The sequence below is a fragment of the Perna viridis genome, chromosome 5 (assembly GCF_037379345.1).
Source record: "Perna viridis isolate PV_CMFRI_1.1 ecotype Kerala chromosome 5, ASM3737934v1, whole genome shotgun sequence".
In the NCBI taxonomy this organism is placed as follows: domain Eukaryota; kingdom Metazoa; phylum Mollusca; class Bivalvia; order Mytilida; family Mytilidae; genus Perna; species Perna viridis.
Window position 1 is genome coordinate 51,084,099 of NC_142449.1, and position 144,179 is coordinate 51,228,277.

At 33.5% G+C, this 144,179-nt stretch overlaps 2 protein-coding genes across 5 annotated transcripts; both read right to left on the minus strand.

Annotated features, from left to right (window-relative positions):
• Window positions 1–40,232: 40,232 nt before the first annotated feature.
• LOC148618142 (uncharacterized) lies at window positions 40,233–116,012 on the minus strand. Of its 4 annotated transcripts, XM_088586036.1 has the most exons (11): window positions 115,872–116,011; window positions 96,739–96,789; window positions 88,022–88,054; window positions 79,303–79,429; window positions 57,095–57,237; window positions 50,004–50,182; window positions 48,612–48,775; window positions 45,938–46,037; window positions 44,879–45,041; window positions 41,748–41,865; window positions 40,233–40,485 (listed from the first exon to the last, which is right to left on the minus strand). In XM_088586036.1, exons 3-11 carry the CDS (start codon window positions 88,049–88,051, stop codon window positions 40,403–40,405), a joined length of 1,107 nt encoding a protein of 368 aa, XP_088442162.1. In that variant the 5' UTR covers window positions 88,052–88,054; window positions 96,739–96,789; window positions 115,872–116,011; the 3' UTR covers window positions 40,233–40,402. The 4 variants fall into 4 exon arrangements, with proteins under 4 accessions (XP_088442162.1, XP_088442165.1, XP_088442164.1 ...); XM_088586039.1 differs by lacking the exon at window positions 44,879–45,041 and having other exon boundaries at window positions 115,872–116,012; XM_088586038.1 differs by lacking the exon at window positions 96,739–96,789 and having other exon boundaries at window positions 115,872–116,002.
• On the minus strand, window positions 108,300–109,145 carry LOC148618143 (protein CFDP2-like). Its single transcript, XM_088585168.1, has one exon. The coding sequence runs from the start codon at window positions 109,143–109,145 to the stop codon at window positions 108,300–108,302; it is 846 nt and encodes a 281-aa protein (XP_088441294.1).
• Window positions 116,013–144,179: the final 28,167 nt, after the last annotated feature.

Here is a 144,179-nt window from a genome sequence, read left to right on the forward strand (position 1 = left end):
TTTTATACGTATACTTGCGCTAGTTAATATACAATGTATAAACGAAGTAATCTTCCCCGATAGGTATAATACTAAATATTTGTAATTTTGACCGTCAAAGATAAAGGTTTTTTCTTCCGGTCTATGATCATGAAGCACTCTTACCTATTTCTGTTTAAATTTACATGATGCTAGATGTGGAAGATCGTTTTTAAAGGAAGTATACATTCAACATAGATAGTAATATTACATACTTCAAGGACACATTTTGACAATAGCCCTTAACAATTCGCAAGCATGTGACACAATTTTAACCATCTAGGCGCTCTGCCCACAGAGCAACTGGGATGTGTGCCCCAGGTGGTGGAATGGGGTACCCCTGGCGTGTTACATGCTGGGGTTGTCAGGCTATAATACGGAAAACCTGATCGCAAACCATAGTGGTGCACCGTGTTGGGAAAGATGCCACGTTCCTCGCACGTTAAAGAACCCTGCTGTGGTATTCGATAGGAGTAGGAACCTTTGCGCTCCGCCACAGGAGGCTAAATTGCCCGACCTTACCCATCCCCCTTTTTCCAGTGGCAATCAAAATTTGTCGACCCTATTATCCTTGTGACCCATCCTTTTTTTTTCATTTCATGTTCATTTTATCATCCATTTCATGTTCATGGTCTGCATATAGCTGAAATATTGCTGCTCGGACGTTAAACCGCAACAAACAAACAAAAACTAAATATTTCCTTTAAGATGATGAAGTTGATGTAATACAATAAGACCGAACTCACTACACTATCCTATATACATGTAAAACACGTCACCGATGTACACTGACGAAATATCTGGTAAATTTATGATATCCTTTCTGATATCGAGTTTATCTGCCTTCAGATACATCACGACATCACCAACTGCTGCAGATCTTCTCACTGTAGCAGAGAGAGTAATCAAGGGTACCAAGGTTATAGCGGTAATCAAATATATGTAATCCAGGGACAATGACCAGACATGGAAAACAGACATACAGAACAAAGAACATAAAGTAACTAAAATCATACATAAAAGTAACAAAAGTAAATGAGCGACTCGGACTCCACTAAAAACTGGGAGCATGGACCATGTTTCACTGCAAAGAGCAATTATGTTTTGAATGATATGACATGTATTAATATGATATTTGTTTGCGAAATTAAGTACCATTCTGTGTAGGTATCATGTAATGGGTGGTACATCGTTAATATCAATTTTGTCTTTTCTGCCAACAAATATTCAATACATCTAGAAAACAACGGAAAAGATATCTGATTCATCTTGAAACATCTGTAACATTTATATATTTTGACTGCTTATATAGGAAAGAAATTTCCCATAGTGCATTTCAACTAAATTTGATCTATCAAGTATCTGCGTTTGTTTTTGATAATTAAACAGAGAAGTACGTAATACCTTGTTCGACTATTGCGCTGTATTTTGTTTTAAGTTTACAAGAAAAAAATACATTTTTCGCTGCGTACTATGAAAAACCACTGCTGTCTGATTTCGATTTGAGAGATAAAATGTAAGCCACCTGTTCTTACAACGGAGATTCTACAAAGCTTAAGACAGCAAACATACGAACAAAAATGAGGCAGATCTTGACAAACCGGGACCAAAATTAATTTGCAATATAATTTGATAATTTACACTGAGTTATCGGTTTAATAAAAGTAGCGATTTTTTGTTGCAAAATTACTTTTACATCACATTAATAGAACACATATCTAAGCTATCAGCTCAATCAGTATATAATCGCTCTTAAATGATATATCATATAGTACACGAGTTAAGTTAAAAGTTCAAAATGAGTAGTCGTTATCTAGATATTTAATAATTCATTAAGACAAAGTACAAATGAAAACAAAGCAAAGAAAATAAAGTGTAGATTATATGAAAAATCCCTGCAATTAAAGAACAAAATCAAAAGTTTCTATTTAGTGCTTATATCGAACGGAGACCGAATACATGTAAATACTAAAATAGAAAAAAAAGAACGGAAACATATATACTGTTTTAAAGGGAATATGAACCCTTTTCAACATGTGGGGTATACTGATAGATTTTACAGAACACAAGAAGATAATCTTCCTTACTGCAAAATTACCAGACGGCAGCAATTATTGTGAAGTAAATGTAGCACTTCATCTAATGTTGTATTAAATAAATAGTCTTAAAATTTTGAAGAATGTACAGTTTGTCACATATGAAAAACATTAAAATGGTTCTGAAATTTATCTTACTTGTAAGTGAAATTTACATTTTCATTAAATGGAATATACTCAAGATAATAGTGGAGCAAAACGAGCATATATTTATTATGTTTAATTAAAGTTATTCACACTACTGAATTACTATTTTTATTTCTATACATTACTAAATCATGCATAGTACATATAATTTTCTCTTAATTTTAGAGACCATTTAATTGCATTGAAAACAAAATCAAGTTATTTTAAAAAAAAGATGTTTAAAGACTTCTTAACAAACTACAGAAATTAATATACTTGAATTTGAAATTCAATGCAATGCAATTGCAAACAAAGAGAAAATTGAACTTTTTATCGTTTATCTTGTTTTCTCATTTGTGGTTTTGCCATAAACAAACTATAAAAGTGTAATATTATTTACATTTAAATTTTGTCTGATGTCCTGCTGTGCTGTCTCCAATATGACATTGAAATTTAAAACCTGTTTCCAATTCTCAGATTTTGTTTTTTTTTAATACCTGATGTTGATTAAAAAAACAATTTCAAGTTTTAAAATTGTTCACATTACAATTGTTTTGAATTATATTTTCTACTTCACACACATTTTGTTTCTTGTGTGACCACATGTTAAGATAAATCATTACTTGATAAGATTAGTGCCACAGATACGTCATGATCATGATGTATGCCGGGAAAATATGTCAGCCTCCTGTGTTAATATTTCTCAGTTAATTAAGGCTAATTAGTAAAGCTTTGAAATCAAAGAAACACATTTTGATGCATGTCTACATAGGAATTATTGAAACTCTTATGGGGTTCATATTCCCTTTAATACAAAAGAGAAAAGAAATGCAGAATACTTGAAAAGTTAATTGTAGAAAATGTTTGCCAAAAGTTTTTTTTCGGCACCTGAATAATGATGGTCATTCATTGTCATTGCGGCATAGCTGTGAGGATTGCTTTTTATTTCTCGTTAGCTCATTAATATTTGTACTACTTAAAGTATTTTCGACACAATTCTGTACTCTATTTTCATTTAGACGTTTTTTCCTTAACACATACTTAGCATTTCTATTCTATATTTTTAATTTATTGGAACCCATTGGTCTAATTGCATCCATATTTCAATTCCTCGGTATCTTCATGCTCATGCTTTTCACGTGTTGATTTGGGGACTTAACAAACCATCTATTATAGAACTCAACAGAATGACTGATGTCTTTTCGCTTAAAATTTCCTGTATGTCGACTAAAATTACTCAACATGAAACACGTTTATCATGTTGTAATGGAACAAAAAACTGGAAATTGAACTGCTTTTAACCACTTGTTGCCATCAGCAATGAACTGATAGAACGTAAAATAGTCAATCCAGTGTATTGCCAAGTACAAATGTTGACTTTTATTGTATCTATGTCATGCATGTAGTTTTAATCGTTCATTTTAAAAGGTTTTGAAAGTTTAGGAATGCTTTGAATATAAACTGAAGTAATTGGACCAATTTCCACGAAGCTGTGTCATTCGGATACGAGGAGAAATACATACTAACAGTAATAGGTGCAGATGGACAGAAACATATACAAAGACTACAATAACTTACACTTTTATGCCATGGATAACTTGAACTTTCATACCCCGTGCAGGAAGGGGTGTATATTGAACTGTATGGTATGAGCGTCTTCTCCTCCTTCTAGTCCTGCTACCGTCTGATTCCGACCTCCTCTGACTTTGCCATCAAAAATTATGTCATGTTTTTGCGATGTTACGGTTCAACTTTTCGAAAAGTACATTTTTGACTCAATCAAATGAAACAAGAAATATTGCCAAACAAAAGATAAATAATGAAAATAGAAACATAATGATATTAATGAGCATGACATGGTAATGTTACACAGTACACAATAAAATACAAAAGTACCTAGAAAATTCCATCCATTCATACATTTTTCACTAGCGATTTTCTAATATACTTATATATCTTTCAATGACGTTGGAAACTCTCATTGCTTTCGGTTTCAAAGTATTTACGAAAATGGATTCGATTATCGGGTGACGTTCAAAGTATTTATCTTCACCTATCCGACGAGTTTCAAAATCTTATCTTTCACCATGTTTTGAAGACAACATTGTTTTCATCATAGCGAGTGTACAATATGAGAAAATTTATTTGAACGCATCGTACACTAACTACCTGTACCGATTCAACATGACGGGATCGGTAAATGCACGTGTAACCCACAACGCACAATTACTCGTTACAAAATAACATTTGGTTTATTTTGCTTAATTTCTATAAGACATCGCATGTATCAATCAAAATGTATGGCTTAATTATTTTACACTAACAACTTTCTTTTATTCTGTAAACCCCATATAAACGTGCACAAAATGTCTATAGTACAATCAATTTTAACGTATACATACGTACAACAAAAATTGTCGATAGCGCAAAAATAATTATTTGTATGCGTTTTTGTATATGGCCCTCTTTCGTTTCTGGTATGGGTGATGATTTTAGTTTTCTATCCGTCAATTGCAGTTTATATCTTTTTATCAATCATTTAGTAAAAAAAAATAAATATTCGTCTCCTGCATACGTGTCATCGGGCAAATGTGATATATCCAAAACAGCCAACGAAAAACAACAACACAACCGACACACCAAAATTATTGATTTCACACTATTGGCATTGAAAAATGTCCAGGTGATGCGATATTGCGTTTTGAGCTGTGTTCGGTTTTTCTTTTTTATGGTTTACTAGTTTTGTTGTTGTACACCGAAGCTTAATGCCCTGCTTCCCGCCATTCCTTAGTATTTACAAGACGTTCCATCACATCCGTTGGTGAGCTAAGACAATCGCACGTGGTTCAAAATGAGTACATCTTGGTTTTAAAAGTGATACATAATAATGAAAAACAGTAAAACTATTTGACATCCCCTCGATCAAGCTCTTCTTGTTCAAATGGGTGTCGCAGATTGTTATTCATATTGTAACAGAAGTGGAAACACCCATATGATATGTAATCCTTGTTGGTGTTGTGAACACATTTGAGTTCATTCTATGAAGGCTATTGGACGTTCTTTAAATAAATAAATAATAATTTTCAATGAAAGAAAAAAAAGCACAAACAGAAGAAAAAAAAATAGAAATAAAAAAAAAAATACTGATTACGATGTCAAGACAGATTTAGCAATACCTATGATATTATCTTCGAAAATACATTTTGACGAGGAAACGCTGACGGTGGAATTTTAGAGGATTTAAATTCAAAGCATTTTATAGCAGGGCAAACCTTTTCTTATCATTGGAAAATGCCCTAACAATATGCCCTGTGGGAAATGCATAGTTATTAAGATTTAACACATACCGGTATTCCACATTTAACATTGCGTTATATCAGTGTATATGATATATCTATCTGGCCTTTATCAGATAAAAGTATTAATTATTACCGTTCCAACAACACTTATTAGTTAATCAAGAGTTACCATACATGTTTGTTTTAAACCTCAATGTATTGTTACTCTTGTACTCTTATTTCTTCTACAGGTAAACAAATGAATATAGGGGTTATGTCAAAGATGGGACTAAAAAGGCGTTAATACAGGTTTAAAGGAAACTAATTTTTTGTATTCATTGACATAAAAATCTACCGACGTCTATCGATCACATAGGTATACAATCTTCTTTATTTTGGTGTCATTCTGGTTAGCATACACTTAATTACCCTACGAATTAAAAAGTTAAATGAACAAAAAAGATAATAGGTTCACATACCATGAAAATCTACTTTTAATGCATGCATAAAATTTATTTTTTTCTGTAAAAATACTACAAATGTGTGCTGGTATAATAAGTAAACAAATATTTTTTTTTTGTTTTGTATTTCTTAGGTTTGAGATTGTCAATGATGTACATTTGGATTGCTGGTGACATTTTTTTTTGTGTGTGTCTTTTTTTCTGATAGCCATATGAAAATAGGAAAAATGAATTTATTTGAACTTATTTGGGAAATTTCAGATTAAAAGATACTAACGCAAAAGGTAAATGCCAAATTAGTTTCAGATAGCTTGCCTGGTTTTACAACAAATATGAAAATAATGAACAAATAGCAAGAATAAATAAGACATATTATAATATTACAATGTAAATTATTAAAGTATAAATCTTAAAATCAGTTTCACATGTTACAAATTAACACACAATCAGTTTGTATCATTTGAAGTTAATTAATCAAGATGCAGTAAGATGGGAAGAGGTATATGCATAATCTGTATTTGTCTTTGAGTTATTGTTTTCTTGAGTTGCTAGACTGGTCTTTTGTATGTGTGTGTGTGGGGGGGAGGGGGGGTCTTCTCCTGCTGTATACTGGATCAATTTAATTTCTGTCACAGTCTGAGTTGTCTGCAGTAAATCAATTATTTCATATAAGTTTGAGTGTGAATGTCGGACTTTCTTCTTTATAATTTTTTTACGTGTCAGCCCTCTTAATGATTTATAGTACGTGTACTCAGAGAGAGTGAGATATTTTTGTGTGCTTTGGTCATTGTAGTTGCGTACCAAAACAAGGTGGCATGGAAATACCCATGCCAAGTAATTTACTATACGAATCCAGACTGATTTAAATTCTACGATTAGATTAGATTTTAACACTATTATAAAATTTCCAAGGTTAGTTGACTATCTCATATATATTTTTTTATTGTCGTTACATGTTTGCAATGTTGTTTTGTTTTTAATCATATGATTTGAACCTATCATATGCATACTGGAAAACGGCAATAAATATCATTATGTAATGCAAATTCAAAATATTCTCGTTTTCCAAATAACTTTGAGGTCAACAAAAAACTCTAACTCCAAAATACATTTATTGAGTGGTTTCATGCCTAGTCATTGTTCTATATATGTTGCCCGATGTTTGAATGAAAAAAAAGAGCATAAACAACAACGCGTATTATCACAGTACATGCCTAACAATCTTTTCCCCCTTTTTTCTAGATCAAAAACGGTAAATACCACATTATACTTATGCTTAAAATATCATTTGGCGTAATTACAGAACGGATGTATAAAATTAAAAAAATAAGAACCTTAAACCTCTCCTAACATCCCCAATAGACAGAGTGGGAGTTGATGGCAAATGCAGTCTTTAAATATACAGGAAGATTATCAGCTTGACCTTAACTTGTGTTATTTTGACTTTAATTGCATATTTGTTACTGGTACATGTAGTCCAGAGATAATGCTCACAAATTTCGTCTTATTTCAGAATTCAGGAATCTAATTGGCGGATCGCTTTTTCATTTGGAAATGTGTATAGTTACATGTATGAAGTAAAATCTGCATATTGTGTTCCATTTTCGTCGTCAAATTTTGTGGGAGATATGGGAATCATTACTACAAACTGTTTTGAGTGTATCGTCTCTGACTTCATACATATTTTGAAGGATGTGTTGTGGTGAAGTGTTTTTTTGTTTAACACATTGTGACTTCATGCACTTAGTTAAGTAGTTTCAACGGCGATGAGAGATATATAGCTATTTGTAAGAATATTGATTACATATTTTAACTTTGCATCTTATTTTCTTACAATGTAAAATGATACATATATTAGGTTACATAACGGCATACAAAATTATCTCCCGTAAAAAAGCGGTTATCTGAAATAGCTAAAAATACTGAGTATCTGAGTGAATAAAGTTACAGTTTGATAACATATTTTCCAACTAATAAAAAACTGATAAACAACACATTGATGTTCATCTGGCTGTTTACTGGAGAAAAACCTGACAATTTGCAGATCAAGGCGAGAACTGTTTATATTACTGACGTATGAGTGATCGGAATACATGTATATGTTGATACAAGGTTACACTATCATCAATCAATCAATCAATTGATGCAAATATTCAAAACACATTTTATCAAGACAATATGAATAAAATTAGAAAGTAAGATGGTCAATCTTTATTTCACACTGATTGCTTTTTTATATTCATAATAACAAGAATCAGTTGAGTTTCTTATTCCATGTACCATAATGAGATTAAACCAATATACAATGTTCTTATATAAGTAAAAATGTTAAATATCTTTCTTACTTTTTGAATTTTCAAATGTTTGTGTTAGTTCAATAGAGTAATCATGGAAATCAAAAGACTGTTATCCAGGGACAAAGACCAGACATGGAAAACAGACAAACACAACAAAGAACATAAATTAACCAAAATAATATATACAAAGTAATGAGCAACTCGGACTCCACTAAAACTACTGTTATTGTATTTTGGGCTTTGCGCAGGCGGTATTGCCTTTAAATTGCTTCGTAAATTTGACAGAGATTTTTTCAGATGCTTATATTCTTACGTTATCTACCCCGTATTACATATGATCCGATGGAGTAGTGTAGATAATAGGGTCCTCACATTATGAGAGGTATGTATGATATGGATTTGTTCTGAACTGTATCGTAAAGATCCTCTATCTCACATAAAAGCATCTAGCTGAGCTGTCCTGTACTACCATGCATGGTGTACTTAGTTACAACATTTATATATATCATACGAGGAGGAATGACCTAGCAAGCGAAAGCTATGTTTTTATACAGCCTTACTGGTCGAGTGGTGGTTTAGGGCACTGAACTTTGTGCAGGCGGTGTTGCCAAAGATGTCGCAGCGGTACGATTTCGAGTTCTGACTTTTCTGACTTTTTCATGTACAGTCATTTCATGCTGAACAGGCTTTTGGACCAAAGTTATTGAAAATAAGTCTCAATCACGCCTAAAAGTTTTATTTCAGATCTTATTGACAAACAGTTTAAAGACGATTTTTATGATATCAATAATACATCATTTTTACTGTTTTGACTACTGATTTGAACAACACTTGCCCGCAATTTCATGCTTTCTGTTTGTGTTGCAAATTCCCGGGAGGTGTAAGTGCGTGATATTTTCATCACGGTATTAAAGCTGTAAAAGTCCATAAATCACTTTTTCTCAATTAAATCATTTAATTTTTATCCCTTTAACATAAAAAATGTCTATCAAGTGCTAAACTTTGCCTTTTCTGGACCTAGCTGTCCGTGGCTCAATTGTTCAGAATGATCCTTGTGTGTAGTCACTTCTATTGGGAATAATCGGCTGATCCGTCTTAACGTGAATCCAGATTTCGATAATGGCAGATCTCGCTAATCCATCGTTGCCGTATATATTTTTTTTCTACGATGGCCAATAAATTCTACTCGAATTATCGCAAATTTGGACGACATCGGCAGTATGAATGTTCTGTGTGTTTTTTCACGGTATCTTTGAAATTATCGGAGTGGTGTTAGGTACTCTCGTCTCCATCTGTTCCTGAAATCTTCTATCATTTTAGCTTGATATTTTGAAGGTTTATTGACTCCTGTATGTGTAATGTTGGGAGTACCATTATCTTCTTTTGAGTTCGAGTACGGTAAAGTCCTGATCTTCCTCCCGTAAAGTGAATCTGATGTTGTAAGCGGCTCCTCATCAAGTGGATCGGATGACAAGTAAGAAAAATACTCGATTTCGGTGACGATTGCTCTTAAATCTTCGTAGCTGATTAATGATCTGCCTTAGACTGTTTGGGTACAATTCTTGGTTAAGCCAATTAAGCGCTTCCACCAGCCGCCAAATAATGGTGCTCTTTTCGGGTTAAATTTTCTCGTAGTGAATCGACAATGATTTAGAGTCTCTTGAACAGCTGGTGCTTTAGATAAGTTCTCGGTAACTTAAGACCCTGCAACATATGTAGTAGCATTATCGGAGATCATAACTTTTGGTAAGGATTACTGACTGGTGAATCGATGGAATGCTAGTATAAAAAACTTCCTGTAATAGATATTTCACAGGTGAACGGCACAGGTGCTTACGCAGATAAATAGGCAAAGTATGCCTTCACTTCACGAATGTCCCCAGATCTTATGTAAAGAACACCGGTAAAATATACTCCTGTTACGGAAAATGGTGACTCCTGACGAAGTCTTTCGACTTGTAGGGGAGTTGGATCCGGGGAGGGGTACGGTCTATCCATCTGGGGCAAACGGTGCATCGATACAACAATTTGTTGACATTTTGCCTGCTTGAAGGAATCCAGTAAGATTGGCGTAACGTACATGTAGTATCGATACTTCCCACTCCTAAGTGTAGAAGTCTATAATGAATGTCCATGATAATCTGCGTTTGTTTGTCTTTCTACTGAAGTTATACTAGACGCTTTGCTGAAATATTAGTCCTTGTATTGTCAATTCGTCCTCCTCCATTTACCATCGACGTACTGTTTCAGGTGATTGACTAAGTTGCTTGCTGTCGCTTTCTTCTGAGTACATCGTCGAAATGTCTATGTTGTGTATCGAGAATCCGTTCCGTTGACGCATCCTGTATCTTAGAAGCGGCCAATTAATCATGGTAGCATTTTCTCTTTCTCTGACATTTGTTCACAATCTCAAAATGTAAGATGTCACGCGCAATAGTTTTCGATATGACGAATATCGGCTTGTGTCTATGATGTTGCTTATTCCACGAATATGTTCTGTTTGTGTGTGATGAGTTTTCACCGGTTAATCTTCTTTTTCGGTTTCTGTGGAATTCTCTTGGATTTCCCATTCAGGAGTTATTTATTTATAAACAATCTATTCCAAAACTAGCATCCATAGTAATGTGTTTAAATTTGTCGGCGGACATTCCACGGGCAAGTAGGTCGGCGGTGTTTGATTCTGTCGAACAGTAAGTCCATTCTTGTCCAGTTGAAATGCGGCAAAAAGTTCAAGTTTAGGGATTGTCATTTTCTTTAGTGGTGCTTCTTTGTTTCTAGCCATTACTAGTGTATTCAGGTTATCGTGTACCAGATGCGCACAAGTTCTGTACGCGTTCATACTTGCTTCCGTGAAGATATGCAGTTTTGTTCCTTTGTTTTCTGAATTCTTGTCAAAATAGCAAAGCAGAAATTCAAGTTGAATCCATTTACTTGTTATTTTTCTATTTTTGTCCATCCTGTTACGATCTCTGACGGTAACGGTTCGTCCCAGTTAGTTTTGCTTTCCCATATTTTCTGCATTAAAATCAAATTGTCTAATGATTCCAAAAGTATTTGAGATGATTTGCGTAACACTTCTCGTTTCGTTAAGTTGTTTAAAACAGCCTATGCATCAAAGAACTTGATAAAATCTTTCTTGTTTTGAAAACTCGAAATTACGTTGTCAACATATGAGTCCTTGTGTAAAGTATCAGTCCACTTGTTTTGATTCTTTTTCAAATTTTTTGCATATGACGGTATTGAGTATAAATGGTGAGCACGTTGCTCCAGAAAGGACGAGCTTAAATCTGTATGTAGTCAGTTCACTTGTGAGGTCGTTCGGGTCACTCAACAAGTAAGACCTTGTTGTGTCACGATCCTCCTCTTCCAAACTAACGTTAAGGAACGTTTCTCTTTATCTGTTGAAACGGCGAATGGGTGCGCTCGAAATCGTAGTAAGATTATTGACAGTTCATTTAGATCGGGTGATACATTCATTTAGCATTCATTTAGACTCTACAGCTGCAGTCAAGTACGATTCTGATCGGTGTAGTCGGAGAATCTTTCTTCACGTAATGGTGCGGTATAGAATGAACTTTTGTGTTGTTTTGCGTCTGCTCCTCCACTTTCTTAATGAAGCCTCGTCGTTCTTGATCGGCAATTATTTCTCTGTATTTCTGTAAAATAGTTACATCTCGACTGTTTCTGTTGACTATATTCTCGGTTTTACGCTTGGTTATCAGTTTATTTTCCGGTAGTTGCGGGTGATCTTCTCTCCAAAGTAACTTTGCAAAGTAACAGTTGTCATTGTAACTTATGTACGATTCTTCATACTGCTTTGGAATTTTCTCTCTATAGATGAATTGACTTTACTTTAAACATCTGCTGCTGCTACTCTTCAAAACCTCTCGAGATTAACTTCTGTTTTGTGCATGACTAGAACGTTCATCATTGACATGGTTTGCTCTTCATCACGGACTTCTCAGCTAACGGACCTGAGAATAGATAGCCAACCTTTGATTTTAACCTTATAAGACAATCGCCTCTGATTAATCCATTATACAACGGACCAGTAATAATCAGCTCCAATTAAGAAGTTAACATTAAATATGTCTTTGTGGGTAAATGGATGCGCTAACTTCCATCCAGTCAAATGTTTTATATTTTTGGCTTTGTGGTTATATGTTTTCAACGGCACTGCCATTTCCGGGACGATCAATACTTTCAGTTGCAACTTTCCCTCATTCATTATATAGTGAATGATGCCGGTTTTCAGGTGTTATACTTTCTTGCATTGTTCAGTATCATCAACAAGTTTACTATCTTGGTTCCCTCAAGTCATACGCTCACTTCTCGGTAATAAAGGATTTCTGCGCGCTTTCGTCGAATATAATATAAGCTTCCATATACGGTGTGTCTAAGCTAACTTGGGTAACGGCGCTTTTGAGTATAACATTCGTATGTGAATAAAGAATGGTGTGCGATTCACGCGTACTCGCGTTGTGTTGAATAGTGCTAACGTTCACATGTTTTTACTCGTCATGTTTGGTGTTCTCTTTAGATATATGCAGGCTAGTATGGTGGCGTTTTTGACATCTCCTACATGTTTGGTTTGATTTTCAGTCTGAAATTCTATGACGACCTAGACAATTGAAGCAAAGAAAATCTTTTCTTACTATTTCCATTATCTCTTTTGGGTCAATGATCTATTACCACTTAAAAGACAGATGCTTGTCATGACAAAATGCATATGCGGGGACAACATACTTGCATTTGTATCAGGGTTTTTGTTGTAAATTATTCTGGGTGACGTCTTTGACTTTGCTTTGTGACAGTAGCAAGCGGTCTGTCTTCGTTATCTGACGCAATATTTGTACCAGCTTCCATACTGTCTAACTCATGAAATATGCACTCTCTCAGTTCATCGAGTGTCCAATTAGTAGAACGATGTTTTCGTGTAAGGTGGCGACGTACATTTCTAGGTAGTTTCTCAAGTATTATAGGGACCAATAATGAACTATATGACGCATTTGCCTGTCCTGAAGACTAGGCCTCTGACATAAGTTTCAACATTGTCGTAGAAATTCCGTTAACTTGTGAGGGTGTTTGAGGAGACGGAATATGAATCAATTCTTTCACGTATTTCTAGAGATCTTATGATCTTTATCATATCTTTGTTGTAGAAAGAACACAGCTCTCTCGTAATTTGAATTTGTTAGTGTTAATCCTGTGATTGTCTTTCGGGCCTCACATATTTATGATTTCAGATAGTTAAATCTCTGGACATTGTGCATTGTAGTATTCACGTGCAACGCGGATTCATGCATGTACCAGAACGACTGTCATTCTTAAATGTAAAATGTCAGCTCCAAAATTGTAAATTGAGCTTGGGGAGTTTATAGTATTCACTGGTAACGGTTAAAGAGAAACAGAAGTTAGAAATGTGGTTTGCGCTTGGGTCTTCTTCTCTGCAATATTCATGTGTGTTTGCGTTAGCACATGATTGTGGGACTCGTGGGATATTTGCTTGTCTAGTAATGAAACTTTCAGCGTTGACGCTCAATTCCTTTGTATGGACTGACAAACATTTACTGATATGGCGTATTTTTGTCTCTAAATTAAATGCATACTCATCTGACTCGATGATCTCTGTTACCATGTCCAGTCCACCCAACACGTCCAATTTACGCAAGAATTCCTCTTTTCATTTTAAAGTTCCTCAATGTCAATGTTTTTCTGTTCACCGTTTTTAGTATACAGCGTTGAAAAATCAAAGGTTTTAATATCAAGTTCTTTGTGGTAGATGCGATGTATCAAATCCCTGAAATTATGATTGTTTAAAGATAATACGTCATCTACATAGCGGAAACTAAGATTAAAGAATCTAGCTAAAAGGTATTATTTTTTTTCGTATCAGATTAGCTATAAAGTAAGCCTAATATAAGTGTAGTAATAGGTCAGCAAGTAGAGGATACTATTATTATTTCCTTTCCTGGTCATCTATTCTCAGAGCAAGAGGTTTAACTTGTTTTTCAACACATGATTTCAATTCTGCTTCAACAGTTTTTGGCAGTGTCTCACAAAGTTTTTTTCAGTTATTTTAGATATTACTTTGTCTAGACTACTTGCACTTGTGAGGGCATATATTATTTAGGTGTTTTACGAATAGCTGTCGCTTTCTTATCGAGCACACCTGTGGTAGGTTCTGGAAAGGATTAATAATTCCAAGACGTGTAAAACTGACTGGGTAAAAGAGAGCTCTCTGAATATACATGTTCAAATATATATACTATTCAGTTATATAAGACACATCCATCAATCAATGTGAATCTGGACATAAACATCCTATGTGTCCAGTGTACCCGTCCATTTCTTATTTGTGAACAAGTATGTTTTGTCCTCCAGGTATTTCTTTTGACTTGCTTATTACTTGTTACTTGTTGTCTTTTATAACATGTTCTTGTACTTCCCCATTTTGTTTGTTTTATAGCCCTAAGCCTTTTTGGTTGCTTTATACCTGTACATGCATATAATTCAATTTATAGTTAACATGAACAATATTAATTCTTAAAGTAATTACATATTCATCTCCCTTTCTCAAAAATAACAATGTAATCAATAATGTCTAAGCACTGTCCTATTGGATCGATTCTTGTGGTAGATAATTGGGAAGGATTACGACAAACTACAGAGAGCCTTAATCTTTTTTGTGTGGCTATTACCCAAAGACCTTCCCGAATGTGATCTGCCATAGGGAGAATCGAATTAGGATAAACGAGTATTTGACAACGCTTGCTTAAGATATTTCTGTTTTTCATGAAAAGAGTAATAATACGTGTCTTATTTAAGTTTACTGGGTAGACTGGACTTTTAATGTTGCAAACCCCTATTAATGGATTGGAACACTGTTTTAATTTATCCGGAGTCAACAACACATACTGCGTTCTAGCCTTATTAACTGCCAATGCATTACTTTCTAATTTATAACTGAAGTTTCAAATTAACTAAATAAAATAAACTTTTTTCAATCTTGAATTGAAGTTCTTTGACAAACCCCGCAAATGAAAATTAAGTACCATGAAATTTTCTACACTTACAATATGTTTCTCTAGAATTTCTGTATTGTTCTGCAGACGACCTATGAGTCCCCTATACTTAGTGACCAATGAATTCAAAAGTTCCCGATTTTGGAAAACCTCATTTCTCGTCATATTTAAAATAGATATACTTTTTGACACTACATGCGTAATCGTTTTCTGATTACGACCAAAGAAACAAAGAGCAGAAGACTACCAGATGGAACATTACCATCTCTACAATAAACAAGACCAAAAACTAGTCAAATTATACAACTAAAATGAAACAACTAAATATGCATATGAGATACGAGACATGCAACTCAACAACTAAGACCACAATAAACGAAGGCGCGCTCATGAAAGAAATTGTGGGGACTAAAACACACATAGTTTACTAACATAAACGCAATTAGACACCAAAATGAATGAACAAAAAAAAAAGAACACAATCATATTTATTATGTACATGCTGTATTGTCCCGATAGGGTAATGTCTGGAATAGCGTTCCAGAAACTGATAATCAAGGCGCCAGCTTTGGCAAAACGGCTCTTCAGTAAACGAATCAGAAATACTGCCAGAAGTGTTAACATGGCTGGTTCATTTTCAGGTTCTCTAAAGTAAAGTGCCATCTGCATAAAAGAGATACGAACCCAATGTTATAACAACAGATAACTTCTAAAATTTTGGCTAAATACCAACGAGTTCAACAACTGACTTCGATCTGAACCACCAGTTTCCAGTTAACTTTAAAAGACCCATAACTAAGATTTCAAAATGAATAAAAAAAAAAACAATGAAAATGAATGATATGACTACAATGAAAACTTTTGTGAACATCTGAATTGTTCACAGACCAACAAATAAAAACTTGAATTGTGTACAATAAAATTGACAACAGAACCACAAGATCAATCTGACAATGAATTAAACGCACTACAAAGCAATCTTTTGCAAGACATCTAAAGTCAATTTTAACGTCTCATTCCCTTTTGAGGATTTATGAAGACGACGTTTCTTACGTGATGGAAGTATATGTTTTGGAGTAACATCATCCACTGACATCTCTTCTCCACTGCTTGAAGGCCTGGTTGATCCCGTTGAACCGACCTTCGACGAAACGGATTCTGAAATGTACTTATCAGAGTGTGACGAAGAAAAAGGAGAAGAATATTCACCAGAGGAAGTTGTAGTACTTACTTCCGTATCAGTATCTATATCAGTCTCAGAAATAGAGTCCTGCTTAATTTTGATACGTTTCAATAATCCGAAAATACGGCTGCCAATAGATAAATAATCCCTGATAATTAATAACAAAAATCAATCCACCCAAAAACAATTACCTACGTTAAGGTTTCTAAACAAAAAATCAACTTCAAAGGTACTTTTATACACTATGGAATTCAATATAACGAATTCTGTGATCTGTCTTACGTAGAAGGATTATAATGAAATATATGCATTTTAAGAAAAGTATGCTCGGCAAAATTTAAGCATGCTAAGCATGCCTAAAATAACTAAATGGTAAGAAAGAAACTAACTTAAGCAACCCATACACGTTGACATATTCTTTCTAACACCAAATCAGAATCGTAATAACCAATTTAGAGCAACTTAATAACATTTCAATTAACTTCACGATGCACCTCATTACTACATACGCATTTCTGTGTTTTCTTATTGCCTTGGTCAACAATGTTACCTCTTGTAACATAAAAACAACGTTGTCTACGTTAAAATGAAATAGTAACGGCCAACTGCCATACAGCCATATATCTAACGGCTTCAACTAAATAAAACAATAACGGCGAACTGCCATAGAGCCATATATCTAACGGCTTCAACTAAATGAAACAACAACGCGCGCGAACTGCCATGAAGCCATATATCTAACAGCTTCAACTAATTAAATACAACCGACCACTTCTCGTATATACGCAACGACAAATGGAGCTGACAATAATAAAAGATAAAATCACGTATGCACTAATTAAAATAAAAGTGAAGTTCCGTGAATAGTAATTTGCATTTAAGGAATATCAAAGAAAGAATAAGATTTTATAGAAACCATCAGAAGAAAAAAAAATCATCGACCAGAATATATTTGACCTATGAACCTATGAACACGCACTACTGCAACTAAATTATTTTTCGCAAAAACGTCCTCTAGTTCCATAACTTCACAACTTATCAGGACATAAAAAATGTAACCTTACATCATTATTATGCTATCCGCAATACATTTGGTACCTGATTTGTTTGAAGCATGAATCTTAGTCCATTCTTGGTTTGAGTCAATCATAATTCACTATTGAAATTAAAATTCCCCCGGCAGATCACCATATGCTTCCTCAGCCAAATTTAATAACCTTTCAGAAAACAATTGAACATTTTCATCATGTTTTTGCCTAATTCTTCTTAGCATTTTCCCGCGAAATGAGCATCAGAAACAATACCAAAACAAGCATTCAATTCTTTCTTTAACCCTTCCCAAGTATCTTCTAGAAAATCAATGTGAATCTGGACATAAACATCCTATGTGTCCAGTTTACCTGCCCATTTCTTATTTGTGTACAAGTATGTTTTGTCCTCCTGGTATTTCTTTTGACTTGCTTATTACTTGTTACTTGTTGTTTTTCATAACATGTTCTTTTACTTCCCCATTTTGTTTGTTTTATACCCGTAAGCCTTTTTGGTTGTTCTATACATGTACATGCATATAATTCAATTTATAGTTAACATGAACAATATTAATTCTTAAAGTAATTACATATTCATCTCCCTTTCTCAAAAATAACAATTTAATCAATAATGTCTAAGCACTGTCCTATCACACACCACTCAAACCACAAACGGAGTTTCTCTCTCTCATCCGGCGTTCTTGTTGCTTAATAGTAGTCAATGGGACTCTCGGGAGAAGGTCTTTTTTGTTTATTTGTCTGAGTATTGGAAATTGGTGCAGGAGGTTGCATACTTGTGATTAGGAAAGGATCATTAAGGTCAGTTAGGTCTATGTCTAAGTCGTTAAAGAAAAGACAAATAATAAAAATTCTGACTGAATGTATTAGGAAACAAACTTCGGAATTATGTGGCATGGCCTCAGTTGATAATAAAATGACTCTCAAGTTGCACCTGATAACAAAACCCTTTTCACTTGATTTAAGGCAAGCCTGTGCACCATTGGTACCAATGCATGCTCAATTTCAAGTGAAAAAAATAGGTGACTAATTCCCCATACTCAGACTCATATCAGTTCACTCTCTGGTATCAAGTTTTTTTTTAAAGGAGTGTATAACTTATCAATATGCTTACTGCATATACATGTACATATACATGTATATTCAAAAATTACTGTCATATGAATCTTGATTTCGACAAAAGAAGTATCAAATATATCTCCCTTTAATATACCCATTTTTAAAAAAATTAAAACAGTTTGTTTCATCTTTGATTGTATAAAAATCAAAAGGGAAAATTTATTTCATTTATAAATGAAATAAACAAAGTTTATATCATATTAAATTAGTGTATGTTGAATAGTTAAAAACAATTACACCTTAGAGTTATGTTTTACGCTATCAGCTAGACATATAGAGTGGAAAAAAACTCCGTCATAGAGACATTCAAGTATGATTGATTAATTTTCTCGTCTGTTTATTGTTAATCTGTTGTGTGTGTGTGTGTTTTTTTTTTATTATTATTTTCAATTGATATGTGAGATGGAGGGACTTCCGATAACAATAATTTACCATATCATACGTGTAATGTTAATATTTTATGGTTACGCATTCTAGAATCGGCCAGAAAAATATTAGCGCTTATATCTGCGCATGAATTAAGCATGGAAGCTTTAAATTAAAGAGGCATATATATAAATTTATCTCCAGTGCCTGTGTAATAATTCGTTGGGTAGTTTCGAATTGGTGCAGTCGCGCACTTAGCGTTGTAAAGAATATCTGCATTCGTACCTTTACTTCTACATTTTATAAAACTTAAAGCAATAAATCATTTGGTCTCCCGTTCCGTAAAATAGCGTTTTACTTGAAACAAACTTGCATAAAATTCGGTGATATACAAATAATGTGTGGCCGTTTTCCCTTCAACTACATGATAATATTGCATGAGTGACTCTATATACCTTCAGAACCAGTTAAAACTCACTAATATTTATCACGCTTAACTACAGACAGACAGACAAACAAACCGACAGATCACCGAGCAATGTGTTAAATGTTTTCTGAGTACAATAGCTGAAACATAATAAGCACGTACATGTACAAAATTAATCATTGTTGAAAAATTTACTTTACTTATAGTTAAATCAACAATTCCTATAACATTTTTTTATAACAAGTTTCAAAATATATACATGAGAAAAGTAAAAGTGGAACTTTTTCATTAGAATTTATGATTACGAATAGTACTAAATTAATATGGGAAAGTTTGAAATAAATGCATCTATGTAGGTATTAACTCTCCCGCTTTCGATTGGAGCCTCCCAACATTTCATCATACATTCCGTAATCGCCAACGATCTAGTCCGTCTACCGGTGGGAGCTTAAAACCTGCAGCTTTCGAAAAGTTCACTATTCATCAGTTATAATGATGGGGATGAAAAGGGACGTTAAGAAGCCCAAAAGTGACAAATTTTAATTTTGGATCAAAATAGCAAGGGGTTTCCTTTTATAGAGTTTCCGAAAATTAACATAAATGCAAATCGTATCTCCGCTAAAATGCATGAAAGCCTGGCATAACTTAAATTCAGGTTCGAAAAATAATTTTAAAAAATGTCACGTGGATATTCATACCATTATACTTCAGATGGTTCACGATCAGGCCATGCTTATATAACTTGACAACCTATAAAACATTGCCGCACCCCATCAAATCCACCATCCGGGACGCGCCTGCTTTTTTTCAAGATGCGGATAACACAATTTTGGAGACATGGATTGAATACAAAAGTAACACAAGACGAAGCTGACTTCTTATATTATAACAACAAAATATAGACGCTTAAATTTGCATTAAATATTCGAAAAGACACCAAACAACTTAGCTGCAGACAACAATTAGCACGGCAGGACCGCTTGTCACAAATATTATATTAGGCCTGTCATAACAAATACTAAAACTACGCGTAGGCTATTCAGCACAGATATTTACACATGAACGTGAAAAAATTAAATGTACATTCATATTCCTCCTGAGGGGTGCATCAAAGTACTTCATTAGAAAGCAGTTTTGATCAGTGGCGGATCCAGAGTTTTAACGTAAAAAGGGGGAGCAAAAAAAAATCCTTGACAGGATCACCGGCGAGGGTCACAAAGTGTGGGTTTTTCATGATTTAACACACACAATTTTTCAACAATTTTTTTTCTCTAAAGGGGGAGGGCAGGGGCCCCTGCCCCCTGGACCCGCAACTGTTAATATGAATACAGATATTTCAATCAAGTGTCTACATGTTTTTTGGCGTATTGTGTAGGTGTACACTAAATAAGAAAGAAATGTTGGAATATTTACTTTATAAGAAACTTAAGCAACAGGATTTTATACACACAAAATTCGTAAAATTGAACAGGCATTTTGCACGCATTAACTTTACAATATCAAATACATGTTGGGACATGTTTGATATGTGCACATTGTAAATGTCTATGTATTGAAGATTTTTCCCGGGTAGAGGAGGCAGTCTTGAAAAAACTTTATTATATAGAACTGTGCTTAATCATTTGATTGATTGATTGATTGATTGTTGGGGTTTAACGCCCGAGCAGCACTATTTCAGCTATATTCAGGCGATGAACATGAAGTTGATGATAAAATGAACATGAAATGATGATGAAATGAAAAATGGAATGGGGCACATGGATAATGTGGTCGACAAATTTTGACTGCCACTGCAAATAGGGAGAGGTGGTTAGGGTCGGGCAATTTAGCCTCCTGTGGTGGAGTCCTATGGTTCCTACTCCTGGAGAATACCACACTAGGGTTCTTTAACGTGCGAGAAACGTGGCATTTTTCCCAACACGGTGCACAACTATGATTTGCGGGCAGGTTTTCCGTATTATAGCCTGATACCCGCAGCATGTAACACGCCAGGGGTACCCCATACCACCACCAGGGACACACAACCAAGTTGCTCTGTGGGCAGAACGCCCTAGTCCCCGGTTAGGGTTCTGAGCACTATTTAGTCGCCTTTTACGACAAGCTTGGCGCTGCTGTAAGCCTATTCTTTTGACACCCGGACCCGCACGGGGCGCTTAATCATTTGAATAGATAAATATCCTAAGCCTGGATTTTTTTTACAGGCAGGAAAACACAGCAGATGGCTTTAAATTTTCCTACTTTTAAAATAAAAGTATGAGCGAGTAAAAAGCTTTAGATAGCGTGCTACAGGTTTCTATATAAACACTAAAGCTTATACGAGTTTATTTAAAGCATCTCATTTTTGTACTACATTCCAGGCGCGGATCCAAGGACTGGCGTGCAGGGCGTACGCCCCCCCCCTTAAATCGGTAAGAAAAAAAATCACCACCTTTTTCAACCGATAACAGTTTTGCCATGCTTTGCATGGTATATTTAACGCAAAAGTAATATCAATCATAATGTAGAACAATTTTTTATCGAGGAGATTTATACGGATATTAGCGCAAACGAATATTGAAAAATATTACATTCAAATCCACATAATCCCACTTTAAGGACAATGACGCGGTTCGAAGTAAGTGTATGTCCATAGCAGTAGCTATATCAGAATCAACATATGATCAAAGATTATTTCAGACTTTATTTCATTCTTTGGCTTAAAATTTAGATAGAAGCTCCTTTATTAATATATCTACTCTACTTGCTACGTGTATCATGTGATCTAGCTCACTGTCACATATTGAAGATCTTTTGTATAGTTGTGGAAACTGAGTAAAAGAGTCTAAAGCCGTTTCATACGATTTCAATGTGTTTTTTTTAACAATGACACGTTATCAACATTTTTCCCCTTTTCTACGTCTTCCAAGGATGGTCCGGTATAGGTGATTGGTCTGCAACTGCATGAATGCATATCTGCTTTTAGTTTTGAAAATTAAATCTCTAAGCTATCGGTTATCAAGTTCATGCGGCCAGAATGTATTCAGATTTGTGAAGTATATTTTATTCTAGGTATTTCTGAATAATTTTTAAAACTAAATTCATAACGCGGTCAAATTTTGCGGAGTTTTACAACTGCTTGGTTATTTACACAAAAATAAAATCGTTATAGTATAATTAATATTACTGTACTCATTATTACATCTAAAATGGATTCGCAGAAGACGTAAGCTTAAGGTAAATTCATGTGTAGAAAGCATCGATATTAATTCATGCATAATACTTGGTAAAATAATCATTAGCGGAGTTAAAACTATGGATTAACATTTATGTTCTCATGTTAAACAATGACCGTCTTGAATCAGTAGAAAATGAACTATTGATTTCCTGTGAAGTTAACATACTGAGCAATTTGATCGAGGTTGGCGAGGGAGGCAAGAGGACGGGGCTGGCCATATTGAAGATCTTTTGTATAGTTGTCGAAACTGAGTAAAAGAGTCTAAAGCCGTTTCAAACGATTTCAATGTTGTTTTTTTTACAAAGACAATTTATCAACATTTTTTCCCTTTAATTTCTACATCTTCCAAGAATGGTCCGGTATAAGGAAGAATATTTGATTCTAGGTATTTTAAAATCATTTTAAAAACTAAATTCAGTCAGATTGTGCGGAGTTTTACAACTGCTTGGTTATTTACACAAACAACATTTGTTTTAATTCTTGAACTCAGAGCATCTAATGAATAGAGAAGCAACTACTGGGAAAAGCTCAATAAATGTTATACCAGATAGAACGGATTTATGTTTCCAGTGATCTGACCAGCAGGCTTAGGTATATTTCCCATTAAAATATATAAAGCAAAGCCTACCCCATCTCCCTGCACTACAAATAAATAGTTCTACATCTGTACTTGAACACCATATCTGATCAAGTATTTTAGTAATAGTTTGTAAGGAACCTCATCCAAATTCTCAAGACTTCTTTCATTGTTTTGGCATCCCTAATACACGTAGGATAATAAGATGATAAGGTCTCCTTAGATTACAGGTTGTATTGATAAGCCGTATGCAAAAGGCACGACCAGGAACAAACGTCGGACAAGCGATATTACATTTCCAAATTAAAGACTGCAAGTCTTTCAAGGTAACCATTTTACTTTCAAGAAATAATTCAATCTCATTTTTTGTATCGTTTATGTACTTTATCGTTTTGAGATCTCATAATCTGAGTGGTGTCAAATTCAATACATAAAAATAACAGATTTTCTGAAGGATGGACTGTTTTGTCTAAGATGTCCGATTTCATTTATAGCAGAATTTGTTTAAAGTTAGTAGTGTTAAATATCATTGTTTACATCCAGTTCCTGCTTTTCCACCAAATAAAATATCAGCTAAGTAATGTGAAATAAACTTGCTGTTATATCTTTCTTGTACAAACCATAGCTATAGAAAAAATTAAGGTCTAAAAATATATTTACATCTGATTGATGCACCAAGTGGTGAACAACACTTATCGAAATAGTATTCTTTTTTAAATTTAACTCCAATTACAGTAAATTCCAATGAGCCTGAATGCTGATTTACTCAGCGCACTTTAATATAAAAAGCATTTGGACTATAGCTTTGAATCCGCTTTGTTTGTATTTTCAGCAGTAGAATAATGTACAATGTAAAATGATTATCTTTGTAAATAGTCATTGATAAAATTGTTTGGTAAAGAACAGGTTATAAATTAATCTGAATGCATTACATACATGTAATGTCATAGGTATAAGGACAATTGGTGAAGAACCGAAGGTAGGTTACAGAGGGTTAGACCATGTACCAGATATTGATTTTACTTTGTTGTGTGTGTTGAAACTGAAAGTCAAGCCCTCGCTAACACTGGCGGTGCTACTTATTTAAGGCTGTTCCTGTGTCTGGGAGTTTTTTTATTCTTCTCACAGGAATACAACTTGGACCCTACTGATCAGGTCTATTGCCGCTTAATGTGTTTAAGACTGATCAAAAATGGTTCCACTGGATCGGAAGAGGGTTTTGGGTCTCTACTGGTAGAGATTGGTTGTTGATCCTTGTGAATGATGGTGATTACAGGCTTATGAGTAGTAATGGCCGTCAATATAGATCATTTTAATGACCTTCTCTATGGGGTTTTCTATAGTAAAATGTGCACTCTAGCGTAAGGTATGTAAGGAGCAGTCTTCAACATAGTGGACACCTGGTTGTGCAATGTGATGACTAATGGTCTATTATTGACTGTCTGTCATCCATGAACCAGTTTGACCATTTAATGACAGCTTGTATTGATTGATTGATATTGATACCGATATAACTTTAAATGTCTATGTGTTATTTCTGATTTGAATGGTATTGTTATATGGACAACCAGGACTGTTTTATAGTGTTGCAGGTTAAGTGGATAATCTCCTGTCTTAAATCATTTGATTGATATTTTCAATCTATAATAGTAATGGTCTCTTCAATGAGAGCTTTTTTAATGGTATTGTTGATATATGTCAATAAGCTCTTGACCGACTGATGTAATATCGTTGTGTAATACTCAAATTTAAGATAATTATTTGGTTGACTTGATGTACGACTTTGTAAGGGAGCAGGTGTCGTTTGCTCGTGTACTTCTTTGTCATATTGATTTTCACTATCGTGTAGGTGTATTTAAAAGGTCATGCCACTTGTTTTCATTTATGTTCATTCACTCGAAGGTTTCCAAGTCGAGTTAATTCTCTTTAAATAACAACGCTTTACAAAATAACGCTATTTATAACGAATTCTTTGATCATGTTTCCAGCAACTTCATTCGTCAGATCTCCTAAGTAATCTCCAAGAAGTGGTTTTCATTCTCCATCTTTGCTTTTGATAGTATGGTATCACAGTAGAGAGCACGGAGTCCAAGCTGTTCAAAGAAACTGTACAGTTTTAGTGGAGCCTGAGCTGTGGTATAGGCAGCGTCTGTTTGGTTTGAGGGGGCTTAACTAAGGGATCCTTTTTTTCACTTTCCGGTCAAAGTCACATTCCCATTTGCTAACATATTTGTAACCCTAATCTTCTTTGTAATGTTGTTTTGCAATTGTACGCTGCTGTGTGTCTGGCGTAACACCTAAGGCATCCATGCCAGAAGCATCCATGGAATTCGTAAACCGTTCTATCTGCATATCCATCCACTCTATATGGTCCGATTTATTGTTCTCCTCAGTGCTGAGGCATTCTTAAAATGGATCAACAGGTGTTCCATCAATGGCTTCAGTGGTGTCCATGAATAACTGACTGAAGGTTAAACAGGCCTTTCGTAAGATATATACACCAGTTTTACAGTACTTCTAAAGCTCGTCTTAAAAGTCGAATGTATCTCGTCTGTGTTCCGTCGTACAATGTCATAAAGTTGTCTCTTTCGGCTGGTTTCATGGCCTCTGGGTCATAATATCGTATGTCTGGTAAGTGTTGTAGCTTGATATCTTCATGTTCCTTCATATTGTACATGTGAGGAAAGTACACCTTATGAATTTCTGTGAATCCAAACATCTTAGGACGCTTAGACGGAGGAGTTGGTGGATAGGTCAGTAAATTAATCATTCGTATCTTACATCCTGGCACGTCTATCGTGATGTCCGTTGGAGTAATCGTCGGTTTCAAACCATTTTTGTACAAGTATTGTAGTATTGGGACGAAATCATATCCTGTAAAGTTATGACACAGCACGGTAGCTCCTTTGATGATACCGGAAAATAACCACAAACAAAATGCTCCGCAGATGTTGCAGGAAATCTCTTGATTGACGTCTTTATCTAAGCAGCTCGTACTAATTCTATCAACGTTTTGGTCAATGTTCATAAGATCTAAAGGTCGATATCTTGCAAAGTATACAATAACCAGGTCGGAATCTATGTTTGTACCGCATCTATTCGTCTTGTGTACATTCAAAGGCAAAAATAATGTAGGTCTGCATTTTGCTGTGTCCTGCGTTATGTCCCTCTAGATGGTCATATCACAAACGGTACAGTAGTAAACTCGTGAACGGAACCCTTTCATGGTCGTGATGACGTCTAAATGGTCGTCGTTTTGATATGAGTATAGGTTCTCCTCTGCTTCCGGTCGGGATAATTGATTCTGTTAAAATGTTGCTTCGAAACCACATAAATCTGGTACTCATTCAAATATTTCTCGAATTATATGAGTTCTTCGATTCCACACTTCTGTAGAGGAACCCTCCACACGACCATGTAATTCTAGAGCTAGCTCTTCTTGTATTTGTTTTCCTTTTCAGTCGAATTGAATTCCACAGGGAATGATTTTTAGTCGGGCTCTAGCGGTCGTGATTGATCGAGCGCAACAGATGTAGAATAGTTTCGACTTTGTATAATGGATCGCGTATCGTTCAAAAATTTATCGGTGTCCATGAAATCAACCCTTTTCCTTCTTTTTCCGGTTGGCATAGCCACATGAATGATCTCAAACGCCAACGTTTCATCCAGTATAAATTCTTCATATGATTGAAGGACACGTTCAATCTCGCGTAGCAGGAGTTCAGTTCGCCGGTAGGTTGGTTCACTTGAACACAAGGTAGAGTTATTAAAAAAACCAGGGTTGTTAATGGTCACCTTAATCAGGTCCTTTCGGTTGACGAACTCTGTAAAATCGAATCGAACGGCTTTCGGAAAAATTATAGTATTGATTCTATATTCCCTTCTTCTACTGCTTTAATTTGTTCTTTATATTCTGTAGTCGTCGTGTTGAATCTGGCAATGTGCATTCGCTATTGCATGCTTATAGTATACATGTCTTTGATTTTGTCTGACCTGCAGTACTTCTAATCCACCCATTTGATGCTGATGATACTCGTGACGTCTAAGGTTATCTATCATGTCGAAGACCATACGACCCACGGTGCAATGAAATTCAACTTCATCCCGATGTCGTTTAGGTTTTTACACTCCGTTTTGTAGAAGATGTTATGGTTCTTGAGCAGTCTGAAGTATTGTTTCTTATATGTCTTCGATAGAATCAATGCTGATACATGTACACGAATTCGATAACTAATTTATACATGTAGATTAAGTATAGAATGTACCAACGACGTTGACAGCTTGCAATTTTGTTTAAGACTGATGTTTATACTCCTGACTTCTACTATTTATACTCAACGCATCGTCGTGTATAAGCTAAAATAAGGCGTTGACGCCTCGAGGTGTTTTGCAAAACTGAATTTTCACCGTGCACCCCCTCTTTTTTATACTTATTTACAACAATTCGACACTCTTATTTTAATAGATATTATAACAGGCGTTACAATTGGTCGATAAATACATGTACGAAAATGTTTAACAAGTGTTTCCATTGGCCTTTATGTACATGTATCATAACTGCTAACAAGTGTTTTCAATGATAAGTATATACATGTACCAATATTTGTAAACGAGTGATTTTATTGGGAAATATATACATGTACCAATATTTTACCTACAGGAATCTGATATATTTTCAAAGGAAGGCATCATACATGTACCTACATGTAGGTTGCAGAACTTCTTTAAACCATGTACCGATAATTGAATGATAACACAAATATCAATCACCAATGCGATAGTTCTAAAAAAAAAAAAGAAAGATAATTTGTAAAATGCTATAGCACGTTTTTGTCTCCGTACTTTTGACAATAAACATAACTAAAGCGTGATAGCCTAAACGAATAGTGATTCAAATACCTCTATATTGAATTCTTACTCGATCCGGGAATAAAGATGTTGTCTGCAAAAATATTATTACGTCAATTGTAATGATTCAACATACAGTATATTGAAAAAATCTTATTATAAATGATGTTACCTATTACATTCCTTGTTTACTATAAGTCCAAAAGTCTAACAGTAAATTAGTTAATTCAAGTGATCTTTAAGAGTTAATGATCCGAACAATAAAAAAATTCTGTTCTATAGAATTCGATAGTCGACTAGCCATTCTATCATAATATAGGTTTATGGTCATATTCACGGGCATTCTCTTTTTGAACACATGACTTGATGAATGAGTCATTTTGAATGTCTGATAATCGATGAACAAAAATATTTAAAGATTTCCACAGGTTATACAAGATTGTTGATACTCAAATAGTTGTTTGACAATTCAAACTTACAACGTTACTCTTTGAAAATCTTTGATGTTTTGTATTGATAATAACAGAAAACCTTACGTTGAAATATGTTTAAGAGAATAAACTTTGGACAATTTGTTCCATAATATCCCTTAATAGCTCTGAATTGAAACTTGTAAAAAAAACTAAATTTACTAAGGTTAACCAATGCTGTTTTTTCCAAAAGGTATTGTAATTTTTTATCGTTCTGTTTTCTTTGAGAGCTGATGTGATAATGACGAAATCGTTTCGCAACACATAAATTTACTAGATCTTGATTTGATTTCGATTGAAAGATAAGCGCACATGACATTAAGTCAAGTCCGGACTTGCAACTTGCATTAGCAGTTTACAATAAAATTTTACTTTTCCTTTTGTTCATTCATTTCGTAGAACAAAGTGTGTTTTTTCTTTCAAAATGTTGAAACAGCAAGGTTTTGTTTATAATTTGTACCCTTGATCGTTTGCTATTCAATGCGTAACTTTCCAGTAAACAAAAGTTGAAGCAAAACTGAAATTTTCTTTCAAAAATGACTGTGTAAGAGTAATCAATTCATGGAGAGCTAAATTATTGGTACATGTATTTATTCCCAATGAAATCACTCGTTCACAAATATTGGTATATGTCATTTAAAATACTTGTTAAAAATTATGATACATGTATATATAGGCAAATGGAAACACTTGTTAAAACTCATCGTACATGTATTTATCGACCAATCAGAACGCTCGTTATAATATCTATTAAGTAAAGTATCGAACTATTGTCAATTAGTATAAATAAGATGGGTGCCATGGTGAAAATTCAGTTTTGAAAACACCTCGAGGCGTCAACGCCTTATTCCAGCTTATACACGACGATGCGTTGAGTATAAATAGTAGAAATCAGGGGTATAAACTTCAGCCTTAAACAATATTGCAAGCTGTCAACGTCGTTGGTACGTTCTATACTTAATCTACATGTATAAATTAGTTAATGGATCAATGGAATTTCCCATAACTCTAACGTTTGTTCAAGTGCCCCAATTTTCCGGCTAAATCCTGTTACACGAGATTTAACGTGTTCTTCAATCCCAGAAGAATGTACATTGGATGAGACGTTGGCGTCTGAGATCATTTATGTGGCTATGCCAACCGAAAAAAGAAGGAAAAGGATTGATTTCATAGACACCGATAATTTTTTGAAAGATATGCGGTTCATTATACAACTTTGTAACAAAGACAACCTCTATTGCGCTCGAGAAATCGTGACTGTTAAAGTCCGACTAGATAATCATCCCCGGTGGAATACAATTCGACTGGGAAGACAAATACAAGAAGAGCTAGCTCTAGAATTACATGCTTGTGTGTGTGTGTGTGTATGGGGGGGGGGGTCCTCTACTGAAGTGTGGAATCGAAGAAATCAAATAATTCCAGAAATACTTGAATGAGAACCAGATTTATGTGGTTTCAAAGGAACATTTTAACAGAATCAATTATGCCAGACCGAAAGCAAAGAGGAAACTATATAAATATTCCCACGACGACCATTTTCACGTCATCACGACCATGAAAGGGTTCCGTTCACGAGTACTGTTTGCCAAAAGAGATATGACCACTTAGAGAAAGATGCTTGTAATGATGCATATCAATGCTGTAATAAAACAAACCAAGTCGACAAAGAAGAGAAACGGATCAACTGTATCAATTGCGATCGGTACTTTAAGGTGAAAGAAATGCTACTATCTTTTCAAAAAGCAGACGACCGGAGGATATTCTATTTGCAAAACGTCAAACTCTCAACAATCTATTGGTCAAACACGTCCACAAATGTGGGGAAAAGTATTGTAAAACATGCAAGCACTACTTGGGTGATAGCCACCATAGTTATATCATACCCTGTGGATAATGCAAGATGCACACTTACATTATTTTCGGCTTTGAATGTACACAAGACGAACAGGTGCAGTGCAAAAATGGAATCTGACCTGGACTCAATGTTATTGTAAACATTGCATGAAATCGACCTCTGGATCTTATGAAATTCGACCAAATCTTTGTGTTGTGCATGAAGTTTGTACGAGATGTTGAGAGAAAGATGTCAACCAACCTGTGACAACTGCGGAGCGAACGAACTCATATTTAAAGGGGAAGAAACAACAGAAGCATTTTGTTCGTGGTTAGTTTCTGATATCAACAAAGGAGCTACCGTGCTTTAAATGATATGATTCCGTCCCAGTACTGCAATACTTGTACACAAAATGGAGTGAAATCGACGATAATTCCAAATGGTGGAAAAGAACATGGCAATAGAAGTGCCTAGATGCAACATACGAATGACCGATTCACTGAACTATCTACCATCTACTCTGTCTAAGCTTCATAAAATGTTTTGATTCACAAAACTTCATAAGGGATACTGTCCTCACATGTACAATATGAAGGAACATGAAGATATTAAGCTACAGCACTTACCAGACAAACGATATTATAACACAGATGCAATGAAACCAGCCGAGTGAGACAACTCTATGACATGGTACGAGGAACATGGGATACCTTCGACTTTCAAGACGAGCATTTGAAGTACTTTAAAACAGATGTATACGTCTTGCGAAAGGCCTGTTTAACCTTCCATCAGTTATTCATGGACATCACTGAAGCCATTGGCAGAACACCTATAGATCCATTCAAAGAATGTATCAATATTGCATCGGCCTGCAACCTCGTATTCAGATCTAAATTTCGGTAATCAAGACCATTGGACTCATGCCAGCCATCGGATATCGCCCCGGGTATAAACATTCGATTAAAGCCATGCAGTGGCTCAAATACATGTCAAAATCAATAGGCATACATATTCAACATGCACAGCACGGAGGAGAACAATACATCGGACCTTATAGAGTGGATGGATATGCAGATGGAACGGTTTACGAATTTCATGGATGCTTCTGGCAATGTTTCCTTAGATGTTTCGCCAGAGACACATTTAATCCCGTCAACGATATGACTATGAACGATTTACACCAACATACAATTGAAAAACAACGATACACAAAAGATCAGGGATACAAATATGTATCCTCCTCGAACCAACAGACGCATTTGCAGGAGGACGTACGGAAATATTTGCGTTATATCATGAAGTGTCAGAAGATCGGATCGACTACTATGACGTCACCTCCTTATACCCCTTCATCAACAAGACTCTGGAAAAGTACCACTCGGCTATCCTGAAATAATTACGGAGAATTTTAAAGGCATCGAGAACTACGAAAGATTGATCAAATGTAGAATCCTGACACCAAGAGGACTTCACATACCAGGTCTTCTTGTCAAAATTAACAACAAACTGATGTTTCCGCTAGGCAGGACATGTGCCGAAAACCATTAAACCGAGTGTTACCATACCGACGACGAAAGGACATTAAATGGAACATAGGTAACAGATGAAATAAAGAAAGCTCTGGAGATAATATATGACACTAAAAAGATTTATGAATTCCGGCATTTTGAAGACACAGATAGAGTTTGTTTTGTTTGTTTGTTTGTTGGGGTTTAACGTCCGAGTAGCAATATTTCAGCTATATTCAGACAATGAACATGAAATGGATATAATGAACATGAAATGAAAAAAAAAGGATGGGTCACAAGGATAATAGGGTCGATAAATTTTGATTGCCACTGGAAAAAGGGGGGATGGGTAAGATCGGGCAATTTAGCCTCCTGTGGCGGAGCGCAAAGGTTCCTACTCCTATCGAATACCACAGCAGGGTTCTTTAACGTGCGAGGAACGTGGTATCTTTCCCAACACGGTGCACCACTATGGTTTGCGGTCAGGTTTTCCGTATTATAGCTTGACAACCCCAGCATGTAACACGCCAGGGGTACCCCATTCCACCACCTGGGGCACACATCCCAGTTGCTCTGTGGGCAGAGCGCCCTAGCCCCCGACTAAGGTTCTGAGCACTATTTAGTCGCCTTTTACGAGAAGCTTAGCGCTGCTGCAGGCCTATTCTTTTAACACCCGGACCTGCACGGGGCCACAGATAGAGATACGAACCTAAAACCAAAAGCGGTGGCCTATGTACAGATTCTGTAAATACATTTCTACACCTCAAGCAGGAACCGAGTGGCTGGCCAGAATGGTGTCAGACAGAAAAAGAGAAGGCACGAATTTACCACGATTACAATTACGATGACAATTACCACGAAAAAGAGGGAATTTTACTAGAGTACAAGAATCTCGGTATGAGAAACTTGGCAAAACTCAAATTGAACAGGTTTTGGGGAAAATTCGGACAGCCATCGAACATATGTCAACTAAAATACGTAACAGACACGGCTGAGTACTTTGATATGCTACCAAACGATAAGATCGACGTAACTGGGATCAACTGTGTTACAGTGGTAACAATGGTGAAATGGTAGAAATGCGATGAAAGTTTGAGGGAGAGTTTGTTGAAACATCAAATCGAACAAATGTAGTCATCGCTGCCTATACCACAGCTCAGGCTCGACTGAAACTGTATACCTCCTTGAAACAGTTTGGACCCCGTGCTCTCTACTGTGAAATCGACTCCATAATATTCAAAAACAAAGAAGGAGAATTGAAACCGACCCTTGGAGATTATTTTGGAGACCTGACGAATGAAGTACTCGAAAACAATATAAAAACTTTCCGTGACAGGCGGCCCGAAAATCTATGCATTCAATTCATCCAAACCACAAAATGATGGAACAATGCCCTGCTATAAAGTGCGTGGAATTACGTTAAATTTCAAAAACGCCTTTTAAAGTAACTTCAAATTACTGAAAAAAAATGATAGTGAACGGATCTGAATGCATCACAGTAGAAGATGACAGAATAATTAGAAGGAATGAACAATTATTGAAAGATTTTCGAATGGTCTTCGATAAACGCTCTGTTAAGAAGGACTCGTACCAAAGCTATCCGTATGAATATTGGATTGTAAAGACATTGTGGGGTCTCCGACCCTCATTGTATCATATGACCAGGAAATACACTAACGAATCTGTTATAAACTGTTGTTATTAAAAGAGGGGTAACTCGACTGGGAAACCTGCGGGTGAATGAAATAAAATGTTATGACCTTTCAAAAACACTTAACGACACAATGGTGAAAATCAATAAGACAAAGTATACAAGCAATCGACACCTGCCCGCTTACAAAGTTGCATATCAAGTCAACTAAATAATTAACTTAAATTTGAATATTACACAACGAGATTACATCTGTCGGTCGGGTGTAAATTGACACATACCAGCATTACCATTAAAAAAAGCTCTCAATAAAAAAACCCATTACTATTGTAGATTGAAAAGATCAATCTATAGTTTTAGATAGGTTATTATCCCTTTAACCCGACAATTGATGACTAGCAGCATTCTTTGTTGCCAGTCTTCGATTTTTTTTTTAAGTTTCATTCATTCCTATACGTTAAACTATTATTGAGCAAGTCCATGGGCTAGGAGGGTCCACCATGCACCCCCATCCCCCACCCCCCACTTATCAACTTCATGGTGATTTGTAGGTACCTTTATACCTCCCATTACCGAATCGATTTGTCGCCAAAGAATAGTATGGGATTCTTTTTCAGTATAAGCCTATATGTGTACCCCAATGGGTCAAAAAGCCAAGATTGTTGTGACTCAATTGGTTGAGGGTCTAAGCCTTCCTAAACTTAACATATTTAGACACTATCCAAATGTCTCACCTTTACAATGATACCAAGAAAGTTGCGGTAGCACTTAGGGTTTGGTGGTAAAATGATATAAATGTACTCCTACCCTGCCAAAAAATTGCTTAAATTTACATATTTTTCAATGTCAAAACCCCCAGAGTATTAATGCTTCTGTAAAAAAAAATGACATATTTGGTACTTTCTGTTTAGTACATCACAATTTATACTTCTATGGTTCTATTGACGATTTTTGGCTATTTTCGTAGTCAGAAAAAAGGCGAAAAATGGGAATTTCGATTTTTTGGTCAACAGTCACATAAATTCGACTCAACAAGTTATGACTCGACTATAACGTCTCAAATTTAGTATCACGCGATAGATAATTTAATTTCCTTAAGAAAGAAAGCACGAAAGACTACTTTTCAAGAGAGGATTTTCAAAAAATGTAAAAAATATTACCCTACCCCTAGAAAACTGGTCTCAGTATCAAACAAAATTTTCATTCACAGCTTACTGACATTGTAGAACATATTTTAGGCATTCGTATTTAAGATATTGAAGTTTCGAACATGTCTGCATCAATTCAGGCGCTTAGATTTTCCTTTTAGGATGACAATTACTATAAAATCGGAAAAAAGGGGATTTTTTTAAGAATTTCAGAATTTAACATATGAATATTAGAAAATTGATTTTATATGGTTTAAGTTCAAAATAATACTGTCACAATATATTCACATCATTTAAATACGGCATACATCATTAATGTGTTTGCTGTTTAATACATATATAATCAGAAAATTGTGCCCACACCCACAGAACGACCAAATATTTTCACGTATGATTAACTGTGTTATGAAGACCGTTTTCGCTGAATATAAAACTGTCATGTGCATGGTAACGCTGCCAAACCCGGAAACCATCTGATCATAGAGACATGTCAGGAATAAATTAAAGTATCAATGTAGTTTGTAACCTTGACGTTAATATTGAGACTAGCAAGAACAGTGACTCCAAAGGTTAACATAAAAATCGATATTTTGTCTGTGGTATATTTATCGTCTACTGAGTTGGGAATGTATCACTTTCTCGACCAGAGAAACGTTAAGTAATATAAGGTGACATTTTTACATTTCTCCGAAAATCCTACTTCAAAAACAAGTTTGGCGCAGTTAAATGTCTCATGTGAAAACAGTTAGATTCTAAACAATCGTATTTTTTTTTTTTTTTTTTTTTGGTCAAGAGAAATACAAAGTCATAAATGGATTCCTCGTAGCAAAATCATGCCTTGAAATAGATCATAACAACATTCATCTTTGGTTTTTATCTGAACATTGACTTAGATTTTGTAACATTTTTTTTTCAAAAGTCAGATAAATACAAATTATATACCCCATTCGACGAATGTCAATCCGTTTTCACAGGAGTGAACAGATTACCGGAAAGGTGTGGCATTACTCGTTATTGAAAAAAATATTTATAGATCAGTCGAACATTTTGTGACTGGCGAAATTGAAGTTGACTGCGGCAGAATAATAGGCATTGAAATAAGTCTCCCATGCGGAATTCTCTGTATACAAACCTCCTGCATCTTTACTGATATCTCAATTAAAAGAACATGTCAACTTTTTTCATTTGCTGAATACAATATTTATCCAAGAGGGGCAAGTCATGATATTAGGCGACCTAATTTTGAAGATACGAGACAAACGATACGACTCTCCGCATGACAACCGTACTAAGTACATTGAAACTAGTGTAAAGGACTTTAACTCTTACTCAGTAAACCGTTATCCTATTTACACAACCCCGGGATTTAAAATCCATGGACACGAGAATTGTCCGACTTCTATGATTGACCATATATTACTTTCAACGGACTCAGCAGATAGATTGGTTACTGCCAAAATCTAAGATAACTTAAATGTGTGGCATCCTGTTATTTGTTCTTTATCAAAACAACTGTTCCTACCCCCAAATATCGAACATAGACCCTGTCCCAAGAATAGCGTTGAGGAAGGCCTTATAAGTGGAACAATTACTGACTACACGTTTGCATTTTCTCAAAAATTGTGGTCAATAGTAGATGACACTCGCGATATCGAATTATACTACAAAAAATAGTCTCTACAATATATTATGCTGCCAAATATACATTGCCTTTTGTCAAAGTTTAGAACCATTTGAAGCCGTGTTGAAATACAACATTATCACGACTTCACCAAGAAATGTTAAACATTCGCAACATCTTGATTCAAGTAGATCCTCGTGACTCTCTATATGTTTTACGCCGATTACAAACAATTAACAAAATGCTCCGCAATGAATTGAGATATCCTTAAAATGTTTACATGGTGTCAGTATCAATGCAGATCGAGCAATCATTGGAAGTCGATCATTTGATTGCATGGTCCATAATTACAGAAATAAAAACAGAGAACTGCATAAATCTGAAATCAGACGATAAAATAATATATGAAGCAAGACGATGTGTGCAATAAATTTGCAAAGCATTTCGAAACTTTTTCATCGGTACCAGAAAACAAAATCGATTACCAAGATGTTATGCGGAGACTTATTTTTTTATGCGTTTGAACAACATCCACCAAGATTAAGTATATAAGCTGTCTAATATTTTATCAAGCGTACCAAACAAGAAAGCCTGTTGTGTAGATTAATGTACGAGTATATTGAAATTAGTATGAATACGCTAGTGAAGTATTTGTGTGCTCTTTTCAAAGATAACAAAAGCATACCACCTGAAGCCTGGAAAGAGAGCGTTATCGAGTCTTGGTATAAAGGTGGAAACCTTGCCATTAACTCGTACAGAGTTATTTCCTTAATCCCTTGCATATGCAAGGTGTTTGAAAAGCTGCTCGACTGTCGAACAAATGAATTACTACCCAACTTCCCGAATCAACACCAAATGGCGTACCAGAAAAAAAACCTGTGCAGTACGTTTGTTTCTTTTAATATATAAGAAACCATGAATTATCATCTTGAAAGAAATTACGGCGTTATCATGACGTGTAGTGACAGTAAACGTTTTTTCCGAAACTTTTGATCACAATAGGATAAAGGTCAATCTGTTCGATCATGGAATCTCTGGAAAATTTAATCGATTACATGTATTTAGGACTAAAATGCCGTATCAAATGAAACAATAAACTTTCGTGTTATACTTAAATATGGAGAGAGGCATTCGTCAAGGAAGTTCGTTTTCATTTAAATTGAACATTGTTCATATAAACGAACTCATCGACATCGTTTCATCCTCTGGCCATGGTGCTGTATTAGATGACCCTCAGACTGGTCGCCCACTTCAGGCTGATGATATCGCTCTAGTGTCGTGCACTGAAAGAGCAATGTTAAACATGATAAATATTTGTGTAAAATACAGTATTAAAAGGAAATATGAATTTTCGCGACCTAAAAGCCATATTGTTTTTAATTTGAAACGACGCAGGACGATTAAGGCCGTTTTAATTGAAATTAAAAAAAAAATCTTTTGATTTTTACAAATAAACAAATTTCACTTCACAACATATTTCTAGTACGATTTTCTTGGCTAATCTGGCGATTCATTTCTTTTTTCAGCAAAATTCAGGACAAGTACATTAATACAAACTATCTTGCCAAATTTTAATAAATTTGGTTGCGATTAACAGGTCGGGCAAAAACATGTTATAGTTGAGTTGAAAGATATCAGGAATTGATCACGTGATTCACAAGGGAAAGTCCCAATAAATCAAAAGTAGTACAATCGCGTATTTTAAAACCTATTGTATCAAACAAACCTCATAGAAAACGTATAATAGCAAATTTATCCAAGTTTTATTGTAGAATGCGACTTTTATTGCTATTATACGTTTTCTATGAGGTTTGAATGAAATGAGGTTTGAAAAGAAATAAATCGCCAGATTAGCCAAGCTAATTCCCTTATCCATTCTATTATTTAATTATGTAGTAAAACAGAAACAGATAGCTACATTTTTCTCCTGTGAATATCTAATTTCTTATATTACTTATTGTATACGGTACAGGTTATTTCTTACTTTGTTGTTTTATTATTATTTTTATTTTATCATTATTATTTTTTAATTTGATTTTATTTATTCATTTATTTTGTTTACCCTACTTTTGATAATTTCTGATTAACCCACAGTTGTGCTTTGTTTAATTTTTATTTACAAATACTATATTTAGATACTTCTTTAAATCAGTATAGATCAGTTGCTCTTGTTTCTTATCAGTCTTGCTAATACTCGCATAATATTCATTTATAATCTAATACACGTTACTAAGTGACATTTTTTTTATCAAACAATTACCATTGTATTACTCATTTGACTATATTCTTTATTGTACAAATGGTTGTAAATACAAATGTAATTTGTTTACTCTCCATACAAAGAATAATAAAAAAAAATATGCTGTGAGACATATATTATACACATACTGCCTGTAGTAGAGGATGTAACGCTCTAGTACCACACGAGCATATTACACAAAATGAAGGCGAGGGTGATATATTTACAGAGTGTGATACGATGCGTAACACCCTCTACTATAGGCAGTATGTGTTATATTTTACTGAATACGAGTGTGGGATATATCATGACGTCGAGGGTTATATATCGTGACATCGAGGGTGATATATCCTAGAGGAGGGGGATAGTTGTGTAATATATCGTTGCCGTCGAGGTCCACTTATCATTGTTCTGTTGGGACGAGGCAAGTAAGGATGTGCAGGGAATAGACTAAAATAACTCTTCACCAATTACTTAATCAGAATTCAATATTTTTGTATGAAGAATAATATAGATCTCCAAATTCAGGATTAAAACTTTACTGCATTTTTTATTATAAAACCATTAATTTTCAGTTGTATTAATTGGACAATAAGAGTCCTTAATGCCTATTCTATTTTCTTATATATTTGACAATAGCAATAGTTCATATAATATAAATTCATATAATAACAAGAATCACATTTGGTTTGTGTAAATAACAGAAACGCAACACGGACTAAAAACTTGGAGCATAGACCAAGGACACCGGTAGGGTAAGCGTCCTTTGCTTTCCTAGAAACACCCACCGAGTATTGCTCATAAAAAGTCAAGGCCGGGGTAGAAGTAAGAGGAAGGGAAAACTATGACACGTTGAACAAATCAGTTTTCATGGTGCATATGGACACACCGTAACGATCCACGAGTTCATGATGACGACCATGAAATTTCTGTAGTGATGATTTCAATCTTGTAGCAACATAGCCCTGTTCCAGAAGCCTAATTGTAAGAAGTCTAGCGCGATACAGAAAGTCTGCGTAGTTACCCCAAGCTCTGGCATAATGTATCAGTTATGATATGAAAACTCCATAGGCAGATGCTGAAGGGATGTTGTCATAGATGAAAGGAAAGTTGACAATACTGAGTGAAAAGTCATCACGTTTGTCGTTTAGTTTGGTCAATAGTTTTACTTTACCATCGATCTCTAAGTGTAGATCAAGATATGAGGCTGACTTCACAGTGTCTGTAGTATCCTTTATTGCAAGTTCTTTGGGGTAGATGGGATGTATCAAATCCACTTAACTTGGATTGTTTAACAATAACTCGTCATCTATATAGTGGTAATTAAGATTATAAGATCTCGCTAAGCGATGATTAATTGACCATATATTACCAAATCCTTAATATATACGGGTGTAATGTATTGTCCCAATAAGCTGACCCTAACACTACGGAAACTGGTCTTTTCGTTTAGTTTCTGAGTCGTGTCGCTTTATTGTTTTACTTGAATTCTATCCTTTTTGGTTTATTATTGTTTGCGTTTTTGAGTTTTTTGTGTGTGGATGTGTGGGTTAAAGAATATTCACCAGCCGTAGTGAGCATTATTCAAACAAATTTCGTGTAATGTAAAAATGTCAATTAACTTGCATTCACTAGTATTACTTAATTCTTATCTAATATTTGCAAAGAAACAACAAAAAATGCTTTTTTAAATTATTAAATACTACAACTTGGATTACAAAATTAACATGAATTTCTATTAAGACCAAACTATTTGCATAATTAAATTTCAACAGTTAAAGGAATAACACTAAACATTAAATGAAAATAAATATATGCATATCAATATTTAAAAAAAAATATATGTTTTGTCATTTTTCATTTCCGATGAAGCCAGTAAGTCTCAGGAGAACAAATACCACTGTAATCAAAAGTCCACTGCTAGACGGAGTAACTGAAGAAGAAAAAAAACACATGCAACGTTTATCAGGGTATCATAATGCATAACAATTATATGTATAAAGTGCATGTATCAAATACCTTTGTAAAACGATCTTTACACTTTTCAAGAATATTCATTCGGTTTTAGATTGTTCTACACAACTGCTAATTTGTCCTGCTCTTTTGTGTAAATATCTTATCATGTCACACGCCAAGTGAGTTTTGAATCAAATCACACTTGAAACATTCAGACTTTTTGTACCTGTATAGGTATATAGAAATATGAGTTGATATCGTGTCCACTTGGTTTTAATAGCGAAATTTTAAACGCCTTTTTAGGGGCAATTAAAATAAATTCAAATTATATTTGATGTTCAAATACATAATCATGAGCGTTCAGTATTTTTAACAAATGCAGAGAAGTAAACGAAAAAGATTGACGCATTCTTGAAGACATCTACACTTAGTTGAATAAACTGGACTCGGTCAGGTATTTTTTAATTCATTAATATGTTGAAAAAATTGCCATACTCTTCCTATCCGGCAATCTAAATTCGTTGATGCTATTATTCTTGTGTCCCATCCCATTTTTCATTTCATTACACGTTCATTTTATCATCCATTTCATGTTAATCGCCAGGATAAAGCTGAAATACTGTTGGTTGGGTGTTGTGCACCAACAATCAATAAATCAAACAATTAATGTCATATATTTTACTTTCGTCCCAAACTCAGTTCCAAGGACAAACGATAAAGAATGCCAGTTTGTAAGATAAAGGATCAGTATGCATTTTAGGTCATTTTTAAAAATTATTTATTTATTTAAATGATAGATTTTCTTATAATTATATTTTTATATATGACCTTAGCTAAATTCTGTAATCTTTTTTCAAGGAAAAATCATTGAATAACGTTTGATGTCTCTTGCTAAAAAAATTCCAAGGTATTCATTTAATTAAGCGTTTAGAAAATATATGTTTCGATGTATAAAGATAGGTTTGAATCTCTAAATATTATTTGCAAATACTAAGACAGCACTAACACATATGGTGTATGTTTATTACATGATTAAATCAAAAGGAAGTGCTTAATGTTAAAACAATCAATGGGTAACGTTTTTATATTACATTGTTCAGTTTTGTTTCAATGTTAGCATACCTACATGAATACTTATTAATTTACAGACATAAATTAGCTGTAATGGCCCGAAATCATGATAAAATATATGACCATAAATTGAATTTATTCTCAATTAATATAAACACCGCACCTTACCTGATGCATTTTCAAAAGGCCTGTTTAACACGCGAATTTTCTTTGTTACTTTGAACTGCTTTTTAAAATTTCTGTTTTCACTCCTTCTCCTCCTTGACGACCACGATGTCGAACATGTCTGTATAGATAAAAAAAAGAAAAGTGGCGTAAATACTGTAGTATAATTTTCGAAAAAGAGTGTATATCTTCCCAAATGCAAAATGCTCATTTCCGGATTCATACTATTTCAGTTTTGATTGATTGCTTCAGTTTGTTCGTCTATCAAAATTTGTACATGCTTAGATTTAGTTAAAGAATAAATACATTCAGGAAGAAAATGTCAAATACATTTACGTCTGTTTCAATTTGTATATAGATATTTATATTAGTTAGAGATACAAAACAGTCAGTTCATTACAAGAATGATCACAACCTACCAAATCATATCCCTTGTTGGTCACACCAAAGCGGAAATTCGACTTTGAAACAATTTCGTACCAATCATTTTATAAATATTATCTTTTTAATTTACAGATAACGTTGTCCAAGTTAAATGCACAAACGTGTACTTGTTTTGTTTTGTTTTGTTTAGGTTTTTTTATCGTGCCCATGTGATGGATTTCTTGTGGCACATTTTACATATAATATTCATGTTGTAGAAAATGTTCGTTACCCCGTTACCACAAGCTACACATGTGTGCATTAAAGCTGTCAATTCATTAAATTTATGCGAAAACCGGTCATTCATGAAAAAAGTCGGGGAGTCGTCCCACAACTTTAAGAGTCATTTTTTTTATCTATCACTAGCCGAATATTGCCGTTTTCGCTTTTCGCGGCCAGTAACTCTAACAAGGAGTCATCGGACAACTTCTATCAAAAGAATTTTGTATGCCTTATCATAAAGATCACTCCACCAATTGAAAGTTTGTTTTATTATTTATTCATTATATTAACAGAAAACCGCAAACAAAAGCGTAATATTTTGCCTTTGAAGGACAATACATGTAACAAGGTGTCATCAGACAATTTTCACGATGGAGAATTTTGTAGACCTTACCACAGAAACGTAATATTTGGCCATTCAATGACAATAATTGTAACAAGTAGCCTCCATCATCAAAATTGTCTGAAAATCTTTGAACAAGTAGGCATTATTATAAAGATCATTTCATTAACTCAATATTTCTATATATTACAGTTTTTCAAGATATTGGTTGAAAACTGCAAATACCGTCATATTTCACATTTCAAGGGAAATGATCCTAACAAAGATTCGTCCCAACGAAAACATTTGTAGACCTTATCACAACGATCATTTCATCAATGGAAAGTTTTTTCCTCTTATATAGTCTTCAAGATATTGACTTAAAACGGCAAAAACCGTCATTTTTCACTTTTATTATTGTAAAGCTTCTTAATTTGAAGAGGGAGAGTTAGTTTTTTTGTCCTGTTATAACTCGGCGATAGTTTTATTTATCTTAAATATTCCATAACATTTCTGGCAACCTGAAATGTCATGATTCAATGTCGTACTTAAACCATACCGACTAGTGATATTTTATTTTTGTGCGAGTTTAAATGTAAAGTTACTTGCAGATTTGGCAAGATTGCCCATTCTTACTAATTTGTACCCATTTGAAAAACAACGTCCGGGGAACAACCCAACTTCTAAAAGAAAAGAAAATAGACTCGCTTTGGTCGACGAAACCTTGTTTCACTTGATAATGATTTTAAGCTACGCCCATGTATTCAAATTGAAAAATTAAATATTCTGTGCCATGAGACAGTACGGTGTAACAATAACCTTGCCAGTTTGAGGACTCTTTGACCCTTTGGAGTTCAGAAAAAAGATACTTTTTTATACTTTCTTCTTTCATAGAATTGTGCTCAGCACATGACTCTATCTAGCATATTACTGTGTCCATCGTATAACTTTGTCTGTTCACACACAAAATAAATATGTGTGGCCATTATTTTAAATCATTAGTTGCACGATCCTGTGCTTGACAATGCTCTTTATTCTAGATAAGTGACCATGACTTTACAATGGGTTAAAACAACATTACACTCAGGTAGAGCAAAATGCTTGCCCCATATAGTCAGCAGCATTAAAATTAACTGAAAACAAAACAACACATATGAAGGGGAGAAATTTTTGACTTGGGACAGGCACACAAAATGCGACGGGGTTTAAAAACTTTGGCGTGATCACAACCTTCCTTCGTATAAATCTGGCCACTGTGGAAAACCATATTACAAAATAAACCACAACTAAAACAGTTCAAAAAGGTCAAAGTCCCTTGGTACAACACGTATAAGGAAACTGATTGTACGTTATACAAATGCACAAACAAAGGAATACTAGCAGTTAACTGACATACATATATCAGCTCCAGACAGTTAAATCCTACACAAAGTTATGCCCTCGCCGTATGTAATATATGCTAAATATTTCCATGAGGGGTTGCAAACCAAGGTACATCATAAGTCATACAATAAGGACACAGCCTGCACCGAAAGTATTGTTCAAACTTTGACTTATAAAAAAAATTTCCAATGCCTATCTCAAGATTATTTAATCATTGGAAAAAAACTACCCAGGGAACTTTGTTTATAGTTTTGTATATGAACCGTCCATATAATGTCATTTTTGTATGAAAATGTAATAAAAAAAGAATTTGTTATGTAGTTAAACAGCCGCAAATTGCTCTCTTTTGGTTGTTTTGTGAAATAAAATCCCAGTTACTCTTCTGCAACATGAATAGAAACTTCATGTTAAAACTAATATATCAATACGTTACATTCAGTTAATTGATTATTCAAATATTTTGTAAAATAAATGAACTTTTAATACCAGATGTGCAATACAAGGAATGAAGCCTCAGCGTCTACGTATTTTAAAATTTATGTACATTTTGCGACGTTAAAAATCAGTTGTCTTCTCGTGTTTTTAATTCTTTTTACGCGCAGTTCATTCTTAAAGTGTTTACTTCGAGAAAGCTTTCATTAGTACGTTTCGTGTTTTGTTAAAATACAATAAATCCGATGCCAAACAAATGGATAGAGGAATATGTTCTTCAAGTCTAATGCAACCTTATGATATTGAACATCGTACCATTTTCATATTTCAGAATTGCACCATGTCAACTTACCGCTGGAAGTGTACAATTACTACAAATATTAACTTCACACACGAAGGTGACGTCCCCTTTTCCATTAAATTGAAAACCAAACATTTCCGCTCGAAAAGCTTTAGTACCGACTTCCTCAAACTTATGCATTATCCTATAGGCTTTTGCGCTTGTAGTGAGACAACTAGAAACATAGCAAATGGAAACTTTATTTCGCTAATGAATGATAGATAAATATGAACAATTAGTAGACTAACAAACTAAATTATATCTTAGACAAAAGATACATGTGAAATTATTATTTGCGGAACCATGTTCAAATAAATTTTAAAATGTAAATGCATATTTTTACAACAATATAGTGTGGCCACACCATAGCTATCATGCAATGATTTCGTTATGTTCATCGTAAACATTTTGAAATGATGATTTAGTTGTGGCAATAAACTGTCGCAAGAAATTAGCCAATGTTCTAAAAATCTGTGCGGTGTAACAACATAGGTCTGAAGTAATATGTCAAAGAAAAATTTTAAGTTGATAGTCTGAAGTTATTGCGTTTATTGTATCTGCAAAATAATATTTTAAAAATAAAGGCAGACACATCATCGTCTATATTGCCTCTTGTCTCATATTCTTTACAAATAACAAAATCACTCCCTATTGCATTATTCATTGACAAAAAAAAGTAAAACGCGTGAGTGAAGCGGACACTGAGCTTAAAGGACATGACAAATTATCAGTTGTTTTTTTAGGGCCAGATTTGCTTTGAAATCTACAACATGAGACCGAAGAACGAAATTGTCAAGCAGAAAGGCGCAATATGTTCCCATTGATATACGAACTGTAAAAAATCCACTTTTCAAAATGCATTTCAAAAGGTCTTGTGTGGATATATTTCAATTTTTCGTTTGACAATGTTATAAAAAGGGTAATTCAAGGAATGCGTTATACTTGATAAAGTTGTATTTTGTACGGTGGGTTTGAAAGTTTTCTTTGAATGTATGTTTTATTGTTAAACTACATGTACTTAATACGAATTTCAATTGGCTGCTTTGAGAATGTACACTATTTGTTACAAACCCTGTGTTTGTCCAAAGATCCACATGATTTACGGTAGATGAAGGTTCAGACGCCGAAGAATCTTCAAACGCTGAACAATGTGTCGGAATGGCAGAGTAATCTAAAATATGTTAAAAAAAGATTGAACGCGTCTTTGTGCTGCATACATACAAACATGGACAATTCTAATTTATTCATTTTTAAAAATGTGAAGGTAGTTTAATCTATTTAGCTGAAATGGTAAATGTTACTTTACTAAACATGAAATTATAAACATAATTTGTCTTATTAGAACCGTAAAATGTGTTTAAAAAAGAAGTGACCAAAACCGCATGTAAGAAAGATATAATCATCTCTAATACACTGATATATCTTACATCACTCGAATCCAGAAAACACGTTTACTGGTCGTTAAATTGACAAATGTACAGTTTTGTAATAAATTGAAAATGCATGTTTTAATATCTATATAATGTTGTTAAGAAAAAGTTTATTTCTTTAAAAGTACACGCCTGATATCAGTAAAAACTTATTTTGATCTGTGTGTAAGGTAATTATGTGCACACTTTTTCGTGTAAATGCTCTCCGGTCACAGCACATACCAAATATTTAATTAATTTATTTGGTTTTTGTGGATTAAAAACAAAAACAAACAAAATAATTACGAAGAAGAATCGTTCAGATTTGTCTTTTTAAAATGTACCTATTCCTCATTCACATAATTTATTTAGCGTTAAGCGCAAAAACAGTAATTCTGAAGGAATCAAATGGGGTTCAAACAATTATTCACATTCTTTTATCTACAAAAAGCATAGCATACCATAAGGAATATGATTATTTTGTTATGTACGATGAATTGAAGTAACAATGTTCAAATCAATTCGAAAGTAACAGATATATTCAGCAACTATTTATCCTGTTATAATTCAAAACAAATATAATGTGATAATTCAAACCAAATATAACTTGAAACTGCACGAATGCAGAATTGATTCAGATTTATTAATAAACGATACGTCTGAGCATCTGCTCAATGTGCATGCATATTAGTCGATACGAGACTGCTTTTTGCGTTTAACATGATCAGACAGGGCTTGAACTTATCAAGTAAAAACAAATTGAACAACATCGGCCTTCTTAACTCTACCAAATACATATAGCTTTCATTTCCAGTTTATTAACGTCGGAAACATTATACAGATACGTTCTAGATCATGTGGGTATTTTGACTCTTACCGTAGAATACGCATCACACAATACCAGTTGTATTTGACCGTTTGCGTATGAACTGTGAGAAGTGAAAACAATATCAAATCATTTTAATGCTCAATAGTATAACACAACCCGTAATTATACCCCACGCAATGACATTGCGGAGGATAAAATGTTTTTGACTGGTCACTCAACACTACTGATCAACTGTCTGTGCAACTCCTCTAAAACCCTTGGACATCGTTCAATATCCGGTAGGATGTATTGTTACAAGTTGAAAATGTGCATACAATACCCTGTTAAGATTCGACTTATTTTGTAGGAGTAAAAACTTAAAGTAATTTCAACAGCTCATAATGAGAAAAGACCTTATAAGCGCAACTCTTCGAAACAACTTGTTTGATCCCTTCCCATTTTAGTGGAGTCCGAGTTACTCATCTACTTTTGTTACTTTGTACGTATAATATAAGTGATTTTACGTTTTTTTTTTTTGTGTGTGTCTGTTTCCTATGTCTTGTCTTTGTCCCAGGATTACTTTTTTTTATTTCCGCTGGAATCTTGGTTCCCTTGATTACTCTTCCATATAAAGTAAGATAATTTGTCATAAGATACGATACCGTCATTTAGGTTCGACTTTATAGCACTATGGTTATTTTCATAATTTTATAATGGAAAAAGACCTTGTCAGCGCAACTAGTCTCAAACAGATTTATCCATGCATATTTGCCACTTTGCGTGCGGGTAACAATTTTCCAAAAAACAAAACACACAACAAAAACACAAATAGACTCGGGGGAAGTGTTATTAAATAAGGAGTTAAAATAAATAGACTACAAGTATCTAAACATATTTTAGATACTTTCTCACGGGCAACAAGTTTGCGTAAAGTATACAGATTTTGCAATCTAGGGTACCATATAAATATAAATGATATTTGGTTTTTTTTCTACAGTTTGATAATATGTAGTCATTTCAATAAAAGGCAATCTACTCTTAAACTATTGTTTGTTATAAGACAGAACTTTAATACCCACTATCTAAGCTACTAAAGAAAAATAGTTTTATAAGTGAAACAGATAATTACTGTTTTAATAACAGTACCTTTAGATATTTAACCAAAATGTAGGACCAGAACAAATAAAGTGAAGGACGAGAATCACTACACCGAAATACCTGATATATGCTCCAACTTTGTATTACACCAGCAAAATAACATTGTGCACGTAATGAAACTGTATGTAGTCGAGTTTCATAAAGACATTCCATCCACAAGCATTGCATATGCTAGTACCTTTTGTAAGTTAGTAAAAAAGAGTCAATGCTAATTATAGTTCATATCTACGAATGTGCCGTATTTCTAACCTTTCAATACTTTTATGTTCTTTATATGTAGGTTGGGGCATCATAATCACAATTTGCTATGATTCATTTAGTACTACTTCTATCAAGGAAAACCTCTTTTGTCAATGTATAAGTAACTCACTTTGTGTTCCTAAGTAAACTAGGTATAGGTAGAATTTGTCGCCAATGTACACTGAAGATATGTCTGGCAAACTCGTAATGTCATTTCTGGCGTCGAAACGATCCGCTTTTAGGTACATTGCAACATCGTTTACGGCATCAGGTCGACTAACTGTTGCTGTTTCTCTACAATTTGAAACTTTATACAGTTATGATCCCGACGTCTCTGAATTTACTAAATCATATTATTCATGTTTACATTTGTATGTATTTTTAAGTGATGAGTATTTTCGCAAAGCCTTGGTTTACTTTAGAAATATTTCATTGAATATTTGCTCTTTTGCTTAACACACAGCGGTGTCAAGTTGTTGATATAAAGGGCATTATAAAGTTTATAACAAGAGTTCCCTATACATTAAAAAAAGCATTTAAAATAGAAATTACATCATAAGGTAATGTATTTATTTATCGACAACTTTTTAAAATACTCCCCAACGCCGGTTGCGACATGGACCAGTAAACTGACATTGCGCTCCGCCTACGGATTGGGTAATATCAGTCTTCTTGGTCCATATCACTACCCTTGGGCAGTCCGCATTTTTCGATGTTGCCCATACAATCATATACTTTTCTGTAGTTTTTTAGTTTTTATGTACCATTCCTCCTATTAATGGAATTTTGTCTCGATACCCAAGACTTGCCTTTTTAGGTTAAAAAACATGCAATAGGTATATATATTAAAATTATGGCAATATGATAATTTTGGTAGTTTCAACAGCTACAATTCATGCATGGCTAGATATTTACCTTGCCATCAAATGTGACAGTTGTTCATCTTATAAACTTCAATTTACCGACAATTTAAGTTTGAATAATTCCAATGTGTCAATTTTGGGCCTGACATCAAGTTTTTTATCGTGCAAAATAAAACCTTTTTTTATATATATGTAGATGGTTCGTTTTATTACTTGTATAGATATAATATGCTTCATTTCAATTGGTATTGCAATTGTTTTTAGAGATCTTTTTTTAATGAATAGGCTTGAATATAATTAAAAATTTAATTAGGCTTCACAACTGCATATTCTTATTAAATTTCTCCAGAATAAGGGGTATCATTGTGTTTCGTGGCATGTATGTTTACAATAATATCCTCTGTTAACGGTTAACTAATCACCAATTTACACTGCACATGTTTTGGAGCAACTTTTTTTTCTGAATTTTGAATTGGAAGTCAGTTTTCAGCACACTCTTGAAAAGGAAAGATTATTCCATGATATAAAAAAATCAAATATTCTTTAAGACAAGTATTATCCTATGTCAATTAAAGCTTTTCTGTAGTATACGTATCTAAGGTTTTAAAAATAAATGGTCTTTAAGATGTTCAAGATCTTTCAAATAAACAATAACTCACACTTTGATGCCGTGGACGACTTGAACTTTCATACCCTTCGTTGGTAGGGGTGTACACTTAACTGTTATGATGTGATGATATTGTCCTCCTGTAAGGTTTTTCACGTTTGGAGTTGGTGAAGGCCTCATAGTGCCATCAAATTTGGGATCATAAATCTCAACCGTGACGGTTCTTTCACCCTTGATTGAATAGATGCAAATCATAATTTTTACAAGTAGCCAAATATACACTGTAGTATATTATTTCATGGCAGAGCAAGTTTTGATTTATCAATTCATACCAAGCATTACCTACCATGCATATAAAACTTTACAGATAAAAGTAGTATTACTTTATTGGCCACAATTTTGTCTTTAGTACTGTGCTTGAGAGTACTGAATATTCAAAACAGGTTGTTTGTTTTATGGTGCTACTCTTTCCGCACACTTTAAGAAAAAATGGAATAAAATGGCTCTCATACATTCTATTTTGTTATGATGACTGCAAATGTTTGGATTTATTACTTACGAATTTCTACTTCAATACAAAAATATTATGTATGTTTGTACAACCGCCAATATGACGTACACATGTAATACATCTTCTAAATGTTAACAAACATTAATAATTTTTGAAAAAAAAAAACCACAGGTTTCAGGGATTTTACACAGTCAAGTAAAATATGGATGAATCGCTTCTCCGTTAAAAGGATAAGGGTTTTATTTATTATCAAAACATTAATGAATTTAATTAAATAGGGATTCTAATACAATGGCAGTGTTTTGAATTGCTGAATGTACATACACGTTATGTTGGTTCTGAAACCAAATGATTACTGGCAGTGCATCAGGATATATTTTATACAGCTGCAAACAAGTACTGTAGTATACAGTTTTTGTCCAAGGAAACATTTTTCAAGCTACAAATGTATATACTATTTAGAAGTTGATTAAAATTGTTTGATACAAGATATAGTTGAAATATTGAAGTGTGAGCCAGTATCGATGAATATAGCCTTATATATATATATATACCGGTATCGTAAATTTGTTTCATAAGAATTTCAAATGTGTTCTGTTGAGTACACGACTGTAAGTGGGAAATTTGTCCATTATGCAGCTTATTCTCTTTTGCTTGATTGTAACTATTTAATTAGGACCAATGTAAAAACAAGATCTTATAGATGTTAATTCTCGGCGAATCACCCACTACTAATTTGGTCCTAAGGAAGAGTAATTGACAGGGAGTGGAGAGATCCGTTCATACATGCATGAACGACCGAAAATAGCTGTTCAATCCTTATAATTCCACCCGACAGTCAAAGTTACCTTTTGAGAGCCTCAGTCGGTTATATTGATACACTGTGTTTATGTTTACGCTTTAATACACACGCATTCTTTTGCACAGAATATTTACACATAATCGTCTGCACAACGACAGTGAAGGCGGCATAGACGAAGTGATAGTTAGCATTGAAAAATACGAGGTGTAAACAATTCAACAGGAATATAATTATTAAGGAAACACAACAAGGTTTTTTCAAGGGTTCAGTCAGACCCAGTTATATGTTTCTTTTCCCGAGCTGAAAATTACTCTCCGTAAACAAACTTGACCGGTACAATCATTGTGCATGTAATTAACAATTCTTACGGTTATATTATGCCACCCTCTTTCGAACTACACGGCCGCCATATTGGTTTCAAGTTGACTGGCTTTCATGCATGTATGAGCGATCTGGCGAAGTTCATGCATGTATGAACTTTCTGGCAACGACGTTCTCAACCAATCAAAAATTGCTATAAGCATGAAGAATCTCATGATTAGAATTATTGTAATATGTACATGTTTATGACTTGTCGTATGGTTATGGGAAGCCATTCTGGAATTTGTTCCTCATTTTGATGTTTAGTAATACATATTAATGGATATTTATCAACATGTGCATACATGTAATTCATTTATTGATATCAATAAATGGAAAAGTTTTCTTGATAATGCAAACACGTTCAAGACAACGTGTGTATGTTCAAATTTTTTCTCCGTGCAATACCAGTCTGCGTCCATACATGGCCCTCGTTTTAAAATTAAATAATTTTATTTAATTGATATCAAAGTTCTAAGACAGAATGTAATCGAGTGATTGTGGGATGATGATCACGAGGAGCTCTCTATATACAACTGAAAATTCAATGTTAATTTTTAAATCAAGATTTGTTTTCCTAATTTACATTAGTCACACAATTTCATTTATTAATTTTTCTAAATCACGTCACACAGAATAGAAAGATTTAGCTTCAGGAACTGTCCAGGGGTGTGACAGTATAGAACAGCTTTTCGTATTTTCTTCGTCATGACCCAGGACAGTGTCAGTCAGAATCTGTCAGGGAATACGGCAAAATGTGTCCTGACCCAGGACATCCTCTATCAGACCCTGTCAGGTTCTGTCAGGATTTCTGTCCTATCTGCTGTCGTAGAACAGTTTTCCTGACAGATTCTAACAGAATTTAAGAGTGGTTAGAAGTGATCGCAACTGTATTAATTATAATGAAGGACAACCCATAATATCGTATAATACTCCACAAAGCTATACTATAAACTGCAAGGTTCATTTGGCCAACACAAGAAATTCGAGGTTTAGTACGGAAATGAACTATAGATAAATTAACTATCCTCGTCTTAGGCACCAGGAATACTACGCTAGATCGAGGTTTAAAAACACAACTATGGTATTTTTTATTTTGCCCTGGACATTCTTAAATAAAAATACATATGCTTAATGAAATGCTAACAGATTAACCAAAAAGGGATACGACTCCTTTATTATATAATGGTTTTACGGTTAGAGTATGTGGCGACTAGATATCGTATAATGGTAAAAATATGTCTTCCGCTTATCAATTCTGTTCAGAAACCCAAGAAAAATTGAATGCTTAGGTAGAATTAGGTAGAATCTAAGGTCCCTTTTCAGATATTCCAATTTCAAATTTACAAGTGTTTTCAACTGGCTAATTGTCAAAGTCTGATGTTTGTCGGGGTCTGAATACGCATCTCTCTTATCCAGTGGGTAACACTGTTAACACTATTATTGACCCCGAACTTGCAAGTGTTTCATACTCATGGTTCGATAATATTCTTGGAAAAATCTATCGGTTGGGTAATATTGTACTGTAGCATTTTCTGGTCATTTTCAAATTTTATTGAACTGAATGTGTAGCAAAAACACGCTCGCTCTTGAAAAGGGGATCTCTACGCCGGTAATTTCTTTTATAGATAGTTTGAGCAAATTCTTTTGATATCTATTTGCTGATAATGCTTGGACCGGCAAACTGACTTGCTGCAAGACATTAGGCCAGTTTGCAATAAGCATGCGCTAATTAGCCGCTTAGATATCCCCTTTTTGGGAGGTCAATGAAATTACGTTTCACAACGACATAGTATGTTCAGAAATATCATAATCAGCCAAAAAACTCAAGTGTTTCAAATAAAATTTAAAACTTAAAATTGCTTAATTCACTTGTTGAATATGTGCCTTCATTCAAACCAAAGTTTCACTGCTGTTAATGCATGTGTTGCAGTAAAATTGTAGATGAAAAGAAAGGAAAATTAGAACATTTAGTCAAATTGTGTTAATATAGCTTATTTCAGGAGACATTTTTATGCAGAGAATATAGAGCGCATTTGTCGGACTCAAATATTTTTATGAAAATAGCCTTTTGCACCATCACAACTCCTGACAAAAGAATTTGTTGTTCATAGCTTGCACTCTATTTTTTGCATTAAAAAACTACACCTTATCATGTCATTTTTGTGAATTTTTTTTAGAAACTGTGTCGAGTTTTGTGTCCTTTTTATGGCTAAAGCAGGTATTGTTGTCTCTATATTAGTATTTAGAAAGTATTTTCGCTTTAAAATAAGCAAATAGAAAATTTCAAACAGCAAGTTAAAACTTCAGCAAAAAAAGTAGGCCTGAAACTAGTGTTAGTGAATTAACCCCTTCGACTTGCAACCGTTACTGTGAACAATATTATGTTAACAAATATACGGTACATGTACAACAATATCACAAATATCTTAACGTTTATACTGTAATGGTATAATAAATAAATACGGTATGCTTTTCTGATTTTCTGCATTCTTAAATATACATATTTAAATCGTCTGCTCTCGCGTTGAAGATTTATAATGTACGCAGCTGATGTTAATCCTGTTTGGTAAACTAGTTACTATACATTGCTATTTTAAAATAAACATAGCACATGGATGGTATCAAGTTAGGATAACTGATAATGTTTATCTTCCTTTGGACTTCGAACAGTCCTGACTACACAGGAGTGACTTTATTTTCTAGAGAACTTGCAAAATTGTAACTCATCATTGTAGAAATTATAAAATCCTTAAAATTATCCTTCATCACTTCATCACGGTTAATATCTAGGCTCTACCTAGCAGGTTCACCTCATATAAACCGCGTTGAAGTCACTGTCAAGAACAAAAAGCGTTTATTCCTATAGTATCAAGTCAGTTTGCCGATCCAATCATAATCAGCAAGTACACATCAAAGAAATTTTGCTGAAAAAACAGATAATGTCTTTCATAATCATTTTCTAGATGATTTTATTAATATGGGTGCTGAGAAGTCATATGAATGTTTAAATTGAATGGAAAAAAATTCGTAAGTATGTTAAAAAATTGAAGTTTCTATGGCTGATCAAGAATATAACACTTGTCCCAACAACGTTTTAGCCCTTTTTAGGCTTTTTTCATTAACACTAAATTGATTATGATACCTCCACACAAAAAAACTGAAAAGTTGAATTTGAATTTATATCTATTACTGACGAAACAAAAATCAGCTCTTATTGATAAGGTATTGCAATCTGTAAGTAGTTTTATGGTTTCAGAGGCATTTTCGTCAGCACGAGCATTTATTCGTCCCATCTTTGATTCATTTTCCCCGCTGTCAAAGCTTTGGCAAAAACAAGACTTACTTAAGAGGCTAATGCCGGCATGAGACTGTGTTTAGAAATTTTAGACAAGCTAAATGGTCACTTTTTCTTCTAAAAAATGATAGGATTTCAAATGAAACTTTAAAGTTGCTTACAGATAGAAGTGGAAATCCTTAATAAGATTATGGAGCTCATATGAATGGTTCATGGGCACAATTTAAATGGCCAAACTCTTGGAGGATATTGCACTTGATGAGATACAAGTCATTTCTAGACATGGTTCCAGTACTTCTGTATGTTTTTATGGGCTCCCCATCTTCAGAATGAAAAGATATTATTTATCATCGATAACATTGCTTTGGTGGCTATAGTCAAAAGAAATTTGGATACTGAAATTAATTCGCCCATCCGTTTTAATGTCAATGAAGCATGATATTCAGTTCAAAGCTATTCGCATAGAAAGTTCAAGTAAAGGAGTTGCATTGTGTAGTATCACGCTTTCAGGTGGACAGACCCAGAGCTTTCGGTCTTCAGCTAACAGAATTCCAGAAGAGATCATCACAATGTTTTTTTTATATAAAATAAACTATTTTTATGAATTTTGTAAGCATAACCCCGTTTTTGTGAATACATGTATAGGGGACTTCGCGTTCTTCTTAGAGCTCACTGATTTCCCTGCTGTTGTGTTGCAAAGTGGTAAACTTTCTATAATATTTTCAGACCCATTAGTGTAAGCATGCTGCAGGTCTTCTTCAAATATTAAAGGTAGAAGCTCCATCACATATTTTACCAAGTGAAATTAGCATAATGGCCTACCGAAAGTGACATTAGTTGTCTTTTAGCAAACATACATACCTACATTTGCAAGCACAATTATATCAAGATGAAACAAATTTAAACAAATGCATATGTCCAATTTTGTGACATTAACATTATTATACATTATTCATTTCCTTGTTTCCTTGTTTGTCTACTCTGTGATTTGTATTGTGGCATTATTAATAAGGATTTTTTTATAAATTCATAGTTATGAGAATTCAGATCAACAAAGTAACCACAAACAACCCTTTATATAGACAAATATAATGAACCTGTCCATATGCATGTCAATATAAAACCCAGTCTTCCAAACGTTTTTTTTTTCCTGAATAGTAAATAATATGAATTTGTTATTTTTCCACCCTGCCAAAACAACCATTTTCTTTACATTACTAATTTTTTACAGTTCATTTTAACTGGTGAAAGCAATGTTCAATTATTGCGTTACTCCAACCCCCTTTTTTGTTGTGCACTCATTTCCGTAACTCAAAAAAAATATGTTAAAAAATTATCAAGAGAAATTTCCACATTGGGTGTAAACACTTTCAATAAGTTTCATTGTAATTGGTGAAAACAATTTCGAGTTATTATGCGAAAACTGGAGAGAACCGCGCTTATCTTTGAATAAGCTTAAATAACTCAAAAACGAAAATAAAATGAATTTCTTTAAAAATTAGTGGGAGTTTCCTACTAAAGATATATACATGTTCAATGTTTTTTGTTGAAACGTCTTTCAGTAATCGTACAGGACGAATTGCTTTTTATTTTGCAGGGCATAAAAATGCCATAATTTTCTTTCCGTTAACTAAATTATCAAGACAAAACTGGACGATACAAGAAGAAAAATGCAGTAGCTGAGGTATTTTCCTGACTGGCAAAACACATCTGTAAATGATACAATACTATATTTGCAATTTGCGATTGGACTATGCATTTCATTCAACAAGAGTTTATTATTTGATATGTTTTGTGCAATTATCTAAACTTTAAGATACTCAAAATAAGTTGCCAAACTGGAGGGCTTAACCTACAAATGCTGAAATATACACTTATAAAACACATTTTATTTCATTGGCTACATGTTGCAAAACGTAAATGATGATATCTAAGCTGAAACATATGAACATGTCCCATGTCTACCCTTATCACAAACAAATCTTACTCGGCATTTCGTAGGTTGTTGTCGCCAGACCTGCGCCTCGTGTCTTTGGGTTTTTGCAAAACGTTGTGCTTATTTTATATAGAAGTGAGTCTATAAACATTCAATCCAACTACTTTTTGCAATGCACTTATGTAGCAATACTTATACAAAAAAAGACGTAATTTGTCGCTTAGTCAAACACTTACATTTACATTGTTTGGTGACGTACAATTACTGAATATTCTATAAGTTGGCTCTGTTGCCTGTACACAACCAGTTTTCTTTTGTACAACTAGACTTGAATTTGCTGCTAAACCTTTCACTTCAACATCTCCATTCTCTAAGCAATCTGCAAATCATTATCAATTTAAATTGTTTTGATTGATGAAACACAAGAACCCATATTAGGAGAATTATAAATTGAGTAAAAGGTATACACACAGAAACTTAACAACGAAATTAATGAGAAACCCCGATTAAGCTAAATCCCTAAACCCCTTACGTGGTGGTTGGACCTCTTGTATTGGTAGGGTAAACGCCACTACTGGACAAAGCAATGACTGATATATGACCACCATCAACCGTTTTATTCATGACCAATACAGTAACAAAATGCTTCAGCAGCTTGATCTGCCTATTTGAAATACATTTAATTTACCAAAACCGTTAAAAGTGTTGCATCAGTCATTTGTTGTTTTTTTTTTTAAATAAAATAAAAATGTTAGGTTTGCCTCAAAGGTTTGTTATTTAAAAAGATCAGCAGGTAAAGGCGCACAAATGGTGAATATCGGGATGTTTTCTGTCTAATAGAGATTTCCACTAAATTGACGAACGAACGGACGCACCGATAGTGATCGTCTGTTTTCTGTGGGATTACTACAATTACAGTAGAAAAAATGCTCAAAGTAAGGTTATAATAAGTTCATTTCGATTTCATTGAATTGATGTAATACCTTTACAAACCGTGCCTTTTATTTATTACACTGAAAAGTTATAATTTCATACGTACATTTCGTTCGGTTACGAAGAAATAAGAATCGCTGGGAAACTTTTAAATGTTTTAATTGTCGCCCGTTATTTCTACAGCTTTATTTAGTTTTCTTATAGTTATCATTACATAATCAAAATAAATAAACAGACGTAATGTATTTTGAATTTTTAAAATGTGAATTGTATTATTTTGTATAATATTTGCAAAATTAAAGCTACATACATTATATCATTGAAACATTATAAAGGCAATTTAAATGTACTGAATAATACTTGCTGTATTAAAGGTTGATGTTTTTCAGCCATTGTCTATCACATACCTGAACCCATGTTATAGTCATTCCCGCTCAGGATGTTTTGGCCACTTAAAAACGTATAAATCTGGTGCTTTTGACAGGGGTATTTCGTGAAGTTTCGTAGTATGTACATGTATACATATGTAGAGTAGACTCGGCGAAAGACTACTTTGATATTAAATTATTACAAGAATTACACATTACATATATAGTGTATGTATACCACCTTCAACTGCAATCAAAATGTGTTATATTGTACTGAATATCACTAAATTCGTAATCGGATAAATTCTCAAGAATTTTCTGAAAATTATATTTTCTCCATCCGTCTTCTCTGTTGTTGTCACCAAGGGGAAAATAGATTTCCATCTAAATTGTTAAATTTCGAGCGAAAAGTATAAAAGGTCTGCATCTGTAAAGGATTATTTTAGTGGGCCGATAATTTTCATTTATACGCTCCCGAAAGGAGCGTAAATGGCTGTATTATCAACTTGGACACGTATACTTATGGGCAGAAAAGGCATCAATATGCGGTTTGTGCATGTAAATTCAGGAACTTAAAAACAGTACAATGGCAGCTTCATTTTCGTACACTTCGAAACATGTGATTGAGAACAGAACCAGTCTCAGTAGCGTTTTTGGTTAAGTTCAAAACATATTAATTTTTAATATTAAGATATGGATTGTCAAAACAGTCAACAGAAGGCGCTCCAATGTTTACGAAAATACCATTACCTATAATTCCTTACGATTGCCAAAACGACCCAAAGACATTTCGGACCACGACAATCGAACCAATAACCGTGACTTGCGCAATTACGTACATCTGTTATGGTTGTATTATCAAATTGCTTCTGTATACTTATGGCAAGAAAAAAACATCAACATCCGTTTTGTACCTTCATTTTAAGTAGCTAAAAATACGGCAGCTTCATTTGCGTATACTTGTAAGTGTGCGATTGAAAACAAAACCAGTCTCGGACAATATTTGCTAGTTTCGATAATTAAATACAAATCGATTCATAGCTTTCCAAGATAGGGTTGGCCTTATAGTCAGCAGTATGGCGCCCAGATATTTACAAACATAACGTTATCAATATTACCCATTATTCTCGGTTCATAAGAATTGCGAAACGAAAAAGAACTAAAACGAAACGAAAATAATCGATATAAGAAAGAATGGAAACGAATCAATTAAATAAAATAAACATTTGTTTCTACATCACTTGACTGATAACCAAAACTGTCCACACTGTAGGGACCACATTGAAGATAATCATCATTTTTGTTATCTTGCAATTGTTATGCTGAACACAGGAGGTCACTACAGTCTGTCTGCTTAGACATTAACATTATATTGCTGACAGACATTTAATGTTTCATAAAATATTGATTTTATAAAAAAAAAAAAAATAATGATGATTTATTGATCTATTAATCAGCATTTATGATTATAAATGATATATTTATCATGCACTTTAAATATTGCTGGCTAGATATTAAAAAGCATTTCAAATCACTTCCATCTTCCTTAATGTAGGGATCGGTGCATGATGTTTAGTAAACATGAAGTATGCAGAAAATACCTCTTTTTGTCAAGATCGAGTTCAATCTTTGAACTTTATCCATTAATGTTTACAAAAAATGTATATTGATAATATTGTGGCAGAACTGCTTGATTTATGTCCCTTGATTAACTTCGACTTATTTAGATAATCTAAAGATACTGAAAATGAAAATAAACTTTATCCAGATTGATATATTTTATAACAGATTTTCTCAGACATTGAAGTATTATGATTTATTATTCATCTTATCAATGAATATTTATAGATTTGAATAAGATAACTTTGCCAACTTTTCATAATTGTCTGAGCACTAATTTCTAGTCCAACATTGCGAATAGCCTAGCTGTTCCAACAAGGTTAGTGCAACTGCCACATACCTACCCCACTTGAAATGAGATTGCTCCATTTTAATGGCTTCTGTATGCAATAAAGTATTTTGTACTTGGGAAATAAAATGTATTGCTAATTGTATTGATTCCTTTACATTCGACCCACATTGCGCTACAAAGCTTTGCATTCGTCGTCCCTCTTATAGTCAATCTAAAGCTGGTATGAATTGTAATCTGAGTCTGCCGAATCTTAAGCAGTAATTGCACCTGCTACTATATTATAAAATAAAAAAAGGGTTTAGTTTGAAGATATTTTAAAAAGTTATGCTTTATAATTTAAATTGCACAGAGAATTACTATATATATATGTGTGTGTGTGTGTGTGTGTGTGTGTGTGTGTGTGTGTGTGTGTGTGTGTGTGTGTGTGTGTGTGTGTGTGTGTGTGTGTGTGTGTGTGTGTGTGTGTGTGTGTGTGTGTGTGTGTGTGTGTGTGTGTGTGTGTGTGTGTGTGTGTGTGTGTGTGTGTGTGTGTGTGTGTGTGTTGTCAAATCATGTGAATATCTTTTATATGCATGTTGTACATGTTGCCTTGTATCAGGGGCGGATCCAGGAATTTAGATTGGTGGGGGGGGGGGGCACAGTAAAATTTTTTGGAGATTAATTTGGAGATTAAATTTGGAAATAATCTTCTACAGTGGGTGCTATGTGGATATCTTTTGTGGTAAAATCAGGGAGAAATTACTGTAAAAGCGCCAAAATCTATCCCTGACAACCCATTTTTGCAAATTTTAAGGGGGCGCATGCCCGCCACGCCCCCGCCTGAATCCGCCCCTGTGTATGGAGAGGATATATATAGGCCTTGCCTGCTATCCAATCCTATTCAATTTATTTATTGAATAAAATATGTTTAAATCATCAAATCAGAGCTGACAAAAATTATCAAAGTTGTTTTTTATTAATGTATCTTCGGGAGCGTTAAAAGGTTTCACCTTCATCATATTAAAAAATATCAAATAGTTACCGGAATCATGTTAAGTAAGTTACATTGAAAAAGGTATAAAAATTCAATTTGTATCGGTGATGAGCGTGAATTACTTGACCGACAACAAACAAGAATAATTCAACATGAGAAAAGAGTGCATAATTCTTCGGTTTTTTTAACCGAGTACGTAACTTTCCGGAACACCGAGGGGTAACAAGAACTTCCGGTTATGGTAAAAGGCGATACAAATTTGGATGTAGAATTCGTGAAAAATCAAGATTTTATGCCAATAAAATTATTCTTCCCAATTTTGAGAGAATGGGGCATTCGACCGGTTTAATGTACGCCCGTTTGAAAAATTAATGTATATAAAACGCACTCAAGCCTGACAGTGTATGCATTCGAACAACATTCGGGTTGATAATTCGACTAATTTTAGACTATAACTAATTAGCTTGAACATAAGATATGCGTTCTATACTTATTATCGCAGGTGCGGAGCTTTAAAGGGGGATTCAGTGTTTGGAAACCTTTTGTTTATTGGAAAAGTTTGCTAATTTTATGTAAACTTCGGACTTAGGACAAAAACAAGTCATTATTAACCTTGTATCCCGATTTTTCTCCGGTCAACCCTCCCTTTTTGTAATCGCTTATATGATTTCTTGCACTCGTAATGTCAGTACTTTTTATTGGCATATTTTTTGCATAACTATATATTTATCATTCACGTTAAGCTGCAGATCGTTTGCATTGTTTACCGCCATATCGTCATAAAGTTCTAACTTCATATGAGATAAAAATGTACTTCTTACAAATGTTATACACGTGTGATTCTTGCTTGTATGAGAACGGGGAGTTTACGTAAAATGATCGGTTAGCCTTGAACATTTAATTTACTCAGTTTCCGATTCAGGCACAGGGACTCGTTACAAGACTGTATAGGTCATATATAGAAGCAGGGCCTAGATATCTATAAATATTCATTTCCAGTTGTTTAATTTGATTCCTTGTCTGATTCCCTGGTCAATATCTATGGCAGACTTTTTTATTTTTGGTGCTAATACCGCGCCATAAATATCATAAGCAACCCAAAGATCTCTAAAATATTCCTCTTTTATGTTTGTTTTTGCTTGTATCAGAACGGGAAATTGAAATTAAAAGATGAAATGATTAGTAAAATAGCATTGAATTAAGGTATTATCCTCCAGTTTCCAGTTCAAACAGTTGACTATACACATACAGTTCATATATATATAATCGGGACCCCAATATCTATATATACCAATTGCCAGTTGTATATTCTAGTTCCGGGTAACCAGTTGTTTTGATTGAAAATATTCGTTTCATCACGGTTAGAAAGAGCACGCAATCGTATCAAGGGAACCAAGATTCTAGCGGAAGTCACCTGATTTTAAGGTATGCATATCGCCTTCGTGCCATTTCGGATGTTGAAAGTAAGTCCAAATCAGTGGCAGAGAATATTTGACGATTAGCGACTTGATGGATTAATATAATACGTACTCTGGTATTACAAAAAATATCAGAGAACTATATTTTTTTAAACAAGAGAATGAATGGCAGGAACTGCCTGTTAACATGCTTGTTTTCGATTTCCACTTTTTACAAAACTTTGCAAACTATGAGATTCTTAGAGGCTTGTCTGGCACAGGTAAATATCACCTAATTATATAAAAACGAGTTTACTAGAGCAGTTATTTCGAGTGACGAATTAGTTATTCCTAAAAGACTTATTGTACCTTCTGTCATAATAGAATACATAAAAAGAGCCTCAAATCTATGAATGGTCTCCATTAAATCAGCGGTGCATGAGTTGGGGATGAACAATGGTATGTAAGGCGAGGAAAATTTATCAGACACATCGCACGTACAGGAAATAGTTCCCAGAATCATCACTTCCCTCCAGCATTAATTATAAGTAGTCAACATGCACTTGCAAGGTGTGTACATGTAATAGACATTAACCTTATCACTCAGGTACAAACTCAGTGTGCCTTTATTGTTCAAGGTCGAAATGGTAAGTATTGTGTCACACAATTGCTTCCATATTCTAACAGCAAAACTCCGCATAGGGTTTGAACTTGTTGGAACAAGAACTGTTGTCAATCTTCACCTATTAATAAAAAGAGTAGAACAAGGAAATCTACTCCAGTATCAAGAAAAAAGTTACTAATTAATCTAGAGACAACCCAGGAAGATGACACTCTCAATAAAACACGTACATGTAAATGTAGATGTTAGTCCTGAATTACCACATGCTTAACTTAACTATGAAAAAGAGGAAACTCGATTACAACGAAAAACATATCCAGGCAGACATTTTAGCACAAAGTATACCTGATGTAGGAACGTTCGTAAGGTTCTAAATCTACAAAGAGTAATATTGTTTTGTAATCTAATATTCTGAATTAATTTTCAATCTTCTTTGTACAATCTGTAATTCAGAGATTCTGGTGAGTTTTTCACTTTTGAGTTCCACGGCTGTGGAAATTGGTTTAAAAGGCTTTGCTAAATTGTCAAAAATATCTAAAATGCATTATGTCTGTGTTGTTCGTTCCAAACAAAAGACAAACCACACTCATCCAATATTGATTTAACCTTTTGTACCCAGAATATTCTATCGCCATATTTTTTTAAGAGCAAAGTTAAATAAAATGGCAGGTAACCTTTCAGATTTTCCAGTAACTAGTTTAAGCCAAAAGTTACCGACCCTCAGTTTAATTTTTATTTCCAAACGATATCTGCCTAGTTTCCCGTACACCATAAAATCTGGGATTGAATTTTTTATGTGCATTGGGGTCTTACACAATTTAAGATGCACCCTTTCTATAACAGTATTATTTTCAATGCCCCAAAACTTTGCAACCGTATAAGAGAATAGGTTGTATAACTTAGTCAAATAAATTTAACTGGCATTCCAGAGATAAGCTGTGTAATCTGCATTTACATAAAACATCGTACATGGCTCGATTTGCCTATTCTACGTTTGTCTTTTTCGCTTTTGAAAAACTACCTGTTCTTAACAACAATATTTCCAAATAATTGAAACTATCAACCGTATCAAGAGATGCATCATTGTACATTGTACTTAAAACTTATTTTTTTAGACATCTTGCCTTTTGAAAGAAACAACTGATAGTAGTAACACCGTGTCGTCAGCATATAATACAGTGAAAAGATTTGAAAAATGAGGAGTTTCAGTTTCAATTTCTTCTGTTCAAAGATTTAGTCCATGCATGTTTCGATTCTTGAAAAAAGTCTTCTAAATCATTGACATATATTGAAGAGTATAGGTGACAAGTTTTCTCCTTGTCCGACACCTACATGTATGTAACAAGGAAAGAAATCGGAATATTCTTTCCCATCAATTAAATACTCTATATTATTGATGCTGCGCCTAAAAAAAACACTGAAGACAGCCCTACTTAAATATACATCAAACAATTACACCAATGAACAGACACTGTTTATATTCGGTTAATCTTTTATAACATTGATGTCACTTTGATTAACTGGTAACACAAATTAACTCAATAACAGAAAGGAATGCATGCATGTATACTTATGTTATAGGTCTAATTATGTCGATAAATGAATATTTTGCACCCCAAAACGTTCGTCGTGTCAAGATTTTTGATTTATCTCTAAATTAATTTCAAATATCTATATATCAAAATGAAGCACAAATTAAAAGCTTAGGAATACGATAAACATTTTTGACATACTTGAGTAAATTCCAAATAGTTTATGTTTTGTTACCATACCCCCGTAAAAAATGCACAAATCACGTAAGAGAAAGAGTCCGTCCTGTATAGATGTTTCCCTTTTAGCTTTCTCAAAATTAAATATTCTTATATAAAAAAATACCGTTTAATACAGACTTTACGAATATGTAAAACGTTTTTGACAGACATTTATCACTTAGAGAAAAAAATACATTGTTTGTTCCCACTTCCAATAACAATTTTGAAAATTTCCTGGTAGAAAAAGTTCGTGCTGTGAGATTTTGAATTAATTTTTCAAAGTTTCAAAAACATATACACCGTACATCAAATATACCCAAAAAAGTTTTAAGAACATGTTACGGATTTGTGACAGACATGAATTAAAATCCAGATATTTGATGTTTTCTTACCGTACCCCCGTAAAAAAAACGACACAAATCACGTATCAGAACAAGTCCGTCCAGTCAAGATTTTTTTCACTTTGACTTAAAATGAAATAATTATCATATCAAAATATACATATTAGTATAAGCTTTAAGAATAAGTAAACATTATTTGACAAACATGACACATTTTTGAAAAATGAAATTTATTCAACAACATGTCACCCTTTCCATCGCAATTTTCTTATCAGCAAAAGTTCGTCCTGTCAAGATTTTCGCTCTATCATTTTCCAACAAACTTTAAATCATTTAAGGGCACTTTTATTCTTCCTTCGAAATCCTTTTAATGTTTCGAATGCCATTAAATAAGATAAAAGTTATAGCCAAAAATGTATCGGAAAAAAGAAATGCTCGTCCTGTTCTTAAATCAACCCCTCGATCTTCCGGCGAAAAATCACTCATGAGTAACATGTTTATTTTTCATTCGTCAAATGTTAGTGCTTTCTTTGTAACCGTGTCGATCGTGTCGATTTTAAAAGAAACGTGTTTTAATTTATACATAACCTGTATAAATAACTGATTTAAGACTTTCAACAAAGAAAGATGTTGGAAAACTACGACGTTCAGGGTTAGAAGAGATATTTTACAAATTAATAATTTTAGAAATGTGAAAGAAATATGTTACAAAAAAAAAAAAAAAAAAAACAGAAACATTATTAAGCAAAAAAAGATACGTACAAACTGCAAGTTACAGTGAAAAAAATGCATTTCACAAATAAATATTTAAACAATCTTCGATTAACAAAGGAAATACAGAGAACAAATAAGCAAGTAACAGAGTTAAAAGAAACGCATGAACATATTTACGGTGGATATCGCCTTCCATAATGAAAAGGAGCGTGTATCGGTTCTCTGTAAAATATCTTTGAATGGAATTTTTTCTTCTTTTCCATTGCTTGTGTACTATAATAGTTCAAGGAGTGATGAAGTTGAAATGGTTTATGCTACAATGTAATAAAAGATGTTAATTGTCTTTTGGTTCTCAAGCTTTTTCATAATCATTATCTGATTAAGATGTCCACGAGAAAACCATACAAAACCGTCCGAAAATGATATTAGCAATTACGTATAAACTTTAGTGCATCTGGTAGGATCCCATGAGAAACTTATAATTGAAAAACAATTTTTAAATGAAAGATGACGGAGATATGACCGTCATTTTGATGTAAGGGTTTTCCCGTAAAAATGGGAATTTTCATGGCTGAGACATGCAAAAGAAGGTCCCAAATTAGGGATTAAGCCTATAATTGCCCTTATCTAAACCAATACCTTTCAGCGAAGTGTGATAAACTCTAACGAACATGACAAATATATTGGTTCTAATAATGACCTTGACAAATTTATTTGACCTTGAACTTTGTCAAAATTTTTAGAAAATTGTTTCTTCTACCACATTTCAATGCTCTGTTTTTCCTAAAAAGCTGACTTGTTTATAACCAATAAGGTGCACCCTTTTTTCCTATCAAGATAGGCCTTTGATATTTGGCATGTTGGTAGGTACAACTTCCAGATTATGTATTGACTACAGGGATTGGTGACAACTGACCTTGAACTATGACCTTCAGGAAAAATTTAGGCTTCAACAAACGTGAGGAATCTGACAATACAATTGTAATATAGTAGCCGCATTGATAAAGGATGGACTCAGACACAAACATTCAATTAACAAAGGTTGAAAGGAAACCTAATAAATCAGATAGTAAACCAGGCGTTATTAATATATCGCTTAACAGTGCATTGTGTTGAAAACAAAGAGATCATTGAAAGACTCGTCAAAGTCAAAATAAACAATATGATAAACAGAATAGACAGTGGCTCTGGAATCCCCTATCCCAGGTCGCGCGGCTAATCATCCCCACTTTCCGGTTTTACTAATTACCGCACAAAAACCGATACAACAGACAAGAAAGGACACAAATACGAGAAGTACAAATTTCAAAAGTTGGTAATTGGTAATATTTGTAAAATACTACCATGTCTTAGGATTTTTTTTTATAACCAAACTGTTTTTAACGCTGGGAGTTTTAGATTCTAGTGAAAATTGAAACTTAAACAAACTTTCAAAAATTGTAAAATATTTTTAACTGTAATCATACATTTGTGTTTCCCAACATGTAAAAACTGAATGTCAATCTTTACTTCTGTTTTCTGGTGTATAAGCTGTTATCATTATTTAAACCGTACCCAACTTCATACACATTTTCAAATTTTGTTTCATTTAACCTTTTTCCCAAATGTTTAAAGCTGTCCAAAGTTACTTTGCATTAACCATCCAAACGTATTTTAAATGCATTTATCCTACACTGTTATAATACTGAAATAAAACCATTTTCAGCTTAAGTAGATAATTTTCTTGATAAGATTTTCCAAAACTAAAGCATTTTTATCAATTTGAATTTTTTTGCAAATTTGTTTTGGTTTAAATTACTCCTCTTCACTTCCTGTTTATCATTACTAAAATATAAATGGATGACGATTTTGACTGATAGTTGTGTTATATGAAATATGCTTAACTCATCTAAGGTTTCTTGACACATCACTGCAAGAACTTAATTCCCTGAATGGCATTTTATTACCAAACATCTTCCCGTAACAACACAGACTTTCTGTATCGTGCTAGACGTTTTACAATTATGCTTCTGGAACAGGTTATGTTGCTGCAAGATTGAAGACAACACAACTGAAGTAGATGGTTATCATCATGAACTCGTGGATCGTTACTGTGTGTCTGTCTGCACCATGAAAACTGATTTGTTTAATGTGGCATAGTTTTCCTCTCCTCTTTCGTTTACCCTGGACTTGAATTTTAATGACTAATTCCGCGGTTGCTTTAAGAAAAAAAAGAGGACGCTTACCCTTCCAGTACACCTGGCCAACCCTCAGCTTTTAGTGAAGTCCGAGTTGCTCATTTACTTTTGTTACTTTGTATTATTTTGGTTATTTTATGATATTTGTTGTGTGGGTCTTTTTTCCATGTCTGGTCCTTGTCTCTGGATAACATTCTTTTGATTTTCGCTAGAATCTTGGGTCCCTTGATTACTGTTTCAAGTCGAAAAAGGACACTCTCAAATCTCCAGTTGATTTGAAGACTAGATCTTAATTTTATCTTGCAGATATTATAGAATATTGTTGAGCTGAACAATTACCAGAAACCTATTTACTGGTTTTAAAGGGATATTGAATGATATAAAAAGAATAACATTTGGACTATATTTTCGTGTAGAATTCAGAAATAATAGGGAAGTTCCAGACCTGAATCGATTACATAATAATCAAAAACCCTCAAAAACATGTAAATTATCACTTCTGTTTTATATTTGAAATATTAGATATGAATGAATGTGATTACATAAACTATGTATGTTTTGCCGAGAGATATGTCCCCCACCGTGCCTGCGCTACGTTATAAAATCCTGTGAACACATTTTTCTTAAAAGAGTAATCAAGGGAACCAAGGTTATATCCGTAATCAAAAGAATGTAATCCAGGGACAAAAGACCAGACATGGAAAACAGACATACACAACAAAGAACATAGAGTAACTAAAACCATACATACAAAGTAACAAAAGTAAATGAGCTACTCGGACTCCACTAAAAACTGGGAGCATGGACCAGGTGCACCGGTAGAATAAGCGTCCTCGGCTTTTCTAGAAACACCCGCCGAGTTGCTCATAAAAAGTCAAGTCCCGGTAGACAAACGAGGAAAGGAAAACTATGACCCGTTGACTAGATGAGTTTTCATGGTGCATATGGATACACCATAACGATCTACGAGTTCATGATGACAACCATAAAACTTCTGTAGTGATGACTTCAATCTTGTAGCAACATAACCCTGTTCCAGAAGCCTATTTGTTAGAGTTCTAGCGCAATATCTGGTCAATCTATATATCCATGTTAAAATCAGGCAGATCCTATGATATGGTTTGTACAGGGTAAATTACATGCATATCCCATTGAATTGTTAATTTCAATGTAATGTTTATATCATCTGTATCTCAAATAGCAAAAAAATGATTTGTTTAAAACGACAATGAATGGATATACAAACGATTTTAAATTTCCCCGACAAAGCAACAAATTTGTACACAAAAAAAAAATTATCCCCCTTTTTCAATGAATTGTAATGTTTTCTATGTTTTTTAATTCTCTTTGACCGTTGCAGTTAAACAAAACCCCAAACTCAACTTTGTGATATGAAATAGATGAAACCTTTTTAAAACATAATTTGCATGGACACTCTCTTAAGACATTGTCAATATGGTTGGTGATATAAATGACACAAGAAATTCTCAGAACATTGACAAGTACAGAAAAAAATACCAAAGAAATGGTGTAATGAAGAACTGAAATATGCCAGGATAAAATATAATTGCATTCATTAATCTATATCAGATTCTTGCAGAAAAAGACCAACCACCAGGTACTGTATCATCATAACTTTCAGCTAAAGGATCAAGAAGGATTCTGACAAACAGTGATGGTCTGACTTGGATAAAAACAATTGTAATGAAAAAAGAAGTGCTTTGAGGGTGCAATATGCAAATCGGACTTGCATGCAGGGCAGAGCGTCGTGAATGTCGTTGTCTGTCATGTCAACACCTTAAGTGTGTTGGCCTTAATTCTGTTCGAAAGGCCCTGTATTGGATGTGCACACCGTGCAATAGAAATTAAAGATATTTTATCAATGTGATAGCCTTTTAAACTGTGTTAATGTAAGAATATAATATAATAATTAAATAAAATAATGATAAACACTTTTTAACTTAATATTTAAATGTTATAATCTTCTTTCTTATCATTTAAGTAGTATTTTACCGCAGGAAGTTATCTCGCGTTGACTGGGATGTATTTTATCACAATAATGACATCAATAATACAAGGATTGATATAACTGATTATATTCTAGAAGCGACTCAGGCAACATAGCCGGATCATAACTGTTCATAAGGACGAACCGCGATGGCTTACTAGTAATATTCGCCGACGCCTGCGACAGAAAAATAGGATCCACAAAAAGCGAGACGTACAAACAATCCTGGCGATTAGGAAAAGTTTCGTACAATTCTAAATGAAGTAACAGATCTATTTCGTAAATTCCGGAGCGATTATCAATATAAATTGACTAATAACTTATCTGAGGTCAAATCTTCGTCTCGTTCTTGGTGGAAGACATACAATCTTATAACGGGCATGAAATCTTGCCACTCGGGTATTCCTCCTTTAGTGAGAGATGATAACCTTATTTTCAACAAACTCGAAAAATTGAACATGTTCAACGAATATTTTGCTTCACAGTCTGCATTAGACGATACTTCGATGCTTTTTTACCAGAATTACCTCTTAACGGACCACAAAAAATTGACAACATCATAATAACCGAGCGTATTACTTAATGATGTACTATCTATATTAAACACATCAAAAGCTTCCGGAGCACACTTTTAAGTGAAGCTGCTCGTGAACTTACCTACCCTTTATGTAAACTATTTTACCTATTTTTGACATAAGAACTTTTCCATATTCTTGGAAAAGAGCAAAAGTGACTCCGGTCGATTAAAAGGGAGCATCAAGTGATGTAAAGAACTATAGATATATTTCTTTATTGTCACACATGTCAAAATGCATTGAACGTTGTGTTTGTAAATATACGCGCAACTTTTTGTTAGACAATTCTGTCATTACCGTACTAGTCTGGCTTCACTCGTGGCAACTCGGCGGTTAACCAATTGGTAAATATCTCAAATGAAATGGGGAGGTGGGGGGGGGGCGAGGGGCACTTGACTGCGGAAAGGAGTTCAGGGTTGTTTTCTGTGAAAGCATCTCGAAATCATTATATCAAATAACGGGTCGTGGCATGATCACATACATTCGATCGTCGACAAGGCATATCGTCGTTTAAACTTCCTTCGAAAATACATATTTTTGCTCGACAGGTTCTCACTAGAAACCACCTATATGTCCTATATACGACCGATACTCGAATAAGGAGACGTTGTGTGGGATGATGGCAATATAGGACTTATAAATAAAAATAGGTTCAACTGGATTCAGCTAAAATCGTGACGGATGGCACAAAACTAACGTCTCTGCAGAAGCTCTACGAAGAGATTGTTTGGGAACGCTTAGCTACCAGACGTGAATGGCATAAATTAGTTCTATTCCATAAAATGGTTAATGGTATTGCAACGTAATATTTACAAAATATGGTTCCTAATATTGTCGGTGACCGTCAATTTCATAATACTCGTCAGGCTAATCTCATATCCGAACGTCGAGTAAGAACTCAATTCCTCGCCAACTATTTGTTTACCTTCTCCTACCAAATCGAGGAGTAATCTTCCTTCTGATATCCGTAACATCGAGTCTCCTCATGTTTTTTTCAAAAAACATGTAATTAAGAACACGAAGAAACGTCCGACATATTTTTACGCGGGTGACCACTAAAGACAGGCTACACGCTCGTCTATGTATGAATTGCTCCTCGCTCCGTGAACACCTATTCGATCGCAACCTGATCGATTCACCTAATTGCGCATATGGAAATATTGACTCCACTTCCCATTATTTACTCAGATGCAACCGCTATACTCAGCTTAGACACGACACGTTTTCGTCTTTTCACTTCCAGATTGATTTCGACGAATACACTCTGCTGATCTCAAATGATCAAAACAAACTATTATTTTTACAAGTCCACAAGCATATCATTGCAAACGGTTCACTTGAGATGCACTTCAACTTCACACATTTTAAAAAAAAATACTTAATATTATTTAAATATTTAATATCGATTAATTAAATTATTCAATTTCTGTATTAATTTTTGTTTTTTCTCCCCATTTTTTCTTCTTTCTATAATTTTATTCATTTCAGTGATGTTAAATTTGGTATTCTCTGTAATTCATATTACTTTAACACTATCCATTAACTTTTAGCAATTCATCGTTTCAGTAAATTCGTACACAGAGCATCAAACCATGTTATAAGATATTATATTTGTCATACCTTATATGGAGGTGGATTAATATAAGGTTTGCTTGTTTCCTGATCCAGTGTGTATTATTGTACTGTGTATAATTCAAACAGAAATGTATTTGACTGAATAAAATATGTTTAAACTTAGTATTTTGATAACCTGATTCCGTTTTAATTGATGAAAAATCTTAGTTTCATTGTTGATTTTATGTGATGTTTTCAGTTAAATGTAAATACTCCAATTTACGTTCATTCCGCCTTTAAATATGGTAATAAGGGAAATTGGAACTTAGAGACAGGGGGCCACTGCCAACAAAATACACAAGATGGGCATCGAGAATACTCGGATGAAATTTGGAAGGTCGGCGTAGTTACGGAGATGGAAGTAGGCGAGGCCCCAGACGAGGTTTCACAACGACGTGGAAGAAGGTCTTTCCAGTTACTTTGCAGGTTTGGAACGTCAATGGTTTGAGTAAAATGAGTGATAAAATAATATTAACAGAATGCATTATCTGTAGTATTCTGCATATAATAGGATAACCGAAACGCATCTCATTGGTCAGGTGTATATTGACGCGGACGGGTACACGTGTTTGGTTACAAGAGAAAACAAATGCACGTGCGTGTGTGCTAGATCGTGCTCCGGAAGTGTTGGATTTTTAACAAAAAACAACTTTTTGTCAAATTATACCATCAGAAAAGACGGCATTGTGTGGGCCAAATGTACTGAGAAAGACAACCCAGAAAAAATAATGTTATGAGTGAGCGGTATAGGCGAGCGGCGAAGTCACGATAAGGCTTTCAGTTTTCGAGTTTAATGTACCCACATACAATACAAGAAAAAAGACGTTTGAATAATTGAAGATGTATTAGATTAAGCAATAAGACATGTGGTCACGGAACCGTACTGTCACATTTCGAGAAATTTGTGTTGTTTTTATTTTAAACATAATGTCTATTGCGAAAGGGAATAATCCAATTTCAGAATCGGTGTGGATATTTTTGAGACATGCCCAAAGACACAATCTCACTGTCGTTAGATGGGATGGCTTTATTAGAAACCATATGGAGCAGTTCGTTCCTTTTTGGACTGGCTTCAACTCAAAGGTCAGGCAATCGCTTTCTCGTTGCACTTTAGTTGCCTATGTACCAGTGGTTGATTTAAAACTGAGCGATATGAGTACATGTACCATGTACACTACAATGAAGAAGTGCTCAGAAATGTCTAACAAAGTTGGACAAAAAAATGCTTTTCAGACATTTGACCAGCAGCAATGTCAGATACCTTTTAGTCACATATTTAAAGACACCTTATCATGTTTTATTGAAGCAACTCGTAAATTGTGGGCCGACGGTGGACTGCGGGACCTTTTAGTTGACTCTGACGTTTATGCTGGTTGTACTGTTGACCAAATGCTACCTGGAAAGCAATTTAACCGAGCAGTTCGTAGTCTGACATTGGTTTATGAAGCTCTTATGTCGTTATGTATGCTAGCTTTCGTCAATTTCTGTAGTCACAATAACTTCTTTGAAAGCGTTTCTGATGACATGTGGCAGACTTTTTCAAACCGCCATGATGCCTTCGAAAACAGACTAGACATAACTTCGAGCATGTACTCTAATCTCAAATTATTGTATAAAACCCACATTGACCCTTTACAAATCCAATTCAAATCATGGGGTTGCAAACAATATCCTATTTCGAAGTGCTCAGGCCCGTTTTTGACAGCCGTCGAAATATTGCTTCAAAATATACACGCTAAGCATGAAGGTATTTGGTCTCTACAATTGTCCAGCTTTACTAAAATGCTGCCGTATTTTTTACATAACAAAGAGGTAACTATACCCTTTGAGTACCTATTCATCTACTTGATATGCTTAATCTACCTTCAAAAACCCAGACTCCATTCGATACGGGGGATTTTGCAATATGTGGTCGGACATGGCAACTAAAAAAAAAACAGTCCTTAAAGATTAAAAGGGGAAGGGGAATAGTTGGCTTGATTCGACAAAATCTGCTCTTGTTATTGGGTGGACATTAACTAGACATCAATTAGCCAGTTGAGCTCAGAAATGCACAAACGATCTGGATTGATAAAAAACCGCGTGGATTCCCATCAAGGAACAAAGACATCAGGAATGAATTGGGACGAATGAACTGATTGAGCATGTTACATAAAAAATGACGGACCTTTTTGACATACCTTTGCAATCTGTCCAGCATGTCAACATTTCCACTAGAATGCATGCATATCAAGACGTGCAAGATTCGATTCATAATTCAATCGACAATGGAAACCAAATGGTTAATCATTCATTGAAGGTGTTCTCTCTGATGGCAATTCTCGTAGTTTTGACAGGCCTATACTAGTATTGAGGCGTGCCTTGGTACTTGCAAAATAGCAGAGGTGACGTAAATGTGGAGTTCGTATTGTCATTTCCCAAAGGTCCGACACCTACAGCTTTATTTAATTGCGTTGGTTGATTGATTGTTGGGGTTTAACGTCCGAACAGCAATATTTCATCTATATTCAGACGATGAACATGAGATGGATGATAAAAATGAACATGAAGTGATGATGCAATAAAAAAAAAGGATGGGTCACAATGACAATAGGGTCGATAAATTTTTATTGCCACTAGAAAAAGGGAGGGATGGGTAAGGTCGGGAAATTTAGCATCCTGTGGCGGAGCGCAAAGGTCACTACTCCTATCGAATACCACAGCAGGGTTCTTTAACGTACGTGCAACGTGACATCATTCCCAACACGGTGCACCACTATGGTTTGCGGTCAAGTTTTCTATATTATAGCCTGACAACCCCAGCATGTAACACGCCAGGAGTACCCAATTTGCTCTGAGCACTACTTCGTCGCCTTTTACGACAAGCTTAGCGCTGCTGCAGGCCTATTCTTTTGACACCCGGACCTGCATTGACGTTGGAGCAATGCGAAAATCGAGGCTAATTTACTTCACGAATTTGAGAAAGAGTGTACTGTTGTTACAACACTTCCAGGATTTAAACAATCCAAAACAGTTCATATTCGAGATGGCATGGCAATACTCCAATCGTTTGACAAAAAAAACATAAAACCTTTGGATATATTCGGGGAGATTATGTTTGTAAACAGCTTGCTTGTTTGCAGCATGCTTTTACAGTTGTAGACTGGTATGATTAGAAGAACTCAACTAATGCTGCAGAACACGAGCGGAGGTCCATATCTGGATATACTTATATATAGACTTTTCAAGTAACCGAAAGGTCGAGTCATTCCACATTGGAAAAAAAATTCTAAGTTCAGGTGAAAATAAGCAGTCGTTGATCAGATTTCTGTCAGTGAAGTACGAGAAAGAAATGCCCGTAAAGATGAAGAAACAATTTATCTTGCTGGGACTTTTTCTAGTCCAGAAAAAGTCAAGATGATCATGTACAACGGTGTGCAAGACTGTCATTCTTTGTACAGCAATCAGGAAGAGGCCGACATGCATAGTGTTTAATGCAATGCATGCAGAAAGGTATTTGGAGAAAAAAGGTTTAAGGGCTTTTTTCCAGGGAATAGAAAAGTAATCAAGGGAACAAAGGTTATATCGGTAATCAAAGGAATGTAATCCAGGGACAAAGACCAGACATGGAAAACAGACATACACAACAAAGAACATATAGTAACTAAAATCATACACACAAAGTAACAAAATCAAATGAGCAACTCGGACTCCACTAAAAACTGGGAGCATGGACCAGGTGCACCGGTAGGGAAAGAGTCCTCTGCTTTTCTAGAACCACCCGCCGAGTTGCTCATAAACAGTCAAGTCCGGGGTAGACAAACGAGGAAAGGAAAACTATAACTCGTTGAATAAATCAGTTTTCATGGTGCAGATGGATACACCATAACGATCCACGAGTGCATGCTGATGACCATTAAACTTCTGTAGTGATGACTTCGATCTTGTAGCAACATAACCCGGTTCCAGAAGCCTATTCCTTAAAGTTCTAGCGCGATACAAAAAGTCTGCGTAGTTGCGGCAAGCTCTGGCATAACGTATGAGTTGTGATATGAATACTCCGTAGGCAAGTGTTGATGGGATGTTGCCACAGGTGAAAGGAAAGTTTTGAATGAAAAGTCATCACGTTTGTTGTAAAGTTTGGTCTATAGTTTTCCTTTACCATCGATTTCTAAGTGTAGGTCAATATATGAGGCCGACCACACAGTGTCTGTAGTATCCTTTATCTCAAGTTCTTTGGGGTAGATGCGATGCATCAAATCCCCGAAATTAGGATTGTTTAAAGATAATACGTCATCTATATAGCGGAAACTGAGATTAAAGGATCTAGCTAAACGATATTCTTTCTTTCGGATCAGATCAGCTATAAAGTCAGCCTCATAAAATACGAAAATAAAAATAAATCGATGGTAAAATAATTAAAGAAATCAATCGAACAGTACAGTGATTTGTCCAGTATTTCATCTTATCACACTGATCTTTGCATTGCAGAGGGACGCAAACTCGTTTCAAGTCTTTATTACTCAAAAGGAAAGTCAAACGGTTTCATAATGACCTAAACAAGCTCAGAGTGAAATTTGCTACAGCAAAAGAGCTAAGTTTAGTGAAGCTTCCTCCGTGTGATGTAACATTTCAGCAACACATACTGCGGTCTTCATTTCAGACCAAAATTTGGATGAAAGCAGATCATCCTAATCCAGTGGTAGGATCTCCAGTTGATTATGGGTGGGAAAAGGAAAATTAGGGTTTGAACCAGTTCTTTTTGACGGCCCGATGTGTTCCGACATTTTGCTAGAGTTGGTGCGTCTGCCTTAAACAAAACTTTGTCAATGTCAGTCAGTGGACCTAAGTCATAATGTATATACGCATACTGTTGTCTCGATGAAGACAAAGACTGATGCAAATATTAGCATAAATATCTATAAAAATTTTTACAATGTGAATTTTTAAAGAAAAAAAAAAAGCAACAAACAAAAACCGAATTTATATATCCATATGTAAAAAAACCTAACAACCACCCCACCCCCCCCCCCCAAAAAAAAAAAAAAAAATAAATAAATAAATAAATAAATAAAATAAAATAAAAAGCAAAGAATTAAAAAAAACAAATAAAAAGCAAAAAACAAAACACACATTTATGTGAGCAAAATTATTTTGTAACTTTGATAAATTAACTTGAAAATATAAATCTAATGTCGATTTAGGATCATTGTTTTTTTTTTTTTGTTGTTGTTTTGTTGTTTTTTTTTTGTTTTTGTTTTTGTTTTGTTTTTGTTTTTTTTTTCGTTTATGTAAACCAAAACTACCGTTATATTATGCTCAAGGATAAATAAGAATATTTCTTATGCAAGTATATGAAACTGTACCATCATACATCTTGCTTTTGTCATAAAATCCAACGTTATAGTTTTACGTGACTACATTTCAAATTATTTTTTAAGAAATTAGAGTTAGTATTTAATCAACTGTATTTCAGAGAAACCAACAAAATCAAAGTAAAATTAAACAAATATGAAGAAATAAATGTCCGCAGTAGTATCTTACATATATTTCTTTAATTTTAAATCAAAAACAATAATCGAAAAAAGAAAAATATAGATGAAAAAACATGAACATTCATGACTAAAGACAACCGTCAAATTTATCTACATACTTCATGATTATCAAAAATATATATAAGATACCAATTTACCGTTTCTTATTCATAACAGCCATGCGATTGTTTTTTTTTTTTCAGATTGAATTTACGGGAACCACAGATGCACTTTATTGTAAAACTTGATTTTCGTACAAAAAATTCGGGTTGTGACCTTTGATTTCAAATATTTGCATTCGTGACCATATCCGATTATGACGACATCTAAAATATATGAGAGTTATGGTATTTTCCTTTCCAATGATATATAATTCTGCTGGACAATCTTTGGGTACATCAAAAGTAATTTTCTTCAGGTGTTGGCAGCTAGCCTAGTATATTACCTACAGAAGATTCGTCACGATCTGTTTATGTTCACGAGCATTCAGATAGTATTTTATCCTTTGTCTTCCGGTCAAATAGTGTTAATATAGTTTTTTCAATCTTGGATTGGAAACGAGGAATATGTCAAGAACAACAATATATCAAAGGTACATGTACCAGATTAATTGGGTAAGGTAAGGATGAGTTCTTGGTGGTTTGGGTTTCTGGAGCTCGGATTAAGATATTAAATCCAGGTAGCGATCAAAATGTCTCCCTCCAAACCTTAACACGATCAGTTACCGTGTGTTATCAATTGAGACTCGTCTGTTGGGTCGTGTGCAAAAAATAGCGTTAAGTACCAATAGAAACAATTGATTTACGATGTTCGCTGGTCTATTTAAGAATAAAAAGAACAATATAAGACAAAAAAGGTGTGCTCGATTTTTGAGATATAAGGATTTGAGGTTTTGGAGGGAAAAGAATTTCCTAGATTGTCCATAGGTATTGTCTAACTGGGTTTTATTTGTTAAAAATACTGAATAAATAATTAGGATTTCATGAAAAAAAAACTTCCCAAATAGCATAATAAAGTTATAAAATGAAAATTGGGGGGTCACTGGAAAAAACATAGTTATGTATGAAATGGGTAAATCCGGAGCAGCCCGAAAATCTGACAAAATGACCAGCAAATATACTTAACCTATTAAAACGTAATTACACAAATTATATATAATCCAACAAAATCATTTTGCACATTGAACTGTAGGAGGTTGTCATAGGAAACGGATCAAATCATAAAGAATAAAAAAAAAGTCTTTAAACGCAATTCATAAAATACTGCACTGTAGGCTACTGGATTAGACTACACACATGGCTACACGATTCATGAATGACACATTTGAGTACCTAAACGGATTTTATTTGTAATGGTTTAAGGTATATGATGGTCAAACGTATGACTTGAGTCATGTTGTGTTTTTTTCACAAAATGCGTCTTTTCTCGTCTAGGTATCAAAAATGTATTTATTATTGTTTCCATATCAAAAGGACAAACTATCCTTTTCCCGGGCATATGATATAGGATATAAATGTAAAATGTTGCCATAAAAACATTCACTTACTTATGGTATATTGAGGTCCTGAGCGGTACGTTGGCGGTGCTTGTGTTGCTGATGGTGTTTGTGTTACTACTGGTGCTTGTGTTGCTGATTCTGTTGTATTTCCACACAAAAAAGCTACTGAAATCACCTAAAACAAATGTTTTTTGTAAACAAATACTGTAAATCACATCCAAAATTCTTAAATAATGACTGAAAATATTTAATAAATGCAACAATTTGACTGAAGAAACATGGATTATATCTCTAGTATGCCAAGGTTTAAAAAGAGGACTGTCCTGCAAAAGCAGATGAATTGTATGTCATCTAAAGACTTGTATCATATGATAAAGTACATTTAGTGTGTCCAAAAGACTTTTGTGGACGTTAATTTGTACGAGTTTCAGAAAGTGATCACACTGACGCTGAGGGGGATAGGGATGATAAAGGAGACAATACTATAACAAAAGATCAGAACAGAGATTAAACAGAACAAACCGCTAGTCAAGTATAAAACAAGGCAAAAAATAATACTGAGAAAAACATACAATGTCAGCAAACAACAATCGTGCTTGAAGAAAACAGTCCAATACAAATATAGGTAAAGCAACTGTTAAATAGACAAACACAAAGAAAGTTAAGAAACAGCCTTAACAGAAAACTACATCAAGCCAGAGTGATATAAAGAATTATACACAAATCCCCAATCACAGCAGAAAGTGCAAATACACATACTGTGTTCTAATATTGGAATATCATATGGTGTTGAATGGTGTAATGTTGATGTGTTTAATATACGCATAGTTTTATATGGTATATTTTATCAGAAAGTTTATTTTGAATTCCCTACATAATAGAATAATGTAATAAATACTGAAAGTTATAGCTGTACTATTTTCATCTGTTTCTTCAATTATTGCATGAGAAACTATGCAACAAAGAGTCACACTACCTTAAACTCCGTAAATAGTGTTCTTATATATATTAATGCTAGAAAGAAACTTTGGTTAACCGGGGTTATTTTGTTAAAATTCAAGCTTGATTTACCTGTGTATACTAACCAGCCAATCATATTTATCATTATATTAAATGTTATGTATTCTTAGATTAATAAGTCGATAATGAATCTGCAGCAGGGGTGGTTAGTCGAAAGAGTCAGAAAACATTCCAAAATTTTCACTTGATTACTTTTTTTTTCTATCAATGATATCGATGTTTTGAATGGTATTGAGTGATTCACATTCTAAAATCTAATTTGATACAAAGTCTTTGTTGTATGCACTTGTAAGAGTACCGTACTATTTTTTATACCGATTAATAAGGAAAATTGAACACTAAAATCTGCAGGTTGATCGAATGAGAAGCGATGAACGTTGGTTTTGTAAAGAACGCGGGTATTTATACATTAAGAACATTAAAAATACGTGTTTGTGAGGGAGTGGAAAGTACTTTTGATGAGAAAAATTGACGAAACCCCAAAAACTTGATAAAAATCTCCCTGTTTATTGGCATACTGAAGACTTGTTTGAAGATCTCGCAACATGTTTACTGGCCGGCGCTTTGCAAAGTAGCTGCAGAATTTTGTACGTCCTGCCATGAATATCAGTTGGTTGGTATACCTAAACAAAAAGATCCGCCTGCACCTCTTATGCCAATTCCAGATTTGGAGAACCGTTTATTTGAGTCATCTGAGATTGTTATGGGTCACTTCCAAAGACTATCTCGGGTAAATCATATTTGCTTACCATAGTGTGTGCCTCGACTCGTTTTCCATGCCATTTACTTTTGGAACATTAAGAACAAATCCAAAGTGAAGGCTTTGGTTAAGTTCATTACCTTTTTCGAATTACCAAACTCAATCAGAACAGTTTCCCAATTTTAAGTCCAAACTGTTTCAACAAGTGGTCCATGAACTTGGAATAAAGCAATTCAAGTCCAGTGCCTACCATCCCGAGTCTCATGGTACACTTGAACACTGGATAAGGGCATTTTGTCTTTAGTTTGAGAGATATTGGGATGAAGGTATTCATTTGTCTGTTTTTTGCTGCTAGAGAGGTTGTTCAGAGGTCTTTTTGGACATACGACAAGTGGACCTTAAAAAAAAGGCTTGCTGAACACACTGACATGAATCTTTTAAATTATATTTCTAATATTAAAGAAATGCTGTTTAATGCTTTACAACAAGCTGTGAATAACTTAAAAAAACTTTCAATTGAAATGAAAAGGTGGTATGACAAAGGTGTCAGGAAAGAATTTTAAAACCTGGTGATAAGGTACTTGCACTTTGATAGTTCCTGGTCATCCTTCGGTCTCACTAACCACTTCCGGGTCAAAAGGCCACCCCTATGTAGTGCCTAAAACACTGAACCTAGACCTATGCATTGTAAGTGCATTATTTGTGTGTATTCGGATTACAAGTAGTCAAAATAAAGCTGAGAACGTGTACTTTAAAATCGTATATGTAATTTACTACAAACGTGTATGAATATTGTTAACATGTGTGAGTAATTTGCCTCCATGCTGTCAGTTAGCAGAAAAGGTAAAAATGTTGATTTTTAGTATTTTTTATTCAAGTAAATTTTGTAAAAAATTTCTACAATCATTGTACCATTAGCATATTGATTTTAAATGCCTTATTGTCGAAGCTTCGCAATGGTATGCCATTTGTCCTGGGAATTCACAGTGAAACATTAAAAATTACTTGTTTAACATGTAAAGTAATGGAAACGTTAAATGTGGTTAGTGAGACCTTTACAAGCTGTGTACTGAGGCCACATGAAATAGGGTCAATGATCTTTATTATGATGTCAATTGGCCAGGTTGATGTAAAAACAGTGACGTTTTAACTTTTCAAAGAGAATTTAGAACGCTTTGGCAACTGTAAAACAATTTCCACCTTAGCCACAAACTTGAAACTACTGTTTATGACGAATCAACATTTGAGGTAAATGAGTTTTGGAGATTGAACAGCATATTCATTTGAACAAATAAAAACAATTAGATTAAAAACTAGTACAGCTAAATTTTTATCTAAAAGAAGGTATTAAAACTTCGATACATTCTTACAAAACTTTGAGCCAAGATGTACCTAATATGACAGTTGTTGTTCGCTGATGCTGCTCCTATAAAGAGAAGTCACGAGGAAACAGTTACATACGTGTTAGAACATGAACCGAGTACCAATGAATGTAGCTTTCATTGCTCATTGGTTGGTTCCCTAACTCGGTAAGACCTTTCATTTTGTCACAGATTTTTGTAGGGTAAATTTTGTTTCGAAATCCGACTCATATCCAAATCCTAGAATTGTCGACTGCATTGATAGAATTGGTAAAGCCAAATTTGTCAGCATATTTCACAGTTTGAATGCTATTGGCAAGTGCCACTGACAAAAAACCTCCCTCGTGGAGTATTTGCTTTTGTTTTACACGATGGCTTGTTTCAGTATAAGAATATTCCATTTGGAATGGAAAATGCATCAGAAAGACTGCAAAGAATGATCAATAATGTTATGGAAGACTTGGATTGTTTTTATGGTAACATTTATGATTTAATTGTATGTAGTTATAGCTGATCTGAACACATAAATAATTTAAAGGGTGCTTTTGATAATATATCAACTGCTCATCGAGAAGGTGTCGACCATTTTTCTTTAAACTACAGATTGTCCAGTCTTATATCTGACATGGCCAATTTCCGTCTTTTTAAGCCTGTTAAATCTTAACCTCTTCACTATGAGAATCGGAAATTTATACAGATTCCATTTTCCAAATATATTCTTCTTCGTAAAGAGGTAGTTTCCAAAATTCTCCCATATTTCAAAAGTCAATCTGTTTCTATTGTCTCTTACAGCTACACTTACACAATAACTAGTAAAATTTTAAACCATAAAAAATGTAGAATCTAAACTTTGAGGAATACTTAAAGAAAGTCCCCTCTGACATGTGATTGTACTTTTTCTCTATTCAAATAGTGTCCTTCTGGTCATGTCATCAATGGAAATTTGAATATAATTGAGAATGAATTCCAACGTACGCATGGTAGTTTTTCATGGTTCAAAGTTCAGAGTACCATAGCGCCTAGATTGGAAACTTAATTTCAAAACCATAATGGATGCCGTTGAAGATTATGCCAGATCATGGATAAAGAGCGAAAAGGACCAAGAATCTGGAATCTTATTCACGATTTCGAGAAATGTGTCATATAAAGACCCAAGCCCGTATTCAAGGAACGTTAGGCACTTGAATGCCTTTCCTCACTAGATGAGAAATATATTATTGTCCCTGCGTACAAAGCTATAAACAACATTGTTTTTGTTTATATTGTTTATTAGGCGCATTACCTCAATTACCTTATTATGGAATTGAGTATTGATAATTATATCCCAGGTAATGTCACTTAAAAACTCACTACTTTTGACAAATATGAAATCCTATACAACAACAAGTCCTTCATGTCTTCTGTCAAAATCAAAACTAAATGTGAAGACTTACCTTACTTCTGCAGATATACTTCAAAACCTAAAATCCCGCAGCTTTTCGGAAATTGGTTTCTCAAAACCTCATTTGAATCTCATTTGAAAGCAAGTATTGCATTGGTCATTTTCTAAAACATCGTAGAAGGGGAAAGTGTGTTTCAAAGAAAAGCAGGTTTGCGATACACTTGATTTCCTTATTGATAACATATTTGTTAAATTTGGTGAAGTTATTTTTCAAAAATAAGTTTACATTCATACTGTGATTCCTCTCCTAACTAGTCGATTTGTTTTTATATTCATACGAGACTGAATTTCTTCAGAATCTCGTAAAATTAAAAAAAAATAAAATATGCTATTAAAAATTCAACTTTACATAAACATATAATGACGATGTACTGGCCATCAACAAATCTTCTTTTGGTAAATTGTTACCGGGAATATCCACCAGAGCTCTGGATAAAATAGGCTACAGAAACAGCTTGCTCTGCACCTTTTTCTAGACCTACATAACGCATTGGACAACCATGGTCATCTCAGCACTTAGATTTATAATAAAAGAGACGACTTTAACTTCAAATATCCTTATCTGTGCAGCTTAACTCTGCATCGTCGCGTATGGTGTTAATTTTTTCAAAATTGATTAGCTACGTTAGAGCAAGTGCTTTTTACTCTGATTGTTTTTGAACGCCATAAAATATCTGCAACAGACTCTTGAATCGGGGGTATAAGGAATGCGTCTTAAAAGGTATCTTACCTAATTCTGTTTTAGATATCAGTCCTTGGTTGAAAAATATTCAGTTTCTTCTAAAACATTGAGTACTGATTTCTTTTTTGTAAATTGATTTTTGTTCTGACGTGACCGCTGATTGTCCGATTATGATAATAGCAAGCAAATGTTTTTTTTTCTTTTAATCACCACTGATATATTCACGCTGCAATGGAAGATAGAGGTTTACTGCGCTATTAAACCCGTTTTAACCCATCGTTTCGTTTGAAATGCCTGTAACAAATCAGGACCAATGCAGTACTAGCTGCTCTGGTAGTGTAAAATATATTTTGTCAAATTTATTGTGAACTTGACTTGATTATGAACCGGAAAAGTGTTCGGTAATTTTGTTGTTATTCTAACTTACTATTAATTGTGAAATGAGTGAATTTAGTAAAGCTACATTATTTCTAATGGCATACTGAAGGTCATACTTCTAATGGCTAGACCGAAAGCAATTGATCAACACTCTATATCTACCAACAAAAAGCAACTTATGAGATATTTGGGTATGATTGATTTCTACAGAAACTGTTTTTCTCAAATTGTACCACTGTTGTTAAACTTTAAACACAACTTCTTCGTAAGAATTATAAATCTTAATGGGGTGACAATATTTTATTAAAAACCCTTCAACCTTGCTGTCGATGCTAGTGGGTTGGATTAGGAACTGTGCCATACAAGAAAACCCTAATCTGATTGACAAACCAAATCCATATTTGCTAAGATTAGAAAAGCATATGAACAAATATTTTATTACCATGTTGTCAGCTTTACAGTATTTTGATGTTTATTTAAGTTTCAGTTGACATTCGATTTTTCTTGTAAAACATCATAATCCCCTTATATTCCTAAATATAATGAAAAATAAAAACTGAACAGATGGAGTTTGTTATTACCAGAATTTGACATTGTTATTAAATATTTTAAGGGAAATGAATGTTATATCTGATTATCTAGGTCTGGACTTTTCCGCCATTTCATTTTAATATTTGTATCTGTTGAATGCTGAAAAGTTTTCATTGCATTCAAATTGCCTTTGAAATGGGCGGGGGGTGTTAGGATGATGTGAATTTTATATATATTTTGTAATATTTATAAGATTGTTTGGCTTAATCTGTTTGGCCTAATCAGTCGCGCTAGACTTCTTGCAATTAGGCTTCCGGAACAGGGTTATGTTGCTACAAAATTGATATCATCACTACAGAAGTTTTCTGTTCGACATCATGAACTCATGCCCATCTGCACCATGACAAGCGATTTGTTCAACGTGTCATATTTTTTTTTCCATCTGGAGAGAAATATGAAATTAAGAAAATTCCCCTTTTTATGAAAAACTCATTATTGTCTTATTGAAACTGAGTAATACGCGCCTAAAATGATATGTTGGATACATCGATAATGAAAACAATAGTAACAAACATGTCTATTGTATACCGCTTAAATGCCAAAATTCATCAAAATAATCTCAGAAATATTACTTGTCATAACACTAAACTTAAAATACCAAATAAGTCACTTTTTACTAAAGCATAAATACTCTAGGGGTTTTGACACCGAAAAATATGTTAATTTGAGCAATTTTTCGGTGGGGAAGGGGTATATCTTTTTTTCATTCTACCCCAAAACCCTAAGTGTTACTGCAACTTTCTTAGTAATATTGTCAAGCTGAGCCATTTTGGCTATATGATGATTTCTCTATTTGTGTAGTTTGTTCACACCTGCTATATCAGGAAGTTTTAGAAGCTCAAATAATTAAGTAAAACAACTTGGCTTTTTGACACTGTGGGGTACAAATACAGACTTATACTGAAAAAGAATCCGACAATATTCTTTGGTAACATATTGATTCGATAATGGAACGTATAGAAGTACCTAAAAATTACCATAAAGATGATGAGTGGAGAATCATGTGGACCTACCCAGCCATTGGACTATTTCAAATGAGCCAAGATATTAACTATACATAATATCCCTTTTGTCTCAAGGACGAAGTTATGCATGTTGCAAACAGGATAGGCGTTCTAAATTCCATGATCATAAAACGGTTAGATAGGGAATTTTCAGGATTTGAATAGTTTTACAATTTTGTCTGTGAAATGTGAATTGCTCTCTCAAATCATCGTTCGCACATGGTTGTATGTGTTTACTTTCATATTGATTGCTTGTTGGTTTCAAGTAAGCACATGTGACAAATGATTGGCATATCTATGTAACTCTTCCGTTATCCAATGAGAATTACAAGTTTTTATTAAAGAAAAAAATATCTGTACACTCAGTCAATAAAACCCTTATGTTATGTCAATACATGTAACTCTGTGAACAGTTGGGTTTCTCTGTTGTTTTGAAATGGCAGATGGAAATCTTCGAACAACTTTTTTATTGTCTTCATAAGATAGAAAGATCATAAAAAATTGTGAAGAAGTGTCTCTCAAACTCCCAATAAATAAAATGTTTGTCAATAACTTCCATTTAAGGAATATTAAATTGCTTTTGAAAGGTTATTACGTCACAGTTTAGAAAGATTTAGTGTCAGGAACTGTCCATGGGTATGACATTTTAGAACAGCTTTTCGCATTTTCTTTCCCACAACTCAGGACAGTTTCTGTCAGGATCTGTCATGGAATAGAGCAAAATGTGTCCTGCCCAGGGCAGCCTCTGTCAGACCTTGTCAGGATCTGTCAGGATTTCTGTTTTATCTGCTGTCGTAGAACAGAAATCCTGACAGATTCGGACAGAATTTGATAGATGTTAGAAGTGATCGCAACTGTTTTTTTTTTTTTTTGCAACAAGTTGGCATTCCCATGGTTACTAATTCCGCTCCTCTTCTAGCCGACATATTTTTGTAAGCATTCGATTCGGAATTTCTTCAGAATCTCGTAAAGAATAAAAATATAAAAGATGCTAATTCCTTTAATTTCACATACAGATATATCGATGATGTATTGTCAATCAAGAACCCATCTTATGATACATGCTTACATTCAATATATCTAACAGATCTCGAGATAAAGGAGACTATAGAAATAGCTTTTTTCTTCATCTTTTTAGACCTACATCTCGAATTTGACAACAGTGGTCATTTCTGCGCTTAGATTTATAATAATTGAGACGACTTTAATTTCAATTTTATAAATTTTCCTTACATGTGCAGAAAAATACATTCGTCTCCTGCGTATGGTGTTTATATTTCACAAGTGTTCGGTAAATGTGGCAAGTACTAAATAAGCTGATTCTTTTGAACGCCATGCGTATTTGCGTAACAGACTCCTGACTCAGAGTAATAAGGAAATTTTTTTTTCAGATATCAGTCCTTCGTCGAAAAATACTCAGTTTCTTCAAAAACAGTAAGTTATGATTTCTTTTTGTTATAATTAGTCTTTGTTCTGATGTGACTACGGATATACTGATAATGATATTAATGATCAGCACTGGTATTTTCAACTCCAATGGAAGAGGGAGATTAGGTACAAATTAGATTTCTGGCATTCAATAAAACTTACCAGACCACAAAATATCTTCGAAAGTGCCATCACCTGCAAAATTGGAACATTATTACGATCACTTATAAATAGAAAAGAATATTATTATGTTTGATGTAACATTTCAGGTCAATTTGGATTATATAAATGTTTTAAAGAAGGAAAACGATATCGTTCTCTATATTCATTTTTTACGCAAGAAAGATGTCCACCTCATATACATAAAATATGAATCGCGACGTAGTTTTTTTTTCACACTTTTACGTGAAGATTATCCGGTATTAACAGAAAAACGTTGGAATTCATTATTTTTCCTGTTTTATATTGGGCATGCTAAAACTTTAAACGTCGGTAATCAGTTTTATTGTTACAAGTTAAATCATTGAGCTGTGTTTTGTAGCTGAGTACAAAATTGCATCTTTTATATCGTAACCTCCTTTTAATTTATGCAGCATAATTTAAACGTGATTCTGTGAATTTTGGTGTGTATAGTTATATTATTAGGTTAGATTGAGATACCCCCTCCCAGAAAAAAAATAAAAAGAACTATTTACAGCTACGGCAAAATTAGCCTCAAAAGCTAAATAATCATAAAAAAAATAAGACGTAAACGGGCACGATATTTTTGATGAACACGTTTGTTAAGCACTCGGTCATGAAACAATGAAACCAGATTCGTTGGGCTGAATTTTGCAACCTAAAATTGGCAATATTGATGCAATATTATTTTATCAAGTGGAAATACAGTAGAAACATCCTGCCTCATTACATTTTACTTTGCAAGAGGGTTGAACAGTGAAGAAATATAATATAAAAATAATGGGGTTCCACGTACAGATAAAGTGGCAAATATCACCAAATGTTTACTTACATAAGCAACACAAAATAATTAATTATGTTTAGTAAGCACTGTGACTTACATTTGTATTAGGTTTCTTAGCATTGGCTGCCATATTTTCAATGAAAATCCCTGAAAATTGACTTATCAGAACCTCAGATAGCTTCTTGTTTTCATATTATTCAGAGGATTGATTGTATAGGTTTTTCTATATATCAGACATAATTCATTTATCAACTAAATACTAGTATAAGCAGAATACAGATTCTTAGTTTTCAAAGGTTATAGTGAGAAGATGCAGACGCAGACTAAGGCAGTTTGGCTAGAACATTCAGATCAGAATCAAGCTTCAAAACATAAGGATAACCTCTGGCGACAATCAGTATACAAGTTTCTAAAAACAGGTATACTCTTAACCGGAACTTATTCTCACGATATCTGTGATCAATCTGCTTTAGTTCTATCTCCTTCTGGGATAAGTCGAAATATGTTGTGCAATTATTAGCGCAGCTTTTAATTCGCGATGGTTACACGAATCGTATTAGAATGGTCTTCGCAAAAAAAAAGATCACGACAGTTTAATGTTCCCTTTATATGTCATTCAGCGAAAATTAAACTACCGCAATAGTAGTTCTTTGATTATAGGTAAATCTAAATCTCTGATCAGATTTAGATTTTTTTATGTGGTTAAGCCCATTGTGAACATTTTCAGGACAGACAACAACGGATGCAAAATAATGACATAAGCTGAGGAGACATATTTCGCCATTCAAGTAACAATCATTTCCACCTGAGAGTAATCAAAGATCATTATATAAAGCTGAACAAGTCTTGCAAAATATCCTTCTATTACATTGGTATGAGGAATAGGACCCCTTTACCCAAAATTTAATTTAAAAAAAACTGCAGTCGGAAGATACAATTATATAGTCACAATTATGTGGATATGTTTGAAAAAAAAAATATATAAAAACAAACCAATGTTCCAAAAGGAAACCCATACAACAAATGACAAAATCAAAGTTAAAACCGGAAGGTTGAAATCATTGCAATGGTCCTGACTTGGTACAGACATTTTCCATTAAATGGGTGTTATAAACTACGTTCTTAACCACTCATTTGTTATTTCCGGTACATTGTAACTGTAACGGATAGCGTAAAATTGACACCGATTATTACCAATAAGTAAATGTACTGAAAACATGCACAATAAATAAGTGAAAACTAAAGGAACTAAATCACAAGTAAATCAAGAAGAACGTATCAAGTACAAAATTATAACAAAATAATACAAAGTGAAAGAGTAATCAAGGGAACCAAGGTTATTGCGGTAATCAAAAGAATGTAATCCAGGGACAAAGACCAGACATAAAAAACAGAAATACACAACAAAGAACATAAAGTAACTAAAATCATACACACATAGTCACAAAAGCAAATGAACTCGGACTCCACTAAAACCTTGGAACATGGACCAGGTGCACCGGTAGGGTAAGTGTCCTCTGCTTTTCTAGAAACACCCGTCGATTTGCTCATAAAAAGTCAAGTCCGGGATAGACAAACGAGGAAAGAAAAACTATGAGCCGTTGAATAAATCAGTTTTCATGGTGCAGATGGATACACCATCTGAAACTAAAGGACCTAGCCAAACGTATTCTTTCTTTCGAATCAGATCAGCTATAAAGCCAGCCTCATAAGAGTGAAGGAATAGGTCAGCAAGTAAAGAAACACAATTTGTTCCCCTTGGAATGCCGACCGTTTGTGGAAAAGCACGTCAACCATACTGGACAAATATGTAGTCGATTAAACATTCCAGCAATTTGTAAACATCTACCTCTGTATATTTGGAAGATGATTTGGAATTATTTCTTACAAAGTATGAGGAATCTTTTCCAAGAATTATATATTTGTATCTAGGTGTACCATCCTTTTTGGAAAAACAACGATGTACACTTTTTTTTAAGTCGGGATTTTAACTGAGCATGGGCAATAGAAGTATACAGTGTTGACAAATCGTAGGTTTTAATGCTATTATATTCAGATATTAGTCTTGAACTGATTGTCTCCAAAAGATCTTTCGAGTTTTTCAGGATCCACATTGAATTAATACCACTACGGGAGTAGTGTTGTAGTAGGACTGCAGACCCTCTTTGACAGTTATGAGTATAGAAGTTAAAAGTTTTGAAAGAGGTTTGGTGGCACATTTTTCAGATCCAGCTATGAAACGTTGCTTGTATGGATTCTTGTGGAGTTCAGAAATCCAGTACATAGACCGTAAATCATAATCATCTTCCGTGGTAGAGAGACCAAAAGGGGATAGCACAGATTTATGGTTTTCCACAATCTCTACTTTGGAGAGTGTGGTAGCATTGTAGGTCTTATCACTGCTATTTTTTTCTACGTTTACCTCTGATAATAAACATTGGATGTAAAACGTTTTTGCAGGCAAAAAGAATGTTGTTATGCTGTTATGGGCTCTGTCCGCTGGTATGACAACAAATTTATCATGTATAGTAGAAAATGTTTTTGCTACATCGGGGTCTTTGAAAACTGATGTAGCCTTGGCACTCATTGACCTACTTAAAACTTTCATTCGTTTCAAAATTAAAAACCTCAGGTCCTTTAACCACTCTGACAGAGAATCAATGTCTTCTTGTTCTCGTTTTATCCATTTTTTGCATAGTCCTCCACGGCATCCATAAGAACTTTAAAAATGTAAAATGTATAATTCCAATTTATGGAGCGTGGTTCACGGTACTTGGGACCTTCATAAACGATATTACGCAGAGATTCGTTTTCGATGGTGGTTAAATCTCCCCTAACGACGGGAGGACCATATTTCAATGGAGAGTTTTTGCAAGAAAAGTCAGGTGCTTTTGCCTTTAAGTCCTCAATCTCGAGGTTCTGCAATAACCTTTTATAATGGAAAATTTTGAATGCAATGGGTGAAGTATAAGAATATGAAGTAATTGGTATGGATTTGTCTTTGAAATATAGGAGAATTTTGTTGGTAACGTTTTTTTTTATGGAGGATGTTAGCCAAATTAATAGCACATATAACTTTGTTGACAAGCGGTACTGGAAGTAATAATCTTCACCGGGGTATTTGTCATGTTTGCTAGTTTAAACAAATACAAGTCCCCTGCGAGAAAGGACGCTTGGCGTTAAATTTTAAGTTGTTTACACTACCATATATTATAATCGAATATAGTAAATGGAATATACCATTCATTGTAGTGGTCGGATTGACTTACCATTATTCTAAATGGGCATAAACAATACATTTTGATATGTTTACTTGCTATTGATACAATATGTAACAGTCGGACGCTTGTACGTATCCTACTAAGAATTATCAATTAAATAAAAAATAAATCATTATGGAACAAGGCTTTCTGTAAATCAATACGCTATATAAAGTTGTCGAAAATGCCGCAGATCTCTGCATCTTCAATGTTTTTAATAAATGGGATTCAAGTTCATTTCTTCAAAATATGAAAATACAGTTTGTTTGTTTATGTCCTTTATTACTTAGTCTCCTCTGTAATTTTACAGATGTATACACTGTTAAAAAGAATATGTACAAAAGGAATACATAAAATATAACGTTAAAACATACCACTGAATAGATGAAAGGTTGATATGCTTTTAGAAACATAGACGAAACAATGAACTAAAGTTATTATGGTGGTCCAGGATTGTTCTTACTTTGCAGCGAAATATGTCAATACAAATATATCTAAAATGTCTTGAAACATTTTTTTCATTGATAATTTTGTCTCATTCTTACATTCTGAGATGTATGTATAAATAAATTATATATATATAAATATATAAAAAATAGTCAAAAATCACTCTTACGGGGTGAATGATCTTTAAAATCGATGCGAAACATTACAATAAATTCAATAAACGTCTAAATATATTTAACATCATCAAAAGATTGTAAAATTTCCATTGAATATTTCGGACAACCGATATCTTTCTTCAGCATAATACTTATAAAGTTCAAGATCAAAACAGATTCAAAAGCTAAATCACGTACGCTGTGGGTGATTGTTTTAAGTTCTATGATCGTAACAATGTTGGGTATGTCCGGCAGATCTAAGATGGACACTCAGAGGGAGGTTTGGTTTGCATTTTAAATCTCTGGAAAATATATATATACTTATAATGATTCACGAATTATAAGTAGACAGATCAAAATCCAAATACATACATACTTTATATCAGATATGTACTCTATTCATGACACTTTTATCATAGTAAAAATGTAGTAATAATGGGTTATTGTATTTATACTGGTGTATATTTTCTTAAGCAAATATCAGACTGAACAAGCTCGTGAGTGCAGTTACACTTTTCTTTGCGACGGAATTTTGTTCAGACTAAATCAATGAACCTTATATCCTAAATGTGTCAGACATCCTAATGCACTTGTAAAGACTCACTGCAAATTTAACAAATGAAAAATGCGTTTTGGAATGATCAGTATTCGCATCTTATCGCCGTCCAATCTCCTTCATATACAAGATAAATCCGAACATTAGTACGTAGACTTCATGCAAGTATTTTGTACAGTCATTTTTCAGCCTTTCATTTTGACATTAACAAGCGAAATTTTATAACTATAAACTAAAATTATGATTAGTTTCAATCGGAAAATGCGCTTTCCACGGAAGCGTTAATATGTATTTTCAACTTGATTGCACTACAGTTAGTATCTAAAAGTATCAATATCCAGTTTGCATCTTCATTCAGGAGCTTAGAATGACATGATTAGAAATCTATAATCGTGAGAACCCAATTGTTTTCAGGGAACCTTTTCTAGCTAACTGTGATAAGTAAATACCAATCATATAATACCTTTTTTTAGGATAGATATGGCAAAACACAGCGTATATAAAAAGTTATATTATAAGGATATACCAATAATACCATAAGAATGCCAAACTTTTCTGTCATAGATTTGATCGGGCCTAGTCACTACATAGTTGGAAAATGTTTCTTCGGGAGCGTTTTAGGTTCCACCTACCGCATAATATGTTTTTGTAGGAAGTCGCCTAGTAGTTGTATGGTATGCTTCTATGATAATACAGAACTATATAATAAAGTGATTATTTGCTTTTGAAAAATCACGTTTTTTGATAGTGAAGTTTACCTTCATCATCCATTAACAAATGTTTGAATTTAGTATGGTGTTTATACATTTGGAGGTTTACCGAAGTGGTACCAGTATCGTATTGCATATCCCTGAGCTGGTGTACGTCAAAACAAGGATGCTATAAAAATATAGTGCATTTTCTTTCTGCCTCTCTACAAACTAATATTTTGTCAAAAGATATGAACAATGACTTATAAAATAGAGCAAACATCACACTGTAAGATGAAGAACTTTTTTAAAAGAAAATCTAACATAATATAATAAAAATGTTCCACTGAAAAGGTTGGTTTGGTGAGTGCAAAACGAAAGTGAAAGTAGGGAAAATGGCTATTTATAGTTCGAGACTACTTTTCTGTCCGATCTTCGTGGACTCACCCTATTTTCTTTGCGGGAAATTATTTTTTCACATATCCTTAGAAATGCTACATAAGTGAAAGTTTTATTGAATCAATATCCATATTTTTTAAAAAATCCTAAAAATATGCACTTCACTATAGAAGTCTATGGGAAAATTAATACGATACTGAGACCAAGTGCAATAGATAGATAACGGTAGATAACCTCAAAAGCAATCATAATACGATGTAGATAAATTGATAAAGAGTATCAATAATTAATACAGAACGATATTTTTTTTAAACGATATAAACACGTTTCGAAAAATAACGATATCTGGTTATACTATTAAGTCCATATTTTAAGTATGTTACATTTATGATAAGATTTTTAGTATTGTTTTTAGTATATAATACCATTATTGTAGTTGATATCAAAATGATCACAGTCATAACAAGTATCAATAAAGTACATCTAAGATAATTCAATTACATTACTGAATGTAAAAGTTTTTCAACAAATTTATTTTCAAAAACAATCAAGAAACAATATACAATTTTCCTGATGATTTGAAAATTACAAATAAAAGTCATTCTCAAATCCGTGTATTTTTTTTTCAAAAATATAATATATAATTTAGGACACAAACATTAAGGAATGTTAATTATTGGGAAAGGAATATCCTTTTGTAAAATTAATTTATGATATAAATTACATGAGCATGCAATATTTATATTTCTTATACCCACCCCCACTTTGCAAGTAAAGAGTATATAGTGATAGGGTTGTCCGTCCTTCCGTATGTAAATCTTTTCTTCCATTTAACAAGGACCCATATATAGACCCTTATTGAATGAAATTGAATGAAACTTTCTCAGAAACTTTCATAGAATCTTAATTGTATCTGCACCTCCTTTTTTAAGATTTTGATATATTCTTTATTTGTAATGTCATTTTTTAAAAATGTTTGCATCTTAGAAAATTGTTATTAAGGCATTTGCCTAATACTGTACTCTTAAGTTAATCTAAGATAAATTTATCGAGAAATATTGTAAATTTAAGATTAAATATGCTGTAGCAGAAAATATGCATATTTGCCTTTCTGATGATCAAGTGTTTAAGCGGTATACTTAAAGAAGTTTGTTTTATCGGCATTACACCACGAAAGGAAAATTGCACTAAAATTATAGAACAACTTTAAACCCAGCTGACTGCATTAATATATAACAATATTTTACCTACAACTTTTGTGTCATCTATTGTTATGTATTACTGAGTTAAAAATGGCCCTGTAAACCGTATTTACGTATTTATTGCATTTACGTTATAGACACATATTTACAGTCTACCTTTCCTTCTCTGTTTTATTCTGGTGAAATTTATTCTATGAATAGAATCTGTCAATTGCCAAATTTGGACTTTAACACTTTTCTCTGACCAGCCTCTGATAAATATTCTAAATAGCGTTACAATATCAGATATTTTCAACCCACTCTCCAACAAAGTCTGAAGGGAAAAATTAGTCCTTTTCATATATTTGATCTACAGACCTTATGGGCGAACGGTTTTACTTTATGCATTCCATTCGAAGTTTCATAATGTCTGATTAGTTTCTATCTCCTTACGACTCAAGGTCAGGACTTAAAAGCGGTCCAAAATATTAGGCTGTATTTGTGTCCTTTTCAAATACAGGCATTGTAAGGATCAAACCAGTTATTTGAAAACATTAGACATTTCAACCTGAGAGTCAACCATTTTTAGTTTATATAATTCCAACCACCTCTTGATATTGTGAAGGTAATATCATGAAGAAATATATGCATATAATGTCAAAGAATAAACATATAATGTTAATGTTTATGCGTATGACAAAGTTTATGTACATTGTATATAATGTCGAAGTACATGCGTACAAGGACAAAGTATATGCGTACAAAGACAATGTATATGCATATAATGTCAAAGGATAAGCATATAATTTCGAAGTATAAGCATATAATATCAAAGTATATGCATTGAATGACAAAGTATCAGCATATAATGAAAGCTAGACAGGAACGGTGTTCCATACGACTAACATATCATTGATTGTAAGTATTGTTCTCCTGGTTTGATTTGCATTGTTTACATTATGTTACTTACAGCATGGACACTAAAAACGCTGAAAAAATCTTCTAGAAAACATCATATAAAAACTTTTATGATTGTGAATCGAAGGTAAATAATATTTCATGCTGCATTCAATAATGCTTGGTAACTAACACATGGTAAGTAAACAAAAACAAAGCATGATTAATACAAAACAAACACAAAATACTAGGGTCATAACAATGGCCGCCTTAAACTACTTAGAAAGAATTTGTGGTACTAAATAATATAGTATCAGTTATTAATACTAACCTCTCTTGTCGCTAGCTTCCCCAATAATAAACTGTTTCACGACGATTGCCACTTCAATTTAAATATAAAAATAGTCATCAGTTTGATAAGATAATCAGATCTATCGTTATTATGATTTCCGAATTTTAACTTGTTTTTCATGGGTCATGGTTTAAATTCTTTATTTATGTGTGTATCTTAGTTTATTTCTTCCTGTAAGTTCTTCTTTATGTGAAGTGTCCATTTTTTTTTATATCAGTTTAATTGGTAAAATTAAGTAGATCACTTCTGTTTTTCCTATCTTGTATTTTATTTTTAAATACATCTCAGTTAATGTTCAGTTTTTGTTCTCGTTTGTTTTTCTTTCTTTCTTTCTTTTCTGTAAAAAAAATTGCTATCAGAATATGTGTGTATAGATTATGAAAAATCCATGACACTCTGTATACCTTTTTAAAATTAATACATATTTTTTTCTGGAAAAATAAAAAAGTCAACTCGTTACATGATACTTTAAGTAGCTGTTTTATTTTTAATGAAAAAAAAAACATAAATTAGGCCTTTCTTTGGTCTAAATAAAAAAAAACACTGTCGATTCGTAACTTCATTGGCAGGTTGCCAGTACTTTACATTTTTTAACAGAACCTTGGAAAATAAAACGAACTTAAAGTTATGTAAAAAGGGATATTGATTATTTACTTTGCAAAAGTGATGATGGGTCTAACTTATTTCTAGGCTGTTTTTATTTATCGAAAATAGACAGTTGTCTAAAATAATATTTGCCGTATACAGGATTAGATAATAAACGAATGTTTATTTGGGTTATAATGCTATAGATCAATACTATAATACATGTATCTTCCGTTGCAATTTGTTTAGATTAAGGGTCAAATTTTGCTAGACAGACTTGACTATTGTACTACACAAACGTACTCACTGCATATAATACAATTTAACTCTCAAAACCGTATAAATTTTATTCAGGATTCAGGAGTCAGAAATGGTTCATTCCAATATGTTTACTTGTAAAAAACAACCAAAGTAACGACAAAACAAAATGAATAAAAAAAGATAAAATAAAATAAAATAAAAACATCACAGAGAAAAAAAGAGAAAATAACACAAATAACTTAGCTTTTTTTTGTCCACCGTTAATTTGCTATCTTGAAATATTTTGATCAAAGGTCACTTCGTAAGAAACAATGGCAAAAAACGAATAAATTGCATTTGGCAATTTTTTATCAAATTTTTTTGTTTTATTTACTAGCAGGCTGTCTAAGAAAGGGACTTTTGTAAAGAGATAATTAGTAGGTGTCAATAAAACAGGGAAAATAAATACCAAAAGAACAAAATTATGCCAATCCTAACAAAGAAATGGACATATTTCGGAATGGAGATATGCAAAGAGTAATTAAGGGAACCAAGGTTATAGCGGTAATCAAAAAAATGTAATCCAGGGACAAAGACCAGACATGGAAAACAGACATACACAACAAAGAACATAAAGTAACTAAAATCATACATACAAAGTAACAAAAGTGAATGAGCAACTTAGACTCCACTAAAAACTGGGAGCATGGACCAGGTGCACCGTTAGGATAAGTGTCCTCTGCTTTTCTAGAAACACCCGCGGAGTTGCTCATAAAAAGTCAAGTCCGGGGTAGACAAACGAGGAAAGGAAAACTATGACCCGTTGAATAGATCAGTTTTCATGGTGTTGATGGATACACCATAACGATCCACGAGTTTATGATGACGACCATAAAACTTCTGTAGTGATAACTTCAATATTGTAGCAACATAACCCTGTTCCAGAAGCCTATTTCTTAGAGTTCTAGCGCGATACAAAAAGTCTGCGTAGTTTCGGCAAGCTCTGGCATAACGTATGAGTTGTGATATGAACACTCCATACGCAGGAGCCGAAGGGATGTTGCCACAGATGAAAGTCATGAAAAGTCATCACGTTTGTCGTAAAGTTTGGTCAATAGTTTTCCTTTACCATCGATTTCTAAGTGTAGGTCACTTCACAGTGTCTGTAGTATCCTTTATCTCAAGTTCTTTTGAATAGATGCGATGTATCAAATCCCCGAAATTAGGATTGTTTAAAGATAACACATCATCTATATAGCGGAAACTGAGATTGAAGGATCTAGCTAAACAATATTCTTTCTTTCTGATCAGATCAGCTATAAAGTCAGTCTCATAAGAGTGAAGGAATATGTCAGCCAGTAAAGGGGCACAATTTGTTCCTATTGGAATGCCGACCGTTTGTTGAAAAACACGTCCACCACACTGGACAAATATGTTGTCGATTAAAAATTCCAGCATTTTGTAAACATCTTCCTCTGTATATTTGGAAGATGATTTTGAATTATTTCTTACAAAGTATGAGGAATCTCTACCAAGAACTATATATTTGTATCTAGGTGTACCATCTTTTTTGGAAAAACACCGATGTATAATGTTTTTAAGTCGGGATTTTAACTGAGTATGGGGAATAGAAGTATACAGGATTGAAAAATCATAGGTTTTAATGCTATTATATTCAGATAATAGTCTTGAACTGATTGTCTCCAAAAGATCTTTCGAATTTGTCAGGATCCACATTGAATTAATACCACTACGGGAGTAACTAGTGTTGTGGTAGGACTGCAGACACTCTCTGACAGTTGTGAGTATAGAAGTTAAAAGTTTTGAAAGAGGTTTGGTGGTGCATCTTGCAGATCCAGCTATGAAACGTTGTTTGTATGGATTCTTGTGAAGTTTAGGAATCCAGTACATAGACGTTAAATCACAATCATCGTCCTTGTTAAAAACATAGCAATAAAATGTGCAGAAAGTTGACATACTGGTTGATAAAAGAAAGTATTCAAATAAAACATTATTTTTAATAATCAAGAGGTCTTTAATAAAAACAATGCAAAAGGGAAACGATGAACATTTGCATTGTTACTTTTCTATCCGAAAATCAATATTGACATGACTTGGTAAAAAATTCAAATATTTTTATGTCAGGAATATGACCACTTCACAAGGTTAACGGTTTGCCATTGTAGAAAGTGGCAAATTAGTCAAAAGTCTTATTCCACGGATACTCCAAAATGAGCATGTATAAATAGTTCGAAGATAAGATGACACATACCGAGGTTGCAAATAATGTTTATGTAGCAAGAATGACAATAGCTAGAGCCGCGGATTTTTTAGGCTCAATAGCCCAATAAATGTTTCCCTACGTAGACCACGTCAAGACCACGTGATATGTCTTTTACGTTTTCTACGTATCCTGTTTTATGTCACAACTTAAAAATAGCATAACGTTTATGCATTTGTACATTTAATTCGGATAAAATATACATATACTCGTTGTAAAATTCCAAAAACTTCCAGATAATTATTTGGTGTTTGGTTCCGAAGTTTTCTAAGATATTATCGTGTGAATAAGTTAAACAACTCGTAGTTAACTATAATTTCATGTTTTGGGAAACTGTAATGTATAAACCTTGATTTATATCCTATCAAGAACATGATACACACCTTCCCAAATGCACTCTTAACCATGAAAACGCATTCAATTAGTCTGTACATCTGTATGCATTTATCATACTGAGAAACCAAATTCATACTTAGAGGAACACTTCCGAAGGTGCCCATTTATGCAAGTTCAATACATATCAAACTTCTTTCACATCTTTTTCATCATTTTAGCTGACGACACCTCTGTGTAAGTTTCATGGAATTTAAAAAAAACTACATGTAGTAAATACATGTATATGTACATCTTGTCTTAATGTACATTCGTATCTTATAAGTTAACAAGTGAATGTATATAGTCAAAACCTATAACGTCTTTGTAAACGCAAACACATGACATTATTAAATCTATTGAAAAAACTACATTTAAACTAAGTAAAACATCACTACACAATATTTACATAATATTCAATAATAAAACATAATTTGGCAATCCGGGGGCTACTCGTAGAAAACAAACTAATTTTAGAAATTAGCATCTGGGGGAGCCCAGCAGATACATGAAAGATGTAAAAAATGAAAATACATGTTAACTCAAAAATGAAAGAAAAGAAAAGTACATTGTATCTGGGGGAGGGGGGAGCCCGGCAGATACTGTATAAATTTTGTCTAATCTTAGTACCTGGGGAGCCCAGCATGCACGCCAACATCCTACATCTTAGTGGCTGGGGGAGCCCAGCATGCACGCCTACATCCTACATCTTAGTGTCTGAGGGAGCCCAGCAGACACGCCTACAACCTATCTTAGTACCTGGAGGAGCCCGGCAGGCACGCCTACATATTACATCTTAGTATCTTTGGGAGCCCAGCAGATATGCCTACAACCCTATCTTAGTACTTGGACGGAGCCCGGCAAGCACACCTACTGACGTTTGGAAGTTGTGGACCAGATATCTGGAGAAGCCCGACAGATGCCACAACTGATTTCTAAACATTGCAAAAATTTCAGGAAGTAAAAGATAACCTGGGGGAGCCCAGCAGGTTAATAACATAAACGCATTTGTGCAATCTGAATTGGGGATTATAATTCCAGAAAAATGGAATTGAAAACGCCAAAAGGAGTATAACGAGTGCCCCCAAGAAGATTGCTCCATTGTTTATATGAATTGTACCTTTAAATGTAGGTGTTGTAACCCATTATAGTCAACAATAAACATCTGATGGAAATATTCATTTGATTCGTGCATGTATAATTGTATCTATTGAAGTCCTCATGTACCTAGTAAAACAGTTTGATGACCATCGACCTTAAGTTTGAACCAACTGATCTTCGATTCCTGCAGCAGCAGGAGCAGTAGCTGCCCTATACTAAAAGGAATGACCACTGTATTTGGAATCATCAAACCTAATGAAGATAATGCATGTCTAAAAAGTCAATAAACTTGTTTCTACTCAATGGTGCTCCTTTACAGTCTATAAAATAGCTTATGAACTTACAGCACTTGTTTCTTCCTAAGTTCAATGAATTTTCATACATTGTACAGGTTTGATACTTTCAGATTCAAAATATGAATATTTACACCCTGTCTGGAAGGATCAGTCTTCAACATTTTCAAATTCAAAACATAGTAAGACCTATTTATATCAAAAGTAATATCTCGCATTAAGATACAGTGATCATGATCCATTTACTGGTAACAGTAAATTCCCCACAATGTTAAAGCCAAAAAATGATAATTGATAAAGTGCTAACATCAGAGAGACTAGAAAAGGGGACAAAACCCCTTTTTAAATAATTTACAAATCTCTGTAAAAATAAAATTTCAAGAAGTCTTTTCTTAAAGCTAAATCAGAACTTTGAATTCTTTTCATTCCTCTCAATGTACATTCTAACCTATCCTTACACTTGAGTGGATCGTTTCTACCTTCCCTTAAGTAAAAAAGCCTAACTCCAGATCGATAAATCTTAGTAGTGGCTAATTTTAGATATAAGGCTTGATTACAGTATGTGAAAAAGTTAATTAATAACTATTCGTCTATAGTAGGCGGGTCTCCTGGTTGGTTAGCCATACCATACAAGGTGACAAATTGGCAGAAAAGTTCAAAACCAGTTTTGTAAGCTGCTGCTGTATTTGCACTAATAGAAGCGGTCCATAACCGTTCCTTAACATTATCAAATTTTTCCACTGAATACAAGGTGTTTGAACTTGATCTACCTATGGTGCTAGCTGTCGAAACTTGGCATTTTTATTAATAATCGCTACTGTAGACATATTGTCGCAATGAAACACAGTTTTATGCCTAGCCGAGTTCTAACCCACAAGGCTATAGCCATAGCTATGGTATTTAACTCAAGTAAGGCCATAGAAGCATCTTCGTTGTGCAAAATCTGTGAAGGGAACCTGCCTTGAAACCACATAGTACCATACATACCCCCCCCCCCAAAGCGCAGTCTGTAGCATCAGTGAATAAATGCAAATCAGATGCTGAAGTAAGATTATAATTTAGAAAGAAAGAAATGCCATTCCATCCAGACAGGAATTTCAGCCACATTTGTACATGTATATCCAATCTAGTCTTTGGTAAGATAAAAGTGGTGATGCAGGATAAATTACTCTGCATGCAAAATTGAGATGACCCAATAAACCGAGTAATTGTCTCTTTGTACATTATTTAAAAGTCAGCAATTTCTATATGTTTTCACAAATCCTATCGATTTTTTCCCTGGTAAACGAGCTTCCATATATTCCGTATCTAGTATTACACCTAAATATTCCAAACAATATCTGTTGAACAAGAAACTGTATAGAATTTTAGAAAATGTCATGCTGAAAACATGTCTTACAACATCTTTTATTATTTTGATAACTATTTCTTAAGAATTAATTCATGGACTAAAACATTAAGTATATAATGAGGAGTGACAGAGAATGAGTAGAAATGAAACAGTTACAAAAAACGGGGAAGAACGAAGAGCAATCAAAGCAAATAAAACAAATAACATGCTCATCTCAAATTTAGCTGCACCAAACACTTGAGAAAGGACAAAAATACGTTACTCACACTATATATATTAAAAGCAATCTTCGTCATGAAGAAACTACATAGTTCTTTCTTGCGCTATTATATAAATGGTTAACACGAACACTTATTAGTCTCATATGAATAAAGGACAGTTATTTCGTTTAATTCTAAACTCAGTAGCTTTTAAGACATAAAACATCATATTCAGTATAAAATGTAATGCAGCAAAACAAAAAGAAACAAAAAGAAACAAAATACATACATATTCGTTCGTCTTCGATATATAAAAATGATGTACTCGAAGGCAAACTACTTCGGTCTTACTATAATAAAATAATGAGCTTGACCTATGAATAGTGAGATTTGTATTCATTTTTATATTGTACCACATGATATTAACAAAATAAAATCTAGTGTTACTACGAAAATTTCCCACACATCTCATTTTTTCCTATTACAAAGTAGAATATACGCAAATCTATTCGAATCAACAGTTTCTAGAAAGGGTAATCAAGGGAACCAAGGTTATAGCGGTAATCAAAATAATTATAATTTCATTCGGTTGAAGTATTGAATTAGAATGAAATAAATTTCTCCTGGGTATTTGCATCATTTATGTGCGGTGGATGTTACGGTTTTACCCGTTCTTATAGTATCCCGCTCAAAATATTTAGGGTTTTGGGGGCTTTCGCTTATATTATTCATTTAGCACAACGACGTCCTACTGATCGGTTCGGTTAAATTTTATCTGTTGTTTTACTGTATGTGGTTAAGTGTTTCATTTGGAATATACTATGTATTATATGTTCTAATAAATTACACGTCGCAGCGGCCTTGTCGTGCGGCTATCCATTTTATCATGACTTTATATTTATTCCCTTTAGAGATTCTAGGTTATTCGGTGTTCATTCTTAAAACATTTTTTGTGTCCGCTGTTTGTTGTGTAATACACAATGATGAGGGGTTGTTACCAAGAAAATGTTATCCAGGGACAAAGGCTAGACTTGGAAAACAGACAAACACAAAAAAAAAATAACACAAAGTAACAAAAATCATACATACAAAGTAACAAAAGCAAATGAGCAACTCGGACTCCAATAAAAACTGGGAGCACGGACCAGGTGCAATGGTAGGGTAAGCGTCCTCTGCTTTTCTTGAATCCCAGTGCAGGTCCAGGTGTTAAAGGAATAGGCCTGCAGCAGCGCTAAACTTGTCGTAAAAGGTGACTAAATAGTGTTTAGAACCCTAACCAGGGGCTAGAGCTCTTTGCCCACAGAGCAACTGGGATGTGTGCCCCAGGTGGTGGAATGGGGTACCCCTGGCGTGTTACATGCATGTTCATCGTCTGAATACAGCTGAAATATTGCTGCTCGCACGTTAAACCCCAACAAACAAACAAACAAACAAACTAACTTTTTTAGAAACACCTGCCGAGTTGCTTCGGGGTAGACGACAGAGGAAAGGACGGAAACCTACAAGTCGAACAAATCAGTTTTCATGTTGCAGATGGATATACCGTAACGTTCCACGACCTCATGACATGATGACGACCATACAACTTCAGTAATGATGAGTTGTATCAAAAAAACCCTGTTCCAGAAGCCTATTTGTTAGAGTTCTAGCGCGATACAAAAAGTCTGCGTAGTTTCGGCAAGCTCTGGCATAACGTATGAGTTGTGATATGAACACTCCATACGCAGGTGCTGAAGGGATGTTACCACAGATTCAAGGAAAGTTGACAGTTCTGAATGAAACGTCATCACGTTTGTCATAAAATTTGGTCAATAGTTTTCCTTTACCATCGCTTTCTAAGTGTAGGTCAAGATATGAGGCTGACTTCAGTGTGTGTAGTATCATATGAAATGATTTCTCGCAATTAAATTACATTCTGAAGTATTTTGTCAATAGAGAAAAAGTGAGAAACATGGAACAATGAAGACATGTATAGAATGTACAACGGTGTCTTTGCGTTTGGTAATTTACATAAATGAAAACTGTCTCTACAGAAAACTCTGTCTGCTCTTCAATTGTACAACATTCATAAGTTGCTAAATATATTTTCCTGAATTGCAAACAGTAAACGAGATTCGTTCTTCATTTTAAATACCGTACTTTATAATCAAAAAAATGATTGATTAACAATCATTTTAAGTGTAAAATCAGAATCAACTTCAGAACTAGGAGTTTAATTTTATGATATAAAGAGTTTGAAAAGGATGAATGACTCGTGAACAAGAGAAGTGAAAAACTTTGCTGCACGTCTATTGAGGTTGAGATTGTCTTGTGGTGAATTGTCCAGCTTTTTGTTTTAAAAATCACCTCTTGCTAATGTTTTTCATGTCATTTTCCTTCTGACTTTCCGTGATGTTTGCATGCATTTTCATATGAATTTCGGCATTAACATGTTAACCTAGTTTGACATCCCTACTACCTTTCTTCCTCAAGTTAAAAATGAAAACAAGTAGTATTTCCAATACCCCGATGTCACAGTGGATTAACAGAAAATGACAAATTTCGTCAGTTGACGCTAGTTCTAGAGAACGCAAATATATTTTACCTTGTTCTTTTTTTTCCTCTTGTAAAAATCTAGTTACAACTCGACATTTATATAAATGTAGTATGATTGGATGTGATTTGTAGGAATTTTTTTATCAAACAATGACTGTTGAGTTATCATTCTTCGCTGAATTTCGAAAAAAAATATTGTCTCAAAATAATTAGGTTGAACAAGTTTTTTCCAGGTTATATAACTATATGTAGATTCGTCTTCCGTAATAATAGGATCCCTATGATTATATGATCCTGCTAAAACAATTGTTATCAGGTTGAACAAACATTAAGTAAAAATAACTGATTTAACCTTGAAGTGTAAGTATCAAAGAACGAAGTCAACGAATGATCACCATGCTCTTTGTTAAAATGTAAAGGGTCAAAGGAGGTCATAAGAATCTATTGTGTGTGTTTTGGTGATAGGAGACTTACTTACTTACTTACTGCCCTTTACGCCACTGGCATGTAGGGCAGCAACGAAGTTCCTCCACTCTTGTCTATCATTGGCAAGTTTCTGTAATGTGCCCCAAGTCTTCTTATGTTCTTTGACTTCTGCTTCAATGGTGCATCTCCAGGTGATCTTTGGGCGTCTTCTCCTGCGTTTTCCCTCAGGTGTCCAGAATAGGGCTGTTTTTGTGTTGTCTTTTGGGTCTTTTCGCAGGACATGTCCTAACCACTTCCATCTTCGTTTCATAATGATGGTGGCCATGTCTTCTTGTTGGCATCTATTAAGGAGGTCCTGATTACTGATCTTAAGAGGCCAAACTATTCTAAGGATCCTCCTCAGACTCCTGGTGTGAAAGGTTGAGAGTTTGTGTTGGTCTAACTCTGTTATCCTCCAGCACTCTGACCCATAAAGCAGAATAGGCAAGACGCAACTGTTATACAATTTTAGTTTGGTGCGGATAGTGTACTGTCCTGATCTCCAGACAGGTTGCAAGCTATTAAACGCTCCTCTTGCTTTTGAGAGTCTAAGGTGGATGTCGCTCTCCGCACCTCCATCAGTTGTAGCTATACTACCGAGGAATGTGAATTTGTTGGTAAAAGGTAGACATTGTTCGTGCAGTTTGATAGGTGTTGGTGTGTTTACATTCAACATCATAACCTCGGTTTTCTTTTTGTTGATGTTTAGCCCAATTTGTCCTGCAAAATTCTGAAGTTTCTTGGTCTTTTCTTGTATGTGTTGGTGGGTGTGAGAAAGCAAAGCTATGTCATCGGCAAAGTCTAGATATTCCAAGATGGAGAAGGTATTCCATCTGATGCCTCTTGGAGTGTCTTTCGTTGTTTGTCGCATCACCCAATCAATGGCTATGATGAAAAGTGTCGATGACATAACACAGCCTTGGAGGACTCCAGTTTTTACATTGAAATACATGTCGCTGTTGTTTCCAACTCTGCATCTGAAGTTCGTGTAGAAACTTTTGATGACGTCTATAAGTTGTTGTGGTATTCCGCATGATCTAATTATTTTCCATAAACTTTCTCTATGTATGCTATCAAAAGCTTTTTCAAAATCTATAAAGTTAAAATAGAGTTGTCTCTACCATTCAGTGCTCTGCTCAATAATATTGCGTAGCGTGAAAATTTGGTCGATGCAGCCTCTACCTGGTCTAAATCCAGCTTGTTCTTTTCTCAATAGTTCATCTACAGATCTTGCAATTCTTATGATGACAACTTTGGCTAGTATCTTACTTTGGATAGGAATCAAAGTAATACCTCGCCAGTTATTACAATCATTTAATGACCCTTTCTTTGGTAATTTTATGATGGTTCCTTTGTTCCACTCATCTGGTACTTTGGTCTTATTCCAGATATCTTGGAAGATGGGATGGAGATTTTTTGCGGATAGGTATGGATCGTTTTTAAAGAGTTCTGCATTGAGATTATCACTACCTGGTGCTTTGCCACTTTTCAGACTTTTGATTGCTGTTATGATTTCAGATATTTCTGGTGGTTCTATATCTATGTCCAGTTCTACTTCTGCATCGTTAATTTCCGGTTCTTGAGAAGGTGGTAGCCTGTTAAGTAACTCTTCAAAATGTTCTGTCCACCTTTTTTCTTGAGCGCTTTCTGAGGTTAATATGTTACCCTGTTTGTCGTTGACAGGTAAATTTGGAGATGATCTATTCGTCCCACATAATTCTTGTAATTTTGTATAATTTACTCTGTTCTCCTTTCTGTGCTGCTTCTTCTGCATTATTTGCTAGCTCTTCCATAAAATTCCGTTTGTCTGTTCGAACCAGTTTCTTAACTTCTTTTTTGTATTGAGCTGTATTCTTGTTGGAGTCTTTCTTTTAGCCACGGTGATTTGGTCTTATCTCTTTTGGCTTTAATCTCTCTTCTATTATTTATTGTTTTCCAAGTTTCAGGTGTTATCCAGTCCTTATGTTTTTGCTTTTGTCGCAAACCTAAACACTCTTCACTTGTTTTTGTATATATGTCGGTTATTTTGTTCCATTTTTCATCAATATCATCCACAACATCTTCCAAGATATTTAACGTTTCATAGCGATTCTTGGGTGTTATTGAAAAGTCATTGTTTACTTCAAGATGTTAAGTTTTTCTGTATCATAACGAGTGGTTGTAACTTTCTTTCCAGCTGCTCTGAGCTTGAGTCTGATATTTGCTGTAACAAGTTGATGGTCACTTTCTACATCAGCTCCTCTTTTGACTCTTACATCTAGCAAAGATCGTCTCCACATTCCATTTATCATGATGTGGTCAATTTGATTTCTGTCTCTTAAGTTTGGTGAATACCACGTTAACTTGTGGATATCCTTGTGAGGGAATAGTGTGCCTCCAGTGACATAGTTGTTGATGTTGCAGAAGTCAGTTAATCTTTCACCATTTTCATTCATACTACCACATCCATGTGTACCCATAGTTCTTTCAAAGTTCAAGTTGTTATTGCCTACTTTTGCATTCAGGTCACCCATAATTATTTTGATGTCATGATGTGGGGTTTGATCTAACTCTTGTTGAAGTTGCTCATAGAATGCATCTTTGTCTTCATCGCTGGCATCATTTATTGGAGCATAGCACTGAAGTAGCGTCATATTAACTTGTTTACCCCTCAGTCTAGCCATGATCAATCTGTTGCTGACTGGTTTCCATTCCATCAGGGTTCTGTCTACTCCTTTCTTTAGAATGATGGCTACTCCCTCCTGATGTTTCCCATCTTCTCTTCCTGAGTATAGTACTGTTTCGCCTGTTTTTATCTTTCCAGATCCTGTCCATCTACTTTCACTGACACCTAAAATTTGTAGTTTGTACCGTTGCATCTCAGTTGTTATCTGTGCGAGCTTGCCTGTTGCATACATCGTTCTCACGTTCCAACGCCCGATGTTTGTATTGGTTTTTATCATGTTGAGGGCCTCCCCAGTCATGTTGGTAGTCTTCTCTCGGCTTTTTCTACCTACAGTCATTAAAGCTCCACTGTTGGTGCGGTGGGGCTCTCCGCTACAGTTGTAGATTTTTTCTACGTTGCTATTTCCGTAACATATCTTTTTCTTTTTACAAGTTAGGGTTGTTAGCCCTAAGCTTAACCCCCATAACTTGGTGATAGGAGAACGTGAGTGCATATGGCAATCTTGATAGCTAAATTCCCCAACTACATTTTAATATCGAATCTAGTACTGAATATACAATTTATACAAATGACAAACATCTAAGAAATTGTCAGGACATTCCAGAATATTTTTTTCCTCTACTAAAACTGTTAATTGTGAAATCAGGAAACTTTAGGGTCAAAGAACGGAAAATAGACAGTAGATTCGAGCTGTCTTTTTTCTCATTTTACCTTTATTACATCTTAATGCCATTAAGGGTGTGTATAATAAACAACAATAAACATTTAACATATATGTTTAAGAGGAATAAGTTTTACACAATATAAACTAGGTCATGTCCGTGCGTAAGACAAACATATTTTGATTTCTGATTCTGTTTCATTTCCGCTTAATCAAAGAAACCATATCATATGCACAAAAAAGGACATTTACCTTACCAAAATAATTTTTTTATCGCAGTTTGAAATTTTCAAAATATATTAACACATGGTTATACCGCCGCACGCTAGCACATTTGTACATACACTAACGAAAACGTTCATCTCTTTATTGATAATTACATAAATTGACTTAGTTTAAAAGAAACGTTGATATATCGTGTAAAGAGAGTTGTTCTCGTTAATCAAAACCAACAAACAAACTCTTAAAGGAATATAACAGACAGACATATTTTGCAAGAGCATTGGTTGGTACGTTTGAATTATTGTTTGAAGTGGAGTTAGCCTATTTAAACAAATGTAACCAACTAGGTTACAACTCTAATTAAAGCATACGCTTATGTAAAATCAAGCAAATGGACCAATTTGATTTTAAATCAGTTATTAAAGCTGGATTGATTTAGCTTATTTTTCAATCGCATAAGGATATATATTGACTGTTAAAGTTTTCATGTTTCCAATGAGTTTTGTTTTGTTATTGTTTGTTTATTTTTTGTACTTTTGTTTGTGTTCGCTTTACGTGATTAAATAGTCTTTATACTAAATAAAAAAAATAACAATCTGTAAAAACTTCGGTAGGTTGTACATAAGTTGCAAGGAATTACAAGGCCTTTAAATTCAGTACCGAGGGATTCTATTTTCTGCAGCCTCGGTGCTTATGGGTTTAGAAGTTTGTGATATATTGACATTTGGTACAATCGAGACACAATTCAAACAGACACTTCGGATGACAACAAGTCTGTCAATGCTTACAAGACTTGATTATACTTGGAATATGTTGACAATTGTGTACTGGTTACTGGAAATGTTAAAGGGAAAATGTAGAAGTGGGTCTACATCATTTCTAAAACTGCATTACATTACACCCACAATCCAACTTAATATACAACATTAAAATATTAGTTTCAATAACCCAATCCAAACCATTTACAGACGTTAGCTTGACACAAACAGACCAATCAACAAACTTATAATGCATATTGGAAAGGATTTAATGAAAGACGTGAGCGAATCAAGAATGACAACCACATACTTATAGACATCGGGCATTGGACATGACATTTTGATATTGTCAAGGACTTACAACACAAAATAATTTCATTGCAAGGAAGTACAATCCATCCAAGCAGTATAAAATGATTCTTTGTGCTTTGGTTTAAACGCACTGTGTTGCTAAATGTTAAAATTTAGTTTTGTCAAATCAGGCTTTAGCAAATAGTAAAATAACTCAGCTTGAGTGTGAATATGGCGATAATATAAGTTTGAACCTTTTATTCCTACTGAAAACCAAAAATAAATCGGAAAATCCTATATTTTCGTAGAACACTTGACATTTCAAATTGGGTACAAAAAGATGTCAGTGGGTGATTGTAGTCAATTAAATCTGTAATATAGCAAAACTGCCAGGAACACAATCATTTCTTGCCATAAGAACTTTAGTTTCATTTCGCATTCTCATGATCTAATTTTCTACTTATTTGTACAGCAAAATAAAACAAAACAAAAACATGCTGTTTCCAGATGATCCCGGTAGTATGTAAATGCTAAAAAAATAAGCATCCAGCGTCTTCCACCCCAATTGCCTGCCAAAGAGGTTTAAGCTGTTCTTGAGACAAGGAATGGATGTAAGGAAATGGGATTTCACAATCTTTTGATTTCTTTACCCTGCTTATGGAGATGTATATGCTTTCATTGAAGGTTTCACATTTTTAGAATTTATATTTTATCACTACTTCCTAAATTGTTTGAAACAATTTTGAGGTGGCGCAAACCTTTTTTTAAGTTTCCGTTGTATGCTCCTCTTTATAATGGAAGGATGTCAAATGTTAGATTAAAAAACAAACTGAAAGGTATTATTCGATTTTGGTTATATGTAGTAAAATATCGATTTATCGGTACTTTATGGGAAAAGACTAAGCATAAATGTCAAAAGGTAAATTTGATATTGTTAGTTGGCAGTGGAATAACAATTTTTTCGTAGTTTTGTCTCAGTTTTAGTCTTCTTCAACGTCATCTTTGATCATGTAGCAACATACCGATTATTTCCTTCATGAATTGACCAGTTAAACTATTTCAGCAACCATCATGAGGAAAGTGACAAAGCAAGTAATTATCGAATGTCTGTTCTCAAATATTGGATACTTTCAGCACTTACTCTTTTGTCATACATTATGATTCAATATTTTGTAATTTGATTACATAGAAGGGAAAAAAGAAAGAATATGGTAAAATGCAACAAATTTAAATAGTAAATACTACAACAGATCACCAAACGGTATCCAACGAGTGTATGTACACCTCTATGAAACATTTAACGTCGTCAGTGTTTTTCAATTTGTTCATACTAACAACAAAAGCGCTGCATTCTTTACTTTAATTACTTCTATAATATCTATAAAACTTGACGTTTTCAGAATGATACAGGTTACCATTAACTAAAGTCTTGAACAAACGAACGATGAAAAATAAATCTAGGAAATGTATGAATTGTCTTGATAATAACAAAAAGAGTTATATTAATTGTGAATTCCTTTTTGTGTTTATAATGCATCCGGTTATTATCATACTGAAGGAGAAAACACCTCAAACATTCAATATAAATTATGGTGCATGCTCAATATCGCTATTGCAATTTCTCAGACAAAAGACAATTGGACTTTTCTTTGATAGACTATTATTAGTTTTCACAAGTAAAAATATTGTAAAGATTATGTCAATGTCATTATGTCTTCATGTGAAAAAAATTTCCAAATGTTATCATTCAAATTTAACCTCTATTGGTTAAGTTTTAGTGTATATTCTAAAGTGTTATTTTCAATTCTTTATATAAAGTCTGTATTTAGTTTTGTATTTCATTTGTCACTTGGCCCCGTGCAGGTCCGGGTGTCAAAAGAATAGGCCTGCAGCAGATCTAAGCTTGTTATAAAAGGCAACTTAATAGTGCACAGAACCCTAGCCGGGGGCTAAGGCGCTCTGCCCACAGAGCAACTGGGATGTGTGTCCCAGGAGGTGGAATGGGATACCCCTGGCGTATTACATGCTGCGGTTGTCAGGCTATAATACGGAAAACCTGACCGCAAACCATAGTAGTGCACCGTGTTAGGAATCATCCCACCTTAAAGAACCCTACTGTGGTATTCTCCCGGAGTAGGAATCATAGGGCTCTGCCACAGGAGGCTAAATTGCCCGACCCTATCCACCTCTCCCTATTTCCAATGGCAATCAAAATTTGTCGACCCCATTGTCCTTGTGTCCCATCACATTTTCCATTTCATCATCATTTCATGTTCATTTTATCATCAATTTAATGTTCATCGTCTGAATATAGCTACTCGGACGTTAAACCCCAACAAACAAACAAACAAACATTTTTCACTTGTATTGCTTTATATGTTTTACCGGTTGCATTGAAAAGCATATGACTTTAAGTCGATTGTGCACTAGCTTGGAAAGATTGTTTCAATTTGGTAACATGAATATTCTTGTCTTTAGTTGGTGTCAAAACTTAAAACAGAAAAGCATAAATGACTGTAGTCTGCTTGCTAAAATGACGCTCATTACTCAAATTAGAATTAGCTTAAAGTAAGGTATATTAATAAGAAGTAATGCAATGTTAGGCATACACCAGGCATAGGCATTCAAGATAGAGATGGATGAGATATGCTGTTTTTAATTTGTTAAAATTAAATTCAATAATTTATTATATTTCAATCCATCATCATCATCGAAAAGTCAGAGTACACTTAACCAGTAAGGACATAACTTTAAGTTTCAACAGTTTTAATATTAGCCATGGAAAAAAGAATCATTTTATCAATAACCAAACAAAAATAAACAGAAATCACAAACAAATGAAATCTTTAATGGTGAAAAAAATATGAAGGCCTTTTTTTTATTTTTCATGTCAACTGAGTTTAGAAAATAAAAATCAATATAAATATGCTAATTGATAAAGAGTTGTTCATTGAAGTACTTCTGACTTTACTTGTATGTGTTTAATATACGAATGGCTGTAGTTGTTCTCCATTTCATCTTCATGACCGGTATTGTAAATCCGAGATTTGTAAGTAAATTGAAGGTAATCACATGCAATTCAAACAGAGAGAAAATCGACTTAAAAACCTTGTCAAAGGCGGCATATTTATGACGGATCATTTCATTGTTCATGCAAGGTAAGTACATGTATGTCTTATTTTATTATCTGTTTATAATATTATCTTGTTTTGGTACAGAATGAATGGCAATCAGATATGAACATATTTTTCTGATAGTTTCTGCTGTTTTTTATGATCATTTTAGATGTTTCAAGCAATTTAGGCGTGTACCATTTATTCTATACGCGTTATAATTATGTCATAGATGTATTTCAATTGATCTTTCCGTAAGCCTTTCTTAGATGTTTCTTTTTTATGTTATATGGTATTTCACTGTGCAATAATAGTAACATTTAATTTCGATAGAAAGATCACAAACAGAAAATACAAGGATAAGTAAACATGCATGGTCTATCTGTAATGCTTTATAGAGTTAAACTATTAGACTTGGGTGAGGTCTAATGAAATGCAAATATCGTGACAAACAAAAACAAAATATACAGGTATCATTTTTGAGGGTAGTGAAAGCATTTCTTAGAGATAAAAGTGCAAAATCTCTAAACTCTTTGTGATAGCTGGTACACACCTTTACATATTTTGAGCAAAGATATATCTTAATAACTTAGATAAGGCTATCTTTTGATACAAGGAAGATTTCATTTGATTTCAATCAATATACTCAATCAAATGTAACAACGAAAACAAACATTCAAAATTTTAAGTTTTTGTAAAGTTGTCAAAAAAGAAAAAAAGAAAGGAAAATTAATGTATACTTTACACTAGACAATATTCTTCGAAATGTATTGAAAATGGACCATTTAAATCCGTCTTTTTTTAAAATTGCTTGGTTGACGACTATATATACTTTGCTTTTTTTTATTTTAACCAAACCCGATGCTCGCTTATATATGTGAAAGCTGTGCATTATTGGATATGCGTTCACCTATTTTTGTTGTAGCATACACCACTTTTTTTTTAATATTTGAATACATTGAAACAACAACGAAAGTGTGAATAAAAACATACAATTTGGTACAATTAAGGTAGAAAAAAGTTTATCCCGACATTCACACACATATACTCCATGAAAACGACCAGTAAAAAATATCTCTGTTTTCTTGATATACCCACTTCAGCTAATAATGAAAGTAATTCACTGTGGCCGAGGTGAACAACTCACTTAAAGGGAATTTATTTAAATAGGGGACAGTCATTTAGTGCTATAAATTGTCAGAGATTACAACAAAAGAAGCGGTAATCAATGAAGTTTAATTAATCCTGAAAAATGCAATTAAAACGAAACATATTAACATCTCAAGAAATGTTTCCTCAAGGTAGAAAGTGACGTTTTATCTTAGCTTTATGATTTTTACTGCTGTGATTGTTTACTATTCTACAAAGCAGTAAAATCAATATATCTCAATACATTTTTCAGTATAATAGATCTCAGAGAGTGATTTATATATGTCTACTTTGTTAAACGAAACAATTATATGTGGTATGTTGATCAAAACAATGATTGATGTTAGACCAATGAGTTTTTAAATTAAAAAAATATACATATGTTAATTGATTACATTCAACTCATTGCATGTTTGCATTTACCACTTTATTACCAAAATATTTTTCTCTTCAGGAATTGACCAATACAAATGTATCCTATGGCAAAATTCGGATTCACTTACTGTGAACAGATACATCAACACCGTATCGGTCGCGTAATAAAATAATCGCAAGGGAGGGTTAAAGTTTTTGTCTCTGAATCAAAGTTAATATACGTCGTTAACCCTGATTAACATGGAAGATATAATCCCTTTATGGAACATTGTACAAAATCTGTCATAAAGGCTCGCGTTATCACAAATGTAGACTTACTATAACATAGACTTATAATCGAAACATAAATTCTAGTATTTAACAATAATAATTTTTTGTGATAAGGTATACAATAACCCGATTAAGTACATCAAAGCATCACATGCATAACTTTAGCAATATGAAAAGGCACATACCTTTTTGTTAATCTCTCTGATCGGTAAAGTAATGCTATGTGTGGCTAACCTCTTCGATCTAAGTACACAAACAGATAACCAGCTTGACCGAGAAATGGTGAGACATACCTATTTCTCAATTGGTTTTCTTGTACATACTTCTGGATGTAGATAATAAAAACATTAGAGACTTGTTTTTACAGGAAAAACAGTATCCTTAGTCATCATTTTGTTTTGTTGTAGTATATAAGATGTTCAAAAAATATGAAAACCTCAGTTGCTAATATTTTTTCTAAAAAATCTCAATTGACACGAAACCTGATCCAATTATTCTAGTTTATTTCACTTTTGAATAGTGTAGACCGTAACACCCACTTACAAATCCCTTTATCAGAGGGTGCAATACGAAAGCGATAAGAAATATAATGTAGGTAAACTGGAATTTCCAAGATTGAATGTATTTTTAGGCATTCTAGTTAGTATTGTTTCAGTCAGATTATAGTTTGCAGTTTACAAAAATTAAAATCAAAAACTGTCATCATCAAAATTAAGTTTGCTCAGATATTAAAAGTATGTATTAAAAAGTGTGTATTGGATACAAGCTTTATTTTTTTATAGAATTATACAGTAACGAATTCCATTTTTCAATTGAACAGAAAAGTCTTAAGTATCAAAATATTGATTCATAGTCTTAGGAAAGTGGTAAAGAGATTTATCATAAGCAAAACGCATTTCATGACTATTTTAGTAAATGCAAATAATAATGTGACAAAATATTCAGGAAAACATCTAAATAATATATGTACAATAAAAACAGCGAAATCATTTAAGCACGATAATTGATGTCCAAAGAAAGGGCAAGAGTAAACTTGATTAGCTTTATCAAAACATGTTTGAGGCAGTTTTTTCTTCTCATCTGACTGTCAGTGATTTCTCGATTTTGTTCTGCTTTAAACATACACGATAGAGCTTGTCCAGCATCAACATGTCAACTAAGTTTGATACGTTATTCTCCTATTCACATTTTGTTTATAAGAAAATTACAAATCCAGCAAATGTAAAATCAATAATGATAAAAAGTAACATTTTCAATACCCTGGTGTAGCAGTTGAGTTTCAAAGAAATAGTAAATTTCTTTCCTGAGGTTTGTCATTAGAAACATATACAATTATTTGTATTTACACTGCTTCTCAAGTGATCAATTCAAATGCAGATTTCTTCCTTGATTTCTTTCTTTCTATAAATGTCTCCTTCTTATGGACAACGGTAAAGATAATATAATTTAATGCTATTATTTTTTGAAATATTCCATTCAAATAGTGACAGTTCAGTAGAATTTCATCGTTGAACTTACATTTTTGGAGATATAATTTTCACAAAATTCCAAATATTTTTTTTTTATTTTTGTCCTGAAAAAAGATATCATTACTACGTAAAGCACAACCTGATCAATATGAGGATACTTTGGTAAGTAATATACTTGCAGTTATTTGAATAGTTACTACGAGAATCATTATTCATATTTCTGCAAACTCCTTTTTCTGGTTCTGATTTCTTATTGAATATTAGTTTTCTTACATTTTACAATTATCTATAAACTAAATACTTGAGGGGGAATGATTTATTGATATAAGAACCACATGCGATTCTCTTTCATATTAATAACCTCTGAAAATAGTGACTATGACGACATATTTATGAAAGGGAAAAAAGCAATTATCGATTTTCATTGTAGGAAACAAATCCTTACATCGAAAGAGTTATCAATGGAACCTAGGTTCTATTTGAAATCAAATGAATGTTATTCAGAGACAAAGACCAGAAATGGTAAACAGACCTAACCAAAATAATGCATAAAAAGTAAGAAAAATAAATGGGAACCCTGACTCCACTTAAAACAGGGAGCATGGACCAGGTGTATTGATAGGATAATCGTCCTCAGATTTTCCGAGTTTCTCATCAAATGGCAGGTCCAGGCTAGTCGAACGAGGAAAAGGAAACTATGACATGTTGAACAAATCAGTTTTCATTGTACAGATGAATGCACAGTAATGATACACGAGTTCATAATGATCATTCATACTTGTACATCATAGCCCTATTGTAATTGTAATTGTGATTGTATGAAGTCTGCGTAGTTACCGCAAAATCTGACATGTTTGGAAGGTGGAAATCGTCAAAAATATATACAAATAAACAAGAAATAGTGACATTAACTAATGTGAAATAAAATAGAACATTTTGAAGAATGAAACAGGCAATCCACAAACCAAACAAACTAAACTGCAACAAAACAGACAATTTTTGAAAATAAACAAATGGAAGAGTAATCAAGGAAACTAAAATTCTATCGGAATCAAACGAATGTAATCAAGGGACAACAACCATACATGGAAAACAGGCAAATGCAACTAATAACATAAAAGAACCAAAATATTATGTACAAGGCAACAAAGGTCATTGAACAACTCGAACTTCACTAAAAATTTGGAGCATGGACCAGGTGCACCGGTAGGGTAGTATTATAATTATTCAAGACTGTATAACTACAGTATTAACATATATAAAAAAAGGTTACGAACACAATTAATCCTGAACAAGTAATGCAGAGGATGATCAAATATGTCTTGATTGATTGATGTTATTTTTTTTAAGACGTGCGTCTTTGAAGCAATGACGCAAATGCTATATTTGAACACGAACACAACTATCAGGGATCCACTCTTTAGTTGGCATACCTTTAAGACGCAGACATTGCTCCTTAACCCACGTGAGATCTAGGAGACCAGAGCTCCAACACAGCAGCCCAGTCGCTAAAATTATATATTCTGAAGGCTAGGCTCTGTTAACAATACCTGTCGGTTTACTAGCTGAAGATATTTTTTTACCAGCGGAATCCACAGAATGGGCAGTCATTCAGGATTCGCGATGGTATTCAAGACCGTAACCCCAAAATCGTCATAATTGATGAAGGATCCTACACTAACATTCGATATCAAGTAACTGGTCATATAGTTAGACCGAGATTACATATTACAGAATTACAATTGTTTGCATTAGTAAGGAAAATGATGCAAATAATATTCTAGCCAAAAGACCTGCATTATTTATATATTCATTTCCGGAACAATTAGATATAACGTGAATTAAAAAAAAATAGTATGCTCGGAGATTGCAGGGCCCATGCAATGGATGCATTTCTATCTTTAAGAGCCATTGAGAAGAATGGAAATTGCCTTTTACAGAATTTGTACTAATTTCGAAAAAAAACTTTTTAACATCAAAAGATTTTTGTCACTTATGAACAAGTTGGACATATGAATGATTTAGCTCATTTTTCAAATCATCTACATTTTTATAAGAACTTGACTTAATCTATATGTCCGTGTTAGGATTGTGCTTGTCTGTTAATCCAAAATGTTACAGGATAGGATAAAGGAAAGGCAATTATACAATCACTACTTTTAAGCTTTTCACATCCCCTAAAACCATCCCCTAAAACAAAATTGAAGATAATAAAATAACAATAATATAATTTTTGCTCAACCACTCCTTTTTACATTAAGTGTAAATCTTGACGCATATATTTACTTTGTTTTGGTGTATGTGTCTTCATATTTTATGTTTGTCTTCTTTTCTTTGTTTGGCATTTCCCTCTTCTTTCAGGCACTGTCATTCTAACCATGATTATAGCTTGTATTCTATGAAAGTCCTGTGCATAAACTATAGACAGTTTTAAATATACTTGCATCTTATATTATGTTTTCCCTTACATTGTATACGTTACTTCAAATATAAATCATTTGTTTAAGGAACTGTGGAGGGTGGCTTTAAACTGAGAAAAAATGCGTGTAATTCATACAGAGAAAAGAAAGTCTTGTCAAGGGCAGCTCATTAAAATGGATCCTTTGTTTGCACATGCAAGGTAAGTGCATGCATGTATAGTCTTATTATTTGATATAAATTTTATTGTTTTGGTACAATTCAAATATAAATTAGGATATACAACCTTCAAGTAAATGTCTAAAAGCGATTTCCGGCAATTGTAATGGAGCTTTTTAAATTGAAGTTGGTGCCAGATTAAACCTATACGCATTATGTAAGATAAAGTGAAGGGGTCTTTCAAGTCTTTAATTGATTATTTGGATACCCTTGTTCGGAGTGAGAATAATTTATCTAAACCTAACTCATTATTATAAAGACTTGTGGCGATTATTTGGATATTGGTTTCTACAGACCCTTTAAAATAGTTTTTGTTCAAGAAAAACGATCAATTATTTCACTTCCGATTGTCAACAAAGATATTAAGGCAATTCATTTGACTAACATTCTCCATCACAAAAACGTCACGCAAACAATATCTCGTATTTCATAGACAATACCAATTATTGCATTTTCCTATACTTCACCTATTGCATCAAACATTTTCAATTATAAAAAAGGCTGTTGCAGGACCTCGAGATTAAGGACTCCAAGGCTAAACCACCTGCCTATTCTTACAAAAACTCTCCATTCAAATATGGTCTTTCCGGTGACGTCATTATGGTAAATTTAAACATAATAAAAACATAATGTCTTTTTTAATGTCCCAAGTAGCGTGAACCACACTACATATGTTGTAATTATATCTTAAAAATTATTATTGATGCCTTGGAGGACTTTACAAGAAAATGGATAAAACGAGAACAAGAAAACATTGATTCGATGTCAGAGTGTGTAACTGTGAGGTTTTTAATTTCAAAAAGTAGAAAAGGTTTTAATTTAAGAAGGTCAATGAGTGTCAATGCTATATTAATTTTCAATGACCACGATGTAGCCAAAGAATTGTCTACTGTACATGACAAATATGTTGCCGTACAAGCAGACAAAGACAGTAGCAACATTTTGTCTGCAAAAAAAAACAACATTATATCCAATGTTTATCATCAGCTGTACACAAATAAAATAATATTAGTAATAAGACCTATACGGCTGACACACTCTCTATAGAAGACATAGTGGAAAACCATTTTATGTTCTATCCTCTTTTGGTCTCTCTATCAAGGACGTAGATTGTAACCTAACATTTATGTATGGGATTCTTAAACACCACAAGAATCCATTCAAACAGCTACATAGCTGGATCTGCAAAATGTACAAAGAACCCACTTTCAAAACCTCTAACTTCTATATGAACAGCACAGTCCGTCCACGACACTAGTTACTCCCGTAGTTGCATTAATACAATGTGGATCCTGACAAATTTGAAAGATCTCCTGAAAACCCTCAATTCAAGGTTAATATCAGAATACATTAGCATTAAACCTATGATTGGTCACTTCTTTATGTTTCTACTCTCCAGTAAAAATCCCGACTCAAAAATATTATACCTCGTTTTTACTAAAACAAAGAGGTACACCTAGATACAGATATGTAGTAATTGGTAAAACGATTCCAAATCATCTTCCAAATGTTATCGGCAACATATTTGTCCAGTGTGTGGTAGACACGTTATTTCAACAAATGGTCGGCATCCGTTGGGAACACATTGTGCTCTTCCATTCGCTGACCTACTCCTTCACTCTCATAATGCTGACTTTATAGCTGATCTGATCCAAACGAAGAAACATTGTTTAGCCAGATCCTGTGATCTCAGTTACCTCTAAATATATTACACTTTATCGTTAAAAAGTCCTAATATTGGGGGCTTTATACATCGCACCTACCTCGAAATAATTTGAGATTTCTTGTATCGCAAAAGAACTCACAGATCGGCTTCTGGAACAGGGTTATGTTGATTCCTGATTGAAGTCATCACTACAGAATGGTCGGCAGCATTAACTCGTTGATTGTTACGTTGTAGTCATCTGCACTATGACAAAAAAATTGTTCACATGTCATACTTCAACTTTCTTCTTTCACCTATCCCGGATTTGACTTTTTTATGAGCACCTCGGCGTGCTTTTGTAAAAAGGAGAGGACCCTTACCCTACCGGTGCACTTGGTCCATGCTCCCCGTATTTATTGGAGTCAATGTTGCTCATTTACTTTTTTGCTTTGCATGTAGTGCTTTAAATGATTTTTGTTTTTTTTGTTGTGTTTGTCTGTTTTCCATGTCTGGTCTTTGTCCCTGGATCACATTTGTTTTATTTCCGGTAGAATATTGGCTCCCTTGCTTGCTTACTTTTTCTATAGTTAATACACATGGCTACACCATAATATACTCATATAAACAAACTAATGGTGAATATATTTCACCGCGAACAAAGATAATAATTTATTAAGTGCGATACATTTGAAAAAGGGCCGGTTGTTTTTGAGCTATATATTGTAAATGGTGATAAGAAAAGCAATTCCGTCCGCGCGAGACCCAACGAGGTAGTCAAGGACGTTAAAAAAACATCAGTCAGAACAGAAATACCAATGGAAGACTTGTAATGAAGAAAGAATATTAAAATGAATTCAATAAATACAATGATAATATTTGTTTAATTTTGTTGGATCAACAAATTACTCAATTAGTTTATAGTATATATTCAACACATTAAACAATTGTATTTACCACATGTTACTAAAAGAGTTTTATTTCAGAAATTGACCAATAATCTATGGCAAAAATTGGAATCACTTAGTGTTAACAGATATATCAAAACCACATCGGTCCAAAAATAATGGCAAGTTGGACACTTTGGTGTCTTTCAGAAGTATCACACTAATCAAAAGTGACAACAAAATGTACCTAATAAACCCCGAATACAAAGTGAGATCAAATCTCTATATACCATGGAAGGATATCATGTTACCAGTGATTAATAAAACAATGAGGGGAAAAATGGCCAGTGTTGTCAAAAATGTCAGGTTTCTGATAGTCTCCTCGTTTTTAAAAAAATGTAAAAAATCGGAACAATATACTTTAATTTTTATGCACGTTAACCAATTAATATTTCGAGTTAAAAAAAAAGAGCATGCAGGTCACAAGATTTTCTATCTGCGTCAATATTTTTAGATAGGAACCATATGTGAGAATTTAATTTAATTAAGATGAAGATAATATTAAAATAAGCAGGACAAGGTACTGATAAACAGAATTATAACCTTTATTGTAAAAGGGATGTTGACAAACTTGACTTGGAGGATGAATAAAATAGATCAATGATATAAATATTTCATATAAAGTAAAAGTCTTTGTGAGAACCAGGCAAATTCTATTATATGTGATACACCGTAACAAAAAGGCTACATATTTTTATTTTTGTTATTTAGATGTTTTATGGGTCTATGATGAAATGTATAATTATTCATTCAAAGCTGTCTCTTTTAACGAAATAATTCACATTGAAAACTCAATAGTTTCTCTTGTTTTTCAGTATCATTTACAGAGTTATCTCCATTAATTTCGAGTTCTTTGGTTCATTTCTTGTTAATAGGGATTATATCAAAAGCCACATGTTCATTCCTACTTATTATCACAACAAAATGGCAATGATAAAAATACATGCTCTCCAACCATGAATCTTATTTTGCATGATTCTTAGCTGGAAGTTTAAAGTGGGGGAATGTCCTGCAAACATATATATATTAAGGCGTATATTCTTTTGTGAATTATACAATTATACAAGTTTTAATATAAAAAAATGCAAATACAATGGTTGTTGTAAATATGCGTTTACAATTTTCACATGTTTGTGTTTAAATCATTTTAACGAAACACTGCATGATATTTGATTTAAAATTTCAACAATTGTACAATTTGTAATATTAATCCCCTGATCCATTTGATAGGCGGTTGAGACCTCTTCTTTTCCCGGTAACTTTTATATTGCTTTCACCTGTGTCTCATCACCTTCTTTCCAACTTGGTATAATCTAGATAATTCTTCCAAATCATAACTACTCGGTACTGAGTTAAATCTCAATAAGAAAATTAGTGTGTGTACAACCATGAATGAGATAGACATATATCAATCTAAAAGGAGTCTAACAAAAACATTAAGTTCCTTGGCTAAAAGATTTTGCATTGAGAAATAGCATAGAAGGTCGTCATTGTGTTGTATTTGGTATTTAGAATGTATGATTGACAGAAAAAAAAGCATGTTAGGGTAATTATAATGCATTGGCAAAAAGGTATATTAAAAGTTTGGTTTGTCAATGAAGGGCCTACAAATCAAAATTCAACTATTATGTTTTCATATTTAAAAATAAATTCATTCATGCTTTCGATATATTCTTTGAGTATTTTTATTCAGTCTTAAGGTCGTCGGTCAATGTATAGAATGTCTATTTACACTTTGTATATTGTCAACAATTGTGTATATTTGTACACAAATTGTAGGACCACCAAAACTAAGCGCTAAAATGTTATTTTGGCTGTTATCGCAAGTTTTATTATGTCATCAACAGATTTGATAAAGAATATAAGATATGTGGTATGATTACCAATGAGAAAGTCATTCACCAAATGCCAAGCACCGGAAAAAAAACAGACTTCTAGGTCACTACATGGAAAAGTTAAAAATAAATGATGTTAATATATTCAAAAAAAGGAAAATCGACCTAATATATCGAAAAACAAACGTAAAATCAGATATCTAAATTCGTACGTAATGCTTTTCGAATCTCTAAACATGATTATACGGAGTGGTAATTGTTCGGTTAAATAAATACATGTAAATTTTAACATTTGTTGTGATACTTTGCTAAATACCTTTCACTTGCTAATTATCAAAACATAAATCGTAATATGACGCTATTTTGATCATCCGTTTAGCAATACAAATATAAAGATTCTTCTTTTATTGACTAAACAAAAGTACAACCTTGTGCATCAAGTGGTATTCTATTAAACTTTTGGATAGGCACCTGATATATGAATAAGGCTTTTAGAATATCCTTTTTTTATGTTGTATCTTGACCATGTTAAAGATGTTTAAGGGTAATCAAGGGAACCAAGGTTATAGCAATAATCAAAAGAATGTAATCCAGGGACAAAGACCAGACATGAAAAACAGATATACACAACAAAGAACATAAAGTAAATAAAATCATACATACAAAGTAACAAAAACAAATGAGCAACTCGGAGCATGGACCAGGTACATCAGTAGGGTAAGTGTCCTCTGCTTTTCTAGAAACACCAGCCGAGATGCTCATAAAAAGTCAAGTCCGTGGTAGACGACAGAGGAAAGGAAAACTATGACACGTTGAACAAATCAGTTATCATGGCGCAGATGAATATACCGTAGCGATCCACGAGTTCATGACAACGACCATAAAACTTCTGTAGTGATGCCTTCAACCTGATAACAAAATAACCCTGTTCCATAGGCTTAATTGTTAGAATTATAGCGCGATACAAAAAGTGTGCGTAGTTTCGGCAAGCTCTGGTATAACGTATGAGTTGTGATCTGAATACTCCATACGCCGGTGCTGAAGGGATGTTGCCACAGATGAAAGGAAATTTGACAATACTGAATAAAACGACGTCACGTTTGTAGTAAAGTTTGTTCAATAGTTTTCTTTTACAATCGATTACTAAGTGTAGGTCAATATATGAGGCTGACCATATAGTATCTGTAGTATTCTATATCTCAAGTTCTTTTAGGTGGATGCGATATATCAAATCCCCAAAAGTAGGATTGTTTAAAGATAATACGTCATCTATATAGCGGAAACTGAGATTAAAAGATCTAGCTAAACGATATTCTTTCGTTCGGATCAGATCAGCTATAAAGATTTTATATCACTTCGTCTTTATAACCTTTAATTATAGACATCATTCTTATTCTAGATTTTTATTCTTTCACGGTAGACCGTCTTTTTTTAGCATAAACATGTAAACCAAGATTGACTCGTTTTTCATTAATCACATTAAACTGAGAATTTTGCTTTTGCTTTTTTTCCCTTGGAAAATGAAAGAGTCATCTGATATTAAAGAAATTGGTAGTAAAACAATTAGCATCTGTACTCTTGTTTACCAATTAAGTTACTTGTTCTAAGGTTTAAAATAGGATAATCACTTGTATTCAAAACATGATTAATATACACATGTCTTCTTAAATACGAGTTCAATGCCTTAAAGTGTCACGCGTGGTTCATTCAAATGTAGATTGCTCAATTATTTGTACCTTCCTACTGATGTCTCCTTCTAATGCGACAACGATAATTATTATATAAATGAATGTCATTATTAATGTCAAAAATATTTCATATCAAACAATATCAGTTAAGTGGAATTTCATTTATGAATTCCCATTTTTGGAGATTTAATGTCAATTCACACAATTACGTAGTCAAAACATTTTCTTTTCTAATTTTTTGTCCTGAAAGTAGGTTACATTACTACATAAAGGACTATCTTGGTTTATAAAGTGGTACTTGGGATTGCCTGCATCAGCTAAAACACTTTTTATCAAGATGAACAAACATAAAGTAAGATAGCTTATTGAACAATGAAGAGTAAGTATCAAAGAACGAAGTCAACGAATGATAATGATGATCTTTGTTCGGGTGACAAAACAAAGTTATATAATCAAGGTCATGGTGAGAATTTATTGTATTTTAAAGTGATAGGAGACCTTGTATGTTACAAATATGTTTTGTAGTGGAAAATAAGTAAAATTAGACAATAACTGTTCTTACCACATTTTGCGATCAATTTCAAAAAGTATAACAATTGCTATAAATTATGAGAAACTTAATTCTTAATTTTTGTTTCTTGTTCTGCTTTATTTCTGAATGTAATACTGTTTCATTAAAGGTCATTTTGTGATGTGTAACAACATAATAATATAAGGACTACAAAATTTAAAATCAAATACCCTAGAAAATATTCATTACCGTTTCATAAACATGAAAAAGAGAAGGACAATTTTGAAATGCAAAATAAATAAAAGCAAAGAGAAAAAATATAGATCTTCACTGAATAGAAATGACACTTTTTCTTATTTGAAATAAATAATTTTGTTGAGTTTCACAGTGTCACTGTGAAGTCAGCCACGTCCTTTGACCTACACTAAGAGATCGATGGTAAAGGAAAACTATTGACCAAACTATGCAAAACACGCGATGACTTTTCATTCTGAAATGTCAATTTCCCTTTCATCGATGACAAGATCCTTTCAGCGCCTGCATATTAAGATTTCTGGTCTTGATCCATGTTCACAGTTTTTTACTGTAGTCCGAGTTACTCATATACGTCTGTTACTGTGTATGAATTATTTTGGTTATTTTATGCTCTTTGTTGTGTGTCTGTTTTCCTTGGCTTGTCTCTGTCCCCGGCATACATTCTTTTTAATTTCGCTAGAATCTTTGTTCCCTTGATTACTCTTTCATATAATGTATTACTTTCAGTAAATACGAAGACTCTGTACAGCGCTACACTTCTTACAATCAGCCTTTCTGCGCATGATTATATTGCTACATGTTTGAATTCATCACAGCAGAAATGTAATGGTCGTCATTATACGATTTGATCACCGTGTTTCCTCTTCTGCCTACCCCGACTAGATTTTTTATGAGCATCTTCGCGTCGTTTTTTTAGAAAAGGCGAGGACGCTTAACCAACCGGCATACCAGGTCTATGCTACCAGTTACTTTTGGTTTTTTTTGTACGTATTGTGTTTCCCTGTGTATGTCTGATTTCCCTATGTAGTCTTTACACCTGGACTACAATCTTTTTCTGAATCCTGATCCCCTTTTTTACTATTTCATGAATAACATTTTATAATGGACAAATCAAGAAAGCAATAAAAACTCGATAGTTTATATTCATTTTTGATCCTACATTTTGTATACATATTCTTAAATTTCTGTTTTTGGTAAATCGTAGAAAAATATGGTGGAAAAGATAATGGTCAGAATATCAAATTCTTCACAGCAATCTAGCTTTATTCCAATTTGAAGTTCAGTCAGTGTGTCAGCAGTATGTGTAACATCGGATAAAAATTATCATACAATTGAAGAAAACTGTAAAATTAATCAAAACAAACTCTGAAGGAAAGATAACAGATAGAACATTGTTGCAAGGGAATTGTTTGTTACATAAATGTTATCTTGTGAAGTGGTATTGTCCTCTTAAATTACAATAACATATAATTGTAAATTTAGCATTAGCCCAAGAAAACGGGTATATTCAGTTTCATTCAGTTAGACTATAAGGAATGAGGATTCAGTGATTTTGTGAAAGGTCAAAATTTGGTAAAATAGAGATACAGTTGCAATTGTTTTTAATTACTACATTTCTGTCCATGCATAATATACTTAATTGAAATCGGAACGCCTCAACAACTGTACTTTCTACGGTCTCTGGAAATGGTAACAAAAATAATTCAACCAAAAGTATTAATATCAATAAAAAATTTCCCAGAAACCATTTATAGACTTTTGGTCTGCCAATAATGATAACATTTTTAACTTCAAATGCATATTGACAAAATGGAAGATGTAAATAAATCATAAATGCATATATTTTCAATGAATTCTGATACTGACCTGACGGGGATGGGGTAGGACTTACAACACACTACCTTCATTGAAAATAAGTGCAATCAATCGAAACAGCACAAATGTTTTTATTTTTTTATATTTTTTTATAATTTCGTTGGAAAGTAATGTGCTGCCAAATTGTAAAACTCACTTTGCGACATTAGGTACCAGCAAATAGAAAAAGTGATTGCCGGGCCTAAAAGAAGATTACATTTTCAGGAAGGTATTTTTTCTGATAGGCTAAATAAATTGAGCAAATTTTGAATTATTTACATGAGATATTATTTCAAATTAGGTACACGAAGATGCCAATGTCCGCTTTTAGTATCTTTAGTTGTATTAAAAACTCTGACATCACAAATTCACTATTCATTTAAATTATATTTTTTCATAAAATAAAAGAAAAACTGATTCCTTTAACACAAATCGCGTTTGAAAAGTTTAAACTTTTCTATTAAGATCTATTGTTTTAAAGAAGAAACATGTCATTGTAATATACTTAAAGGAGTAAACATTTAGTATTTAGATTAAACAGGTAACACATTCTGAGTCGCACATGTGGTACAATCTAAATGATATTTGTTTAAAGAAACAGAAACGCTATAAAAGCTTAGACTCGATGAAAAGGTCTGTCGGTTTCGAAAGGGAAACAGAAATATTATAATGATTAACCTTTTCTAGTTTTGTTATATATATTTTTTTTACGTCTGAGCAAATTAAGTTTGATCCTTATCCTTCTCACGCTCTATAGGATCCACTATGTGTTCTACTAAATAAACATTCACAAGATTGTTAGTCTAATTGCACTGGTTACAGTCCTTAAACCGATCCACGCAACGATTTGACGCATCGATGACCGTTGACTGATTGATTGCTGACGGATTGATGACCGATGACTGGTGACCGATTTGATCGCAGTTTTGTTATTTAAGACATGTTTTAAATAAAAGAAATGTAATATAAAAATATAAATTGATGTTTAAACCTAAAACATTATATAAATATGTGTAAAGTTGAGAACAACAAAACAACAAAAACCGTAAAATACAAAGACTGTCTGTGGTAACGTGATGCGATCAGCAGTTAAATGGATCGGTTTGACGGATCGATGACTGACCGGATACTGATCGGTGATCGATGACCGATCGCAATTTTTGTTGCACGGGTTGGTTTAGGTACTGTATTGATTACCATTAGGTATTTTTCGTTTAACTCCGTAACTCCATGATTACAATTTTACACAGGACTACTGTTTATTGATTGATTCCTTGAAGGGGGAAACACTGAATTCTCACTTAAATTAGTTTTAGTAATTGTCATATCCTTTGCTTACAAAAGTTGTTTAAGCTGTTCTTATGACAGGGAATGAATATGAGGACACATGGGATTCATAAATGGTATGGTTTCTTAAAACTGATTCTGGAGACGTATATTCCTTTTCAGTGTTCTAATTTGTTTTCATTTAGATTAAATATTTTCTCCTTAATTTGTTGCAAAAAATCTTTGGTGAGCAAATACTTAATTATTTCAGCTTTACGTTGTATACCTATTGACAGGTGTCAGACATACAAAAATTATTGCTATCATTCAGTTTCGGTTAAAAGTCACTGAACTATTCTTCTACCGATACTTTATTAGAAATTATTAAGTGGAAACTGTTACTTAGGTGGTAAATTTGATAGACATAGAAAGTGTGTTGGCAGTGGAATATAAACATTTTCCTTGTTTTGCCTTAATTTGTTCTCAATGTCATCTATGATCATATGCCAACATAACGGTTTTCGATGCAGGGGTTGAACAGTTCATTTTATCAAGTAACTGAGCTAATAAGTATGGAATTTCTGGATTCACATAGTTCAACGCAATAAATGCACTAGCATACAACCAAACTTCGAAAGTGATCAACAAACGGTTTTATGCAATTTTCAACACACAAGTAAGTCAGCTGCGAAAGGCTACGTATCAAACTTTTAACTTTTTAAATGCTGCTTTTTTGTGCTTTATATCATTTTTTAGATAGTTCTTCAAGGCTTTTGTAATGTCTTCAGATTATATTTTGATACTATACTACATACAGGACCGGTTTTATAATATCAATAAAGCCATTGTCACTATTTTACATGTAAACATTTATCAAAAACAATAGAGAAAGAAACAGATATGAGGAAACTCAACAAATGCATCATTGTAAAACTACATATGGAATAGTAAATACTTACAAAGATCACCAAAAGGTCTCCAATAAGTGTAAATGCTCCTTAAAGTAAGCTCTTATGCCCTGACAACATAAGTTATAAAATCCACATTAAAATAAAAACAAACTGACACGAAGACTCGTCAATGACAAATATGTCCTGTCTGCAGACGGGTGCATGTTTCGGTAGGGTTAAATAGTTTTACAAAGCCTTCACCATCCCCTTTTATGTAAAGTCATAGATGAAATTAGACAACAAACAAACACATCATAAAATTCACTCAGTAATTCCAATTCTCTTCATGGAATACCTCGACATACAACATATAGACAAATCGAGATATCCAAGAAAGCTAGCTGAACTAGATTTGAAGTATATGTAGTAAAATCAAGTACTTAATACGTAAATTTTAATGAAGTGCAATAAACAAACATGACATATTTTTCACGTGGGAATGCAATTCGGGGTCGAATATATGTATTTGTGAAAAATGGTTCAAGATAGACAATGATTTGAAAAACGTATCATTAACGAATTAATCTATTTAAGCAGTTATTAGGATTTTGGTTGAAAGAATGTGCTTTATAGACTATATTTCAATAAAAAAAACTGGGAGCAACTCTATTTTTGATAAAATACTGGGAGTACTACTATATTTAATCATCAATTTTTTGTCACGGTGAAAATAACATAGTAAAATGTTTTAGTTTTGTTATATCAATACTCCTGTTGCAAAACTTCTCTTTGAGATATCAGTGTTTTTAGCAAAAAGAAGCAAAACAGACAAAATGCCGGCAAAGATTTAATCGATGTAGATCTTCTCTGTAAGATCTAAATACCGTAACATCATATAGAAATAGAACATTTACAAAAGTGAAATCAAAATCGTCTTTTGTTCATGAATGTTTAGTTGGAAAACGTAATTTTCAAGTTTTATATCTAAGTGAAGAAAAAGTGAACAAGACTATTAATGCTAACTTTGTCAACAAAAGGTCTTTTGAGCAGATATATCATCGAAGTTTGATTTTTGAAGGGCAAAATGTCACGATACCCAAAATAATTCACGCAATATACCATGTTTAAAGACTCTTTAAAGAGATTTGCCACACACCCTGATTCATAATAATAGCGGAATCAGCCATGAGAACTGCAAAATTAGTCCTCGTTGGAATACCAAAAACCCTGTCTGTATGAAAAATATCCAACACTTATATGAATATTGTCAATTCAAACAATCAATGCATTATACATATCTTAATATTTTCAAGCGGTTTATATTTTGGGGGGTGGCGGAATAAAAATTGCTAGTACTTTCAGATCTTTTGTGTGACGTCTTGTTTCCCTCAACCTCAATTTTATGTGTAATCTTTTTTTTTTATTATTTGGTTTGCAACATTGTGTATGTAAATCGTAGATCATGCGTTCACGTTAGGCCATGTTTTTAGATTTGACGTATTAGATTCATCCCACTGGTGACGCTTCGGTATTTTCTGCCGATATTTAGTGTTTTGATACCTCCTAAAAAGTATTGTAGTCATTACAAGATTGGCTAGATATGTCAATTTCATTTATTAAGTTTATGTTGCATTGTTGTATACGGGGTAGAAATATAATAACATTTACAAAATCTTACGAACCATTTGAGCAATACCTCAAACTATTTTTTGATACTTAAAAAATATACACCGTTATATTCATCATTTTAATAAATTGATAAATTAGAAGTCAAATATTTGTCTGATTCTAGAAATTGGCATTTGTGAGCCAAATGACACATATTTATTCCGTGACGTTTTATAGTATAAAAACAAACACTGGTAAAAGATTTTTAAGAACCAAAGTAGAATCATTGTGCGAAATCTAAAGATATTTTAGATCAAATTATGGTAAAGTGACTCTATACATAAATATTATGTATGTTTTTTGGGGTTTTTTTTTGTCTTTTGTTTTTTTGTTTTTTTTTGTTTTTTTTTTTTTCTCAGAGTGTTTGTCTATTTTAACCCAACGATACACAATGAGCCTCTTTTGACATGCTTGTTATTTTTTGTTTACTCGAAATTTGCACCGTTATTACTATCAGACAACTATACTATATTCAAAAACTTATTTTCCCCATCTGCATTGATTAAAAAGGAATATAGCACTAATTTGTACCACTTGAAATATCACAAGAACATATTCCACATGATAGGATTGCGAGAATCTTATATTATACTGTAACATGTGGTAAAATTGATGAGCAGGAGGGTTGATGTCGATGTATGCTAATTTTGTTTTAGCAACAAATAATTATTTTTATCGGATGAATATATTTAATTTTGTATTTTATATTCAATACTTTTAGCAAACTAACGCAATAGCAATTGGAATTATACCAATAGTCTCTATCAAATGTCGAATAGACAGTTTGTGTAAACATATTTGTCAACACTATTACAATCAATAAATAAGATAATAAAAGTTTACTACAAGTGTCATATGGTGGCAAACATCTTTGTACCCTGTAACCCGTTGAACCCAAATGAGCTGAGAGATATAACATGTATATATGCCACGGGAATAACATCTGGAATCTGAGAATTTTTTTTCTTTTTCAACCTTCAAATAATAATCAATACATTTGAACTTTAGATATATTGCATGCTCATTCAAGAGCACACAGATAACAGCATTAATTGTCTGTGTCCATATGAATAGATAGGAAAATATGTATCAGAAATGCATTTCATTTTTAGTGGAGTCCGAGTTTCTCATTTGCTTTTGTTACTTTGTATGTATGATTTTAGTTGCTTTATGTTCTTTGTTGTGTATGTCTGTTTTCCATGTCGGGTCTTTGTCCCTGGATTACATTCTTTTGATTACCGCTATAACTTTGGTTCCCTTGATTACTCATTCAGAAAATTGTTATAGTAATATAAGCATGAATTTGTAATGATTATTCATTGATTTATCACCATTTGTTGCAATTGGAGTATTTACAAACTCTTGATTTGAAATAGACAGCTAAGACAAATCAATATTTAAATCAGGAAGTGTACTGTAGTTATGATAAAATGCCGATAAATTGTGTAAACAAAAACGAAGATAGAATGTGCATCATGTCATATTGTAGAAGTGTAGAATGACTGTCATACTTGATGAACCATGCCTGAAACATTCTTTATCGTGTGTTTCTTATTTCAAGTGCATATAATTCAAGATTCTGACATCAAGTAACAACAGTATCAGGGGTCAATAACCAATAACATACCATTTTAATGTCTAATCTATATACACATCAAACTCCTGTTTTATGAAATCATATGAAATGAAAGCATTAAAATCTTTAAGAATATTGTCAATGCCTTCTTCATGTATATTATACATTCTATATTATACATAAATAAAATACTTACATTTAATGGGTCGTTCTATTCAACTTGCAATTATGGATTATGAGAAAAAGATAATCAAGATTAACGATTTGCGAGCTTTGGCATGAACTTATATGTGTTTATGCTGGTAGGGCATTGCTGACTTGTTGACATTTGCCATTTGCTCAACAGTCGTCTTGTAAGATTTTTACCTTCATTTGTAGTACCGTTTTGGTCTGATTTGAAGATATCGGTATAAGCTTAATAATTAAACATTTGTACAAATATTGTCGGTATGAATTTTGTTCTCGAAATTTTTAACTGAACTAAAAATACCGATTTTTAAATGACGTTCTGTAAAACGTGATCTAAAGATACTGCTAAGTTAAGGAGAAACACAACTGACTAAAACAAACAAAGACAGTACAGTAAATCAGTCGTCCTTAACCTTTGACCATTTATAAATATTAATATAGAATTAATATGGTGTCGGTGAAAAGCTTTATACTGGCTTTAATGCCATTAATGGCATGTATACAAAATGTGATTTGTTATCCATTGTTTTGGTGGTCACGTACAGTATTTACAATTTTGATTGCGACTATAAATGCTTAACGAGGTCAATGTCATACCACGGGCCTTATTTCATCGGCAGATTTCAATATCTAAATTCGTTCGTAATGCTTAATAGTTGGAAGCTTGCCGAGTGTCTTTAAATATTTTATACGAAGTGGTAGTTTTAGCTTGAATAGATACATGTAATTTTAAATATTGTTGTGATACTTTGTTAAATAACTTTCACTTGCTAACTGTCAAAACATAAATGGTATTTTGCCATCACTTAGATCATTTCTTTCAGAAGCAATATATAATCATAGATTCATATCTTAACACACCTACATGTACCTAACACTATTAATGTAAGCTTATAAAGTATTCCAAGAAGAAGAATTGAATTGTTTATTTCAATTGAAGTCATCACTGCAGATGTTTTATTGTCGCTATCATGAACTTGTGGATCGGCATGGTGTATCCATGTGCACCGTAAAAGCTGATTTGTTCAACGTGTCATAGTTATCCTTTCCTCTTTCGTCTACCCCGGACTTGACTTTTTATGAGTAACTCGGTGGGTGTTACTAGAAAAGCAGTGAACGCTTACCCTACCGGTGCAGCTCGTCCATGCTCCCAGTTTTTATATGAGCCCGAAGTGGTTTGTTTATGTTCTTTGTTGTTGGTGTCTGGTGTCTGTCCCTGGATTGTATTATTTTCGTTAACGATACAATCTTGGTTTCCTTGATCACTCTTTTATACTGCAACATTTCAAAGGATGAGGGTACATAAAGCGCTGTAGCGCCTGCTAGAAGAAGTAAAATTATCTCCCTTTAATAACTCAAAATTGTTCCCTTTTTTTTTTAATAATTATTTAACTATTTATTTCATTTTCGTTTCTAACAAAATTCCGTAATCTTCAATGGTCTTGTGAGTCTCCCGGTGGAAGCTTAAATTCTGCCGCTTTCGAAATTTTTGCCATTCATCAGTCAAAATATTGGGGATGAAATTGGGAAGTTAAGAAGCCAAGGAGTGACACACTTCAATTTTGGATAAGAATAACGGGGGGTCTCCTTTTGTAGGGTTTCCGAAGATTAACATCAATGCAAACCGTGTCTCCGCTAAAATGCATGAAATCTTGGTATATCTTAAATTATGGTTCAAAAGCTAATTTTAATAAATGTCTCGTGGATATTCATACCATAAAACTTCAGATTGTTCACGGTCAGACCATGCTTATTTAACATGTCAACCTACATGTATAAGGCATTGTTGCACCCCATTAAAGCCACCACCCGCAACGCGCATGTTTGTGTTTTGTTTTTGTTTTTCTCTAATATTTTCAAGAGGCGGATAACAACAATTTGGAGACATGGATTAAATACAAACGTAATACAGGATGCAGCTGACTAAAATAAAAGACAACTTCGTTCACATAAAATATAGACGCTAAAATTTGCATTTGATATTCGAAAAACTGACAACAACTAGCACGACTGGACTGCTTAGCACAAATATTATAAAAGACCTGTTATAACAAATACTAAAACTGCATGTAGGCTATTAAGCACAGATATTTACACATGGACGTGAAGAATTTACATGTACATCCATGCTCCTTCTGAGTGGAGCATCAAAGTACTTCCTCGAGTAACAGCTTTGATATAAATACGGGTATTTTAGGTATCTACATGTTTTTGGCGTATGTGTCAGTGTACAGTAAATACGAAAGAAATGTTAGAATATTTACTTTATATACAAGAAACTTAAGCAACAGGACTTTATACACAGAAAGTTGCGAAAAATTGACCAGCATTTTGCATAATTTTGAATTAAATTTCCAATATCGAAATTATGCAAGGACATGTTTGATATGTACACATTGTAAATGCATATGTATTGAAGATTTTACCCGAATAAAGAAAACAGTGTTGCAAGAACTTTGTTATATAGAACTGTACTTAATCATTGCAATAGATAAATACCCAGAACCTGGATTTTTTTACAGGCAAACAAAGCAAACGGCTTTTAATTTTTCTACTTTCAAAATGAAAACAGAAGCGAGTAAATAGCTTTATTCGCGCTTGATTTTATAACAGTGTTTCCAACTTTGCCAGATCGCATAAGGAAATAAAATACGTTGCAACATTAATTACAAAGAAAATTATCTTTAGACAGCGTGCTGGAGGTTTCTATACATAAATACTTATACCAGTTTCTCATTTTTGTACTATGTTCCGTACAAAAGAAAATCATAATGTAGAATAATCTTTTATCGATGAGATTCATACGGATATAAGGGCAAAAAGTATTGAAAACTATTGGATTCCAATATTAAATCCATAGACAAAAATCCCGCGAAAAGGACAGTAACGCGGTTCAAAGTGCATTCATATGCATGCATGCATGTTTACAGCAGTGGCTATATCACAATCGACAAGGCCTTATGGACCCTCACCCTTTACAATTAGTTCGTGTTTTATGTTAGGTGAATTCAATAAACGATATTTGTAAATATGATTATTAAATCAACTTCCCGCTCTTCCATCTACCTACTCTTTCTTTTTTTAAATTGGTGAATATGTTAAACATTATCAAGCGTACTCAACACTTCAGAATTTCATCAAGTACAAAATACATTATAGCATTTTCATTACTCTGGTGTAACATTGCAGTTTCTAGGAAATAGCGAATTCATTTTTTCTAAGGTGTTTTATATATATGATAATTATCTGTAATTAAAACTATTTAATAAACACATTTCTCATCAAATGCGAGTTGAAAGCTTCACGGGTGATTCATTGAAAGATATAGACTGTTCAATTATATATGTTCCTTCCTATAATTATCTCCTTTCAATGCGACAACGATAATTGTAATATAATTGAGTGTTATTATTTTCAGAAATATTTCATATCAAACAATGAGCATTAAGTAGAATTTCATCGCTGAATTCACATTTTTTGGAGATTTAATTTTCTCTTTTTACCCACTGACATTTAAGACGCTGTTCTATGGAAATGCAAGTCACTTGATCGCACATCGAAATAAAAAACTGTATCGAAAATTGAAATTGAGTTATTTCCTGAATGAAATGTAGAAAATTATAAGTAAAGATAGCAAATTTTAACTGCGTCTGCTGTCTATTTTGTTAAGATAAAACTTGTTAATGTTTGTCTTGAAAGTAGGTTAAATTACTACATATAGAGAGGATACTTATGATTATCTGCACCAGTTAAAACTGCTAATTATATAGGTGATCAAACATTAAGTAGAGATAATTGATTTAATAATGAAGTGTAAGTATCAAAGAACAAAGTCAACAAATAATCAAAATGCTCTTTGTTCGACAGTGACACAACAAATATATATGATTATGGTTATGGTGAGATTTAACTGCGGTTTAGTGATAGTAGACCATGCGTATGACGAAAGTATTTTGTAGTTGACAATACGTAAAATGAGATAGTAACTGCCTCTATAACATTTTGTTTTCAATTTCAAAAAAGTATGACAACTGCTTTAAATTGAAAAGATAAGAAACTCAATTCTTTTTTTTAAAGTCTTTAAATACAATGCCGGTTGTTATGTGTTCTGGTTAATTCCTGAATATTGGTCTTGTAATAATTTCACAGAACAGAACAGTTTTGGACGTGTTACAACATAATAATATAACTATCAGAGACCATTTTCTTTAAAATAAAATACCCTTGAAAATAACAATTACCGTTACGTATACGTATGCATAAAAAGAGAAGGGACATTTTGGAATGCAAAATAAATGACAAAATTACTACAGCTTTTCACCGAATAAAAATGACATTTTGTTTCTAATTTGAAAAAGTAGTTTTGTTGAATTTCTTTGTGACACTTGAAGGCAACCCCATATCTGAACCTACACTCAGAGACAGGTGTAAAGGAAACAATTGTCTAAACAACTGTCCAAACAATACGACAAACGTGATGACTTTTCATTCTGTAAGGTCAACTTTTCATTCATCTGTGGCATTCTTCTGCACCTGCATATTAAATGTTCATATTACAAATCATCCGTTTTGTCAGAGCTTACCGTAACTACGCGGACTCTTTGTAACATACTAGACTATACAGGAGTATGTTGCGGCAAGTAAATTGAAGTCATCACTGCAGAAATTTTATGGTCGTGATTGTCTGCAACATGAAAACAGATTTTTTTTACCTTGTCATATGTTCCTTTCCTTTCCTTGTTTTTTTTTTTTTTTTTTTTTTTTTTTTTTTTTTTTTTTTTTTTTTTACTTGACTTTTTTTTAACAACTTTATGTCTTTTGAAAAAGCAGAAGACGCTTTCCCCAAACATTTTGTTATCGCGCTAGAATTCTAACAAATAGGCTTCTGGAACTTGGTTATGTTGCTACATGATTGAAGTCATCACTACAGAGGTTTTATGGGCGCCATCATGTACTCATGGATCGTTACGGTGTTTCCATCTGCATCGTGATAACCGATTCGTTCAAGTGTCGTATTGTTTCTTTCTTCTTTCGTCTACCCCGGACTTGACCTTTTATAAGCAGCTCAGCGCGTGTTTCTAGGAAAACAGAGGACGCTAACCCTACCGGTGCACCTGGTCCAATCTCTAAGGTTTTAGTGGTGTCCGCATGTACCTTTGTTGCTTTGAACGTATTATATTGGTTGATTTATATTCTTTGTTGTGTAGGTCTGTTTTCCATGTCTGGTCTTGGTCCCTGGATTACATTTCCGCTAGAATCTTGGTTCCCTTGATTACTCTTTATGTAAGCTCAGAAAACGGTTAACTTTGTCAATGTTAAACAATTCGTATATGATAACGGCACAAGCGCGGCCTTTTTGCGCTTAATATTAATTTCTACATGTTTTTTCCAATATATTAAAATCATATTTTGATATTATACTATACTACACTACATGCAGGATCGATTTCTATGATATCGATAAAGCCGTTCTCATCATTTTACATGTAACCATTAGTCGAAAACAATAGAAAAAGATATGGTGGAAAGCACCAAATACACCATCTTATAACTTTTTTTATAAAATTACAATCTTAATAAAAATAGTAAATACTTTCAGAGATACTCAAAGAGGTCTTGAACAAGTTTAAAAACTCCTTTAAGTAAGCTCTAAAAGGCCCCAACAACAATAGTTATGAAATCTACATGATGACACTTCTTTAAAAAAACTGAAAAGTCAAATAACGACACAAAGGCACATTAATGACCTACAGACAAGCACATGTCTCGTTTGGATGAAACTAGTTTTATAAAGCCTTAACCCCCCTTTAATGTAAAGTAAACTATGAACTGAAACAACGAACAAACACAACATAAATTTCACTCTTTTCATGGAATACTTCAACATACTATATAAAGACAAAATGAGATATCCAAATTCAGAACACTCGCAGTTACTGAAAGCTATCTCAGATCATATTTAAATATGGCAATACCATCAAAATTCCCAGCATCAGATCCTTGCACCTCCACATCATCAACTCCAGTATGATATTAATGAACTCAATTCCTCCCATTTAAGATTCAATTTGTTAAAAAAAAACTTGTGAGTTATTGCCTCTTTTTATGCTTCATTGAGGCAAAAACCCTAAATTTGTTTTCATTAATTCTTCAACCCTCTCTTTCCTGAACAAAATAGGTAAATTAATAGTTAAAGGTTTAAAGGTGTCATCTTTAGTCATGGTAATCTCTCAGCTTTCTAATGGTGCCATGAAAATTGAGGTAACTAAGTTTTATACAATGTATGTATCCCCCCCATAACACCAAAAGGAAATGTTTAAATGGACATATTGTTTAATGTAAAAGCCCCTATAATATTCATGCTTCAATTAAGATTGACTTATCTAGTATTTCTTGTTTAATACTATCCAAATTGATAATTCAGGGTGTCTTTTGATCACTGGTGGCGATTTTTATAGTCAGAATTATAAAAAAAATGATTAAAAATTGAATATTAGAATTTTCCATAAGAACTACTGTAATTATATTGTAAGTTATTGCACAACGAAAACGTCTCAAAGTGTGTATTTTTCTATGGATGATTTAATCTGCAACATCATGAAACCAAGAAAGACTTTTTTATGTAAAAACTATCCTAGAATGTTATAAATATTATCCCTACTCCTAGAAAACAGATTTTAGTATGAAATGAAATGCTCGTTCACAACATACCAACACTAAAACTCACATGTGGGCGTGTGATTGGTAGTTATTTTGTTTTACATGTATGTTGTTATCTCATATAAAATCCCGTGTATGCTCAGGTCCGATAGCATTTATGTAATATATACTGGCTTGCAGTCCATATATTAATATATATGCTTCATTTTATACATTCATTGTCCATGTATATGTTAGTAATAAAGCAACAAAAACAAATAAAAACGGATGCTGGCTATAACCTTTCTGTTCCGACATTGTCCAAATATACCTTAAGTCTGTATAAGGATAGTTATTGATGAACAGATATTGTACAATAGAAAGGGCTCTAACGTTTTGAGGCAAGTCGATGTGGCGGGATATTTTTCTTAAATTATTGAAATTATTTAAAGATTCAAGGGAGTACTAGTATTCCATCTTTATTCAGTCTCTTTATTTTGTACGCTATTTGTAGAAATAATGCAAAAATATTGTATAACCGGCTGGAAATTCTCCAAAACTCATCAAATCTAAAATAAAAACCCCCTTTCCTTTTAGAAATTTTAATTCCTTATAAAAAAATGGAACTGAACGGCAAATAGTTTTACACGAGTTACGTTGTACGTTTGAAGGATATGAACGATATGACCACCATAACGTTTCCACACTACATATATGCCTATATATAGGGCTGATATTTGCCTAGCAGGCACTTCGTAACTTAAACAATAAATATATGCCATAAAACAAAACTAATTCTGACACTTGATACACCGAAATAATCAGATTAAAATTATAAATTAGACTATAGAAAAGGGGTTTCACTATCATATTAAAATCAATAAAGGTACTGTCGGATGACGTCATATGAGAGATTCAACCCTAATGTAATCAATGAATCGAACAAATTGGGAATTTCGAGCAAGATTACGATTAAAATACGGGGAAGACAAAACCATTGAGAACAAAGTGTCTGTCAAACATACAAATAATAAATTGTTTCGTTCCAGAAAACTAGGAATTCTAAAGATAGCTTATATCAACAATAGCGGCCAAATATGAAAGTGAAGCACTTGCTTGCGAAACGTATTGCAAAATTATATTCTAACAACTGAGTTTTGAGCATTCTCGTTAAAGGTAATATTTCATGACCATATAAGTAAAAGGAAGCTTAAGTAACAACTGGCTAGAAATTGTTGACTTTTTACAAACATGAACTCTCATCATCTACAGTAGTGTAGAAAGTGAAAGTAACTTCCATGAAATACACACATTATGAAAAATAGGTGTCATGGACTTATGATTTATTGAAGTGGAACTTGCATACAATATGAAAGCTGACTATTATTACAAAACACTAAATTTCCAAGAAGTTAAGCTTCCCCTACCCTCAGGTTTTCTAAAATCATGAATGATGCAACCAAAATACTGGGTAGATCTATAATTGTTAAATAATAAGAATTATTATGAAGGATCACTACTATATCAATACTTAAGATAACGATGTACTATAGGTATCTGCTAGGTTTAAAGCCTTAAGTGTTTTCATTTTTGGGTTACAATTTATATATAATAGTAAATTTCAGATTTTCCTCTATTTAACCGTTTTTTTTTTGTTTTTTTTTTTTTTGTTCTTTTTTTGTTTTGTTTTTTTTTTCTTGTTTTTGTTTTCTTTTTTGTTTTGGTCAATTTGTTAAATAACCGTAGTTAACACAAGCATTTATGATACAATTCACATGGTGTCTTAGCTTTCAAATGAGCCCATGTTATAATTTTTGAGAAAAAAAAAACATCTACTCCATACTCCATACTCTAGTTTTTTGCATATAAACATTAAAAAAACACATTTGTGACAATATTGTATTAGTCATTGATGTATCAAACATATCAGCTCATTCTTGTTGCTCAATTATGAATATTAAGGTTGCGATCCTATCTAAAAGCGGGAAATTGTCGGAATTCAAGATTTTTTTTCCATTTCATCTGTAATTGGCATTTGTCTTCAACTGCAGTATTTCAAAAAGCTTTCATACTTTCAAAACCACTTATATAGTATTTAAGCTGTCTTATAATTTAACGCGATGAATATTTTAACATATTCATTGCCATTTAGGTAATACAAAGTATCCCTACCCTGCTAAAACTAATAATCGATTACATATGGTGTATGGGTATTTAGGCAGTGAAATAAGGCATGCATGCAATGCCAATGTCATTATGTCTTCGTGTAAAAAAACCTCGAAAGGTAACTGTTCAATTTTAGCCAATTTTATACATGGTAATGTGTTAGTGTATATTTTAGTGTGTTCATTTCCATATAGAAAGTCTGTTTTAGTTTTGTTTTTCATTTATCACTTGTATTGCTCTATATGTTTATATGAGCATGTGGTACTGTGAAGCATTTGACTCTTAATAAAGTTTGAAAGTTTGTTTCAATTTGGTACATGTAACAGTAATATCCTCGCCCATTATTAAAGCCACATTTTAACAAAAGATTGCATAAATGATTGTTGTCCGTGTCTTTAAAAAACGCTCATTATTCAAATAGGAATTAATAGGCAAACACTAGTTAAACTTAAGGTATAAAAATGAGAAGTGAAGTGATGAAAAATCCCACGTTCCGTGCTATCATTATCATTAGATAAAGCTATCGAGCTTGCCCAAATAACATAGTGCTTGCTTCAAGTCTTATGCAAACGTTGTAAGATAGAAGTAAGCAATATAACTCAACAGTACAATCATATGACATCAACAACTATGAATTGACTGGAAGAATTCTGTTTCTGATCACATATTTCATTCCCCACCTTCTTTGGGCTTTTCCTTTTTATTATTGACTTTAAGTTACAACTAAGTCATTTTAAAAATGATCATCTTTTGTATCATATAAATGTCCTTAACGTGAACGATATACAGTTTAAAGCTGTATTGGTATATTACATTATTGTGCTCCTTTTTAATTCAAGTTACTGGCACTTGTATATATCTTGTTTTGCTAAAGAATGATAGGAAATCAGTTATGAAGATAATTTGCAAATTGTACAAAACAATTTCCTGCTATTTGTAAAAGATCCTTCTTAGACGTTTTAAGGAATTTTTCCATAAATCATTTAACCTTTACGCGTTATAATTATGTCTAAGAATCATTTTAATGAAAGTTTGGTTCCTCAATTAATTGAACTGTTACCTTTTTATAAATGTTTAGATTTGCTCATGTTCTAGGGTAATTTTCTGCAATGGTTGATCGATTTAAAATTTTAGAATGTTGTAAATCAGATTCAATACAACGTGGATTGTTATAAATGTTATCAAATTATTATATCAATAATTCTTGTTTGCTTTAATTGTTGATTTTACTTAAATGATTAAAATTGCAATGAATACAACACAGCATGCAAACCTAACGAATTGTTATTCAATTTTCTAATTTTGTAAGAAAAAATGTTAGTACACATTGCTTACTTAGTTATATTTTTAATCGTTTGCGTTCGTATTTTAGATATGACATATGCAGTGATTTGACTTTACTCGAATAACCGCCTCGGTGGTAGAGTGCTCGTCTGGAGAACGACAGGTCACTTGGTCAATCCAAGTGATATGCAAATAT

Excerpts from the sequence above, each read along its gene's own strand:
- LOC148618142 (XM_088586036.1), bottom strand. The coding sequence starts at position 88,051 with ATGGCACTTTCGAAGATATTTTGTGGTCTG. Across the intron at positions 57,238-79,302 it reads AGGACCTCAATATACCATAA|ATTGCTTAGAGAATGGAGAT; the intron begins GTAAGTGAATGT and ends AATGATTTGCAG. Across the intron at positions 48,776-50,003 it reads GTCGTCCACGGCATCAAAGT|AGAAACAGCAACAGTTAGTC; the intron begins GTGAGTTATTGT and ends TTCAAATTGTAG.
- LOC148618143 (XM_088585168.1), bottom strand. The coding sequence starts at position 109,145 with ATGACTGGGGAGGCCCTCAACATGATAAAAACCAATACAAACATCGGG.